This window comes from Molothrus ater, chromosome 4 (assembly GCF_012460135.2).
Source record: "Molothrus ater isolate BHLD 08-10-18 breed brown headed cowbird chromosome 4, BPBGC_Mater_1.1, whole genome shotgun sequence".
Taxonomy (NCBI): domain Eukaryota; kingdom Metazoa; phylum Chordata; class Aves; order Passeriformes; family Icteridae; genus Molothrus; species Molothrus ater.
The window spans coordinates 65,261,222-65,405,400 of record NC_050481.2 but is presented as its reverse complement, the minus strand read 5'-3'; the positions used below and the strand labels follow the sequence as shown (position 1 = coordinate 65,405,400).

The 144,179-nt window shown below is 42.6% G+C and overlaps 1 protein-coding gene across 4 annotated transcripts; it reads right to left on the bottom strand.

Annotated features, from left to right (window-relative positions):
* Positions 1 to 73,069: 73,069 nt before the first annotated feature.
* FAM53A (family with sequence similarity 53 member A) lies at positions 73,070 to 143,133 on the bottom strand. Of its 4 annotated transcripts, none has more exons than XM_036382638.1 (5): positions 143,070 to 143,133; positions 122,348 to 122,592; positions 115,487 to 115,541; positions 110,989 to 111,791; positions 73,070 to 74,268 (listed from the first exon to the last, which is right to left on the bottom strand). In XM_036382638.1, exons 2-5 carry the CDS (start codon positions 122,423 to 122,425, stop codon positions 73,945 to 73,947), a joined length of 1,260 nt encoding a protein of 419 aa, XP_036238531.1. In that variant the 5' UTR covers positions 122,426 to 122,592; positions 143,070 to 143,133; the 3' UTR covers positions 73,070 to 73,944. The 4 variants fall into 4 exon arrangements, with proteins under 4 accessions (XP_036238531.1, XP_054370713.1, XP_054370714.1 ...); XM_054514738.1 differs by lacking the exon at positions 143,070 to 143,133 and adding an exon at positions 135,731 to 135,778; XM_054514739.1 differs by lacking the exon at positions 143,070 to 143,133 and adding an exon at positions 135,393 to 135,466 and having other exon boundaries at positions 110,989 to 111,788.
* Between the last annotated feature and the right edge of the window lie 1,046 nt (positions 143,134 to 144,179).

Below are 144,179 nucleotides of genomic sequence, written 5' to 3'. Positions count from 1 at the left end.
AGCAAAGGGAACATAACACATTAATTCTCCCATTGCAGTCTCCTTGCAGCCCTCATGAAGGCCACTATCTCTTTCAAGTCCTGTGAAATCCAGAGCTTGATTAGTGGGCTACTCCAATTACATTTGATTCCAGCAGTGGCTTGATTAGTTCCCACTGGATATTGTGAGTGATTACTCTGGGGATTTGAGGTTCTGGGATATCTACAACCCACCCAGTGGGTGAATGCAGTTTCCAGATCCATTACAATTGATGTGTGCTGGAAAGCCAGACACCAAATCAACATTTCACAGACATCTGTTTATGCCTGAAGATGTAGATGTGTCCTTGGATACCTTCACAGCCTTTGTCGCATGTCTGGTTGATGCTGTTCAGGAAAACTTGTTAGCACAAAATATTCAGGGAATTTAAATAGCTCAACCTGAAATAGTCCAATGTGCAATTTTGCTCACAGGGTTTTGAGGAAAGAAAAGGGCTTTTGAATCAATTTGCATAACTCTTCTCACAGGACACTGTGATATTGGGATGAGGATTTTCACTTGTGCAATACTAGAGTACTTTTCTGTCTCTAGAAAGGCCACCAATCTTGATATAAGATGAAGACAACATGAGATGGAGAAATGGCTGTTTCTCTTATCACTTTTTGTTTCAAGGGCTAGTTACCTTCACTGTTAAAACTCAGACTTCATCATCAGCTTGAAACCGTCTGGATTCAGCACTTAGACACTCCCTAAAGTGTTCTCCATAAACTGAGAGAGCACTTTAGAATCTGGTGGTTTCTTCATGAGTGGATGTGTAGATGTTGCAACCAATTCAACCACTTCACTTCCTTTGGGCTTGCTGAACAGAGTACTTTGTATGTCCCAGGTATATTTGGAGGCATTTCCTTCAATCCTCAAATCATTGTAGTGGTATTTCTGTCAATTATAGGCACCAAAACTGAGTATGTTTTTACACTGTTTGGGTGGAAGTTTCTCCATACTTAAAGTGTGTCTGGTCCCTCCTAACCCCTTGGATAAACCATGACAGCAGAACTCAGTCTGATGAGTTTTTCCACAATGGCCTCTGGATAATGCTGAAATAGTTTTTCTCTTTGCCCCATGTATGTACTGCATTTGGCTGAATCACAATATATTTTATCACAGTTATGCTTCTGGTTGACCATGCAGTTCTTATTCCTGGCTGTGCTACCAACTTCAGAGTTTTCCTCAAATTCTATCAGTGAAATTTTTTTCCAGTTTCATTCATAAAAAGTTCTGACAAATACTCAGATGGTTCCTATTGCTATGTCTTGCTTCCAGAAACATCCCTGCTCAATAATCCCCCACTAACAGAGGCTTTTGGGGAGCTGTCAGCATGAGATGGTTCTTATGCTCTTTAAAGTGCACTGACTACTGTGTTCCCATAACTCTCAGAGATCCCAGTGGAAACTGGAATCCTCAGCCTGGTCCTCAAGGCAATGTCAAAGAAATATATTAACAATTCTGTTGGATATTAAAAACACATTTCCCTACTCTGTGATCTGATTGCAAAGACTGATTGGCTAAGCATGAACAAAACCTAAGGCTTTCAGGATTTTTAACATATTTTTCCCAGTAATTTTAGTTTATTTATCAGTACCCATTTCAAATATTTTTATACTCCTTGCAAAATGTCATAGTGCATGTCATAGCAGGGGAACCAGTATGCCAACAAATATGTTCTGCATAGTCCTTGCTTTCTGCAAAGATTCCAGTCACTGGGTTCCATTAAAATAACTGTACCATTGTGCTCCTTCAGACAGGCCATGGTTGGTGTTTCACTCCCTGGGTGAGGGCTCTCCTCTGGGAAAACTGACAACATGAGCACCCATGCTGTCAGATTCCTACGAGATCCCAAAAAAGTCTTACCAAGGAAGTAGTTCTGCAAATGTCCTGCTTTTACACAGCTTTTAGGGTGCCTGGGACTGACTTTTCCTTAGGTACCAAAAGCAGCCTCTGGACTGTGTCTCTTTACCCCAGGCCACCTGGCAAAGCACTGAGGAAATGAGGTTGCAGATGTTCCAGAGCCCTTCACACTCTGAGACTTTCTGTCTGCTCAGGGAGCAAAACAGACTCACAGGAGGATAAATTCAGCTGTATACATGGCTTATGGCACTAAAATAACTGCACATATGTATAATGAGAGAGAAAGATGTGTATATACATGTTCACACATAGGCTGCTTTCTTTCTTTCTTTGAGGCACTTTGTCTACTAATTAATTACCAAATAAAGGCTGTGCTACTTAGTGATTCAGTATTTTCACATTTTCTAGTTGTAATCTACTCTGAGTCTCCCCAAGGGTCCTACACAAGCCCTGGATTACTCACATTGGCTCAGGCAGCAGATACTCCTGGAGTCCATTGTGCACAGGGAGCAGAAATACCAGCTGAACTGAAGGGAGCAGTGAGGTTTGCAACAGCATCCACGCTGGGAAGCCCAGGATGAGCATAAAATACTTTGCATTTTCTTCCAGTGGGCAGAAGAAACTACTTGCCATATCTTCAGCTGACAGAAATCTGTGCTGCTTCACTGGCTTCTAATTGATTGGCTTCAAGCAAACTCTGTGATCCAGGTGATGTGATCCCTCACAATGTCAAATAAAAATGGTCACACATCTGCATGCCACACCACCCAAACCCTTCCCAGCAGCCAGGTGATGTGATCCCTCACAATGACAAATAAAAATGGTCACACATCTGCATGCCACACCACCCAAACCCCTCCTAGCTACCAGGTGATGTGATCCCTCGCAATGACAAATAAAAATGGTCACACATCTCCATGTCACACCACCCAAACCCTTCCCAGCAACCACGCAGTGGCAGAGGACAGCAAAACTCCCAGTGGCACTTGGAAGAGAACAGTGGCAGGAGGCTCCCAGCAAACTCTTTACTGGAGAAACACAGGCCACTGAGACCCATTTTTGCCTCTAGATTTTCACTGGATTATAGAGTAATTGGAGTTGCAAGGAACATTTAAAGGTCATCTCGTCCAGCCCTCCTGCAATGAGCAGGGAGGTCTCCAGCTAGATCAGGTTTCTCAGGGCAACCATAGTCCTTGAATGTTCTCAGGCAGGGGTTATCTACCACCTCTGTGACAAAACTGTTCCTGTGCTTCAGTGCCCTCATTGCAACAAACTTCTCCCTTGAATATAATTTAAATTCACCCCCTTTTAGTTTAAAAGTCCCTTCTTGTTCTCAGTGCTCCTCAGTGGCTGCTTGGTCACATCCTGCGCTTTCAAGCAGGGCTTTGTCTGTAGTGCAAGATGCAGCTCTGACCAAAGATGGGCTGGCTATGTTTACATAATTACTCACTTTCCAGCCCAGAGATAACCTAAACCACCCAGCAGTGCTGAAGATCAGACAGGTTGCTTTCAATTTCACAGAGTACCAGGTTCACAGTAACACCCTTTGTGAAATCAGTGCTGATTTCTAACAACCAATAACAAACAGCAATACCACCACTACCTGCACCAGTCATAACAATGCAAAAATGTTTGCTAGGAAATGTATCAGGATTTTTTTTTACCATGGGATTTGATTAATTTACTTTTCTGAACAGTATCATGGAACCTATGGCAAAGTTGGACTAAAAAGGTTGAAAACCAAGCACATAATAAGGACAGCCTGTAACTTATCAGCAGAGACTGCCTTTGGTTCTCATCTGTAACTTAATAAATGAGAAATTAATAAATGAGAAAGAGAAGAAAAAAAGAAGGCAAGAAGAGTAAAAGAAAGGGAAACCCTTGAGCTGAGAAACCTGGGTCAAGAAATCCAACACTGCAAGAACAGAAAGTGCTTGGATCTGTATTTTTGTTCAAGGCAAAGGTGACATGCCAGGTAGGGCTGGGACTAAATTCAGATACAAGTTGTAAGCAGTGCCAGTACTCAGGAATGCTGGAATTGGTGTTCTGCTGAGATTTCATTCACAGCAGTGTGCATCAGAGTGAGCACCCAGACAGTGCACTGATGGAAATTGGTGGGCCCAGTGCAGTTTTCTTCATTCACAGAAATGCACAGCAAAGCAAGTACCCACACAGCATGCTGACGAAAATTAGTAGAGTTAGTGCAGTTCATATGACAAGTCTGACTTAAAGAAATATTGCTGGCACCACAGGATGTCAGCTGGGGCTTTTAATTCCTAACTGGACTCATTCAGACTGGCAGCTCTGACTGGCTGGGCTCAATACAGGTGTTTTTCCACTTCTGGCTGCTATTTTTCCCCAGGAGGACATGGGCCAGACCTCCACCAGCTCCCTGGGCACAAGGTCAATTTTGGGGGCACGTGGGGATGCAGGGGAAAACTTTTACACAGCCAAACAACATTCTGGCCTCCGGCTCTTGAAAAAGTTTCCACTGTCTGCCAAGCCCTTCAAACAGCCCAAATGCTTTGGAAATCACAGTATCTCATTTTGCTGTCAGCTGGGAAACTTGTTCCACTGCATTGACTGTCAGAAAACAGAGCACACCTTTTCTGGGGAAGGATGTTTTGTCTCATTATTATCAAAGCACAGAGTTAGGCTCTGAGCAAAGCTTTGTGGTGTTTCACATAGGACTCCCCATGAGGGCCCTATATCCAAAGGCAGCACAGGCACACTTCTGCATTTTTGTCTAGGCTGAACACCTACACTCGTACCAACTATAGAGCTCTGGCTTGTGTCTCCCACCCACAGCTCACATTTCTCTTGGATTAGTGTTCTCCCATCAGTGCTATTAATGCAGTCACATCAGGGGATCCAGTTGCTTTGTGGCCTGGAAGGCCCTTAACCATCTCCAAATTAAAGCCCTCTAGGCAATAAAATAGTTGGGCCCTAAGGATTTTCTTAGAAATGTGCTCTGAATGAGCAAACAGAAAAGAAATTAGTGCTGTGTTGATCTTCCTGGCTCTAAGATCACCTTTTGCTTGGTTTACTAAGAATTAATATGCACTAATGGGAAGTTAAACCAGCTTTAAAAAGTCTTTGTCACATGATGTCTCTTAATATACTCAGTGAATATTTCCAAGGCACGTGTCTCTTTGCAATTGGAGGCTGCAGTGAATGTCTGAGCCATTTTACACACATTTAAGATGCACTTTCCTCACCATCCAGGCTAGAGAAATCTGGACTTGGGATTCCATTCAAAGGGAGAAAATTAACTCCAAACCATGGGTGCCGCATGCTGGTCCCATGGGCAGAACAGGAGGGCAGGAATGGTATTTGGGCAAAATCAAACCTCCTTTCCCTGGATAGGTGCTGACTGCATGGAGAGGATCAGAATATGTGTAGTTTAATAGGTGAGGGAAGAAGGCAAGAAGAACCAGCTCTCCAGCCTAGATTTATCTGACCTTGGTTTAGGTGTAGGAAACACATGGATGTCAGCCTGTCTGTGCCCATAAAAAGCAGTAGTCTGAGCAAAGCAAAGCTTTCTTCTCCCTCCAGATATTAGTTCAGCTCACCAAGATCTGAGTCATAGATTTGTCTCTACCTTCATTTATTATGAAAAGAGCCCATGGCAAATTCATTCCCAACTCACACATGCTAGCAAGGTGTCTGTGTTTATATGGGCAAATATATGGGATGAAGCTATATTGGGATTTTAGCCATGAAACAGCCAGGGACAGACCCTCTTATGTGGTCAGTCACACTCATCTAGTATGTAACTGTTGTTCTTGTTCTGGATAAACATCCAGCAATGATGAAAGCCCTCATCACACCAAAGTGCTGTTTTCAAAGGGAATTGCAAAATCTCTTTGCTAACAGGGTTTCTAAACATACAGCCTTAAACTTATGCTTGCTGAAATCAATTACAGAACTTACAGGTGACTTTCTTCAAGGCTACCTGAGGCCCATAAACTGCTATGCATGGCAGAAAGCTCCTTGAACACTGGCTTGGTTCAATGATTTCTCTTCCTTGGTTCCCCCTTCCCTCAAGGGCTGCTCAGCTCAGAGTTTTTAACAAGCTGACACCTCTGAATGCACATTCCTGCTTACCTTCCCAAGGTGCTGCTCCCTGTCTTTTGGTCTTGTGAAGTTAATTTATGAAATGTAAAGAAAATATCAGACACTGCCAAGGTCCCAAGGGCACAAATAGGTGTTAATGTCCCTGCCCAGCTTCCCCTGAAACCCCCACACTCTTGCCCATGTCCCAGGGCCCTATTCCAGCTCAGCCCAAGGACATCAACACCATCCTCAGCTGGTGACTGTCCTGTCCACAGTCTCATCTCCATTTACTCCTGCCTGGACCTTTGAGTGGACCCTGGGCTTTGTTCCCCAGGGCCATCTCTCCCCATTTGGTGCCTATTTGATCCCAAGTTTGGGAAGGCATTGGTTGAGTGTTGAGTGTTTTTTGGGTTAATATGAGGTTACCTACAATTTAAAAAAAATTAGATTACACTTTTCATTAATTTTGTTCTTTTGCCACCTGTATTGGAAGTGACGATAAGAAGAAGCAGAGCAGCAAATTTAGAATCCACCTTGAAGATGGATAATTCTGTGGGATAATTCTGTCTTCTTTGGAAGATGGACAGGGGCTGGGCTCCATCCTTCCCTGAAAGTTAGGAGTGGGGATGACCTTATGACTGATCCCATTTGTGGGATCTGAATCAACTGCATTGTTTTTATTTTGTTTGATTATTTACATGTCTAGGAGGCTTAGTTTCTGGGTCATGCAGATGAATAAGGTAGAGATTGTAACATCCTCTGGGAATGGTGGGCACAGTATTATCCAGGTTCTCAGTCTGGCCCTGACCTGCACTCCCAAAAGGCCACATTATTTGCAGGACAGGAGACAACTTCCAAATCAAAGCTGGACTTGGATTCCAGAAGGTGATGGGGACAGAGGGCTGAAATAAAACACCCATCTCAAACCCCATGTCTCTGTTCTGTGAATAATATCAGGAATATGTCCATGAACTCCTGACTGCACTGCTTGGCCTCTAGAGATACCAACACCTCCCATTATGCCACGACCACACTGGAATGATTCCTGCAATTTCTCAGCATCAGCACTAAAATACCCATCACCCCAACACCACCTGTGGTCACTGAATGTGCCTTATAAACATCAAAACACTTTCCAGCATAAATCTTCAGAGGTCTGCAAGAAATTGTTTAACAGCTCCTCTTCACTTTTTGCCTTCTGCACTGAGAAAGGGAAGTGGCAGAAGATGTTATTGGACTTCAGGTGTTTACTTCCACTAATTTGTGGTCTAATGGTAGGCCACAAATCTGACTATGAGACCCTATCAAGACATACCTTAGACTGCTTTCTAGTCAGCCCATGCACATCTCTCTATTACCAGTGAACATTTAGACAAAAATGTCCTTTGGCCTCTGTCTGCCTGGAAAATTCATCTTACTCCTAAAATCAGTTGGAAGTTCTATCTGGAAATCCTTGGATAAGTCAGTCTTAGGGTAGTGTTTTCCAGCATAGAAATAAGCTAGGCTAGGAAAATATTTTACTCTCCATAGGGTCATTCACTTCTGTGTAAAAAATAAAACTCATTCTTTAATGGGAACAATTGCCTCTAGGAATGTGAATCATTCAAGGGTGGTGCCGACATCTTCAGTCTTGAAAGCAATGAGAAACGTGAGAAGGTCCTGGGCTGAAATGGGGCTTGTGCCAACTGAAATGAAGCACATCAAGTGATGGTCACCGTGCCAGGCACGTTCCTCAGGGGACAGAAACCCAGGGCCACCAGCACCAGCCCATCACCAGTGCCCAGAGCAGTTTGCATCCTCGCAGAAGGGCTGTGAGCAGCTCAGCCACTGAGCACCAAGTAACTCATGGGGACCCTCACCTGGAATAATCTGCTCTGCTGTTTGCAAAATCTGCTTCCTCCTCTTTCTTATTACTTATGGCATACTGCCCATCCAGTTGAAAAAACCTGGCCTCAGTTGTGGGGACTTTTAAAAGATTTCAAAAGGTGAATAATTTGGGGTTATTTGAAGCCTTTTGCAGAGTAAATTGCAAGCAATTTCTCCCACTCTGACGATGCTTTCCCAGACCAAAGACAAACACTTTGGACTGTTGGTTCATGTGTGCTGTGGACCTTCCACACTGAGATTGGAGAAATGCACACGGGCTGGGAACAAACCCCACGGGCTGAGAGTGGGGCTGCAAACCCTAGTGGCATCTGGAGTGAGCTGCAAACCTGTTCTCTTTCCATGGAATGTTGGCATAACACAGAATGAGGGGCAAAATCTGCAATCAACTTCCTTCGGCCACAGTCTTGAACAGTGTGTGCTGAAGGGAAATGACAAAAGCAGCTCTAAGAGGTTGGGAAATAAGTGGTTTTCAGCTGCATCCAAACACAGAGAGAATTATTTTGTACTTTGCTGCTCTGTGCAAGTGCAGAAATCACCAAGGGACCAATACGATAGAGCAGCAATACACCTGAGGAGCCCAAGGAGAGGTCAGGGAGACACTTCCACCATCTTCTCCAGGAATTCCCTTTGGATAAATCAAAAAAGTTCAATGTCCAGCAGTCTCAGTATTTAAAATATGCTCAGCACCAAAGACGAGCACCCAAAGACCACAGTTCCATGTTTCAGCAGGTACATTTTGTAGATGTGCCTATACCAAGAACAAGTTCCTCCAGGAAGCTACCCCACTGCCTCACTCAGAGCACTTGGTGGGCCGGAAAAAAAAGAAAAAGAAAAAAAAAAAAAAAAATTAATTTAAAAAAAAAAATCTACCCCCAAACCCCTGCTTTCTAGAATCAGAAACCATAAGGCAGAGAGTTCCACTTTATCACTATCTGCCTAAATATATAAATAATCCAAAATCTGAAGTGTGTGTTGGACAGCACCCTCAGGCTATCATTTTACACCCAGCTGTTATTCTCAGAGGATTCTCAGTAAATCCAGAAATAGACCCAGCCAGGAGTAGGGAACAGGCTCAGAAGAGAATGTCGCCATATGGCAGCTCCTGACTGTTGCATAAATGTATTGATTAGCTGAACCAGCTTCAGGATGTCTTTATTAAGGACAGTGGCATCAAGGGGATAAGTAAAATTATCAGGAAGATGAAAAAGCACCTGAACTGTCTGTACTTTTCCATTCAAGTATCTTCTTGTCCAAAGTATGGCACTGATCAATTGAGAAAATCTGTTAGTTCAGTTTAAATCTCGAGCTTAAAGGAAATTCCTAAATAAAAATCAAACATAATAATAATATTTTATTGCTATGACAACCCAGAATAGCATATTAGAAATCCAAATGACAATATTCTTCCTTCTCTTGCATTGACATTGGCAGGAAAGAAATTATGTTGGAGTTTTTAATGTAAGTTTTCAAAAGGGAAAGATGATCGCACATTAAAACCCGCCATGAAAATAGAATCCTCAAAGATAATTTTCTTTAGCAGTTTAAGCAGCTAGTGAGTGGGTTTTGAACTGTGTGCTTTAATCCAGAGAGGAACCTGCTGCAAAACAAGTTCTCCCATTCACTTCAGTGAGCAAGAGAAAAAACATTTTATCACAGAGTCACAGAATGGTTTGGGTTGGAAGGGACCTTAAAGATCACCCAGTTCCACCCCTGCCATCAGCAGGGACACCTTCCACTAAACCAGGTCACTCAAAGCACCATTGCTGTCACCAACAGTCCAAGACCAGCTCAAGGGGGACAAGAGCTGCAAACTTTTACTTTTTCTGGGACACAGAAATCTTCATTGTGTCCTCTGTGGTGACAGGTGACACACCTGGAGCAGTGGGTCACAGGAGGGTATGGGAACCCAGGAAATTCCTCTGGCTGCCCTGGAGGACTGGAGACCCTGTCAGGGGGCTCAGAGACCTTGGCACAGAGCCCAGGACCCCTGTGCCTTTGATTTAGCCCTTGGAAAAAACAATTACCAACCTCGTATGAAGAATTACAAGCCACAAAAGTTTAAGTAGAAGGACAGTGAATTTTTCACAGAGTGGAAAAATAGATTTTTGGGGTTTTTAAAAGGGGGGTTCAGGAGGCAAGATGGAGGAATCTGGGCGTGTCCAGCCTTTCTCCTTCTTCTTGGCCTCCATCTTCTGCTGTGATGTTGGCACTTTTAGATTAGTTTAGAGTAGAAGCTCACTGTCTAACATAGGTGATAGGTATTGGAAAGTAATTGTAAATATTGTACACGTAGTTTTTAGTATAAACACATAACACTGCCCTGGGGCAGGCAGAGTGCCTCTGACTGTCCTGCTGAGCTGGACCTTGGCTGGACAGGAGAAAGAATTTATAGATAAGATACAATAAACAACCTTGAGACCGAGAACTGAAGAGCTCTGACTCCTTCTTTGACCGCCAGGCTGGGAAAAGAGACTTTCTAACATATCTTGGGGTCACTGAGCAGCAGAGATCCCAAGAGGAGGGCACAGCTGCAGTGGGCTAGCTGAATGAGACAGGGGATGGAGCCAAGATGTGAGGCTCTTAAAACTGTGTCCTGCAGCTCAGAACCTTGTAGGGAGCTCACCGTGCTCTGACAGCAGAGCCAAGCAGGAGCTGGTCAGGATGGATCAAATGGATGTCAGCCACCAGAGCCACTTCCTCAGAGAGTGAGATTTAGCAAGACTGGGATGATAAAGAAGACGGACAGATCTTTTGATTTCAAAATCAGGTCAAACAGGTATTGGGCTGCATATTCCCTCACCCTTCACTAACAGAACAGCCTTTCCCAAAGGGGCAAAATGTCCTTTTCCTTGTTGCTTTTCCTGCTGCATTTGTCTGAGCCCTGAGGAGCCTGTGCAAATCTGTATTGCCCCCCAGCAGTCTGGGGGTGTCTAGAGACAAAAGCAGGGCACTGGCAGGTCCAAATGACAAAATCCATCCGTGGCACAAGCCAAACTCTACAGGAAAACCTTTGCAGGGTGCCCAGCAATTTCCTTACACAACTTCCCAAGAACAGCAAATGGATACATTTTTCTCCATTTTCAGTGTGCCTGCATGGCTTATCATGATGTTTCAGACCCAGAGGCAGGATAGGGCCTGGGGTTTGGTTTTGGGATTAGTTTGCGCTGGGCATTCCTCTCCATGAATAAAGAATGAGTATCCCAGCATGGGCACCAAGGAGCTCTGTGTTGAGGCTGATCCCAGGCTCCAGATGAGAGGATAAATCCAGGTTTTCAACTGCTTGGGACTGTAGCTGCTGTCTTGAACTTCTGGAAAAGCTGAAGCTGCTCACCATGACACCAAGCCAATTTCATAGCTGGGTGACCACTGAAGAAGTAAAGAACAGCAAACAAACTCATCCTGAAAAGTTTTCTGTATTGAGTTTTGGGTTTAAAATGTTTGCAAAGAAAGTTCTGTTAGTTTAGAGAGTTGTTGGCCGAAATGGATACATTTTCCAGGGAAGTCAGCCAGTTTTTAAAGGAGGCCAAATCTGTTTCCACATGGAAATTGGCTCATTTTTGGAGTATAGATGAGTTTTGCATAAAATATATTAAATTCCTTCCCCCACCCACAACCGTATACACTTTCATGCATCTTGATGGGAGAACTGCTGTTCCACCATCACAGGGAAATGCAATTTCAAAAAGTGCAATATTATGTAATTAAAATGCCAGTCATGTCAGTATGGATGAAATAGAGAAAAGAAAGGAAAAAAATCTGGAAAACAAAGATTACCCAATTCAGTCAGCTCTTGGAAATGCTTTTTCAATCTACCTAAGCTCTTCCAGAAGCTGCACATGGGTGCAGATACTGTCAACATTTTTGCTCTTTCAAAAAATAATCACAGCCTCAGCAAAAGAAAATAAAGTTTGGGGAAAAATCCACAACCCATGACATAACTATTAACAACTGCATGGTATATTGCCATTAATTAGCAAAAGGCCAGTTATACAACTTGTTCAACTTTAATAGCCCTCATCCTGAGACCATTTGGACAGCAAGTTTGTTCCAAGAAGCACACCCTCCTCAAATGAGGAGTATCATGGAAAAAAGAAAGATGTTTTTAATACATGTGTACCAAAGGACCAAGATGTGCTGAAAAACACATAGCATGTCCTAATGCCTCTCTCTGAAGTGTCTGCCATTTGGAATATTGTAATTTAAATACTTTGCCTGTTTATTCTATTTTGAATGGCTGCATTATAGGACTGCAGGGAAATTCTCTGGAGAAACTAGAAAAAAAAAAGTTTTGGAAAGTATTTCAGGTTCAGAATTCTCAGAATGCCCCATTTTAATCTTTTCAATGAAAGAAAAAAATCACTGCATGTTGACACTCAGATATGTATTCTACAATATGTATGTATAAAACAGCTAGGAAATAAATAGTGGCTTGACTCAAAAGTATATGGCTTAGAAACGATCAAAGAAGATTTCAGGTGGTCTGCATTAAATGCTAAAGGAAAAATTCTCTCCAAAAATGTCAACATTTTGTCAATTTACATGGGATGGAAACCCAAGTCTTACCCTCCTGTAATCTTACACATCCTGGATCAATTGCATCTTTAGTAAAGGAGATCCTAATGCTTGACTGATGGATGTGAAACCTTATTCCAGAGAAGCCTGGCACTACAGCAATGTGTAATTGTGGCACTCACAACCATGCTGGGCGTGAGGAAGAAAGCTGTGCAAACATGTAGGAATCACAGTTTATCCAACTCTTCTCTTGTGGAGAAAGGTCATTGCTTCATTCAGGTGTTCACTAAATATAGAAAATGTTCAGGAAGGTAAGAACTTTGATCTGGAAATACTTGTAGGCTCAGTGCTATGAAGGGATGAGGGAAATGTTTAAAAATGATTGAGGGAAACAGATGTTTGGCTTCTCCATCCACTGCCACTAAATCAGTCACTGGCCCAAACTAGTATTTAACACAGGTGATTTTCCACAAAGCTAATCCTGCTTTCATTCAGGGCATTCCTCTTCCAATAAAAGTCCATCTGCTTCCCTAGCTTTAGACACCAGCATAAATTTTGGCTTGTCCAAATGGATCTTGCAAGGGGGTCTCTGCACCAAGGCTGAGAGAACCACATGCTGCTTAGTGAGAAATCACAGAGCTGCTCACAGCTTGAGCTGTCTGAGTCACCAGCTGATGAGAAACTTGACTTTTTGCTTGATTTTTTTCCCCTGTTCTTTTTTAAAAGGAAGCTTTAAAAAATAAATAAACCCTACAGGCAAGCAAGCAAACTTTCTCATTTCATAGGCACCTCCTCTGAGCCATGGTTAAATACACCACAAAATCCATTTTCTCATGGATTTTTTTCATTTATTTCCTGCTTGCCTCCTTTTGTTTTTCCACAGGCATTAGTGTCATTTTCTCCTCCTGCACACAGGCTGTGAGCATTTAGTTCATTCCCTCTGACTTACACAGTACAGGGCTACCAACTGTTACATACCCCAGCAGCTGCATCCAATTCCCCTTTGCAAACAAGGAGCCACACTGAGAGGGGTTTTGCTGAAGGAAGGTGATAGCAACAGTTTTGAGTTATTAGGTTGCAGAGTAAGGGCAGAAGACTTGGAAATCAAGTCAACCAGGTCCTCCCTTTGTAACCCCAACCCTAATTTAAGGCCTAAGCTCAGTGAAACACCCCATGGTCAACCCAGGCTGAGTCTGCAACTCACAGCTTTTCTTCTCTCACAGCTTTTCTCCACTCCCAGCTCATATTGGTCATGAAGAGCAGGCCCAGATGCTTATGGACCAGTCAATAAACACAGATAATAGCTTAAAACGCTTAACTCCATGCAACTGTCCAGACAATTATCTACTTAATGTATTTACATCATTCTTATTATGTCTCATCAGCTCCCATGAATTAATGGACTTTATCCTCTGCAAGTGCCTACCACAATAGGACAAAAAATCATGTCAACATTTGCTCCTATTTTTCTTATGCCAGGGTTCTTCTGATCATCAAAATAGTTTTTTATCTTTAAAATGCTGCAAAAAACCGTACTGTCAACAAAAGCAAGTTTGTACTGGAAAGTTTACAAGTTCAACAAAAGTAATGCTGCTGCTTAACAAAACTGTGATTGCAAAAGAACTCAAAACATTTATACTGCCATGAGTGTAATTTAAGGATATTTAGCCTTTGCTCAACCTTTTACAGACAAAATGGTGTTTCACCCTGTCTATTATAACAACATTTAGATTGCAAAACCTAATAGAGTATTAGCAGCAAAACTGCATTGTGAATATAAAGTTGTATTACAATGCTACAGCTTTACAAATAGATAAATGATTTCATAGAAACAGCCTTTTAAACTTTTTATATCAAAAATTGATTGTAAGACATAACTTGTTTAATGTCAGCATATAGGGTAACTTTGTTATGCATGCATTTTAGTTCCCTATTACATTTTAGGAACAACAGGTAATAACATGTCAGTATCTTACAATAAATAAACCAATGGTAAAATCACTGGACTTTTATTTCATAGTTCTGGATTAATCCAGAGTTTATGTAGCGAGGTATGGCAATTCTTGTAGTCTGGGGCCACTGCAGACTTCTCACAGACTTCTGCAAGCTGAGTCTTTCAAAGCTTAGCCAGGATGAAAAACATGGGAGGATATTTGGCTTCTCTCTGATTCTGAGAGATTCTGGGCAAGTCTTTGGTAGAGACTTAAGTGTACCCAGACCCAAGAAAACACACTTGGTTCAGGGTACCACAGTTTTCACACCCCCAATGAAAAAAGATCACGCAGATCAACAAAATACCTATCTTCTGAAATAAACTGCTAAACAAAAATCAACATTGTGATACATAACTTGAATCCACACATTTTTTCAGTTTTAGGCTTCCTTTGCGAAACTCTCTTATGTGTTCACCCACAAAATCAACTCTCTTTTTTCCCTCTACCCTTAACACATATTTTACCCACAGAGGGTGAGACGTGCTGCTCAGTTCATGGCCTCATGGACTGGAATTGGAGGTGAAAGTTGTTTTGGGCTAAAGGAGTATACAGCTGATGTATTGCTTCCATTTATTATTTGATCTCATTCTATTGTGTGCTTCCTTATGGCACACTCAATAGGTCTGCAATCGTGGGGAACAAGATAGAAAGGGTAGGGCAAGGATTGTATTTCCTGTCTTGGCTGGTGAATAATTTTTATTAGAGCTTATTTTGAAACACAACTTTGAGATAAGAATACAGCATGAAGGATTAGAGATACAATGTTCTGGACTGAAACTTACAGTTATTTATTTTAGCTTTATGTAAGCAACATGAAGAGTTAATACACTGTCCACTTTTTAACAGCTGAAATGTTTGAGCTTTTGTTTTAAAAAAATGGGAAATGATACAGTGCTGTTTAAAAACTTGTTTTTCCAGCTCCTGTGGTACAACAATTGTTTGATATAAACTTTCATGACACTGTGAGCTTCCTCTCTGCTAATAGCCCAAATGTTCTTTTTCCAGCAGGAGGAAAGTGCTTGTGTCCAGGGATAGATCACACCAGCTGCCCCAGAACAAGAAACCCCATGGTGGTGCCAAGGCAGGGCTCAGCAAGGACACTGAGCCATGTGGGGCTTGGCACTCACTGAGGATGGAGGGAGGGGATGGGAGGGAAGTGTCTTTTTTAAAGGAAAAGCCTTGTGTAGTGTGGCTCGTGAGGGAAAGGAGGACATGAAGTAGAAAATTAAATGCAGCTGTTTGCTTACAAAGGGGAACAGGCAGCCCTGTGCCTGCCCCAAATCCCTGAGTGCTGCAGGGAAGGTGGAGGAGTTTGCACCAAAGCAGATGAGATGTGAGTAGAGGTTGTGTCCATCTGAGGACATGGAGAGGGGCTGACCTGCAGCTGAGACCATGGCAGGTGGCCAGGGACAGAGTTGGCAAGAGGCTCAGGGACCAGCATTCCTGCTCCACTCTGTGAGAACCTAGAACATCCCTCTGGCTGTCCAGGACGGCCAAGACCCCTGCCAGGGGCTCAGAAACCCTGGCACTGAGCCCAAAACACCTGTGGCTTTGATTATGACCCGTGGAGCAAATTACCAACCCTATATGAAGATCAGCAAGGCACAACAGTTTAAGTAGAATAATAGTGAAGTTATCACAGAGTGGAAAAAGTAGATTTTGGGGTTTTTCGGTAGGGGGGTTCAGGAGGCAAGATGGAGGGAACTGAGTGTGTCCAGCCTTTCTCCTTCTTGGCCTCCATCTTCTGCTGTGATGTTGGCACTTACAGATTGGTTTAGAGTAGAAGCTCACTATCTAACATAGGTGATCAGTATTGGAAAGTAATGTTAAACGTAGTTTTTAGTATAAAGACATAACACCACCCCAGGGGCAGGCAGAGTGCCTGGAATTGTCCTGCTGGACAGACCTCGGCAGGGCAGGAGAAAATTTTTTATAGATAAGGAACAATAAACAGCCTTGAGACCGAGAACTGAAGAGCTCTGACTCCTTCTTCAAGCACCGGGCTGGGAAAAGAGACTTTCGAACTTTTCTCAGGGTCACTCTGACCAGCTAAAGATCCCGACACCGCTCCCAAGAAACATCACTCCCCTCATGGGGATGGGCACCCTGAGATGTGGATATCCCACCTCCAGCCTTGGGGCTGGGCAAGGCAGAGGGCAACATCCTCTGGCAGCAGGTTCCCAGAGATCAGAGGGGCAGAGCCATGCTTTGATCAATGTGTCTCTGATGAGCTTTGGGAATTAAGGCTGAGGAAGTGAAAGAAAATTTGCAGTGCAGCCATATGGCTCTTGGAATAATGAAAACCACTTGAGAAGCTGCAGGTTAGGACAGGCCTGGTCAGAAGTTTTCAGAGAAACCTTCAACTCCTCCTTGATGTAGCTTGTTGAAGTGGAGATCTTGCCAGGCTTTTACTCATAAAAACAGTTGAAAGATCCCCCCAAAAAAGTCTTGCCTAGGAAGGCAGGTTGCATGAACTCAGGTCATCCAAATCTTCCCACCTTCAGCTGCCTGGTGAGGGTGGTCCATGCCTGACTTGCAGCTGTGCCCTTCACACACACAACACCACTTGTGAGCAGGAAAACCAAACAATGGACCCTGACCCAAATAGACCCTGGGACTGTCCCAACCCTTTGGTCCCGGCGTGCAAGTGTAGATGGAAATGTGCATCCCTTACCATGGGCTCCACAAGCAGGCTCCTCCTGTCTCTGCAGTCAAGGGGGCACCAGCCAGGGCCAGCAAGGTCCCTTTGCACACCTCAGATGTCTCCTACCAGCCCTGCAACAAGTCCAGCATCCACAGTCCTGAGCTCTTTGAGGAGTCCCCTCCATGTGGGGTGTGCAGAGCCCCTCTCTGTGAGTCCCCAGGGAGCAGGGCCAGGCACAGAGCAGTTATCACACTCAGCAAATGCCCTGCAACACCCTGATTTACCATCACTCAACCCCAGCCTGGACTTCTCACTGCTGGATTGTCCAGAGCCCCAGACATTTGATCCCTGCACACTTTGTCTCAGGCCTCTCTGGGCCCTCAGTCTGTCTGTCCAAGCAGGTGGGATGGTGCAGATACTGCAGCAGTTAATTTGGGATGGCAAAAAGCCCACACTGGCCAGTTCCTGTGTCCTGTCCAAAAGGTGATGACATTCCCTGATTGAAAACATGATCCTATGCACCTCACAGACAATTGCAGTCACAGGCTAAATTGTATAAATCTACTTTCACAAGAGATAAAATCTTCCCTTGTATTTTTTTCCATTGCTCAATTAACTATTGTTTTGCTCAGCATGTTTTAATCATAAGTAAGTTCATTAATAGATGTGCTCTTTGGAGTCATGGGGGACTCTGTGATATAATAGCATTAATCTTTCTGAATAACATCATTAATATCCTTTGCCCCTTAAAGGCACCCTCTCTGTCCCCCAGACAATTATAAAACTTTGTTCCATGGTACTGAATGAGCTCATCCAGCTAAAATGACTACAATGCATGTCTGCAGAATATTGCTGTTAGTTGAATTCTATTTGTTTATCCTACTGGTCAGACATTATTAGAACTTGTTTGTGAACATGTTGGTTCTTTTGCTGTAAAGCCACCAGCTCAGCTGGCAGCTCCCCACCTGGACCTCAGGAGAGCTGTCCTATAGAAGGGTCATGAAAGAAGAAGGAGATCTAGAAATCCCTAAGCCGGGAGCTTTTTGACAATTCTCTTCAAAATAATCTAGAAGTTGTTTGATCACTATATATGTATCCTGTTAGGGGGACTCCTATGAATTCAGCAGGCTTGGGGATCTTGCTAAGCTTACTTGGCATTTCAATCAGCCTTGCTGAAACAGAATTCCCAGTTTCTGAGTGAACTGGCACTTTTCTGGCCAGAGCAGCATCTCCACTCCGTGAGAGGCTGGGCCATATCTATTAAAGCTTTCCAGCACCAGACATGTTTACATTTTCCATCCAGACATTTTGTATTTGGGTTCCCCCCAGATGAAGGGGGGAACGATGAATCTGACTCCATATTCTCAGAAGGCTAATTTATTATTTTATTATATGATATGATATTATATTAAAGAATGCTGCACTAAACTATACTAAAGAATACAGAAAGAATACTTACTGAATGCTAAAAAGATAACAATGAAAACTTGTGACCCTTTCCAGAGTCCCAACACAGCTTGGCCCTGACTGGCCAAAGAGTGAAAACAACTCACACCAGAAATCCAATGAAACAACCACCTGTGGGTAAACAATCTCCAAACACATTCCAAAGGAGCAAAACACAGGAGAAGCAAATCAGATAATTATTATTTTCTTTTTTCTCTGAGGCTTCTCAGTTTTTTAGGAGAAAAATCCTGGGTGAGGGGATTTTTCCAGAAAATGTGAATGCCACACAGACACTTACATCTTCCCATCTTGGAGTCAAGATGCAAACTTCTAAAGAATTTGGGTTTACATTTTATTCATCCCACCTCCTCTTCAGAAAAACAGACACACTGTTCTTCCCTCCTTTATGCAGCAAGCTGGGAATTATAGATAAAAATTCCTATACAGAGGTGAGATATCTGAATTTTTTCCTGAGTGTACTGGGTAGCTGCTGTGTGCTCTGAGCAGAGCAGCAGAGTTTTGTGGGCTTGCTGTGTTTATTCTGTCCATATTTGGATGGGAAGAGGCATAGGCAGTAGATGAAAGTAGTTCATATAATAAAACTGGGTTTGGATGAAGCTCAGCAGTATATTGCTGCTTCGTTTTAGCACTCCTGAAATAGTAAGACCTTGTCAAATTCAGTCCCAGGGGAGAGGACCAGGCAGATTTCAGCTCCAACATGTGCCACATAGTTGCACTTTGCCATATTTGCTCACATTATGGCATATATGTGTGGAGGAAGAAGGGAAGAATTTCCTCATTTCTAAGCTGTAAAATGTCTTTCAACACCTCTCTCCCTTCCTGCAGTAGCAATTTGTCATTACTGGTCACAGGGAGAGGCGATTACACGACTGCAGCCACTCCATCTGCAAGCACAGCCATCCAAAATGTGGATCCAGCTTAAGTTTAAGCAGGGGGAATTAACATTTTTTTTCTTCAATTCCAACTTGCATCTCAAAAATCCCCCAAAGCAACTCAACTCTTCTTGTTCCCTATATAATTTCCAGCTATGCACAAATTCCTGAATACAGGAGCACAGCCTTTTGACCCCAGGGGTTTCGTGTGTGCTCCCACAGGCAGGATGCACTTTGAGGCTGCAAGTTACATGAGAGGAAGGGGAAGAGAAGCATTTCATGGACAAGGAACTCTGCTGAACCTTGAGCACAAGAAGGAATGGCCAAATGCCACCCACTACTGAAGGACAGTGCCCAAGGCCAGGCTGGATGGGGCTTTGGGAAACCTGGTCCAGTGGGAGGTGTCCCCCCTGCCCAAGGCAGTGGAGGGGTGGAATTAGATGATCTTTAAGGTCCCTTGCAACCCAAACCATTCTATGATTCTGTGATTCTGTTTGCAGCTTTGTAGTCAGATTTAGATGATGGGGAAGTGCAGAGAGGATGGGGAAGCTGCACTCAAATCTGACAATGTTTAAAGGTACCTGGAGTCTGAGATCAGGGAGGAGGCATTGATCAGAAACATCCTTTTGTTCATTCCTGGCTCATTCCAGTAGGAGCAGAGGACACAATCACCCTAGCACAGGGATGTTGCTTCTCCTGGAGGCCAGAATCCTGATTTTAGCAGCAAGGGCATTCCTGGGAGCAGAATATCCCCCAATCCCTGCAATGTTAGAACCACTAACATCTTTAGGTGTTTCTTCTGTCCAGTATAACCATGTGGGGTGAAGGAATGCAGCCATCTCACTGAGACCGGCCCAGCACATGAAACCAGGGTGTCCTACTAACCAAAACTGAGCATGCAGTGCCCTGGGTGCTCCTCCTTGCTGTGCCACAGCATTCTCCTGACTCCAGGAAAACCTCAGTGCCAGAAATGCTCTCTCTGTGAAGTGGGAATAATTCCTTTCTCCCACACCTGGACTGTGTGGGGTACTCAGCCCTTTGCACAGGGATGTCACGTGGCTGCAGCTTTGCAGGTAAGCTGTGCACTGTTTTTGGCAGAGTGGGAGCCCAGATCCCAGCCAGGCCCTCCAGGCACAGCAGCACAGGCTGATGAGCAGGGCTGCTGCCTGTCCTGCCCCTCCTGCAGCTCAGCCCCTGCCTACCAGGGCTCCAACCTCTCTGTCAGAGATATCTGCAGAGCAGCCACAGCCACAGGTGCTGCTGACACCACAAGAGGAGGGTGAGACAGGTTTTCATCACACTCCTTGCATCCATAGGGGCATGCAAGTTTAGAAATATTGGATGAATAATTCCTCAGCTGCATCTGAGGCAGAGGCCAGAGCAAACTCTCTGCTGACTGCAGACCTGTTGCCTTGCAGCTCTCAAACAACATATCTAGTTTAAACCTACTTTCAGTGCCTTCATCCAAATGTTCCTGCCAAAGTTCATATCTCTGAATATCCCACTCCTGCTCCTGCCTCCTGCTCCCTCTCCCTCCATCTTCCTTCCCACAGCCGTGGGAACAGACTTCATCACTTGAGAAAAATGCCCTGCTTGTACCCCCCACTGCTGCTTGGAGCAGACAAAAAAAAAATTAAAGTCTTTTGAGCAGAGAATCCTTGTCAGGACAAGAAATAACACTGACCTCAGCGAGGATGGCACGTACAGCCAGAGAGGTGGCTCAGGCTGTGTGTGCTGCAACCAGCTGTCTGTCTGTCACTACAGTACAGTGGGGAGGATATGGAATATAATTTCCCTCTCCATTTACACTTAATACAATGGCTTTGGACCACACATTATTAAAAAAAAAACCAACGTGAAGCCTCAGCACTTGGCTTTCACTAATGGCTTGTTACTCTTCTAACACTGTCACTTCAGTGAAGAGTGACAGTGTGATTTGTGTCTCTCCCAAAGACTCCCCTTGCCTTCTTCCCTGCCCTGTCTGAAATCTCCTACTTTTTAAAAATAACACCTCTGTGTAACAGTGGGAGGACAGGACTCACATGGGTGGTCTCTTATAATGAAGATAGAGTATCTGGGAACAATATTTTAATGTGTTTTTCTTCTAATTGAGTTTTTCCAGCCTTTGGGATAATTATTTCTACCAATTAGCCCACTGGTATTGTTAACTGGAGGCAACCAGACCTTCTTCAGGCCTCTGACAGAGGTTTACAGTATGCACAATGGTGCACAGTCCAGTTTATGAGAAAAAAATTGCCCCTCTGCTCCCAAAAGTATGGGAAACTACTCCATTGTGAGACAAACATTTCCCATGGAAATTGTCCTGAGAAGCTTCAGAAGGGTCCACGTTTCAGATAAAAGCAAGTGGGTGGGGATTGTGAACTACAGCTCAGGAAAGAGGGGATTATCCTTGAAAGGGGGAGTGGCACAGGAGAGGCGAGGCAGGGGACAGCTTTGGCCCTTGCACCCTGCACTGTCGCAGAGGAGATGCCAAACCCACCACCCTGGGACCTACCTACCCCAGCTGTGGAAGAGCAGGACAAGATTTAACAACAGGAAATAAATTAGGAGTGAATTTCAAGCCCTTCTTTGCAAACATAAGAGCTAGACACTTGTTTTTCCTAATAAATGGGAGCTGATGGATGATGCAGTCAGGGAAGTGTCAGAGCAGTGGCCTTGGGCACCAGCCTGGAGTGGCTTTGTTTTACCTCAGCCCTGAGCAGGGCATTTTTAAACACTCTGCTGTTCATGCTGGGGAGAGGGGCCTGGCAAGAACTCAGTGCAAAGTCCCTGCAGCAAAAATATACAATTGTTATAAAGGTAAAGACTAGTGAGGAGTAATGTATAATCTGGTAGAAAATAGGCACAACACTGGATAATTTCAAGCCACGTCTTACAGGACCAAAAATATTTATTTGGCCTAAATTCAGTTAGTGAAAGCAGCAGAATTTTTCAAGTCAAAGATGAAAGAGGCCTTTACATAGACTGAAATGCAAATGACCTGGTGATGATGGACATATAAATATAAATTCTTACCTAGCCTTATAAAAAATTATTCTCCCCAAGTTTTTAAAGAAAGTAGGGGAAGAAATGCTCCTCTGTAGAAATATCTTAGTGGAATCCTTTTCATTAGAAAATGGTCATTCCTGGCAAAAGAAGACATTTGTGGAAGCAGAAGAGCATCAAGAGAGTTGTCTCCAAATTCAGGATTTTTAAGAGAAATCCTTTAAATATGGCTCATTTTATGAATACTTAGATGTGTGTTTGTCCCTATCTTTCCTTCCCTGCCCAGTAAATTTTTATATTGGAAGAGTCTCTGAACTATTGATGACAATTTCAGTGCTTTAGCAAAGAAGCAGAGACTTTATTACTAAGATAAAAGTCCCAAACATCCATTTCAGCATATGCTAGCTGTCCTGGGAGTAAGCCCTCTACACAATAAATATCTCCATACAGAGCCAAGGAGACTGAAACTCCAATGGAGTCACTCACATGGTGACCAGGACATGTGGCACAGAGGTTTGGACTGATTCCCATGAGGATTAAGGAGCCAATTAATGAGAATATCAAAAATATAACTCGTTCACACCCATTGCCTTTGCCATGCTTCTTTATTTATTAAACATTTTCTATTATGTATAAATGGATATATTTAAGGAACGTGCCTCTATTTGTCGTGGTTTTTCCTTGGAAGTAATGGCACCAGTTTTTTCCAAGGACCAATAGTCCTGTGAGTAGAAATCAGGTGATCTATTTGCCTAGATCATTCCCAATGCTGTCTGTCTGAGCTGTTCTGCAGTCACAGAGACTCTACAATACCTTTTGTAAATCTTCATTTCATCTGAAAAGTGAGAAAATAAGGGTGAGCATCTTAAAAGCCGAACTGGATACAAAGGAGGTTTTCTATATTGAAAAAATATTGTTTGATAGTCCCTTCATATTGTCAGGTATCCTTTACATTTCACACCAACAGTGTCTGGTGTTTGGGTCCCAGTTTTAACCACCTCAGGCCAGTCTGAACTGACTTTTACAAAAGATGAGCAAACTCTATCATAATTCCAGGTAGGAAAGGGTTTTTTTACTGAGATCGCACCATAATAAATTTCCTGGTGTCTGTTCTAGCAGAGTTTTAGTAACCTTAAAAGATGGGGGGAAAAAGAAAAAAGATAAAATCCCAACTACAAAATCTTGAAGCAATATCTTTAAAAGAGAGGTCTGTCTCAGATTATAAGAAAGTCCCACTCTGGTTTTCCAAAAACTGCAACAGAAAAGCTTAAAATAGTGGATTGGGCAGTAGTCAACAGGGACAGCCTGGATCAGACCTAATGCACATCCATGCAAGACATTTTTTAACATGTAAGCCAGCATCAGATGCTTCAGAGAAAATTCATGCAGCTGTGGGATAATCAGCCTGCCAGGACAATTTCATCCTAAATCTTTATACTGAAACACTTAAACCCTGAAGAATGAGGTCTAATATTATTTCCAAGCCTCTAGTTTTGTTAGCTTTGGAGTTACAGTTCACTCTGCACTTGCTCTCAGTATAAAATGTCCAATTCCTACTTGAACCTTGCTAAATCCTCAGCTTCAAAGAGGCTCAGTTTCAACAATCTACCTAGACTTTGTCAAAAAGGTAAGGAGAAAGAAAAAATTTTGCAAGTGCCTTAGGTATCAGAACCAGCTCCAAGAGAATATAACGCTGAGGAAGATAAAGAAGTATAACTTCAAAAGGTCAGAGAGCAAACATCTGAAACATCTGAAGAAAAACCATCTCTCACTCCAGGTTTAAGATAACTGGCAGAAGAAGAAAATAATTTTGAAGGATACCTGCAACCCCCATGCAAAATGAGGTTTTCACTGGTAAATATGCTAACCTGAAACTGTTTAATATCACTTTTTCAACAGATGTTGGCTACTTTTGCAAATAGTAACTCCAGGAAATGGTTGAGGTGGATGCAAAGGTACTTGGAAATGCTTTATAAAGCACTGCAGCTTTCCTGCAGGCAGTGGAACTCTGCCAGTTGCATAAGATGAAGATCTGGCCTGCTCATTAAAGGTTTCAGATCTTCAAGTGGTAGGCATGTGTTCAGAGATGAGCTCCCTGACCTAAAAACCCAAGGAGAGAGTAGCAGAACGGAGCAGCACATCTGAAAATCCCCTGGATAACTGTAGGTCATAGCTCAGAGGGGCACTGACAATCACACCTGGGTCTTTCAAAGAAGAAATTGCTAATATTTCTAGAGGGTGTACTGGAAAAGGGATCTTCATTTTGCATGTCTTTTTGGGAGGCAGAGAAGGGCACTGCTAATGAGATATGGGAGCCCTGCTTCTGCTGAAGTTGTGAAATGGGCCCTGAAAGTCTGTGTAAAGCAGAAGCTGGTCTAAGGTAGTGAAAATCAGGGCATTAACTTTAGATTAAAATATATACAATCATGCATATCTCGTTACACAGATATTTCTGGGTAAAACTGCAGAATAACACTACAAGGGATCACCTCAAGTGAGGGCAATGCCTTACCTAGTCCTATCAGTGCCTGAGAGAAAGCAAACACAACATATGTAGGTCAAGTATTTCCATGATATACCCCCCAAAAGCGCAGTCAGCCAGGGATTTACCGAGCTGGAAGAACACTTTATTTAATAACTGTTCTTGGACTCTTCCTCCTTGAAAATGCCTTTTTGAACTCATTTATAATTTTGGCCTCCACATCATCCCTAGCAATGATTTTCACAATTCCACTGGGTGAAAAATTAGAGCTTTCGTAGAACTTATTTTTAAACCTGATAATTTGACTGGTTGCCCTTGACTTTTTGGGTTGTATTCACCTTCTCTACACTGCTGAGGATTTTATGTGTCTTCATTGCCTTCAGCCACTTCACTTCCAAGCTGAAGGCTCACAGCCTGCACATGGAAAGTTGTTCCATTCTTCTCTGTCCTTTTTGCTTTTCTTTGTGCCAGTTCTCCTACATCTTTCTGAACATGAGGATGACTAGGATTTCACTTTATATCCAAAATAGAAAAGGACCCATTTGTGTGTATTTATTCTCTCTTTTCCCCAGAAAAGTGCATTTTAAAAGAAGATAATACAAGATTTGCCAAGATCTCTGAAAAGCCCCATTGATTTTATTGTTTCTTCTCAAAGTAAACCAGTTTTGCAGGACTATTTCCTTAGATTCTATATACTTGGCTGTTTTTCCAATAAACTTCAAAGCTAAGTTCTCGCTTCCTTTAGCAGGCCCTTTGCTTCAGCACTTGAGTTGCATAATTGTTAATCCAAAACATCCTGCCTCAGTGATGCCAAGCACTTTAAAATTAAAATACACCAAAACTTGGAAAGTTATACGAGTCACCCCAAAAATAGCCATGCTGCCATTTTCCAGCAGATACGATTTAGTGTTGCAGTGAGTGCTTGGTGTGACTCTGGATAATCCCTTGCTCTGGGAGGTGTGAACACTCTCATCTTGGGCTCCGCAGCAGGCACCAGAGCTGCCTGCAACACAAGCTCCCAGGATCCAGCTTTCTGGAGTCATTGCTGGGGCAGGGTTAGCCAGGAAAGCTAGGCACAGATTTCACAACATTTCTTCACTCACCACAGCTGAAGATCACTTTTACTGATTCAGTTCATTCATAGCTCACCCTGTTTCTCCTTGTGGTGTTTCTTTTGGCTTCAGGGTGTGAGGTGTCACACTCTGTGTGTGACCCATGATCTTGCTACTCTTGTGCTGATCCACCTGCTCTTCCTCCCTCCATCCTGCTGGGAGTCACATGGGTTTCTCTGAACACACTAATTTGTTGTTTTGGGAGGCACTGAGGAAGGACCAGCCTCCCCAGGAGACGTTCTGAAAGTGTGGACACAGCAATGGCCTTTGCCAAAGACCTTACAGCTGGTGTAGAGTGATAAAAAGGACTCACACAACAAGAGGTTTGAAGTACCAACAGCTTTCACATGGCAGAAAAGATGGACTACATTTGTTCTGGTTCTTTTTATGTGCCCAGTCCTAGGGACCATGGGGTGAATCCTGGGAGATACTTAGGAGAACCTCACTCTTCAGAGTAATAATTAAGAATGAATGACTGGGTCTTTACCACCAGCAGGTAGAGTTGCCATGTCCAACAGAGTTGGCAAAAGGCAACCTTCAATTCATGCAGGATCAGACCTGTTTTAGCCATTAATCTTCACAACATGTTGAAGCAGCTGGGTTTTATCATCCTTATTTTGCAGAAGGGAAGACCTCAGGCAGCACAGTAGAGTGACTTCTCTTTTGCCAGAGAGGTCTTCTCCTTTTGTTCCTCCTAGTGGTGCTAAAGATCTCACCTTTTCTAGAATAAAGGACTTAACCAGACTCAGCTGAATGAAGGGTTGAGTGTGGATCAGACCAGGTTCAGAAAAGAAGGACTTGAACTGCAGGTTGTCCTGGAATGACTCTCACTGCACCTCTCACATGACACCCTTGTGTTCTCACGCTCACACCCTTGTTTCACGTCTTTCAGGCAGATTCAACTCTCTCCAAGTAATTCCTGGATTAAAAGTGCAGGCTCATGCTCATCCATTGCTCAACACTTCCTGTTTCTTCTGCAGGACGAATGAAGCTCAATAAACTGCATAACATGCTGAGCTCAATAAGCTGAGTAACAACTCAGCATTACCCAAAAATAGGCCAGGTGTGAAGAGAACCAGAATTCCCTGAAGCCAAACTGCATGTTCATGCAATGGAACACCTTTCTTTATCACATCCAGTGCTGCAGGGGCTTTTTTGCCTTTTTTTTTTAAGAGAACTTTTGTTCTCAGAAAATGACAGATCAAGATCAATAACAGCATTAAGCATGGATCACAGTAACAAGGAACTGGTGGAAGTTTATGGCCACTCAATCCACTTAACTCTGCCAAAGCAATACCCAACCACCAGGGTTATAAACTGTTGAGCTGAGTCTGTAGTTTTAAAATGTTATCCATAATCAATTGCCTCCCCCCCCCCCGCATTAGGCCATTTGTTGTCAACAACTTTGTTAAAGAATAAGCCAGTGGTTCACATCTGCTTGGGAGCAGAGTCAGGCTTGAGCTGTTTCCCTGGCTACTCCAGCTGAATCCATATCTGTTATCATTAACATGAATGTGGGTAGGAAAGCAAAAAACCATGCTGGAAATGAAATCAAGCTCTCCTCCCACTGCCCCAAGCACATAAATCTCGTAAGTTAATGGTGCCACAGAATGGGCCTGGGTGGCTGTGGCAGGGGTCAGGGATGCACCAAGAATGTGGGGTCAAGCCCTGTGCAGCACTGACCTTTTGGAGGAGGTGCATGTGTCACTGCAGCCCCCCCAAATCTGCTGCTCAGTGCCCATCCAAAGTCATTAGTATCTATCCTCAGACAGCACTGACAGCCCCTGCAGACCCTCTGCTTTGCTCTGTTGCTTTGTCAGCAGCTGTGGGAGGAGAGCTGGGCTCTCCAGAAGGCCCAGAAGTATGGGAAACTCAGCTGGGGTCAGTGGCCACAGGTCATCAGTGAGGAGATGATGATGATGATGACCTATCTGAAGTCAGCTCCATCCTTTCTCTCCACGGGACAGAGACTCTGCATGTAAGGGGGAAGATGAACCTGTGAAATATGGGAGAAGAGGAAGAGAGTAGCTGGGGTACACCAAGCCTGGGGCAGGGGGTCAGGACAAAGTGTGGCTCACACCAGACACTGCCTGGTGTCCTGGGCATGTCCCTGGTGTGCCAATGTGCTGCCTTGCCCAGGCACAGCTCTGCACTGCACTTGGCAGGGTAGTGGTGGTGGGGTATTGTGTGCTGCACTGAGGGTGGACACTGCAACAGCCTGATCTCAACCCTCCTCACCTGCTTTCTTCCTGTGGGATCACCAAGAGTCAGGATCTTAGCACAGACCACACTTTAAACATTAAAACTAGCACATAAATGCAACCAGCAAGGCTGACAGAAGTTGTTTTCTTCTCACACCAGTTGTATGCTGCTGACCCTCCAGGGACATCAGCAATGTATCTCAGCAGCTGCAACTACATCACACATTTTGCACTCACTGTTTCATCATTTGACAGCACTGTTGCTCCAGACAAGAGGCTGCTGATTTGTGCTCCTGTAGCTGAGCAAAAGGTGGTCGATGACCAGGCTGCTGTTGGCAGAAGCACCAGGAGCCCAGCTGTGTCATTCACACAGCAGTGGCACTCCTGGACAGCAAGAAATTAGGCTGGGCACAGAAAGAAAACTTATTTAAAGCTGCTCTCAACTATACTCTTAGTATAATAATAATTAGTTTATTTTGACTCCTGGTAGCTTTTCCACTGGTGTCCAAGCAGATGACTCCAGCGTTCTGGATTCACCTTTTCTGTCAAGGGTTTCATGAAGGCAGCTGATCCATAAATGAACTTAGGAAGAGCTGAATTTGATGAATAGCACACAGTGCTAGTCACACAAGTATTTCTACCAGTTTTTTAGCACTATTCCATACATTTTCAAGACAGGACAAAGTACATCAGTGGCACAGCAGAGCCACCTTACCCAGGGATGGGAAAGCAGGACCAGTAGGCCTCACACAGGGATGGGAGAGTATGGACCAGGAGATCTCCAAACAGCTTTTTGCCTTGCTCTCACCACCATGTTACACGTGTAAAATACAAGTGGGCATAAAACCTTCACATTAACATCATTCAAAGCCCAGCTCTACCCTCACACTGCTCTTTCCTCTAGAGCACATCCCATCCTCCTGGGTGCAGTTATTTATATTTCTTCATGCTGTCCTTTCCAGCAGCCTGTTCTACTTAACACCCCCCCCAGCAGGGCCTCTCTGCAGCAACACTGCTTTTAACCTACCATCATCATGACCATAATTTACTGCCATTGTATTTCTGCCCCCCCTCAACGTTAAACATTAACCTTGGGCCCACTATTGACTGCAGAAGGCATCTGCTGCAATCATATGGGAAATACCAGGCATTATTTGGCTCTTCAGGAGATGGAGGCATACAGAGGTCCATGCTGTGTTGTTTAGGGGAAGAGCAGGAAATGTCTGTGCATAGCCAGTTTTAAAATTTAAATTGAGCTTTCATAACTGCTGCTTCCAAAGGCTGGTTCAGTAAAGCACCAAATCTTTTCCACAGCCATAGGATTCAGAAAGCACAGAAGTTTCCTTGATGATCAACCTTGTTAGCTTGAAGGACCTATTCTTTCAGTGTCCTCATTGTGTGGCAAGAAGAAAGGAAAAAATGAGTTCTTGGAAGTAAAAACCCTCCTTCTGTTCAGGTTGGAATAAAGAAAGGGTCACTGCCCCTGAAGGCTTGCCTCTCTCTCTTCCTTTTCTCAGACCACATAAATAGAAGAGTAGCACCAGTCCATGAGCTGAATACATCAGGTTCTGATCACACACCAAAGCTTTTGCAACACATGAAACCGATATTTGCTGTCACATGCACGAGGTGTCACATACACGTTGATGCTACTCAGGATTGACTGGGCAGATTCTTGTCTTTCTGTGGTGTGCATCTTCCATGGCATAATCCCCAAAAATCACTCTGCCCTTGTAACGAAAATCTGAGAATGTTTTGAACTTTTTTTAACCTGCAAATTGAAGGCTCATGGTAGGATCAGTAGGTACCGATGGAAGTAGTAGCAAGTGGGAATCCTGAAAAACATCTCCTTTTCCTTTGTCTTCAAAAGCCTTGACAAGCCTCCCTCTCCCTGCTTTTATCTCACCCAAGCTTACCAGCAAAATCCCTCCCACCAAGTTGTCCATGACTTCCAGCCTTCTTTTACCTTTTTGGTGTTTTCAAAGACCTACCATGCATAAAAGCAAGGTAAATCTAATTGGCTCATCCTCCTCTCCTTCCCAGTACAGCTCACAGTGACAGACTGGAGGCATCCCACAACATCCTTCACATGAGTGCATACAGCAACTCGTGTGTGGGGCCTCCCATCCCTTAATTTATTGCACTTGGGGCATTTAAATATTCCTGTGATGGTCCTGTTTGCAAACCCAAACAGTTTATGGTCAGAACAGACAAAATCTTATTGTTCTCCCATGTAATATGGGATGCAAATTACTCTACATTTTGGGGGATGGAAGGGATATTAAATATTATTCCAACCTCCCTGCTTTGAGCAGGAGCACCTTTCACTGCACCAGGTTGTTAAAAGCCCCACCCAACCTGACCCTGAACATCTCCAGGGATGAAGCATCCAAAACATCTCAGGGCAGTCTATGCCTCACCACATTCACAGTAAAGAACTTCTTCCTAACAGCTAAACTAAATGCATCTACCATCTTTCAATTGAAAGCCATTCTCCTTGTCCTATCAACACTAGCAGGCTGCTCTAAGGTCTCCCTGAAGCTTCTTTTCTCTCTCTCCTCCCACTCCTTCAGCCTGTTTTCACTGGAGAGGCGCTGCAGCCCTCTGAGCAGTCTCATGGCCTCGTCTGGACTCACTTCAGCAGGTCCATGCTGGGGATCCCAGAGCTGGATGCAGCTCTGCAGGTGGGGTTTCACCAAAGAAGAGGAGCAGAATCCCCTCCCTTATCTGGTATCTTCCCTTTGTACCCCCTGGTGAATATATTCAGGTTAATCACAGTGTCCCTTGTCTGTTCTTTTTCTCTTCTGTCTTGTCTCTTGCCAGTTTCCTATCACTGTGAACATTTGGGGGTTTTTGTTGGAGGAAAGTGAAGCAAACAGCATTAAATATGTTTGCCTTCTCTAGGTCACCTGTGCCACTCCTGTTCCTCATTAGGTAATGGGCTTATGCCTGCTGCCGTCTTCCTCTTACTTTACTGTATTTATAGCACCTTTCTCCTTGTATCCTAACACTCTACACTGGTTGTAATTCATTTAGCACGGAAACCTTTGTGCCCTACATGCTTATTTTATTCCTTGATCTCATCCTCAGTAATGTGACCTCATTCTTCTTTTTTAAATTATTCTTCTGGGACTCTCCTATCCTTACCCTACCCTCTGGCTATCTACAGTGGGTAGAGGTGGATTGGTGAGCTGTTGTCATTATATTGCAAGAGTTCTATATCATTATATTGCAAAGGTTCCATATTGCCAGAGTTTCATACCCCCTTGATGTTTCTTGTAGGCAGCTCCTCCAGGCACTGACTCTTCCTGTCCTTGCAGCAACCAACTGACTCCAGTTCCCACCAATCCATTCTTTTATAACACTCTTCTTATTGGCTACAGGTGTGGCCTGTTAACATCAGGCCTGCTCCTAATCTTTAGTAATTAACCCAGCTGCAACTCTTTAGGGGATAAGATTACATTCTATACCACCTTCATTTACTTATATTCTATCCCCCTGCAGTGAGCAATGTCCCCTGGCTCAGATGCTTGCTGCCCATGAGGGCAGCTCCTTGCCCCTGGCCCTGCTGAGAAAACCTTGCCAAGATGTGGGATCTCACTCAAACAGCAGAGCTTTATCCAGCACACAGCACTTAAGTTGTTCTAAATCCTCCCAGCACCCCCAGGAAGGGGATGTACCCCAAATAGAGGATGAGGGCATTGATTGTCCCCTGCACTCAGTGCTGGTGAGGTCACACCGTGAATCCTGGATTCAGTTTTGAGTCCCTAACAGCAAAGAGTTATTGAGGTGTTGGAGTAAGTTCAGAGAAGGGAAATGGAGCTGGGGATGGTCTGGACCACAAATTTTACAAGGGGCTGGGTAGACTGGAGGTGTTTAGCCTGGAGAAAAGGAGGCTCAGGAACTTCTCACTCTCTACAACTCCCTGAAAGGAGGTTGTAGTGAGTTGGGCTCATGCTCTTCTCCCACATAACAAGTGACAGGACAAAAGCAAATGTCCTCAGGTTACACCAGGGGAAGTTTAGATGGAATATTAGCAAAAATTTCCTTACTGCAAGGGTGTTCAGGCATTGGAATAGGCTGCCTAGGGCAGTGGTGAAATCACCATTCCTGGAAGTGCTCAGATGTGTGTGGATGGGGCAGCTGGGGACATGGTTTAGTGGTGAACATGGTGGTGTTGGGTTAACAGCTGGACTTGATGAACTTAAGGTCTTTTCCCACCTTAATGTTTCTATGATTCTATATATCAGGGACATGCCAAAGGAGATCCTCTGTATCCCATGTTGCAGACATGTTGTGACAGCCAAGGGTGGGAAATGGTGGACCTCAATGCCACCAACAAAGGACAAGGGAGCATCCAGGGAGAGGTGATCAGAGCATTACAGAAAAGTCTCTGCCCCCAGTCAGTGAGGAAAAGCCTCATTTGCCCTCCAGTTTTCATGTCTGATGGATACCTTAATGTCAGCTAGATACTTGGTTCTCTTGTGCAGCAGAGATGAGCATTTGCCTGTGCAGATGCTCTGCAGCAAAGTTAAAAGGATGCAGATCTGCCTTGCTCCACTCCTCCTCCCCACTCACACAGGAGCCAACACTTCCCAAAGCCACCTCTGTAAAGTCTGCAGGGAGTTAGCACAACACTGGCAGAAGTGAGGCTGTAAAAAATAATGTTTAAAATGTTAAAATAGATATCTCCTCTGGCAAAATCATCTGACATAGAAGCACCATGGTACAGATGACTTGAACAGTATGGGGAGCTTTGTATGTGTTCAGTCAGCGTGTGCTGCAGAAGGGGGATGCTGGGACAAGAGAGTCTCACCCATATTTGACTTGCTGAAGACATGAGGGGGTTGTAGCCTTACCTGTTCCCTCCTCAAGGCTCAGCAGCTCCCACGCTGGAGTCCCTGCAGTGCTCTGTTTTACCCAGCAGCAGCTGAAATGCCTTAGGGCCCTTTCTTGCAACCTCAGCAGGGGTGGCCCTTGGAAACACTGGTAAGGGAATAATTTAAAAAAATTAAAACAAGCAGATAAAGAACTGGTCACAGCCCCAAAACAAGCAGGACATAAAAAAAAAAAAAAAAAACAACTGATTACAGCCCTCTAGGTAGGACACCAAAGACTTCCTCTGTCCAGTTTGGGTTTGGTGAAAACTACAGTGATTCTGCTAAGACTTGACTTAGTCTCTCTAGGTAGTTTTCCTCCACAATATAAGGTGCAAAATTATTTGTAAAATGTTTGTGATTACATTGATACATGCTGGCTGTACTGGCCATGCATGTTCTTTGGGAAGTGCTTCCTCAATACTTTTCCTCTCTGAGATTACAGGGACTCAGGACTCAGAAGGGAAGGGAAAGCTGTTGTGATTTCTGGAACAGGGTGTTCTATTTCAGGGCACCAGGAGGCAAATAGCTCGAGAGAGCCCTGTCTCTGTCATTAGAGACCACAGTTTATGCAGGGCTGAGAACAGAAATCAACAACACTCATGGACCCCACTTCCAGCCTTCCTAAATGAAAACCCGATTCTAAAATATTTTAAAGATGAGTTTTTATAACACTCACTTATCACATATGTATCTGAGCACTGTGGTGTGTTGAAGCATCAGTTTTAATATCACAGCACCACTCTACTGCTAACATGTCCCTAAATGATCTTAGGCCTCCCTTTATCCAGAAAAGGTTGGGGTTTTATGCCTTAATTCCTTAAATTCAGATAAACTCCAAGGAGTTTCCCAAAGTCAGCATTGAGCCTAGGGGGAGATCAACAGGGCTGGTTATTTTTCAGCCCACAGCTGATCCAGGCCCTGGTTGCTGCCTGTCTCACCCAGTGAGACCTTGGTTGAACCAGCCTGGCCCCACCAGCCACCCTATCAGGTTGTGTGAATGCAATCTAAATTCAGCAAGCAGCCCTAATTAATGTTCCTCATGTTTATTTGACTCGCCGAAGATACGCATCGACCTAAGTAGTAAATCTCATGGTTGCATAGGAACTACAGGGATCAGTTCCTTTCCAAATGTGTCCTGGATAGAGCCCAAGATATCTAATACTGTGGGGAAAACACATATTGAGTGTCAAATAAAAGCAACAGCGGCTCTGCAACAAATGGCAACTTCCTCTTGGAAGAGTCAAAGATGGCTGTGACTGCTGATGGTTCTAAATGTACTTTCAGATTATTAATAGAGACAATTTAAAATAGTTCCTCTCTCACTCCAATTCCTGCTTTAACTCATACCCCACTGCTAAACATACTGTGGCTGCTCCTGCTAATACACTCTCTAACAAATCACAGCCATGCATAGGTTTCCTTTCAGTATTTCCAATTTACTCTTTAATGGGAGACAAATGTGTCTTATTTGCTGACTGCTTAATGAGTCTGAAAGATTTTCCAGGCAAGCATTGGGATGGTGCTTATTAGAGCTGCTTGCAAATTGTTTTACTTGCTTAAATCTGTGGCCATAGGATATTCACTGGCACCTAGATGCTGGACTGGCTGGGGCAATACTAACATGTAAATCAGTATATTATGTAAAGAAATGGAAATTTTGGTAGGACTGTTCCCATTTCCACTTGACAAGAGTCAGAAACCAACATATTGAACTGACAAGATGTGCATGTAAATAGTTGCTTTGCTTGTGTACTTGTAGGATAGTAATTGCTGTCTGGCTTCCTATTGTAGAAATTCACTGAGTAGCTGATCCTGGCAACTTCAGGTTGAATTTCACACTCCTGAGCTTTACTATTGATTATTCAGAGGGAGTCTTTGTTTTGGTGGCCATGCAAAGGAAATATGCCTCTTTGTGCATTTGTACATGTATTTTGGGACTGGATTTATTTTTCTTATATTTTTTTTCTAAGTGTGACGACTCCACCAGGAAACATTTCCCAGCACAAACTTCCTGACATAAATATTTATACAATCACCTGCCTTTCCACCTGCTCCCAGCCACTGGGTCAGAGGTGGGAAGCATGGATTAAGGGCTGGGGACAAGGGGAGATGCAGCAGGGAGAGAAGCTGAGGGGGCTGAGCCTGAGACAGGGGTACCTGGGGCATGAGAAAGGCTGGAGGAGTCGAGGGAGGGCAAGGCATGGAGCCATGGGCAGGGGATTTGTAAAAATATAACATTAAAAATTTCATTTGGGGTAGGATGGAAGCAGGCTTTCATTGGCAAATCTCTTGGTGTCCATCTCTCCTCCTTCACAAAGGAAGGGTGGTTTGTGGGCGCTGGGTTTTGTGCAGGCTGTGGGTCTGTGGCTGCAGGCATTGCAAAGCAACAAAGAGCCAGATGCAGTGAGTTTGATCAGAGTCAGATGGGGTTTGGGGGAATAAAGCACCCCAAAAGAGGTGGTCATTGGAATAGAAACAAAAAGAGAAATTGTACATTGACCCTGAATTCATGTGACTGAAAAAAAGGAATAAATCCCTCATTTTTCCAGCATGAAAACCTACACAGTTTTTAGAGACTAAAAGGCCTTAGATCTTATTGCTTTGTCTTTCTTACTGCTAGTAGGGCATTCAGGCTTAAGAAACCCATTAAGGATATGCTTTCTCAGGGTATCTGAGGCTTTTTTCTGTTCAATAACAGAGGAAAAAATGAATTAATATTATTCTGTTGGTTTCACAAACTGAGAGAGTGGACTTTGAGGTTTTCCTCTTTTCTAAAAGTTTTACTTTTCAGCTCTCAACTGCACCAAAATTACCCACATTTACTGCAGAATAGCCCTGTCAGTGTGTAGCATGTATTTGAAATATAGAGGCATGCCAGATGAAAACCAGCAGTGTGAAATCAGTGCACCAAGAGAAAAAGGCAAGGATCAGCTCAGACCCTCTGGGCTGGCTGCTGGCAAGCCTGCAGCGTGTGTGTGCTCTCCCCTCTACTCCCAGTGCCCTTGATTTCTCAGGCTGCTTTGAAAGACAAAAAGAAAGTTGGTAATCATACACTGACAGATGGTTCCTTGGTTAGTTACTCTTTATTTAGATGGAAACAACTGCGATTCATCAGCTTTTGCCTTTTTTTTTTTATTATAGCTACATCATGGTGAACTTTCAACTCCTAATCTATTTCTAAGAAGTATTGTGTGGCAAGTGTCTATTAATAACAAACCTTGGGCTGACTGGAAATTTCCTTTTCTCTATTCATATTCCAGTTTTTGAGATGTTTTCACCCAATTTTGTTTCACTTTTCAATGAAAGAACGATCCAGAAAGTTTTCCAGTGAATGTCATATTAAAGATATTGCTTACATGCCTATAAACAGAACATAGATATTTCTTTCTTATTCTTGGACTTGCTTTCTTTTTCTTTATTGTGAATTGATAGCTAATGAACTGCTTGTTTCCTTTTTTGATCATTAACAATTTTGATTGATTATTTGGGGGAAATATGCTTGTATCACCTTCCTAGGCATATCAGAGTTAAGCTGTATCTGTGAATTGTCCTTTTGAATAGTATTTTAGAAAACTCTATATGCATTTAAAGTTAAGAATGTCCAAAAATAACATGTCTAGATGAAAGTCTGAAACAAAGATTTAGAATGATTGACTTAAATTTGAAGAGTGGCTGTCTGCAATAAATAGAAAAAACTCGTATAACATTCCTGCACATGCCTAGAGGTTCATTTTCCTTTTGGGTTGATGTAGGATTTCACTGCACGTCTTAGACCCAATAGTGAACAGTGATTTCTCCAGGATTCACTAATTAAAGGAAAATCCTGTTTAAAAAAATCCAAACAACAAGAGATTCAGATTCATTGGGGGGTTTTGTTTCACATTTCCTACCATCCATCATTGCAGGCCTGGACCAGAATTACTGCAAACAAAGCTGCAGTTGTGTCCAAATTTTCTTTTACAGATGTAGGGGAGAGTCACTGATACATTTTTTCCAGCAGCACAAACTCAAAATATCAGCATTACTCACTTTTTCAGGTATTAAAATCAGTTGAATTAAAAAAAGATTGCTACGTTGGTCTTTCAAAAATACATTAAATTATTTTAGATTTGAAAAACAGTTACCATAAAGCACTTAATGCATCTGTGGCTATTCATTTTTTAAGGAATTCATTCTGATTTTTTTCAGGGGAAAATCTCAGGGAACTCAAATGGTAAATTTAACGTCTTTAATTCTAATAGAATGCAATCCAAGTCTGTTCTAAATTATTTTCTATTTGGACCTGATCTACCTCAAAACCAGTCCATAGCTGACCATTTTCAGGTCACTCAGTGCTATGCCAAGTTCAACTTGGAAATTTTTCCCTTTTTCACATGGTATTAACACTATCAAATTTTTACCTCAAGGTTTGTTCTTTAACAGGCAAAGTGAAAGGAAGAGCTCCTTTTTCAGAGGATATACCCCACTACTGGCCTTCCAGACAAGAGCTGAGTACACTGATAACCCATGAGGAATGGCATGCTGGTAGGAGATGGGATCATCACTGGCACAATGAACAACCCTCTTCCTTGTAAATTGCTGTCTTCTTCATCTCCCTTTGGCAAAAAGCTCTCATGGATAAACCTCAGCAGGCAAGTGGGCATTCCCTCTGTGCTATCCTCAGTTCACCTGTGTCAGCCCGAGCTGGCCCAAGTGCTGCTGGAAGGCACTGGGATGATGCCATGAGAGATTCAGTGGGAGGTCCCTTAGACAAGCCTATCCAAATGCCAGGAGCACTGTTTCAAGGATTCATTTTGTGCACATGCTCCTTGCAGGAGAGCTCAAGGCAACCAGGACTGTTGACCTTCTCCAGCTCCTCGTGGTGAGAAATGGTCACGTCCCAGCACCAGCTCAGAGCCCTGCCCTGCAGGCACCTCCCCTCCCCTGACCCACAGGTCCTCCAGCTGCCCTCCTTCTCCTCCTCTTCCCCTCTTTGGCACTGCTCTGAAACCCCCATGGGTCACACAGTGGGCAACGAGATTAAGACTGGGATTTATAAAGATGATGCCTTTTTAGAGAGCTTAATAGGCCAGATGCTCAGCTGAGGATCAGGCCATCTGTCCATTCAAACCCTACCTGTACAGCAGGTTATTGCTAAGAGAGGGAGGATGACAATTTGGGACTGCAGCCCCAAAACCCAGGGACACAGCATCCTCCTAACACAAAAAAAAAAAATTGGAAAAGAAAATGGTAGATGATGTTCCTGGCTGATAGAGGCACTAGTAAGAGGGACACAAGCCCAACTGCATGCATGGCAAAGAACTTTGCTCTTCCAGCAGATATGAAGGAGCCTGAGAGTCAGCAAAACCCATAATTATGCTCACTTAAAAATCGTTTGCTCTCCCAGAGTAGAGTGAAGGGAGCCCCCCCAGAAATGAGAGTCAGGCCCAGTCTCCAAAGCCAGCTGCTGCTTTAGTGCAGTGATCTGTCTCCATACTCCCTGATAAGCAGTCTATGCCCTGTGACTTATAATAAAAGGGAACGATGGTCCCTGCACAAACCCAGAGAAGAGGTATTGATTTGCAAATAGTTTAAAAGAATATTCAAGGGTCATGAGCTGACCCTTTTTCAGCTCTGACATTTTATATTAGGGGGGATCCCATTGAGATGGGAATTCATATCCTAGACATTGTTTTGTCCTGTTTCATAAATAAGTTGAATAGCTTAATTGATTGACACCCACTGCACTTTCCCAGCTTCCTCAGGCTCAAAAGTACACTGCTGTTTTCTGCCATAAATAATATGAACTTTCAATCAGCTGCCAGGCACAAAAAGGAACTGAAAATTCTTCATACAATAGCTGCAGTCTGGCATACGAGGCACTGCAGGTCTGAAGGGAGAGCAGTGTTTGATGTCTCCAGGTACTCATTTTTTTCCTGTGGCACCAATAGCATTTTCCTACCCAAACGACCTCAATCCTAAAGAAGAAGCACCCAGGGGCCCCTGCAAGGAGGAAGACTGGTTTGTCCTGGAGTTGATGTGTGGGTTGAGAACCTGGTTTGCGATACTGTGAGCACAGCATGGAACCACATGCTGGACCATCAAGTCCAGTCCCTTGGAAATGCTGGTACAGCATCTCTCTTACATTCTGATCCAACTTCATCTCAGCCTGAGTGACATTATTCTCCCCCAAGGGCCCCATTTCTCCTCAGACCTCAGTCCTCTGATTATTACAAGTCTCCTAATTTTCAATCGATGCTTAAACACATGCTTTGTGTTTAACTGAGATCAATCTGTTCTCATGGCAAGTTTATTTTTTTACTTAAAAAGTTCTTTTCCTCCCTGGATATTTAGTCCCCACAGCTCCTCCTCAGTCCTGGTTGCACTAAGGGAAATGAGCTACACACTTTACATCTCTTATTTTTAATACAATTTAATGGCCCTTTAAGCAATTCTGGTGACTTTCAGAGAGCTCTTGGCTAAGATATAGCCCACACTTTCAAAAAACAGATGCAAAAAGAGTGTGAAAGTGTTGAGGACTTCCTCTCAGGGAAGGAAGGTGTGGATTTAAGCACTTACCTTCAGTTGCCCAAGATGGAAAATGTTAGCTTCTGACCTCCCTATGCTTTAATTTCCTCATCTGTAAAACAGAAAGAACAACACAGACCTCAAAGGGCAGTAATTAAGTTTTCCAAAGTGCTCCAAGATCTTCAAGTGAAAAGTTCAATCCTAAATGTGAAGCTCTTTAGTCTGTTGTTCTTCACTTGTTACTTCTCAAGCAGTGCAAACCCTGGAGTGAGGGCACTGAGCCAGACTAAAGCCAAGGCAAGTTCCTCCATTGATTGCAGTGGGAACCCTTTATGCAAAAGGTTTCATAAGGGGCAACAGGCTGCTGAGACAGAGCAATAAACACTGGGAGAAAAAGAACACTGACTGAAACCATTGCAAGGCCAAGTGAGATCAGTAGTTTTTCTTTAGAAATAGCAGCAAACAGTTAAATCTATTTTTCTTACTTTGCTTCAGCAGAAATTTTGCCAAGGATGATCACCATACTGCACCCTCATCTGTAATTAATAAATGTTTGGAAGGACACTTTCCCAGTCAACATATGAAATTATAGATGATCCCTTAATTCCCCAGACATTTGCAAGCCTTGTCTTGTCAGAATTGAATTTACTACAGCTGATTACCCTGAGAATGCACTGACCTTCTTAGCTCCTGCTGTGGTCTTTATTTTTTCCATGGCAGATAATATGGAGACCAGAAACTGGGGACTTGGTAGTAGGGATTATATGATACTAATGAGACAAAGCTTATTGTTGATGTTAACTGTTATTACCACTAAAAAAAAGTGCACAACTCCAGACAGATGGACTTCACTTTGTTGCACCAGGAGGGAGCGAATGCATTTTGACAGTAGTAGCATCTATTTAAAATCTGGACCACATCTGGTGCCTCTCTGAAGCAGACCATATCTGATCAATCAGAATTATGGCTCTTCAGTCTCCAGACGAGTTAGAAGAAAATTCATTATCTGTTTTGAAGCCTGCTTCTCTTTCATCTATTAAAAAAAAATGAATTGTCATCAGATCCATTTAGCTAAAGAAGGAAAGAAAAAAAAATGACAGTAATTAAACTAACTAGCAAGCTCCACATCTGAAGATATGATTAATTCTTTGAAACACAGTGCATGTAGGTACTTGGCTCATGCTAGGCTTCAGTCAACAGTTTCTTAGCTGATGAAATAGATAGCCTAGGACTTATCTCCATTTCTGGTCAATTCATAAACTCTTGGAAATACCCACATGAATTTCTCCAAACTCTGTCAGAAGTCAATATTTGTCTTTCAGTAACATTTAGCCCCTGGGCATGGGGCTTGAAAGTCACTACCTGGGGACAGCAGTGTCTCCATGGGGCCTCCTGCTCCCAGAGATGTCACCCCCCTCTCCTGTGTCCCCCTCCTGGACCAGCAGTTTCAAATGCTGAAAATTGACACTAAATGCTGTGAATTCTTCTGTGTGTGGTCTGCTGAACCCAGAGGTGGTGAGAGCCTGGGCTTAGCAATAAGCAGAAGCAGAGTGCAGAAGGATCCTGCTCTGGATCACTTTAATTCCTTCAGTTTTTTCTGATTACAGAATTTCTTCTTGCCTTTGCTGATGAACGCAATCATCACACCAACTGGAACTCAGCCTCTGAAGTTATCACTGCTTCCATCCTTACCATGTTTTAATAGCACAGTTCAGAAAGAAGCCTTGTGAAAGCAATTGACTTCTATCTACCTCATTCACAGCTTTTCAAACAAAACTTTTATTAAAAGCTAAAGCATTTTATAGGTGTTATAACTGAAGTTAGTGAGAGGGTGGGGAAGCACAGGTTTCATGTGCAAAAGTATGGCCTTGGAAGAACAATTTAAAATACTCATCAACATTTGTGAATTATCTTAAAATTCTTTGTCAAACTGTTGTTTTTAATTCCTGCTAATGAGAGCTAGTGAAATTATCTACTTTTTTGAGTGAAGTGGAGGCAGTGATTGTAACCTTCCAGAGCAGCATCAGGTGTGCAAAAGAGACCAAAGGCTGGCATTAATTTCTTCTGTAGTAATGATAGCTCAGGAACAAATGATTTTGACTGCTTGTTGATCACGTCCAGATGGGTAAAGCACAAAATGAGGTTATAATAGCTGCCTGCCTCAATGCTAAACCACCCTCAAAATTAAGTGGGGCAGCTCCAAAGCCATTTATCTACCATGGGTGCAGGACTGTCATAGGAAAATTGACTCAGGATGATAGATATCAAAATCTCCTGCTGGCAGTAGTAACTCCTCTGGAATTTCTACAAATCATGGATGACAATTTTCTAACCAAGAAATAAAAGCTAACGGTAACTAAGGTGGAAATGATTATGTTGGAGCCCTGTCTGAGCCAGTTAAAAACACATGGTCTTGAACACAACCAGGTTCACAAAGCTGAAACAAGTACAAGCCAGTTGTAAGGAAGGACTGGAGACTAAATGTGATATGTGATGCATGCAATGAATAGTTTAAAATTATTTAGCTAGATGTAAAAATAACAGCAACAAAATGAGACTAAAACTGTAAGTAAGGAAGCAAGCATGGTCCAAAAATCTGGAATAGAAAAGGATGCAAAGCAAGTAATAATAATTGATGGATGTTTATAAAACAGATGTTGTAAACACTGAAAATACATCCTGGAGCCATACAAAATTAATAAGGAAGCAAAGGGATGCAAGGAAATATATGTGAACAAAAAGAAAAAAAAGAAGACAGTAAGGAGCAGATGTTTGAGTCCATTGGGACCAGGAGTAACCCTACAAATACTGAAAGCCCATGAATAGTAAGAGCACCAGAATAGTCAGTAATAATGCAGAAAATCAGAAGTGTTTAACAAATGTATTCCTTCCCTTCCCAGGAATAATCCAGGACATGTTCATATCATAAGAAAAGAATATTTTCTACTCAGGCCATAATAAAAATGGAAAGAAAACAGTCACTACTAAAGTAACTTTTTAACAACCAGATACGTGGCACCAGGACTACTAAAAGTGCAGATTAGCAAGTTCCTCTGGATGCTGATTTTAGTAATTCAGGGCCCAGCAGTGGCAGAAACATGAGAGAAAGCAAATACTATTGCAATGTTTGGATAGGGTGAAGGAAATGATCAAATAAGTATAAATCTGTCATCCTGGCACTCACTAAGGGTTGCAATAACAGAAAAATTTTACAAGACTTAACTACTACAGATTTCAAGTAGGTATTCTAAATATTTTGCAATTTATGGAAAACCGAGCTTCTAAAATTTGCTGTTATAATCACTGCCAAAGACAGAGACAAATAAGACCTGTTGATTTCACTTGTTCTCATCTCCAGAAAAGATGGGAAATATTCTGCATATTCACCAAGTAGGAAATATTTGGGGTTTAGAAAAATGTGACACAAAATACAGACTTACTTTATTTGAAAAATAATTGTTATCAATCTCAGAAGGATGAAGGAGGTCCTAATTTGTGCTTGTACAATTTGACCTAATTTTTAATTTAAAATTCCCAGCTATTAGTCTGTAAAATTTCTATTTGGTTGTGGTGATGAAGTAATAGTTTTTTGTCACTATACTGTTTTCAGAATGGTTTAAGGCTTTAAGGCAGTGCAATCCAAAACACCTGTAGACATCCACAGCTGATACAAAATACTCTTCCCTCTATTGTTACATAGGCTTCAGTAATTAACCTCTGATATAAAGAAATAAAGAATTTGTGAAAGCAGTGGAAGAGAAACAGTCAATTCCATCTAATTTCCATCCAAGTCAGAAACAGACATGAAGCATGGTCTCCAAAAATAACTGAAATGCTTCCTTTTTTTTTTTTTCTTTTAAATCTGTCATTTCTTTGCTGAAATAAGGCATATCAATTCCTAGAGGTGAAGAGATAAATTCCCTTTTTGTCCTGAACTTTCTGAAATAATCCCTCTCCCAGATGGAGTGTGCAAAGGCAGGTTATGGAGTTCAGGGGATTCTGTGGCTCGAGCTGCCGATCGCTTCCCGCCACGATTTCTGCCTTTCCCAACAGCCCTTTTACCATATGGAGAGGAAACTCACTTTCAATCTCTGAACCATCACACCTGCTTTGAAACTCTCTGTGACTTGAGGGGTGGGATTGAGATCCAAGATTAGGACACGGGACCACAGCAAAGTGCCTAAATTTCCATTGTGGTCGGTGGAAATGGAATCGACACAGTCTGAGAGCTATTTTCCTGTAGAAGGCACTCACTCTTATCAGCAGGTTAAATTCCACACAAGTCCCTTTAACATCTAATTTTTTTCAGAGAAATTGATCCAGTGTTTTGCAGCATGACAACAGAGCCCTCTTTTCCAAGGCAATACTTCAATCTATGTTTCTCTTTAATAAAATTTCTCCCTGGAGTCATAGGGAAGACACTGCTTGCTTCTTTAAAGGAAATGTTCTTTTAAAGACCCCATAGTTCCTCAGCTTTTATAAACTCCTCTGCTTCACAGCTCTGTCCTCTCAAATCTTGGTGTCTCAGAGGTGCAGGTACACCAAGATTTTTGCAAGCACCATTCAAGAATTAGTAAAAACAAAGTTTTGCATTGATATCAGCCTGCTTTTAGTTCTCTATGAGAATTCATTCCTCCTTAACTCTAGATGTGTCCACTGACTCTCTTGAAGGGAGGCAAAGGACAGCCTCCTCCCAAATGCTGAGTGTGCCATTCCACCTCCAGCTGGGAAATAACAGCATTGGAGCCAGGCTTGCAGGGGCTGAAAATCCCTTGCACCAAGAGGGATTTGCTTCCTTCCTCAGACAGACCAAGCACAGCCACCCCTGTCCTGCAGCAGAGAGCCTGGAAATGTCAGCAGGCTGTGCTCAGGTCACAGCCTGAGCTATCATAACCTTCAGTGTGAGCTCCCCCACTTTCAGGAGCAGGGTGGGAGATGCATGAGAATGCCTGAGGGAAGGAGGCACGTTTGCACCACATCTCTGATCATCAAGATAAGCTGCCAGGAGACTGTTTATGGGTACTCGGTTATTGCATTGTGATTTGCAATATTCCAAAATACAGTATAAAACAAGACCCCAAACTGAGACAATGCCCCACAGCACTAACTCTGATGGTAGAAACAGATTTTCCACAGCTGCTATCTTCACACCCAAACCCATGTCTGTTTAATAAACAGTAGCAGGAATAAAAAATACCAGCTCTGGAGTTTCATCAACAATTAGAGTAAACTTGTTGTTATGTCCACAATCAGCTATTTCTGCTTGATGACTGTCGCACACATTCACAGGAGAATGTTTCTGAGTTGTTCTTATTTGGGGCAAGGGCATGATACAGGTGACATTTTGAAAGCACTCAGATAACCTGACATGGATTGCTCTTAAAGGACTCTCATGGTGGAACTCAGACACAAAGTTATCTTGCTCATACATGTGGTATCAGCATATTTTCATCTCTGATTGAGTTTGAATTTTAAAGTTAATTACATTAAGTTAGACAGGGTGAGGAGATTTTTAAGTGTGCTGACAGTCTTTTTGCTTTGCAAGCCATGCCAAATGCCAGTGACTAGCACCTTACAATCTTCTCATCTTCATTCCCAACATTTTTCTTCAAAGTCTTGTATTTCAAATTCTTTAGGTATTCTACAGAGCCCTACCTAATCTTCCCATATAATGTTGTTCACTCACCTTCCACACATGCCAAGCATTACAATGCTTGTTGACTTACTTAGCAATGCAGCCTTGCAAGACCCCGACACACTTGTCATAACGAGGTTTAGAATGAAAATACTCCATGGAAGAAAAAAGAAAACACTTGTATTTCTTTTTTCTTTCATTTTGCTGAAATACTTCATTTTAATTTGTTTATTTAAAAAAGTATTAAACACAAAATGTTAGCAGTTTTTATGGCTCACACAAGAATAAACATATTAAAGCAAGACACTGAGCTGGACCAAGTGTGCAACAAAGCATTCTAGTCCGAATTCCTAAAACCAAGTAAAAATTCAATACTGTGTAAGGAGTCAAGGTTCCTCCAGCTGATTATTACAGATTTCAGTAATCTGGGAACTGTAATGAACCTAGCCCAAACCCTTCAGCTGTTAAATCAGCCTACAAAAGAGAACCCCTTTGCCAGGGTCCCCACTGGAGCATGTCTGCCGTCAGCTGTGGACACGTCCTGCTGGGCCCCAGCACTGCTGGGATGTGCTCCCCTTTCAAAGCCAGCCAAATCCATTTGTGTCACATGCTCTGCCTGCCCAGTACCATCCCCTTTCTGCCCCTGTGCCCATTTGGCAGGGCCCCCAGCCCTGCCTCCAGCCCATGCTCCTGTCACACACACAGATTGCAGCCTGAGCATGGATTTGGCACCTCAAATGCACAACACCTGTTTTGAAGGTTAACAGATAGTGACAAGTATAATCACAGCTTCTGCTGAGTTTGAGCCTGCCAGACAGCCAATTATGCTATTATTTTCAGTAGTTTTTTTTCTCCCTACACACAAAACCCATCACTTTTTCAAGGCAGTGCTACAGGCAGCTGCAAAATGCTCTGTTTTGGAAAGGTGGTCACCTTTCCTTAGACTCCTTCCTGAGGTCCAGCAGCTCTCAATGCCATTCCCCACCATGCCATGGCACTGCTCTGGGATGTTGTTCCTCAAAGGTCACAGTACGAGGATGCTCCAGCAGCTTTTCCCACCTCGTGTCCATCAGGTGAGGTCATGTCTGGAGCTCTGTCCTCACATTTCACCTTTGGGGCCCTGGGGTCCGTGGCCAAGAGCAGTCACGAGCTGCCCCAGTTGTGGTCACGCTGCAGGACTGGGACTGGAGCTGGGGTCACTGCCAGGGCAGGAGGGGGAGGCTCATATATCCTTGTCTAAAGGTTCCCACGGCCAGAGAGTTCCTCATCATCTCAGCACAGGGGGCTTTCATTTGTCAGCAAGCATGATTTGACAGAGGTCTTCTCCCCAGGCAGGCAGCTGGGCTTGTCTCTTGTGCAGGGAGGAAGAGAGGGAAAAGAGACATAAAAACTGGGAGTGCAGTAACACCCCCAGCTCCCCCAGTGCACTGGAATTCAGCCCTGCAGCCTCAGTGAGGACACAATTCCTGGCCATTACAGTGTGAACAAAAACACTGTCCTAAACCTTCATATTTTCAGCATTAGGCTTCCAAAACCTTCAGACTAGAAACAATTATTCATTTTGCAGTGCACCATTTTGATTTCATCTTGGCACAGAGAGGAGAGACCAAGCGTTCTCCTTCCTTTCCTGGAAGAAGGTCTAAAGATACAAGCAACACATCCAAGGTCCATTTCAAGGTCCATCTCTACTGCAAGCCCTGCTGACCTGAGCTGAGCAGCACAGACACAAGTGAGGATTCTTTCTTCAGGGTGCTTAGCACACTCTGCAATTGAATACCTGGGCAGAAAACAAACACTGGGCCTGGTGGATGTAACCTGGAAGGACAGAGGATGAAAACCAGGTTGTTACTTCATAAAACAGGGACACACAACTTTTTGAAAAGACATTTATTTTTTCCAATTAAACTGAAAAATATAGGAAGCTTTAAATACTAATTTGAGGGGTCATTAATTCTGTCACCAAAAAAAAAAAAAAAAAAAAAAAAAACAAATATAGCAGCATGGAAAACAGCCATGATGAGATGGCAGTCTGCAGCACTCCTCTCCAGTGGAATCCATTGCTTGTTTCCACAAGAGCTGATGTGCTTTCTGTAGGACTACACAAAATAGACAGCCCTATCCCCATCCCATGAGTGTGGACAACAGCCATGGTTAGCAGGTTTGCAGATGGTAACAGGGACAGTACTGGCATTTTCCTTGTGAAAGTCAGAGGCTCAGGATGTAGCAAGGAAAAAATTACATTACTGGAGCTTATGATGTGCCAGCATAGGGAAACTCAGAGGACTATTTCCTTTGGGGTGGGAAGGATGGGTAGGGAATAAGGTTTTTCTCTTTGCTTTCTTCCCTTCTACCTGGGGTGCAGATGAGCATGGCATTCTCCTAGTTTTGGGGAAAGTAATGTTTCCCCTATAACTTTCTGGCAAAATACCAGTTTGGGGGAATCCACAATTTCCCTGCAGACAGGAAGCTGATGGCAGCACAGTTTCCATCGCCCCCCTTACTTGCTGTGAGTTAGAAAGTTCACAGACCTGCACAGAGGGGGTGGTTGTGGGGGACCTGGAGTCATCAGATGCCAAAACCTCGTGCCAGCTTTTCCTGACCTGAGCTTGCACTGGGGATACTTGGAGGCATCATATCCCAGAAGACAAGCAGAGGGGCTTGGCATGGGAAGTGGAGCTGAGGAGATAAACAGCTGTCAACAACAAGCCCAGATCCCACCTGCCCTGGGCAGTGAGAGGGCTGGGAGAGAGCAAGGAGAACAGGAAGCTGGGATCAGCTCCTGTGCATTCCAGAGTGGCCTCATGGTGCAGTTGGCTTCAAGAGATGGGACATGGGCCTATCTTACCTGGTGTATCTCCTACCTGGACCACAGGGTGGGAGGGGAATCATGGAACATACCCAGGATTGCAGATGGTGGTTGCCTGACAGGGAGGTTCACAGCAGTTCGTGATCCACCTGCTTCTGGTGTGGGACTTCCCCTCTCCATGTGCTAAAATGTTGGCCACTATTGTGGATGCTAAGAAACAGAACAGCTCAGCAAAACAGTCTGCAGGAGGGAAGAGGTTATTTAAAGGGTGTTTGCCCAGGCTCTGCACCAGCAATGCTGCGTTTGGAGGCTGGCAGCCCTACTGGGGGGAGCAGTACGAGGTAAGGAGTTAAGTGCCAAGTTCTCATCAGCCTTTTCCAACCACAACACTGCAGCTAAATTTAAACAAAATCTGTTCCCGTCCGTTCTGCCTGCCGTGCTCTCCCCTGTCACACACACACAGAGACCTGAATTTGATACAGCCCCCCAGGCATTTATTTATTTATTTATTTATTTATTTTCAACCTGCTCACCTAGTGACCACCCATCCCTCCAGAACACCCCATGACCTCTGGAGCAGACAGTGTGCCAGGGGCACCCATCCACCACTGCATGGGAAAGGACAGAAAAATGCAATAAATTTGCTGATGAGGTGCACTCACAGTCTCCAGAAATTGTTAAGGACCTGCAGGTTGTCCAGCTCTCAGGTACCTTGGGCAACCATGGGGTACCTTCTCCCCTAAGAGTAGGGCTTACAAAAACCAAACAGCTTAAACCAAAGCTGTTCCCAGAGAGAGTAAGCTCACAAATGTGGTTTGGGTTTTGTTTTTTTTTTTCTGAGTGCAGATATCCTTGGCAAATGGTTTTCCTTTTTCTGAGAGAGACAGAGGAAATGTCTGCTCAGACCTCCTGTGTCCTCAGCTGCAGGACAGGTCAGTGCAGAGCAATGAAGCAGCCCATCAGCTGAGCCCCTGCTATTAAATTCAAACCAGTGATGCCACACAAGTTTTCCCCGTATCACATAATCAAATAAAACTGAAATTTCCATTCCTTTTCCATCCTGCAGTAATGCCACTGGAATGACGTGTGGGATAACACCAGGAAAGTTACTGGTGCAAAGTAATTAAGTTTTTAATTTGCACACTGCATGGGCTGGGGATTGTTACCCATTTAATACATTTCCTTTGTCATGTATCAGAGGCAGAACTTTGGAGAAAAAAATCTGTTTACATACTGCCTATAACTAACACTGATAATTAAAATATTTTGTGGTATATTGTTGATAGGATACCAGAAAAGCCCAAAACAGGAAGAACAACATTAACAAAAACATAAAGCATGTCCTCAGCAGAAGGAAGAGACAAAACACACCCATATTCCACAATGGTATCCAAAATTTTCCCGTTTGGCAAAGACAAAATATTATCCTGAACATGGCACTTTTGAATTAAACCCAAGATGGGTGGGTGGGAAAACGCCCGACCCTTTTATTTTTTCTTCAAAAATTTCTGAAAGGAAATAATAATTTATGAGACCTTTCTTATTGGTAAAAAAAGGAAAGGGGAAAGAGGAAAGGAAAGGAAAGGAAAGGAAAGGAAAGGAAAGGAAAGGAAAGGAAAGGAAAGGAAAGGAAAGGAAAGGAAAGGAAAGGAAAGGAAAGGAAAGGAAAGGAAAGGAAAGGAAAGGAAAGGAAAGGAAAGGAAAGGAAAGGAAAGGAAAGGAAAGGAAAGGAAAGGAAAGGAAAGGAAAGGAAAGGAAAGGAAAGGAAAGGAAAGGAAAGGAAAGGAAAGGAAAGGAAAGGAAAGGAACAACAAAAATTCCTTATGATCCTGCCAAAGCAATTTTTATAATTACTAGCCCAGGAGAGACCTAGGTTATGAGTGGGGTTTCTCAGTGTGTAATTAATTAAAGTAATACATAGCAACATTAAAGAACTTGCTTGTTTTGCCATGGTCAGTTATGACCTTACATGGGACCTGTGACCAAACTACCGGGACTTTCTTGTGTCTGGTCCTGTTGTGCTGGGATTTGCTTTTAATTAAGTAACTGCACGTGCTCTCCAAACAAAACCAAGGCTGTGAGCATTCAGTGCCACTGAGCACAATCCCCCTGATGTGCCCAACAGCTCCCAAACACACACCTGGCCCAATCCCTTCCCCAGAGATGACATGAGGACTCACCAGTTTTAGCTGGTTACGTTTAAAAATAAAGAGGCTATTTGCTTTTCATAACTTCATTTTGGAGTCTACATAATCTCATAGACAGCAATGGTGGGCTCTGGGAAGATTTTAAAAAATCTCCTCCTGCTTTGGAAGTCAGAAGTGAGACTCTTTGGCACTACACATGCAGGTGTGCAGAGAATCCCTTTGATAGCTGGACCCAACCTCTTCTGCATCTCTACTTAGCTGAAACTAATCAGCTAAATAATTACTGATTAATGCTGGTTAGTGCTGAACCACTCTGTGTCAACCTACAAATGATCTATAGGAGCTACACAAGACACATGACCAAAGCCTTTATCCCGGAATAATCTGGAAGAAAGCTCATATTTCTGATTCAATATCTGGTTTTGCCACAGAGGATAAATTATTTCTGCAATACAGACTTGGAGACAGCTCTGCTGATGATAACTTGTCAACAGGGTAGCAGAAAGGCAAAGGCATTAGCCTTTCAGTCCCTGTGTATGGAAATGTGGATGGATTTCTGGGCTGCTGCTCAAGCCCAAATACCAGCTCTGCACTGTGTTTGGAGCACCAGATAAATAAAGCCACCTACATCACTTATGAATAACCAAAAATGGTGGACAGCAGGGAGCACCTCCTCAGGCCTTCAGGCAATGGCCACAGCTGAGCTGAGGGCAGAGTCTGCTCCCTGACACATGGCTGAGAGCACTCCCACACCCCTGAGTCATTCCAGGGAAGTGGAATCCACCCCTGGTGACTTCCCAGGACGAGGTGACTCCAGCATGGGAGGTGGCACAGGGGGAGCATCCAGTTCATTGACTCATCCTGCACAACACTTTGCACCACAGAGCAGCAGTGTGGGAGACACCAGCCCTGCTCTGAGGTGCAGCATCTTCCCCAGTCCCCAGCCATGGCTCTGCAGGGCCAGGCCTGCCCACAGCCACTCAGCACAAGGACACCTCACACACATTTATTTCAAACATAGAGAGGTGATCCTCTCCACCGTGCAGCTCGGTGATGCTCAGCCAATTAGATTGATCCGAGAGTCCTCAGTGGGATATAGTCAGCATTTAAGTAGATCATTGACAAAAATAGAAAATCAGGAGGACCTAGGAGCTATTTTGGTCTAGGCTTTGACTGTAAATGGTGTGGCTGATAGCTGAGATGACTGGCTCCATTACAAGTAAAAGACCCATCTAGAGTAAACAGATGAACTGACTCAAACAGACCAGCTTCTGTTTCTACATTTTTTAAAGCCTTTTCCTATGAGAAGTACTCTTAACAAGGTCTGCAGTGCCTTATCCCAAGGTCCCTTACAAGTGAAACAATTAACCCCTACTCTCACCAAATACCTTCTCTTTTTCAAGTGTATCCAGTTATTGATGTGCACAACCATTTTTAGATGACACCTTTTCATGCAGAACAACAATATCCATACATGAAAATACAGCTCCTATCTTCCAGTGCTATCAGAGAATTTAGTTTCTAGTAGATAAGATTGCTGCACTAAACCATGTTTGGGAATGCAATATCCAGCCTCTCATCTTTGACTGCTTTAATATTGGCTTCCCACTGTAGCATTTGAGAAATGTTAATGGTCTCTTTTTTTGAACAGCCAACACCTGTGAGAGGGAGGGAAGTGGAAATATCTCTGTTTTGCAGGGGATCACTATTAGCAGAAACAAGCAAAGGTCAAGGTTATCTGCAATGTCTACAGCCCAGCCACAAATAGTTCTTCTGGGTTCTATGGAAGGTATTAAAAAGGTGAAAAAGTCGGTCAAAATATTTCTTGGAAACCAAACTTACCCTGGCAGTAGAAGAATGCTTAATCCAGAAAGAAATAAAACAAAACAAAAACCAGCAAATGAAAACAAATCACCAACACAAACCCAGAGGGTGGAAGTCGAATTAAAGCACTGAAATAGAGAGTATTTTTCCCAGCTGTGAGGATAACATTACCACGATCTCCCAAAAATGGGGTACTTCAGCCCTTCATTTAAGAGTTTTAAATCATTGGAATCATTGAGCTTGATACAAAATGATGTTGTGTGGTTGAACCATGGGGGAGGTCAGACTGAAAGAACATCACAGTCCCTTCCAGCCTGAAAGTCTGTGACAGATCAGTGTCTTTCATATGGATAGCTCTTGCCCCAGGCAGATGTTGAATTATTTCAGCATTTAAGTGTTTTGCTGCTGGCTCTGATAGGATTCTGTGCTCCTACATTCTGCTTTCCAGCTCTTTATCTTCAGGAGAATGCCCTGCTGGTAAGGGCTGACATGAGCCTTGTCTTCCAGACACCATGTTATTATAAAAAGTACCAGATCTAGAAATGGACTGACAATCCAAGATAAGAGAGTGGCAAAATATCAATTTACAGCTTCTTGCTCAAGACAGTCACGTCCCAGAAACACGAACAGGACACATGGATGGACTGCTTGTCACATTGCTCCACCATGCCAAGGATTCTCAAGTCTACGTGCCTGGAAGATTTCCAGCAGTACCTGGGATGACAGAACTGTGCTTTAGTAGATGACACCTCCTAGTATGTCACCTTGGACTGGTGTCTCTTGTGGAGGAACCTACTAGAGTTCAGCCTAATTTCAAAATCATGAAATAATTTAGGATGTAAGGCACCTCTGGAGACCCCTATGCCAACCCTTGTTTGAAATAGGGTCACCTTCAGAGCTGTCTGCTCCACTTTTAAGTATCTTCAAGGATGGAGAATCCAAAAACTGAAACTATTGAAAGAAGAGCCATCAGTAATGGAAACAAACTCTTGCCAGTGGCAGAGGGTAGAACAAGAGGCAGTAATAAAGGGGAGCACAGGAGGTTCCCAGCTGCAGCTCAAGGCTCAGATTGGCAGCTTTGGGACCTGCAACTGGAGATGGGGTGTAAACTCCACCCTTGGAGGTTTTCCAGAGCAGGTGGCACAAAGGCTGTGCTGGCCTCACCTCTTATGGCCTGCTTTGGATAGAGGTTGGATTAGAGATCACCAGAGGTCCCTCCCAACCCGTGTGTCTGTGATTCTGTCAACAAATTGTTCAATGGATCAATCAATCAATGGAAGCAAACATAGTTTTTGCAAAGTTGTGCCTCAAAATTCTATCAGATATTTTGGAAGGATTGCTAACCATGAGGGACAGAGCAGCTGGGTTGATTCACTGCACCTGGTTTTGAAAACACTGATTATTGGTAGTCTCCAAATAATTTATTGTCATGGGTTATAACAAACTCACACCAGATAAAAACATAGGAAGTTAAAAGAAGAATAAAGGATAGTATGAATGCACACATACACATATGGCTCCATATTTTTGCATATATTTGTACATTCTGACATATATAACAGAAGAAGAGTTCTTGGAAAGTCCCCCAACAACTTGTAACCTGTGCTGGAATTTCAGGTGATTAGTGCAATCACAGTCATCTGGAAAGAGAATGAATGAGGGGGGAAATGACCATTGATCAAGTATTAAAAGTTATCCAAGGTTTTCTGATCTAAGCCTGAATGGGAGTTATGGTGGAAATATGACAATGAATAGCCAGGCAGTGAAGCCACAGTTAAAAGTCAGTATCAATAAACACAGATTAATTTATGTGGGAGAAATCATCCTCACCATACACAGAAAGAGAACTGATATAATTCTGAATAATTGTCTGAAAATTCCAGGCCAGAGGCTTTGAAAAAGAGAGTGATAGCATTTATCAGGAGAGGGCAGAGAACAAAATTAAAAGTCCATTGCACACCCTCAAATTTTGTGGAGGGAAATGCTGATCAGAGACCTGGAGTGGCATTTGTGTGCCAAGTGACTGCATGAGCTTTGCAGCCTGCAAAGAGCTGATGGTGGGGTGTGTCCCCACATGCACTGACACCAGAAACTGGCTACTCCATCTGTGGGTTGGCTTTCCCCTGACCCTGGCATAGGTTCCTTGCAAAAAGCATAACTGTGCACAATTCATACCCAGGTGCACCCAGGTGCCACCCATAACATGTGCAGAAGACAGGACAATTAGCAGCCTGACACCACTTAAATATTTCATTCTGCATGGCCAAATTTCAAATGGGACAAGGTCCAGCAGAAACCCCCCAATTTCAGCCTGCAGAGGGACAGTGAGAGAAGGGAGGGAAGCAAGAGACAGACCTCTGGCTCACAAGTGCTCAAGTGTGATAAGAATAAAAGAGAAATGGCTCAACATAAGTGGCTCAACATCTTTCACACCCACCGGCTCCATGATGGGACTGTAACAACCATGTAGTCTTCAAGTGGCATCAGGGACAGCAGGGATTCCAGTTCAAGGCCACTACTGTCTACTTATTAATAGTATCAGTGGGTGGAAACTCCTATTTCCAGTTTTGTAAGAGAACTAATTGCTCTAGAAATCTCTGCTCTCTGCAGAAAAAATAGTGTCAGGGGCTGTGGCAGGTTCAACAACCTGGAGGACAAGGCCTGGGCACACTATATTCCATGGGCCAAATCATGCCTGGTGCACAAAATTTGACTCACCTGTAACTGTTCCCAGGTAATGAGTCCAGTGAAAGAAAAGCTGTCTGCCTCTTGGATCATGAAGAACTTTCTCTATCTCTGGGCCACATGTTGCCCTAAGAGGCAGAGACCTGAACTGCCAAGTGTTTTTCTGAACAAATTTGTGTCTGATGGACAGCCCTTTCTAGAAAGATTTTCATACAAAGTGCTTATATATACTGGAAGTTTTACAATGTAGGTTATTAAGAGCTAGGATGTCAAAATGGTCAGGCTTAGAGCTCCCACCCATTCTCAAACCCAGATTTCCAGACACTTTGTACAGACCCTTGAGCTCTTGGTATGACAGCCATCTTCCAGATGGATTTGGGCTTCTGCTCCTAGTATAACCAGTGTGTAATCATGGATGCAGTAGTATTTTTGGCAGTGGTATTTTGACTTCTACTTCTTACAGAATGCTGTTACGGAGTCCTGCAAACCCAAGCAATGCCACTTCTGCGTTTTAGTTGTGCCTGACAGGTTTCAGAAACCAAAACTCAACCCCACAAAGTTTTGCAAGCAGAGAGTGTGACAGGAAAGTTGGCTGGCACCCAAGCCCATCCTGACAGGGGAAACTGGCTCAGCTGTTTCTGAAAACACCTACTCAGGTTCACCCATGCAGTGAGCAGTTTTACAAGTTAGTCATTAACCACCTCACCCCCACTGAGTATAACAGCCTTGGCTCTCTGCAGCCAAGTGTCTTGCAGATGTGTAATGGACCCAAATCCTCACACACTCTTTTGGAGTCTTGGGCAGGAGGAAAAGAAGGGGTCTTGGAAGGAAGCTCCCTTCATGGTTTCAGTGGGACTCCAGCTGATAGAGGAGTCAGGAGTCTCTGTGGGTGCAGAGCCAGGTGCTGGAGGTGAGTTGCAGAAAGTCAGCTGAAACATTACAGAACCTGAGAAGCTGCAAGCTGCATTGTGTGACACTGCTTGCTGGCAGGAGCTTAGCTAGGGCATGAGAAAAGAGCTCTTCTTCCACCTGGAAAAGGCTCAAAGCCCCATGGTGCTTGGAAGATGTCTCAGACACGGGATCAGGGCATGTACCCTCACAGGAGGGAGTTGTGGGGATAGAGAGGGGCCAGGTGGAGAGAAATGAGACCTGGTAATTCGGGCATGCAGCAGAGCCCTCGCTCCCACCTCTTGCTCACAACTTAAGGATACAAAAGTTGTGTATCCTTATCACTATACCATGCCTCCAGTCTCCAGGACAAATTCAATATCACAGAATTTTTTCATCCATTCATATTTTCAGAGACCAGTTAAATCTGGAAGGGATGGAATAGATCACACAGATCACACACCCTTTTTGCTCAATTTTGAAGAGAGTTACTTTGAGAGATCTGCTTCCTGCCATGGCTCTTTGTCCCCTCAGAGCAGGACAAGCCTCATTAGCACAGGGGAAGGTTTCCTGACCACCTTCTGGTGCTCTGGGAGATTGCAGTGAAATGCTGGAGAGAACATTTCATAAACAAAAGGCTTCCCTCCCCTTCACATCAGCAACATCACGGAAGGAAACAAAAAGTGACAGTGGGCTGAGATCATGCCCTGTGCCCTTGTACCCCAAAACCCCACAGTGGCTGTGGGGTACTGACAGACAGTGCTGGGGGGATGCTGACAGTCTGTCCTCTTCTGAGTGTGCCATTGCAGCCAGGCTGTGGCTGGCATGTCCCATGTCCCCAGCTGGAAATGGGGTCCCACAGCCATGCAGGGAGCTGAGCCCCCCAAGCCTCCCTGCTCACCTCAGGCCTTGCTGAGCCCCACCAGGAGCTCTGAAGGAAGGAGGAGTTCCACTTCCATCACTTCCATCTGGCAGCTCTCGGAGCAACAAATCAAGCAACACCTTGTTAGTTTGGAGACAAAAGGGGAGGGGAAGAACAAAAGGTCAGAGCAGGACTGATTTCCATCTTGTGGGCCTCCCTGTGGGTCTTTCCTGTTTATTGTTTATTTCTGAGGGCTATGGGTGAGCCTCCAGTGCAACCTCTGATCTAGAGAGCCTCAAGCACTTGGGAGAAGAAAATTACTCCAAACTTGGCAGCACAAGGCCCAGGTTTGCTGGAGTGTCCTGCCCCTCTCTGGGGGACAGAAAGGCAAACACCTCAGAGGATGCTTTCAGGGCACAGCTTTTTGCCACAGGCCTCCAAGCAAAGGCAAACACCCACTGAAACTGTGGCTCTTAAAAGGATGCAGGCTGGCTCCTGTGTCCAGCAGAGTCATGGCTGTCAAGGAGCCAACAGCACATCTAGAAATGAGGCCCCTCTGCCATGGGATCACACAGGGTTTCTCATGAAAGTGACTCCAAGGGAATGAAGATCTCACCCCTCAAGGCTGCTGAGTTTGCTTGTCATGCTCATCTGTGAACACTTTTAGCCTACAAACCTCAGGCATGTGGCCAAATACTTATGGAAAGACATTGCCCTGTCCAGATTGCATTGGCAAGGAGGCAGCATTTGCTGTGGCACTTGCAGAGCCCTTGTTCCTGCAGTAATGCTTGTAGGGCTCTTGTTTAAGATGATTTCTTTTTAAATAGGAGCCAAACCTCAGTTTGCAAACACGAGATCCACTTTTCCCTTGAAACAGGCAAATGTTGTGAGGCCTAGCTTAGGAGCACAAGTGCAGATCCTACAAAGATAAGAGAAATAATCAGAGGAGACCCTGCAGGTGCAAGTGCTGTGTGCCCAAAGCATCCTGCAAAGGTAGGAGCTCATCCTTGCTGGTCTCACAGGCACACAGAGTTTCCTCTCAAAAGGGGACAGAGTTACAGCTGCACTGCATGAAAGATGTCCTTTCCCTAATCAGCTTTTCAGGCTAATTCCTCCTTTAATTGAACCTTTTCCCCAGTCCTGGGCATTCAGAGGCTGTTGCCTTGTGGGGCTCTTCCCTCCCATGGTCAAGTCCCTCTCTGGCCAGAGGAGCAGCCTCCAGAGCAGCTGAGAGCTGGCACCTCATGGGCAGCAAGGCTCCCCTGGCACAGCCCAGCTTGTGCCACCCAGCCCAGGGAGGTGACACAGCCACAGAAGGGCAGAGTGTCCTTGTTCCCCAAAAAGGCAAACCCCAAAGGTGTCCCCTGTGGGCAGGTCAGTGCCAAGGGACCCTCTTGAGCTGGGGTAATAGGTCCCACATGGGCAGTGGCTTCCAGCCCTGCCAATGTGCTACAGGTGGCCACAGCAACTGCAAGCTGTCCTGAAACTGGAGCCTTTACAACTAGTTAAATAACAGATATGGTCCATTAGTTTGGCAGGCCGACAGGCCCCCGTGCCAAAAAGCCCATCTCTACTCAAAAGGGACACTGTTAACAGTAACTCAAGAGGATGCAACAGAAGAAAATAAACAACAGTTGAGGCAGTTGGTGTAATTGGCCAGCAGACGAAAATAAATTTATGCCAGCTTGTGAATACAGCTGCTGAGCATGATTCAGTGAGTAAATCGTGTGGCACAGAGCACAGGGCAGGCAGGAATAAAATTAAGTAAGAGACAAAAGCCAGGCTGCCTCTTGGAGAATATCACCCCTCCAAGCACCCAGCTTTTCCCATTTCTGCCCATTTCACTCTCATATGTCCCCTCATGTTATTAATGTATGGGTTTCCCAGCCAGCCATAACGTTTTTCAGGAGGGACATATGCTTGAACCACTGCTAAAACAAATACCCAAACCCCACAAAACCCAAGCAGAATTAAAAAAAAAAAAAGAAAAAAGAAAATGTTCAGCAGAAAATCCCAACCATTTCAAGTGCTCTTTGAGCACCATACATGAATAACAAAGAGTGAGCCTGCCATTTATTCCTTTGCGGATCACTTTTAAGATCAGCTTTTGTTCTGTGCTTTTTAGAGCAACTCAAGTCCAATGGACAAAAATTCCATTCCCAGGAGCACACAAGAAAGAACTGGGAGCCCTGGGCTGCACATTTCACCTTTACTTTTTCATTCTATACTATAAATGTTCAGCATGGTCTTAACAAACTGAGCCAGCGTCTTCCTTTATGCAGTGGGGCTGACAGCTTGGAAACTGGAATTCTGCAAGCAGGAGAGGAGGATGGAGGCTGTGGATGATGTGAATCACCTAGAAAAAAGGAGACCTCAGCCAGAGTGGATGGGACCCTACCAAACATTAACATAACTTCTACTTTGCAGATGTTGCTTCCTGATTTTACAGCCGGCAGAAAAAAGAGCTCCCCTTTTCTCATCCTGGCCTGGATACGCAGAAGGCATTTTAAGACACCTGTTTATCTCCACTTGCTCTTATCAGCTCTCTCTGTGAAACACCAGCCTGCTTCTTTTTTTTTTTTTTTTTTTTTCCGGAGAAGCTGCAGTTCTCACTGGCACAAAGATGGCTTCAAAGGCAGCAGAACCCCAATGCTCATGCTGTCTTCCACCTTTAAAGCTTGTTGCCAGCTCAAGCCCATCCTTTGCAGACAGCTAAGGGCTCTCCTTTTTACAGAAACAAGCTCTTAGAAAGAGTTTTTCTTGTCTTTTTCCTCAAACTGATGGACTGCTTGTTTCCCCCTGGCTTATTCACTCTATCTTTTTCAAAACAGCCAACCAAATCACAGTGCGAAGCAATGAGGTCACTATAAACTCCACAGAAGATGTTATCATTGGTATCTTATGATTCCCTCAGTCTTTGCTTTGACTGCCTTGTTTTCCTGAGCCATATGGGAGGATAGTGCCTCTCAGCAAAGTATAGACGTGAGAAGTCTCAAGGGCTCTGCCTCAGATAACAAAGACACCAGCATTTCCTTGACAATTATAACTCTAAGAAATACAATTTTTCCTCTTTTTAGTTATAGAAGAAATATTTGGGCCATATTTTCAAAGTGTATTTTAAATCCCAGGTAGGCACAGCAAATAAATAGCCTGGATTTTTCTCTAGATCTGAGAGGCTCTTTGAAAACTCAGGTTATAAAAGTGAGAGTGGAATCAGCTGATGGCAAAGACCTTCTACCAAACCTTGCCCTAAACAGCTTCCTGCGCCTACAGTCACTTCACTTTTCTGCCTCCCATGGAGCTTGGGAAATAATGTCACACTGGCAGCATCAAACAGCTGCAGAGGGCAGGGACCTCTGAAGTTAATGTTGTTAGGTACAGGTGACACATTTAAGCAGATATATTTTCATGCTCTGATAGGATGAAACCAAGGCCAGGAAGACCCACAGCAGGTGTCTAGCCTGGATTTGTATGCCCAGTACAAAAACCATTTCCTTTTTTTGAATATGACAAACGCATCTGTAGGGTGGGCATTGTAGGGTGAGGTTAAATAATTAACAGTGGGCTGTGTTTGGTGCACGCTCAGAACCACAACATTCCTTTAGGAAAGCTGTTGGTGGGCACGTGGGGCTGTGCACAGACACGGGAAGGCACTGGCTGCTGCTGCTCCTCAGCAAGGAGGCTCTGAAGCCTGTCTTTGTACTGCAGAGTCACTCATCCAAAGTCCTCCAACTGCCTTGCAAACATTAATTGTGCACTCCTGTGGTGGGGATGCAGGTAAAGATCAACTGCCCTGTTTTACAGACAGGTCGACTGTTGCATAATCTCAGCTGATGTCATTCAGAAACTAAAACCAAAAGGTCATTTTCTGTTCTAAGGACTGTATCCCTTTCCCTGCATAGCGCAATATTTCTTCATGTTATATAACCACTTTTTCCTGGTATTTTACATGTGTGTCTATTCTAAATTCTGCTGCCTTCCATGATTGTCTGTTCTGCAACCACAGATAAATGTCCAGCTTATTTATTGAAGATATTCCTTATCTGCAGGCTTTCATCACATGTTGGAGTCCCCAGCAGCTCCCAGCCCCACAGAGCAGCCCCAAGCCCCATCTGCAGGAACTCAGGGGGCTGTCTGGACCCAAACCCTGACAGATCTCATTGAGGCAGCCTGTGAACCAGACACTCATATAGCTAATGACTGTCTAGACACATCTGGAAATCTGAAATCCTGCATCCAGCCTGGGTGGGAGGCACATCTGCCCAAGTAACAACTGGCAAATTTAAGCTGTCTCTGGAGGCTAATTTTCAGGGTTTGGCACACAAAATCCCCCTTTATTTGGAGAAATGCCAGAGTGATCAGAGGATATTCAACTCCCCAGACCTCCCTAGGGTGGTGGGTGTGTTAAACCACACCTCATAAAGGGAAAAGTTGTGATCTCAGGACAGACAGCTACTGCAGAGTGACACAATCACAGGGATGCATACCTCAGTTGTGGGGCAATTTCTGCTTGTATTATTGGGACCTTCTGCTGCTGCTTCATTATTGAAGTGTGCAATGACAACCAGCTTCAGAATAGCCTTGTTTGCAACAGGTGCAGCTCCAGATTTCATATCTCCAAGTTCATCTTCTGTTTGCTTTTCTCTTGTTGGCCAAACTTCTGGTAGAGCTCTGCTCAGGGTGACAGCACCCAGTTACAAAAGCTGGGTAGATAAGGAGCAGGAAATGAGTTTCTCTAATGGATGCAAAATTCAACATCCAGATATCAAGGTCAAGCAGAAAATGAGATTTTTTTTCCCCTCCATTTTTTTTAAACAGGGTGAAACAAGAGTGATATTCTTGTCACAACTGCAATGTAGCTGGTGATGAGAGACATGAGAGGCTGTACTTGACTCTCTGGTGTCCCATGGAGGATGTCCACAGGAAAAGAACTACCTTAGAGAAGACTCTGAGAAAATATGCAGCCCAGGATGATCACCATGGGAGCAGCAGGAATGATTTCCCAAGGAAAGCCGTGGTCTGACATAACTCACCCATCCACCTCTGTCATTGCCTTGTTCCCCTTGGACCTGGGGCAAGCAGGCCTCACATTTCCTCTACCCCCACACTGCACAAAGTTATTTTGTCATTCAAAGTAACCAGGCAAGACACCAAGCAGCCTTTGCATCTTCTCAGCATTCATTATGGAAGTTCCATTTTCATGCCACCATAGTGGTGGATCAGGCATTTGAACCCATATCTACCAACCCAATAGCTTGGTTGATATCTACCATATCTACCAACCCAATAGATGGTGCTTGAGGCTAAACCATCATCTTTTGGGCAAGTTAAATTCAGCTCTAAACTGATTCCTCTCCCATAAGGACAACATGATGTTCTGATGACAATGACCTAGAAATGACCACAGTTCAGTGCAAGTAAGAAAGATGAAGAGTTGGTACCACTTAAGAAAGGTGCTCTCCCTGCCCAGCAGCAGTTAAAGTTACACAGCACCTTCTAGGTTTCCCAAAGGACCCTTTTACTCTTAGACAGGCCCTTGAACTTTTTACTTTTTCTTTTATGCTGCACAGAAGGGAAAAACACCAGCCTTGCTGATTGAAAACTGTGTTTCAAGCAGTAAAAGCTGGCAATACAGAGAAGAAACATAAGCTCAAGGAGGAATTGTGCTCCAACGAGTGCCCTGTTGTGAGATAAGTTTTTCTTTTTCATGACGAATCAACATAATAATCCATCTGTAACACTAGATGTGTCTGCCTCTACTACAGCAAAGGGCCATCTGCCCATCTGCATATATGTTCAAAATGCTGCTGGGACAACCACGATGGTCTCTTAATGAAAGGCACTTGGCAATTAGTACTTCAGTGAAATCGTGCCTGGGTGGCTCTGAACCCTCATTTGTCCTGCCCACTCCAACGCAACAAGTGTCTGTAACTTTTTCCCTTTGTTTTTATTCCAGCAATTTCTCTTTAAAGCCTGGTGGGGAGGGGTGGACACGTTCTGATGCCTGCAACAGCAGGAGCTGAGGCGAGCTGTAATCAACATATGTCCTGTGTGAGCCGCGTGGCCATGAATTAGCGGGACAAACCGCTCCTGGTTTCCAAAATACCCACCTGCTCGGGGGCCAGGCTGCAGCACAGCCATCCACTGCGGGGCTCCATCTGTCTGACAAACAGCCTGCACATTTGCTGAAAACCGAATCATTTTGCCTCTATTTACTTCCTTTCTTTTCCCCCCTCTTCTCTCCCCCGCTCTTCTAATTGGGGCTGGTTTGAAAGGTGCAGACACCCACAAAAACAATGCAAGCACAATGAGGCCAGGGCTGACGTTCGTTAAACTGCTCCAACTGAAATCCGCTGGGGCTGAGCGGGCAGAAAGGAGACAGACCTTGTCAGCCTCCAGCCAGAGCGGGAAAATTAAAAAATAAAATAGTCAGGCTACAAAACAGTGCGGAAAATCCATCAGGGAAGGCTTGAGTTACAGTTAGAGAAAGTGGCTGCAGCCAGGATGCCGAGGGTGCTGTGGGTCCTGCTGGGAGAACCAGGGGAGAGAAAATGTCAGGTGTTAAAAGTCCTGAGGACCAGCTCTGCAGCACCACTCAGCAGCACAGGGGAGACTGAAGCAGCCTTGAGTCTGCCCCCAGCTCTGCTGCAGGCTCTGTCAGCAGTGTACAGTCCCAGAGTGTACAAGAAAATATTGAAAATTGTGTGCACTGGCATTGCAGTGTCTAAGCAGGCACAACCAGGAAAGCACAGCCTCTTGGAGGAGATCTTCCCTTGGTGTCCACAGCCAAGAATCATCCTGACAGTCCTGGGGTCAGTAAAATAAGCATATTTCTATCCCAGCTGCAAAAAAACAAATGATGGCCAGGAGGCTGAATTGCTCCCAGCCTGGAAAGCACAGACTGCTGCATGGAGCTTGTAGGCCAGGACATACTGTGGTCATGAATTTCCTTCATCTAATCACTTAACCTCATTAGGGACAGGACAGATTTCACCACTAATCAGACCTTCCATTTCACTTACAAAGGAAAGACTGAAAAAGGGAACTAATTGTGATTCTGAAAGACCTTTTACTAAAAACTTTCAACAATCTACCAGGCAGTAAAGACACATAATTTTCCCACTGGTCTGGACTATCTCCATAGTAATCTGTTGTGCTTTCAGATGGACTACTCACAAAATGCATTAAAATTAGACCGTAAAAGCTATTTGCAAGGATTATCATTGGTAGAAGCACCAACTTTCTGGTGAGAAAGTGAGACATGGAGAATGAGTCAGGTTTCAAACAAGGTTTTGACAAGTCAAAAAGGGTGTTTCTGGGGAAAGCACCTACCCTTTACAGATGATGGGGAGATTTTTATTCATTCTTTTCCATCACCTCATTGGATTCCTCCCTAGCACGGCACAGCGAGGATCTGAAAGATGCATCCAGTTAATATTTAGGACAGGAAGACTGTGGGAGAACAAGGTTCACTACACATCTGAAAGTGTTGATACATGCAGCTGATATTGCTGCCAAGCCCAGTAAATTCTCTGTGGCTTGCACTGCTCAAACCTGGCTCAATGTCCTTAGAGGTGGAACTCTTCCATGCTTTCTGCCTATGATTCACTCTTTTTCTGTGGCCTTGGAAACCCAGATACTGACCCATCCAAGACAACCTTCCTTCCCCACGGACATCTCACCACGATGAGCAGCCTTGCTCCAGCCCCCCATGAGCCCCCACTGTCTGTCTGTCCCTCCTGATTCCCTCTCTCCAAGCAATGCCATTTATCATTCAAGAACCCAACAATTTGCATGCCAAATTGCAGTTCAAAGTTTGCAGGGGTGGATTTCAACACCTGAAACGGTGCTTGGCCTTCAGCCAGGTGAATTGTTGATCCTATTTTCCCAGCCTTCCTCCCACCTCTGCCCAAAAGGAGAGGGTGCTGAATTCCCTTCATCCATGTGCCTGGTGCCCTGGCTGCCCTGAGGGCAGAGCATCCCTGCCCCTGTCATCCATTGAACCCTGATGGGGGTTTGATGTCCCTGTTGGACACATGGAGGGCTTTCCAGGAACAATTCTGCAGGAGTGTGTGTTGTGCAACCACTCACATGCAAGACAAAGGCAGAGGTGCTGCTGCAGCTCCTCCACTCCCAGGGGGCAGCTCTGGGGAGATTTTGTTTTATGGCTTCAGTGGGGAGAGATCCCAGGCACTGATGTGTGTTTGCCAAGGGATGAGAAACACAGTGACTGACAGGGAGACACAAGGCAGGGAGGAGGGAAGGGGCCCAGCCCTCTGTAAAAGGTCTGTGAGGGATCCTGACGCTGCTTCAGCCCAGCCCAAGGCCACCAGTCCCTGTCCCAGTGATGCTGTAGGGTGCCAGACCACAGCTCCTCACCAGGGACACTGGAGCCAGGACAGTCGTGCAGGCTGGTGTCCTGTCCCATCCAGCCCTGTGCCTGGGCTGCCCCACTCCCTGGCTGGGGTCATCCAGCCCTTGTCCCCAGCACTGATGTCCAAGCCTGACCCCATTTCACAGCCCAGCACAGGGATTCAGCTGCAGATTCCCATGCTGGAATCCCCCATTCCCTATTCCCTGTGGGAGCTGAGCTCAGATGGCACAACCCACCCACTCAGCTGTCTCCCAAGCCTGGAGCTTTCCAGCTCACTGCAGAACAAAGGGCAAGGAGGAGAGGTGGGAAGAGCACCCCAGGAACCTCAGCACATGGTCAGAGGGATTAAAACAGGGTAATGTTATGGATGGATAATGAGGTGATTGGCTCTTGCAATTAAAAGATAACTATTGTGTGAATAGTAATAAAAGCTTTAGTGATGTATGGTTATGTTATTGTAGTTTAGATGTCCTCTGCTCTCCCCATAGCTCTCTTTCCCCCCTGTGTTGTTGCCATCAGACAGCCTGGGCTGTCCAGGACAGGTACAAAGAAGCTGCACATGTGTCCCTTGCATGGGGCAGGTGGGAATGGAAAAGCTTGGAGGTGCTTAGAGGGTGAGGCATGGCAACACCTGAGCTCCAATCCAGTGACAAGAAAGCAGTTTCCACTGATAAATGGCAAAGAAGAGCTGACTGACAGACTTTGGGAGGGGTCAGGGCTGGCTGAGGCAACCCCCAGGGTTATAAAAGCCTGAGCATCCAGCTTGAAGATGAACTGGCCACATGGTATCCACAAGGGCAGATCCCAGCACTGCAGCTTTTTCCTTATGTAATCCTTTGTTGTATTTTTGTTACAGGTTTAATAAACCTCTTGACATTTTCAAAGTGAACAGTTGTTTCTCACAGCTAATAACAACATGGGACAAGCCAACTCCCTGTGGCAGAGCCTGGATGCTTGCAGAAACATCACAACTTTTCACAGCCCTGTGCCTAGTTTCAAACAAAACTTTTCTCATGAAAGAAAAAAAAACCTTTTGCATGGAAGAGATGAGGCTGGGAGGGAGGAGCAGAGGGAGTCACCCAGCCTGCTCTACCAAAGCAGGGAATCCAGGGAATCCAGCATTCCTCCCCTGAACAACTGGAGTTTGGGGCATGCTGAAGGTAAACTCTCAGCAGGCAAATGGCAAAGCTCATCCCAAAGCACACAGACCGGCCTGGCTAGGGAGCAGGCTCAGGATACAAATCCCAGCCTCCAGCCTCAGCCGTGGTCCAGCTGCCTTCCTGCGCCCTCTCCATTTGCATGACTATCCACGGGAGGAGCGGGGCAGCCCCGCAGCCGAACAGCTGGCCATTGGCAAAATGGATTATTTCACCCTTTTGTCCCCATGTCTGGCTCTCCCCGTTTGCATATTCAAGCTTTTTCCCCCACCCCGGCATCTCCTGTGCCGGGAACTCCAAGTGCTCCCTCCCGGCTCAGCCTCTCTGCAGCGATTCAGTTTGTTCGGGAATACAAATATCCCAGTGGGGAGGATGGAAACATCCACTGGGACAGAGCCCTCGCTGGGAGGGAAGCTGGGAGCATGGAAATGAGGTTGGATGTTGCCCTTTACAAGTGGATTTAGAACAGGTGTAACTCTGAATACTGGAATCTCTGAAAAAGCAGCACTACACAAATTAGACAAAAAGGTCCATTTTGAAGTTGCTCTTTTCCTGCCTGAGAGTCACTGCTACCATGCTGAACAGCTCGTGCTGTGCAAGATACAGGTGTCTTCAGGAGTTCAAGGTCTCGACAGCTTTGTGTATGCACAAATAAAATGAACAGTCCCAGTGCTTTCCTGCCTATGGGCTAAATTCACATTCTTTTTCTCAAGGGCAATAGTTTTAGGAAACTTCTCTTGGCAAGAACTCAAAGAAATTGGTGCCTAAAGACTATCCCAGCCATTCCCACTAGCCCTGAGTAAGGCTGACTTAAACAAATTCCTTCCTTTATAATGAATGTGTGTTTCAGACCAAAAATATGCTGGGTACAATTTTCTACAGTTCAAACATTGTGCCACAACCCTTTTGGTTTAAATTATGATTGCCTATACTGGAATTTTTTCCTATTCAAATTTTGCTATTTCTGTTGAATTTTGTGGGTTTTCCCTCTTTGTTTCTGTCACCATTTTCTCATCTGCCTAGACTCCAGTATAATGACATTTAAAAGCAGAACATCCACATCAGACAGGCAAGTCAAACATACTCACCCTGCCCAACATGATGGAGAGGAGCTCCCAGACCAACAACATTTTTATTACAAGATCTTGATTTTAGAGTAGTTTCCAATGACTTAAAGGTGTTCAGGCTGAAGTTCTTCCATGACAGGTATTTGCTTTGGATTAATTCCTTCCATTTGTTGGAAAAAAGCTAAACTGGTTCTGTTTCGTTCACCAAAACCAAAACAAACCACCAACCATCTAGGTAAGAAGCCTTGGAATCTACAGGGACTCACATTCCTCTGATCATCACAACACTCATGTCACAAATCAAGTATTTGTGATTCCTATAAAGTTTCATGCAATTTTGACCTTTCCTTGGAGGTGTAGAAACACAGCAGTTTGTAAACTCTCATTTGAGACTGGAAATTTCAGCATCTCAGCTCTCTAAACATTTCACACGGGATGGGCACACACCTGCTGTCCCAGCTCTCTCACTGCCCAGGTAGCCCACACACCACCCAAATCCATCCAACAAACCAGCTCTGGACATAATTTTCCAAACTGAGAGAAAATAATGGATGTAACTGAGCAGTACAGAGGCTAGAACAGAATAATGGGAATGGGGAGGCACTAGGGACTCTTATGAGTCAGAGGGGAAAACCAGAACTAGATCATCTTGTAATAGCCAGACTAAATTCCAGAGCAAATCCTTAGCTCCCTAGGCATGGACATTGCACTCTTGGCAAGTAAAAAGCTATGAAGACATCTGCAAAACATGTCTCTTATTTCCTCTCTGGTGGATCCATTCTATCAGACAATAAACTCAGTAATCTTGGGCTGTATGTTTGCATAGAGACTGACTCTGATGTGGCCACACAGAATGACACAGGGTCATTTGGGTTGGAGAAAACCTCCAGGGTCGTTGAATCCAACCTTCTGACCAACCTTCTCCTTGTCAACTGGACCACAGCACTGACTGCCATGGTCGGTCATTTCTTGGACACCTCCAGGGACAGTGACTCCACCACCTCCCTGGACAGTCTGTTCCAAGGCTTAGCAACTCTTTTTATGAAGAAATTTTTCCTGATGTCTAAACTGAACCTCCCCTGGAGCAGCTTGAGGCTCTGTCCTCTCATCCTCTCTCGGGTTGTCTGGGAGAAGAGGGTGGTCCCCACCTGGCTCTGACCTCCTTACAGGGAGTTGCAGAGTGACAAGGTCTCTCTTCAGCCTCTCTGTCTCCAGGCCTTTTCTCTCCAGCTCCCTCAGCTGCTCCTCATAGGGCTTACAAAGGTCATGACAATGCTGATGACCAAGTCTGCACAATTAACATATTTTCCTGTCTTGTTTCAGTGGAGGATTTATATCAGATAATGTTTTAAAAACTGTGCTAGAGGTAGATGAACATTGAAAAGTCCCTCAGAATTAGCAAACAGCAGAGTCAAGGCTGCCTACAAACTCACAGTTTGCTCTCATGCACCTTTCTGCATTATGCAAGATTGTCCATTCATGTAACAACATGCTCCATTTTCCATGGGAACACATCTCAGTGCATGGAAAGAGCTTTCGGAGAACAGAGCAAAGCCATGCAGCAAAATCACAAGCAAGGGCTACAGCAGTGACCTTTCCTTGGTGCTCCCACCTCATCATGAGCTCTGACACTTCCAGAAGCCTGTTCAGACAGCATCCCCAAAGCCTCACCTGATGCAGAGTAGCTGTGAGAGGAAGCAAGGAAGAGAAAAAAAAAATTAAAAAACCCCAAACCTAACAAAAAAATGTGGAGCTGTGGCAGCTGAACACCATCCCAGCCCACACCTGAGTGCTCTGGGAGTACATCCTCACTCCATGTTGCTGCAGGGAGTTCAGCCAAGACTGTTTGGGAAAGTGGGACACAAGTTTTGAGTCCTCTACAGAACCTCACTTCCAAGTCACATCACTGCTCACATCACACAAGCTTACCTGAATGAGGAGACCACAGCTCTTCATCCAAACTGAGCCATCATGAAAGATTTAAACTTATGGTTTGGGTTTTAAAGAGTTTAAGAAATGAAATGCTGCTCTAAAGAAGTTTGAAACTTGTTTCCATGGAGTTCATGCCATACTTCCCTGGCTCAAAGCACTCACAGAGTAGATCTCAAAGGCATTTTACAGCAGCAAAAATCCATAAAAGCAGTGCTGCTGATGGGTCCAAGAAGCTGCAGAGAGTTAAAGCAGCCTCATTTTCTCCTGGTAAATACCCAGCATTTCAGCATGCCAGTGACTGTTGTGATGGCCAGATGGTGGTGGGAGCAGTAAGTTGGATGATGTTAGCTACACACAAACTCCAAAACAACTGATGTCCAAACTCATTTTGAAAACACACCTGATTGGGCTGCTCAGCATATGGCAGCAACGCTCCACTGAAACTGCATTTTGTGTCCTTTAAACAACTAACAAGCTCCACCAAGGGGTCCAAGGACGAGCAAGCAGTGCCCCAGATCCCAGCTATTTGATGCTCATCCCTTTATAATGGTGATGAAAAGGTGCAGAGGTGTGCTGGAAGTGTCAGCCTGCAGCTCCTGGACCACATTCAGGTAAGAGGAGCACGTGTCACACATGCCACCAGTGCAGCTGGGTCACCTCTTCTAATGACAGTACCTTGAAGGGAACATCCCAGGTGATCTGCTGAGCAGCACTGGATGATTCCTAATGAAAGGATGAGCCCTGCTGTGAGAGCCCAATTGCAAGCATACAGATCGAGTCTCGGGTACTTTTGAAAACAAACAATGCAAAATAAACACAGTGAACAGATTGAGAAAAATTATTCTGGCATCTGCCAACCTCCACTGAGGGCTTTGCAACAAACCTGTGGGTTTCCAGAGGAATGGCAGAGGCCATCTCTACACCAACAGGTAAGCAGCAACTTCACCCATGATTTGAAAGCAAAGATAAATTCACTAGGCACCACCCCTCAGAATGGACCTGCATACACAAAAATACATATTTATGTTTTTCTGAGATGATTTAGCCCAACTTTACACCACAGAGGCCTATATTCTAACAGTGTCAGCACTGAGCAAGATCCACAGATCCCAGCTGCATGCATGGGAGCTCCTTCCTTTCTGCTCCAGAATGCTCTCCTTGCCACCTTATTTTCAGGTGCTCTTCCTCCAGCAGTTATTTACCTTGAAACATCAAGGCTTGCTTGGAGATGCAAACTGCACAGATCCAGAGGGAAACAGGACAGGATCCAGAGGAAAAGGACTGGAAAGTCAGCCAGCCATGTCCCCTGCCCCAAAGCAAGCTGTAGCACAGCTATTGCTGCTGACAGATGCTTGCTCTTAACAGATCCCCATTTGTGGAACAGCTACTACTGGCTCCCCACACATCTGTTCAGTGACTCCCTACCCTTTTCTTTATACTCAGCCTTAGAAGAAACTACCACTCATCCTAGCTACAATTTAAGCCCCATCTACCATATGATTCCAAGCCCAGTCCTTCCACTGCATCCTCACAAGTGCCTTTTCCCACATTTTCAAGGTATCAGTCACACCACTCTCCACTGCCATTTCCTGCCCTATGTGCAGTGTCTCAAGTTGCACCTCTAAAGTACAGGATTATCTTGGATCTCACCGAATGCACTACCATTTGTGAACCCCAGCCTGAAGCTTTTCTAGCACCAGTAGGACCAGCTTTATCTGAAACAGTGCTTGCAAGCTGTCACAACTCTGAATTTGTGCAGCTGTTTTACCCTACCTAAATTTAGTGCCTTGCTAAAAAGGATCTTGTCTTTCTCCACCATCTCCTCCCTGCTGCAGCCATTTCTACAAGATTATTTTGAATTCTAATGTTATCTTATCTTTCACATCTGTCCAGTTTCCTGTTGACTGTAGATTTAATGTGCATGCTACTTTGTTATCCAGGTTGTAATAAAAATGAAAGATAAGTGACCTGGAGCTACTCCCTCAGCCCGACGCAACACAGCCTTCCGTTCTGACACTGGGTGCAAGATGGAAGGAAACCACTCCCAGAGCTGCTTACAGCCCACTCAGCTGCTTCCAAGCACAACTCAGTCTCTGAAACCACCTTTCCTTCTTGCAAACCATCCTCTGTTTGCTCAACAGCCTCCACACCATCCTGTAGGCAAGAGCAAAGGGGCCATGTTCAGCATCTGTGATTTTGTTTTAGAGCAGGACTTCTGATCTCACAGGGTGGATGCAAAGTCCAAGCCTGCCCCATCTGAAGGAAGTTTCAACCAACAATTCCTTGTGCTGTTGGTTCTCATGGGGGATTACACTGGAATCTGCAGACAAAGTGCACAGATTCCTTCCAGCAGATTTCTTCATTTGCCAGTGTCACTGCACAGCTGTTCAACTGCTTATTTTCCTGTCACCGACTAATACAAGCCTAAACTAGATAATTACTACTTCCTGCTGTCATGAAATTCATTCTTCAGTATCCAAATCCACTCCTTTCTGTTTGCTTCCATGAAAGGGCTTTTTAGAGTTTTAACAGCTGGCTTAGCAGGAGACTGAGACCTGTGTTACCATGAGCAAATGTATCTGTAACTTCCCTTGGGAAACCCCTTCCTACTCCAAGGACAGGGTAGGAATGTGGCTTTGTGTTGACTGAAAACAGCACACCTACAAAAGCAATTCATCAACACCACAGGCAGGCTTATTTCAAAGCTAGAACAAATATTATCTGGTTGTCTACCCTTGCCTTTGCTTTATCACCATTTTATTGATAGCTTCAGCTTTTGTTATTTTTTCATTGACAGTGCACATCTTAACCTCTTCTATCTGTGTCCTCTGAGGCATTTTCTTCTTTTACTTCTTCCAGAAGCTTGTCTTCCTTGGGGGAGGAAGAGCTAAATGGATTGCCACATTAGCTTTCTCATTCCATGCCATTACACTTTTAACTAGTGCTTTCAAATAAGTAAATTAGCTTTTAAGTGATCCCAGTTGTACCACTGGCCTTTGCTACAATCCTGCATTAAAGCTGATTCACTTTTACTTACCTCTATTGCTCAATTAAGAGTACTGAGAGAGGAAAAGCAGTTCTGCAGCCAGCAACTGCAGTCCAGGAGTGAGCTGGGCTGTTCCTTTACCCACAGTGTCTCATCACCACACTGCAGCATTTCCCCATCTACAATGAGGGTTCTGGCTGTACCTCACTCACTGTTTCTGGAGGAAAAGCACCAAGAATAGTGATCCTCCATCACACAGGATTATTCCAATGGCTGTCTGTGCCAGCACCTGTGTGCTCTGTGCTGCCCCACAGCAAGCACCTGTAGGGTGAGGCATTCCCAACAGGAGCTTCTGAAGGAAATCAAGTCTTTGCTCCAACAGCAACTCCTTTATTTACTCATCTAGAAAAAGGAGAATGATTTTCATCAACAGAGAGAGGCTTCACTGCTCCCACACAATATGCAGGAACACACCAAGAACCTGGCAAGTCTCTGCAGTGTTCTTGCACCTCCCTACACACACATGCCAGTATCAATAGCACAGACCATTGCCACTTGCAGTGGGAGCTGTAAAATAAAAAAGTTTAGAGCATCTCACTGAATTTTAAAATTTTGGTGAGATTCTGAGTTATGTGCACTTGTTCAGTAATTAAGGGCCAACAATCCCTTTATGATCAAAGGCTGACCCCAATCACATGGATGGATCCTGTATCATACCTTGACACAGACTTTGACACATCACTTGAGATATTTTTTTCATATTTTAATCATATTCCATTAGCTCACTGGTTACTGTATTTTGGTTTTATGGCACAAGTTCCAGTAGGAGTTGGCTCATTTAAGCACACTAACATGATGGACTCAAATACCATTATCTGAGTTTCCTACCCCATTAAACCATTTGGAGATTAATTTCCCCCTTGTTGAGGAAGTTCCTTATTGTAGCTGAACTAAAAAGTATGTGTTGCAATAGTCTGCAATGAGTGCAGTATGACATTTGAGATTATTCCAGTGGATGTAATCATTGAGACACTTTTGGGATCCAGCATGAGTTATTTCACAGAGCTCCAGACAAACGTGACATCACTTTCGTTTCAGATGACCAGAACTCTGCCCCTCCCCTCCACCAAATTCCATGCATAAATAGCCCATTACAGAAGCTACCACATTTTTCACCAGTAAAATCCATGAACAGACACAAGTGCAAAGCAAAATGTCATTTTATTTAATTCAAGGACTATTTTCCTTCTAGTATTGCTGAAGGGATCACCTCCTGGGGAATTGATCATTACAAAGTCCCTGTCTAAAAGTTCAAGTGCTCTTGTTGTACATTCTTTTGAAACACAGAAAACATAATGACCAAATAGGTGGGCAGCTACTTGCAGTTTTGGCCCACCTAAATTAGCATTGCTTCAGGCTAGAAAACAATTCAAGTAGTAAAATAATGAAAAATGTTAACCTTTAAGGTCACTACCATATTTTGATCAAAAAAGTCCTGAATGTATGAAAAGAACATTTGTACATGTTATGAAGTTGTTTTTTAACCAGACACTGTCAAAGATGGCAGTTAAATATTTTGGACCAGTTGTCAACCAGATATTTAAGAGTTCTATCTGAAGGTTTATTACCAATTTCATTATGCAATTCACTTTTCACATTAAGCTCTTTAACAAAAGCAACATAGACCCGCACCAGAATCACTGTAGACAGATTTAGTTTTATAGAATGCCCTTCTGAAAATTCATTTCAAAATAGAGATGCTTTTTCTCCAGAACTGTAAAAGCCATAAAAATGCAAAATATTTGTTAGGAAATTTTTAATCAAAATTATTCCTTAATGTTCAAAATAACATTTAACCTCCTACTATTTTTTTTGTTGTTGTTGTCATCCACATATTGACCAATAGACTAAACAGGTAACAATGGTTCACGTTTTTCCCCCACCTGAAACATTTCTTCTAACACAGCCCCAAAGATAGGCAATACAGAGATTCAGGGACATGGATTATGCATGGCAAAGGTAATCCTCTATCACTTTAATTTAGAACAATTCTGATTCTAGCACACAACTTGGAGTCTCAGTTGTTTTCAATCTGCTCCAGGTCCAAGTCCCCACAGTCTAGAGGGAAGATTCCTTCTTCAGTGCTCTCACAATCGCTCGTGTCCTCGTCGCTTTCGCACACCGCGTCTGCTTTCTTATAATCCCTTGTTTTGAAGCCACCTTGGCACGACCCGTGGTGCCTCCCTTCATCCAGCTGCTCTTTCATCGGGCTGGAGCCAGGGGTGATGATGTTCATAAGATCATTTGAGTCACATGGGGATGACACAATTGTCTTCATTTGTGTGTCATCATCATCATCTTCATAGTCAAGGGAGCAAAGACTTTTGGAATTTTTTAAAGTCTGCAATTAAAAAAAAAAAAAGAGAAACCATGACTACATTAAACATGACTGGACAGGAGGAAAAGAATAAATTCTTGACATTCTTGAATGGTTTGAGTGTATGTACTCAAGAGTGCCACGTGTTTAAAGTAATCCTCGAAATGAGAGGCATGAAGGAAGAGGAAGAATGGTATTTATTACTACACAGTCAGGCTTTGCATGGATATTTTGCCTAGATTCCCATCTGTGAGAAAAACAGTCCTCTTTTTTATGCAGGAAGAGCCAAAACCCTACCCTTGGTCAACTACATAAGGAAAGAGAGACACGCACCCAGTTTGCTGTATTGGGTTTCTGGCAAATCCAGAGCAGAGCATTTGGTGACACCAGCATTTAGGTCAGACAGCTGCCTTGCAGCCTGCTCAACAATTAATATCCCCTGCAGACAATGAGCCCTCAGGCGTCCCCTCAGAGACTGCCAGGACAACTGGCACATTTGGGTAGTCTCAAACAGAAGAAACCCAAGCCTCTACTGGGAGCATCCTGCTTAGTCAGTCTTTCAGCTGGGTACTGTCTGAACAGGAGCTCAGGAGCAATTCTGTTTAAATTCAAAGGATATTAAAACTAGAGGGGCACCCATCTTTATTTGCACAATGGCAAAAGAAAAGAAACACTCAGTAAATGTTCTACCTCTGTACCAGAGATAAAGGAAAAATGCCTGAGCTCCTCAGACTGTAAGGGATCTTTGGCTAGAATCCAGGGAGAGCATTTAAGAAAAAACCAAATATACAGAGAGCAGAACTTAAAATTTAACAAGTGAAAAACTTCCAAATTGTGCCTGATGCAAGCGCCCAGTGAGAGGAAGGTGAAACAGCCAGGGCTCCTCTGAGAAGTGGTGCAAGACAGAATAATGTCACACTCATTTTCAGTCTCTCACTGGTTAAGTGACTCCAGCCTCACAGACAGCAATCATTGTATTACAAGGAGATCCACAGGGAAAAGGACCAACTTTCACACCCATTTCCAGCTTCCTCCCCCAATTTGTCATTTCTTAAGTATTTCATATTTGTTTATTTGAGATGGGAACATTGCAACATTCCTAGTATGCTGTATTCCAGATGCTCTTCCAGACAACAATGTAATGGTTCCTGCTCCACCAATGCACACCAGCACCCACATAAGGGGGCTTCTAGCATCTTTGGGTATTTTTTTAAACAAAACTTGACAAATTCAGAAGAAGTTTGAATTAGCCTTGTTTGTATACAGCTGGTTAAACAAGGAAAGCTCACCAGGGGGAGGGGATTAGCCTGATCCCTTAGGCTGATGTAACATGTGGAACACCTTGCAGACAATCCCACTGCAAGGTCACAGAGTTCCTTGGACATACCTACATCAAATCTGCATGGAAAGCTCACTCACTGGAGGGAAAGTTCAGGTAAAGGGACAAAGCAGAGCACTCGAGGGTTGGAGCTCAGTCACAGCACAGGCAGGCTGAGGGTGGGATGGGCAGCACTGGGATGGGATGGTGGCCCCATCACTGGTGCCCCTCCACAGGAAAGGCACTGCAGCAGCATTCCCTGAGCCTGCACCACATTTAACACACCAATGCAAAACATTTCTCCACTGATCAGAGGTTTGTTTTGCTCTTCCCCTGCTCAAACAGCTTAAATATCTCACAACACACATTAGATGTTAGTTAAAAAGTCATACATTTCCAGGCAGAAAGAGCTATAAGGGATAATCTAATTTGTTTGAACGGACAAACCAGACCTCATCTAGGAGCTGATTTATGTAACTCCAAGGCCTGCATCAAAGATGAGCTCTCAGAAAAAAAAATTACTGCTAGTCATAGTTCTGTCAGGAGGAATTCAAAGTCTTTGTTAGCCATGGTTAAAGCCCATATCCAATTTTGCATGTGACTAACACCAATAAGATAAATAATCTTGCATGATCAAAAAGATTTTCAAATTCACTCTCCTGTGAAAACAGCTTCAGTATAATATACATTCCTGCTTTCAAAATGCTTCAATATAGCTCACTTACATTTTATTCAAGTAGAAACATTTGAGAACATTTGAGTTTCTTTCTATGACTAACAGGTACAAATTTCTCTCCTATTTGCTTAAAAGCAAACCAGTATATTTTTAAAGTAAAAAACATTTAAGTATATTTTTATCCTAAGTCTATCTCACTGCTTTGAAAAACAAGATATGTTCTATCTCCATATAGGGGACAATATTTTCAGTTCTTTAAACTTATAGTAGGAACTGGGAAGAAAAGGAACCAAATAAAGAGAAGCTTTGAAAGTTCTGCTTTCACTGTCTTAGAAAGGAATTCCTGAGTCCCCCTTCAAAATATCTTTTATTCAGTTTACTGCAAGAAATTAATCCAACCACACAGCTGTCTTTCTAGAAGGTTTGTGTACATAAATGGAAAATTGCCTGTTAGCTGTACTGTGCTGAAACCACTTGAATGGGAACTTTTAGCTGGTTTCAACACAACAGCAAGTGCATTCAACTGGTTCTTTGTTCACCCACTTGTCACAACCTCACCAAACTAAAAATAGGTGGATTTATTATCTCGCAGCACAATCCAGCTCCTTTCACAAAGCAAAAGGTAGAAATTGCAATGCATTCAGGCCCTCTGAACTGCAGCTTTCCATGCTACACTGGTACAGTACCACACCTTTCAAGAACAATTGTGCTCAGTGGGGAGCCTGCGAGTACTTGCTCAATGGTCCTCATTTTATAAAGGATGCTGGACTAGCAAGACAAAAGAGTCCACAGTTGGCAATGGATAGAACTCAATCAGCTAGAAGTATTCTTTTGTGTGATGGGAAAAAAGGGGAAAAAAACCCCTCAGAGTTTTAAAAGAAGTGAGGCGATAAAATGTCTGAATATTAAGGAAAAAACCCCAACTTTGTACCAAAAACAATGGTGGAGAAGGAAATAAAAGAAATCTCTCTAGACCCTTGCCATACAAAGCAAACAAGAAAGGCCCAGAGCAGCTTGAAAGGAAGCTAATGTCTGTACTCTTTATTAAACCTTCACTTCAGAAACCCATAATACATCACTTTCCAAATATAAGAAGCAATAAAAAGGTTGTTTTTGTTTTACTAACAAAACTAGAGCATTTGCTACAGTAGTCAAGGGGAAAAAAATAAGACATTTATGTGCATGAAAACCTAGTGTATATAATGGGAGCAGCAGTTCTCATGCTTCTCCCCCAAGCCCCCATCATCCTCCAGGTCCAGCCCTTGGCTTTGAGTGGGGGTGAAGATCCAGCTGCTCTGAAGAGGTGCAGCTGCAGCAGCTGGCACTCCCTGAGGAGCAGAGGAAGCCTGAAACCACCACCAGCCCTCAGCCCATCCTATTCCTTTCTCAGCACCAGTTATCACTGATGGGCTGCTCCCTGAAGGCACAGGCTTAGGCAGAGAGGGAATTCATCAGGCTAATCAGACTGGTTATGTGGTTTGCTTCCTGTCCCATCCCGAGACTTCAGCCTGCAATGGCACAAGAGATGCTGCTTTAAGAGTAGCACACAGGATTTCTTGACTGTTGAGGTCTCTCTACCAGTAATATGAAATACATGGATGGTGCAGTGGTCCTCATGAGGAGGAGATCCTGGAATTTCCTGGAGTATCAGCATCTAATCCAAGAGCAAAACACTGAAGTAGCAGAAGCCAAGCATGGAGCAACATGTGGCTTTTTTGTTCCTTCCCTGTATCTAGCCACTTGATGGAGAAGGGGCAAGTCAGATGGGCTGCACTTCTCCCTTTCAGAGCTTCATGGGTCCTCACTTCACTTCCTTGAATTGGGTTTCCTGTAGATTAGTGAGACTGGCTCCAAAAATGCCTTTACTGATGGTAACTCATAGCTAAACTTCAGATCAGAAGCACCACAAACAGCACAATGCATTTGTGTCTCAGACCAACCTGTCCCCAAAGAGGTCACAGCTGAGTCTCAGCAGCAACAAAACCCAACCATGGAACAAATTTGTTTTTGAAGAGATTCCATTCAGTGAAGTTAAGGGGGAGGCTTAAGGAAGGACTTTGTCAGAACTGACACAAAAGCCTGGTGCTGAGCAGGGCTCAATCACACAGAACAAACCATCACCTGGCTGACATCACAGCCAACACACACAGATGTGCAGGGTGTCCCTCCCTCCTGTAAACTGAATTTGCACTTCAAGCACCTAATTACATTAGTACCTTCACCTGTGACAATTCAAGCTGGAGATATCTACAGTGTCTACTGTAAACAATTAGAAATGTCAACTTGTTGTACAGATTAAAAAATATCCCATCACGGTCCTAATCCCTGCATCTTCTACTATGCATGAAGTGAAAAACAGTAATAAAAATGCTGTGTTTGTGTAACAAACTAATAATCTTTCTGTAGAATAAATCTCTTGACATTTGACTCTGACTTTTCGGTCTTGAATTGCACTGAGCATTTTGTGAACACTCCAGTGTTTGCAGATAACCTTAGCATTCAAGAAACATGCAGCTGAGTAGAAATGCTGCTTCACTGGTACAAAGTGGTGCTGACAGGAAGAAAACAATATAGTATTCTCCATGATGTCATGTGCTTGAGGCTTGCTAATGCACTACAAGTTAAACCCCTAAGTGGGAAAGAATCTCCCCCTGTTCAAACAAGAAATTAAAAGGTGTAGAAATAAATTAGATTTTATAATTCAAGTGTCTAGGAAAATACTTCAGGACCAAAACCACTGCAGATTTTTAAGTTGTGCATTTGAAGTAAATCAAAAGACCCATAATTATTTTTCTTGTACCAGGTTAAAAAACAAGTAGTGAACAAAACCATTGCTTATGTACTTATTTATGTATTATGTGGAAGCCATCAAATCCCAAGAAAATTCCTGACACCTTCATGGGCAAAATCAAGTTCAAACTGATTTGGGAACCAAAGATGCTGTTCTCTTTGTTTTAAATCTGCAGTTATCCCTCATTTTCCTGGAAATTTGACATGTACTTTTATATATTAAAAATGTCATGTTTATGTCATCATCTATAGCTAGTAATCAGAAAAAAACTGGAATACTGGATATGAATGAGAAAGAGCAAACAGCCTCTAACATTCTGCCATGTAAATAGACACTGAACTATAATAACCATTCCTTCCAGCAGAGAAAGAATTACTGCTGCAATTCTTGCAGTCAAATAAGGTAAAACTCTATTTGCAATGCCAAAGACCCAGTTAAAACTCGGTACAAGCTGACAGTAATACACAGCAATATGGCTGTGACTTGAAATGACAACTGTTCAGTGCTTTGTCTCTGCTGTATCTTCAAAGATGATTTCAATTTTTTTAGATGTAGGTGCCCAGGGAGGGAAGGAAACTGCCATCAACTCATTTCACATCAGATGCTAAACAGCATCATGATGTAACAGGCTTTCATCTCCCACTAGCCAGACTGTTCTAGATTTAAGTGTGCAGTTTTCTGGTGTAGTCTACCATGAAAGTTGATCTATTTATTGGCCTAGATATTCTTATAAGTTTTGTTTATAAGCAGCAAGAACCTGTGATTTAATTTGGCTTTCTATTTAGTGCTATTAGTTGAAAAAAATTGTATGTCTGAAAGAAATATTTAAGTGAAATGCTGAATGTACATAATTATGCTCAGATATGCCAGAATACAAGGCTGTTCATTCTGTAAACTGAGAGAAACCACTGGAAGAGTTAAAGACTCCAAGTGAAAAATGATAAAATGCACAAAGCCAGGGGGACAGGAGGGGAAATCAGGGTGCAGTTCCCTGACTGAACCTCACTGCATCCACACAGGGTGCCCAGCACTGGTGAGGGGATCTCAAACTCAGGGCACTGCAGCCCTCAGAGCTGTGAAGCAGCCTACTCACCTAGCCAGGAAACTTGTAGGACCCAGTTAACATCACTGCTATCACACCACAATCCAAACAGCCAAGTTGGAGGCATGGGAGATCCCAAATAAATCAGGAATTACCAACAGCATGGACTGATTCAACCCAAATAGCTACTGCCCCCTGCCCCAAACTCAGACCTAAAAATCATCCCTCATGGGCACTGCACATACAATAGTAAATTTCACACTCTAAATATCCCCTCAAACAAAGCATCTTTTCCTTTTAGTGGTTTGCAAAGATGATCTGAACAACTGAGAGCATCCCCAGCCCGCCTCAGAGCTATCAGCTCACCCCACTCGTGGCTTACATGCACTCAGGGAAGTCTCAACATCAAGTAACATAAGAAACTAAGGAATTTAAGCAGATTAGTTTGTCAGCCTAAAATTGTTTAAAAACTGAATTTAAGCAGCCAAACTACTACTGTAATTTTGTAGTTATTCCTTTAAAAATTAAATTTTGGTCAGATGGGGCAATTTAGTGCAGGAAGCTGTGCTGGGGTTTAGCAGCTTCTACAAGTTCAGGACCATTCATCTCAGGGGTTAACTTTTGTTTGCTTTTAAAGACAAATTGAAAGCTAAGCAAGTTAATGCAGTACTTAATGTAATACAGTCAAGAATATGATTCAACACTACTGCTAACATGGAGAGAGTGAACATATATAGCAATTCTCCCTTTTATAAAGCCCAAACCAACATTAAACCACATTTTTAAAAGTTTACAGTATGGAGTTTTAATCAAGATGTTAGATTTTCTAATTCAGTGGATTTGTGAACTGCAACCTTTTACCTTCCCTGTCTGAGTATAAATCATGCAAGCTTTTATTGTAAGAATGTGGAATTGCACTCTACAAACATCAGGCCTACCTATTTCACCTGCATGTAATTAAGCAGAGAAAGTTTCAGCTATTCTTAGGCCCAGTCCAGCAGGCACCTACAGATGCTATGAATTATGCCATTAGCTCCAACACAGGGGGCTCACACAGAGGATTTAACTCTTCTGAAGTGACCAATAATCAATACAGTGCCAAAGTGGAACACAGGGGAATTGCTTTGTTCAGCTGCCTAACACAGCACAAGGCTTGGGCCAGGGAGGAGGAGGTTTAAGCCAAATAGGACAATTCCTGGATACAGCAGCAGTGCTCATCTGAAATGCACCCATGCATTAAAACAGAGCTTTCTTCAAAAGCAAAGAAGCAACACAGGAAAAAAAAAAAGTTATTCCAAAGGGCACTGAAAGAGCAGGGAAAGGGCCTGGATGAGGGGTTCTTGCTCCAGCAAGAGCTGCTGTCAGGGGTCTCTGCAGTACCACAGAAATTCTTCTGCCTTAAGGTAAACCACTGTCTTTGCACACCTTTACCCAGATTTTTACTACTCAGTGCTTGACCCTAAGCACATCTCTATTATAGATAGTGAATTTATGGACAGACTGAAGAGCTGGATAATATGGAACTGGGCCTCTACTGTGCTTGAGCTGCATAAGCTCAAGAGGCTTTGGTCTGGCAAATCCAATCAGCCAACAGCACTAATGAGCAATGGTGTGATGAACAAACAGCTGCACCACTTGTGTGCATACAGGGATGATAAACACATCTGGTTTTGTAGGAGAAGGACACAGAGGGAAACAATGTAAGCACATGCTCTCTCCCAGCAGAAGTGATTCATGCTTTGCCAGAGTTGTTCCCTCATTTCCTATTCAAGAACTATTACCTTTCCTTTCAGAAAGAAAACAGGCTGCAGAAGCAAGAAGCAAACTGTGTATTACCATCTTCTGTAGTAATATGATAAAATAATTTTATGAAGACTTAGTTAAACCAAACCTAATTAATACAGGTGAAAGATGCATCTATTTTTCCACATTTCAGACTGGGAAATAAGAAGGCACACAGACACATCATTAACATGAGCTACACACACATCCCCAAACAGAAACACAGGCACAAAAGGAGCAGCACAAGAAAACTGCTTTACAAGACTCTGATTGCTTGCAGTACCATCTCTCAGTGTTCAGCATTCAGGATCCAAAAACAAAGACCACCCTGGGTAGTCAAAGCCTTCTGATGTATTATTCCTCTGACAGAAGAATTAACAGACTACAATCAACTCTGAAACAACATAAACAAAAAAGTTACCTCCAACCCCAGGAGTTTTAATAAGTTTCTCAGTTTCTAACTAGGCACATTTAGACAAGAGAAAAAGCTCTACCTGTGCTTCCACAAAACTCCAAATAAAAAGTGACATTTCAAAGTTTGCTTTGCCATGCCAGAATCTGCTCTCAAGTAACAAGGTTTAAGTTGACTGATTATGCACTGGAGTAACACAGGACAGGATTTGACCCTTGTGGCTTCAAAACATGACCATATTGGCTTCATTTCCTGCCATTTATGTGTCATCTATTTTTATAGAGAAGTTCTATTCCTGAGAAGTTTAGCCAAGGTCTTATTCCTTCATGACTTTGTTATGAGCTGCAAACAATTACTTTAACAACTGAATCACATATGCACCAATTGATGCAGTGTACATCCATGTACCAACTTCTCTTCAAATTCCTACATGTTCCCTTTTCATTTCATTTTTCTCCTCAGGTCCAATATTAAGTTGATGTGATGGGTCAAACTTAGGAGAAATTAGAGAAGTAAACCCCAAATCCTGATTGCAATGCTGCCCTCATTAGTTACTGACAGATGTCAGACTCACCTATATTATTGCGTTATGCTGGAGCTCCATCATAACTAGCATTTTAAGGGATTCCATAATTGGGCCATAAAGTTCACTTCTGCCAGGGCAGAGGGATGGAGGAAAAAAAAGGGAAAACTACCCCATCAGCTTGGAAACAGTTCCCCCTTCTTCAACCAATTTTTCACAACAGAAATACTTGTCCAAAACAAAGCCCTAAGATCTTGCTATGCAAGTGCACAGAGGGACACACGGGCACAGACACACAGACAAAGCACAAGTGCTGCTATGAATCTTTTGCTCAGCTCAATGCAAAACCCACAATTTCACAGTAAATTCTTCCAGGAGTATTAATTCAAACTGTAGGTGGACCTTTACCACTAATTATTTCCAGAGACAAGTTAAATTGAACACAATGAGTTTAAGAATTAGTGCCAGGGATTGAAGGTGAACGGTGCAAGGACTGCATTTTTCTAGCTCAGTATCTGATTCTGGACTATTTGAACTTTTGAAATAATATGGTTCAGGAAGTGATCTTGATATTAAGTGACAAGACTGCTATATATTTTTAATACTTAGTCAGCTTGTACCAAAACTTCTATTTGCTAAATCAAATTCAGTCAAGTTGTTTATTGGTTCAAATAGCAAAGCTGACAACATGTCAGCAGTTGATGCTCAGTATGTTTTTTTGTAAACTCAGGAAACCATATATGTGGTCCTTTATCCTTCAGTGCAATACATGTTTTAAAACACATCATGCCAAGTCAGAGGAGAAGCAAAGCAAACACAACTTGTGTAAGGCAGAATCAACACTCACATTCCCAACACACCGAGGTAACACTAAAACTGAGCTCAAGCTCTCACTGCATGGCCTCAGTTTTCCTCTGTTGTGTAGTAAACCCAGAGTTTGCATGAAAAAGCTGCAACATTCAAAAAACCTGTACATTCAATTACTACATGTGCTTTGTTTTAAAGATGAGGATCTGTTTATGCTACCCCAGCTTGCAAACTTCCTAGCATTCCTTTTGAGTGTTAGTCACATGGTTACTAATACAATGAAAACTGGAATCAGGAAACTCATCAGAAGTCTCATCTATTTAAAACTCCTTTTCTGATAATACTTAAGTTTTATTGCAAAGCACAAGTCATCAGAATAAAAATAAATGAGTACTTTCAAATACAGAAACAGATGAGCTATTAGATTATCTGCAGCTCACCTTAACACTAAACCATCACCTCTCAGATCACTTATGCAGAAAACATCTCCTTATTAACTATATCCCATTAGAAGTTGCATCTAACAGCAACTTAAGAACAGAACAAACTTCAATTTTTATGTACTTGAAAAAAGCATGTAAACAAGTCAATATTTCCCATCCTAATGGACAAGATGACATCACTAAGTGATGTAGAGAAATTCCCATCAGTTCATTTTCACAGGTTTGAGATATCTGTTCTGCTTTTATCACACCTAGGCACCAGTGCATACATGCAGCAAGAACTGATCAGTGCAATGCAAGCCTAACAAAAGACCAAGTGACAGTTAAGTTTAAGACTTTTCCAAGTGATTTTAAGAAACTCCTCTGCAGAGAAAAGCCTCAGATGAATCAACTTGGTTTAAGGTCTCTTTTAGATGATGATGCATCAAATCAGAAAGTGACTGTCAAAAAGCAAGGGAAGCTTCACAACAGTTAACAGAGTATGGAAGAACAGAGTCTAGTTTCAGAGTTAAGTCCTTACATTCAAGTACCACAAAAATGTACTAATCTATTAATTTGATTAACATGTTATGATAAAAATACTGACTATTTAAAGAGCCCTCTCCCTGAATTACCCTGACTTAAATTCAAAGATGTACAACTTCTTTTTCTAATAAATTTCAGAAATTGCACTGGGATTTCATTTGTTGCCAAAAAATCTGGGAAAAGTTCCTGTATCGATGATGAAACACTACTCAACACTTCTGCTAGCCATCATCTCTTGCAATTTAGAGCATGGGGGAAAAAATAACTTAATCCTCTGCCACCTGCCAAAACCAGATGGTAAAACCTGAGAAAAGTGCTCTCACCTCTCTTTAAACCCTCTGGTGCAGCTTAGGCACATTAACTGTAAGTACCCTATATTTAACACTGAACCATGGCTCTTAACTCAGTATTGCATTGTTTTCCAAACAACATCACCAATAATTTTAGCATAATCCAATTTTCTGATGGGATAAGTAATAATTAAAAATGAAATGTCCACTGCTGGCTGAAACCTGGCATGGGAGTCAATAGATGGCCCCTTTCTTTTCTCATAATGTCAAATGCAGCTGGTCTGGTACTCATTAGCTCTTTCAGCAACAAATACTTATTGTACACACAGGAACTTGCAAAAAAGGAAAAGCAACTCTGCAGCAGATACTGAGCTGCCTCCTCTTCTTCTCAGCATGTTACTTACAGGAAAGTACCATTAAAGATCCTTGCAGAGCTGGCTGCAGGTATGGCAAAGCAGCTCAGTGATGAGCAGCTCTGGGGATCTGCAAGATATTTGTTACAGAATCCATTCACAAAAGAGGGGGGAAACTTCCATCCTTAATGAGATTTCCTTTTCTTCACTCTCCTCGGGGCTTATGCTCCCTCTCTGTCAGAGCACAGGGAACCTCCAGCACAAGGGCTCACTTCATTAAATGCCATTTTGGGCCTAATTTCACATTGTGAGCCACTGTGCCGAGGCAAAGAAAGCAAAACGCCAGATGCTCTCTGTGCCTGCCACCTCAGCAGCGTTTCATTCACTGCTCCCAAAAACTTCCAGGCATCCATTCAAAACCAAGTACCCCCAGCCTGGTCTGTCCTGTCACAGGACAAAGTGCTGGCTTGTCTTCAACTCACTTTTGATGCTTGCCTATCATCTCCCAGCCCAGCCTACTCCTATCTCCTTTCCTTCTTCCCAAGCCTGCTGGAATTTGAACTTTAAATGGACGCCCTCCATGGCAACAATAGATAAAAAAGGAGCCTTTGATTGTTCATGCGTTGCAGAAAAGAAAGGAGGAGATTCATCCTGGCTGTGACCTAGCAGAAACTCATCAAGCACAGCTCCCCTTCCACTGCAATGGGATGCCTGAGCCTGGAGCCACTCATTCAAGCTCCCTGTGTCTATGTTTCCATTCAAAGAGGATGAATTCTTCAGGTTTCCCCTGTTAAGGAATTAAATGTTGATCCTCAGAATGAAGGGCAACACCAAGCTTGGAAAGCTGCCAAAAGGTTCTGTAACACTCAGCAGTTTGGAGTTAATTCAATACTTATTGATACCTAGCAGGATTTATAGCTGCATTATTTATAAGGGGGGGGGGGGGGGAATCACAGAGCCATATTTAGACCTTAGTAATAAACTATTTTTAGCACCATCTGTTTTTCTAGCTTGTTCCCTTGCTTGGGCAAGAGCATACTTTTATCCAGCTCTCTCTTCCTTGCCCATTTAAAAGAATCCACGGAGTCTAAACTGAAACACGAGTTAGGATCACTCAGAATATTTACTGTGCAGCAATCCTCCTAATCATGTTCTGGAAATCAAACCTGCTGACTAAGGACAGTCTTGGGCTGATGTAACACTATATATGTTGTCTTCACAGAAGAGAGCAGATTTTTTTAATGTAAGGGGCAACGTGTTTCACACAAAGGAGGTTACTATCTGCAAAGAAACAACTGATCATTAACTGCATTAAGCCATCTGAAAAGTGGTTCACAACTCCTGGCAGTGCTTTTCTGGGACGTGGTTGCCAAGTTTCACCCTCATTAAACACATAGATTTTTTTCTTTTGGTCACAAGTACATTCTGCCAGGCCAGGCTGCTGTTAGAAGGGGAGAGAAATCGTAAGCAGCTGCTGCAAGCACCTTGTTTCAGAGATGAGTTTCAAGCTACAGCTGTTACCCACTCAAAAACTCCCCCCAACCTCATATTACCTTTTTGAGTTTACATTGATATTCTGCTTTTAGCATGTGACACAACACTGGGGGCCTCTGCAGCATGACAAGGGACAGAATGAAGGGATTGCTGGTTCCTTGAACTCTGAGAGAAGCAAGGCTTTGGGTACTTCATGCAGATTAAATTCTCAGAAATGCACTTGATAGCAGCAATATATTCATCTTAATCTCTCGGCTCATAAAAGTTTTGTTTTTATCCAAACAGCAGCACAGATATTCAAAAGTTTTGCTGTTGTGTCAGATTAAGAAATTTTCCTGTAGAGCCAGGCAGAAAACTCATGTAAAATATGAGCTCATAGGGTTCTTTTTTGTTACAAAGGGCAGCAGCATTAAGGGTTGCAAGCTGGTTTCCTAGGCCTTGCAGCACAGGTCAGGCATTCCTAGGAAGCAGACTGTGTGCAGCAGAAAACCAAAAAAATTCCCAGCATGTAGTACACAGGTCAAAATTAAATTCTACAAATGCACAACAGAAACATGCAGCCACTTTAATGGGTTCCAACGAAGTCTTGAGGGCTTTGAAACTTCAAGCAATCAGTATTATTAATAGAACATTCACTTGGCACTGGCATTATGCAACAATAATTTCAGTGTGAAGGAAATACAACAGTGCTGCCCACCCAGCAGCCCCTGGGACGTTTCCTTCCACTTCACTGCCTTTTTTTCCCCCCCAGTGGAGGAAACAGGACACAGCACTCCCAACAGCCAGTACAGCACACTGCCAGGTACATGGAAAGGCTCCTTGGCAGCAGAACACATGGAGAGGCCATTCCCAGGATCAGAGCCAGGATGGTGAAGTCTGCTCCTGCTGAGAAGCATCTCCACAAGCCCCAGCAGCAACCACTGTGCCCCATCTGCCAAAGCTCCCCACTCTGTGACAAGTGCTCTGTCCCTCTCCAGGGGAAAAAAGCTCAAACCAGTGCTGCTTGGAGAGGACACCTCTCAAAGAACAGTCTGCCTCAGCTGGGAGAGCTCAATAAAAGCCATTCCAAGGACAGAATCAGTCTGCAGCACTTTGAGTGGCCACACAAAGCACATGGACAAAAGCCAGCACATACAGTAACTGTCGCAATAAATTTAAGATTTATTGCCAAGTATGTTTAAGAGTAAAAACTAAGATTACAACTTGTAGTTCAATTCTCTAAGGCTGTTGCATAACCTGCAACTATATTACAACATGAGAGCAAACTAATACTGGTGATTAATCAGGAATATAATCAGAGGATCTGGAAATCTTCAAAAATGCAGCTTGTTGCAAGCCTTACAGCAAAGCATCCGACTTTCATGGGGGCAAGGATGCTTGCTTGCACACAGACCCTTTTGTGAAGATTTGGAAGGTGTAACCTCCCTGATTCCTTTTACAGAGCTGACACCTTATTTGCTACTACATATGCATATTTAGTATGATTCTGCATTCAGACAGTACTATAGGGGCAGATGAATCAGTCTCAGAAAGCAGCTGGAGAAGATGATGGCAAAAAGATCCAGGATCAGGCTCACCAGGATCTGCCCATCCACCCTTCCCTTCCACACCAGATGGCTCTGGAAAGGCAACAGTTATCTGTCCTTAAAAATCAGTGACCACAAAGAAAAGGCTTGGTGATTAACTCTCAAGTCCATACCCATTTGAGAGGTGGCTGTGTGCCAGTGAAAGGAACTGTGGCAAGCCAGAAGAATCTGTACAAACTCCATTTCTATCCTAATCCATTCAGGGATCTCTCCCCTCCATCCCAGTGACTAAGGGATCTGAGCAACTGGATCCACAACTCCAACACTGAAACCCTCTCTCAGTCAATATTCTTGCATATCAAGCCTATGTGAAATTGATCTACAGCTGGTTCTAACTGTATCAAATTATATATTGGCAAAAACCAGAAACCATTAGATTTGTATTTTACCCTACTTAAGTAGCTAATAACCTATAAGCAAGTCTGATCTTACAAATCTTGAACTTCTAATTTTAAAATAATGCTCCAAAAGCACTGAGGTAGTTTGAACAAAATGCGACTTTTTTTAAAAAGTCATACAATACATGTATTTTTTAAACCTCAGTAAGTTTGTTACCACTACTTAGCATTTTGAACAGTATTACTTCAGTCCTCATGATGATCATTATTCAGCAACATGTTTCCATGTCAAGGCCTCCAATGGCAGAGCACAGTGAAAAAAGTTACAGAAAGGCTTTTTAATATATAAATGAATTGTGTATGTGCCCTGTAAGCAGCCACAAACAAATCTTTGTCTCCTCACACTAGTCAGAATAAACACATCAATACTAACCTGCAAGGTCACCAACATTAACTTATTCAGTGTTAACTCCTCCTGATTTGGAGTAGTAACACCCTTGTTCCTCCTAGTAGAAACATTTTATCCTGACAGGTACACAAAATTCCCTGGCAATATCCAAGAGTTCACCATTTTCTAGAATGGCTGTATTTACACAAGGACACACTGGCTTGTGTCCCTTGCCAATGTCTGCAGGCCATCTGAACCAGTCTATGCTACACTTCACTCGAGCTAAAGGTGGGAATCCCACTCTAGTTGTTAAGATTTAAGAAGTGGATACACACTTCAGGTATTACAAGTATGCATTACAAAGGACTCCTCCTTCCTCCATCAAACAGATAATAACATATTTACCAGATTAACCACAGCCTAAAGTTTAATCTAATTATTTTTGAATCAGACTGTATCACTACAAGATGCAAAAAACCACTATGCTTGACATGCAGGCACCCCATAGACTTGAGGACTCATTGCTCTTAAAACTGAATTCTTTCTGCTGCCCACTCTTGCAGGGAGAGGACACCTCCTGCAGAGCTCAACCACCACAGAACAGAGGTAAAATAAACTGAATTTGAACTAGGGTTCTGTCCACAGGATATGAAAACAACCAGACAGTTTGGATGTCCAAGAGCTTAGTGGTGTCTCAAAAGATGGGAATCAATTAAGTTCTTTCCAGTATACTGAAGCTATTCAAGGTTATTAATGACCACCTAACTACTCAGGTCCATGCTTTCCACTGTTAAAGGACCTTAGGCTCAGTGACAGAAAATACAGAAAATTCTCATTTCTTCTTGGTTATCCAAACTCTCCATGAGGTGTCCTCTCCCAAGGAGAGCAGAAAGAATTCAGTTCTTTTAGAATATCAATACCAGAGAATAGTATTTTTCGACATGGAGCATTTATATACATTAGTTATAAGTCTGAGGTGAGTCTGGAAGTGAAACACACTCCACTGCAAAGTTAAGTATTTCTGTTCATAATAAATTCCATTATTACACTCCTATTCACCTGACAAAGTACTTCTATTTAACAAGCTTAAGGGCCATTTACCAACCCAACTGCACACTTGCATACCCTGAAAACACACTTTACTGTGCCAACTATGTGAGCTTTTCAAAATTGAAAAAAGCAAGCTTATTGCTCTGGGACATGCAATTTTAACAAGCCTTGGAAATTCAACTAAAAAAAGTTTTTGGTTCTATAGTAACACAGGCTCAAGTTACAAGAGTTACACAACCAAAATAATATTAAATGTTTAACACAATGGCCTATGCATTGAGCACTTCAGGACAGTACACTTAGAAATTCCTGAAACCTTCAAGTCCATGTTTTTATTCAGGAAAGTATCCTTAAAACAAGTATGAAGAGTAAGATTCTCAAAAACAAAAACCTGCTAGGCAAGCTATTATGCAAAAGTAAATTCTTAAGTAAATGCTGAAAGCAGAGAAGTGAAAAAAAAAACCCACACTAAGTTTATATTTGAGGGGTTTGGAGCACATCAAGAGTCTCAGCCTCTGGATCAATTTTTGGTTTTGTGCACTAATGAAGAATTTCAGTGAGGCTCTGTGTTGACTATGCTTCAAGCACATCTGATTTCTGCCACTCTCAGCACACACTACAGCAGTTACAAGTAACCTTGGAGCTCTACAAAATAGGACATGACAGTTAAGCCACAAGCACCTGTCATATGTGTTTTAAGATCTTTCATACTATTTGCACATCATAACGCTACTTCGTATCACTTCTTTTAACCCACCAGTTCATACTTAAATACCCTTGTAAAAGGGATGATTTTCAACACACTGGCTGGGAGGAGTTACCCAGTATCAGCTGAAGCTGAGAAAACTTTCAGTCCTGCTACGCAATTTATACCACATTATTCTTGTTCCAATACTGCCAAGACCACAGAGTCCTCCTGCCCTTTACTGGTCATGTGAATTAGTCTAGAAGACAAGCAAAGCACACACTGATCAACGTAAAACAGAACTGAAAACTGAGATAGTTAAAATATAACTAGACAAATGAAAAAAGTCTCATACAGTATCAAAAGCCACACCTGAAGAACACTGGGAATATGCAAAACCCTTTCCCAGAAGGACAGTATCTTTGCAGAGCTAAATTGCTCAACCTCGGGTCTTAAAGGCTCTTTTAAACTCTGCATTTGTAAAACCTTTGGAGGCCCAAGCAATCATATACAGAGTTTTTGAGTTGTGACAAACTAGCCTACCTCTTGCATGAGAAAAAGGACCCCATAGGCTACATCCCTTCCAGTTTTACTCTTCAGGCTTGGCTGAGAGAAGGCAGGAGCTAGAAATGTTACTAAGGGTGGTAGGTACTGCAGCCCCCTGCTACATGCATCCTTCCTGGGTAAGGTGGAAGGAGGAGAAGCTCGACCTACAGCAGGCACCAGTGACCCCAGGAGGGACACACTGAGCCAGGCCTTGGTTCTAATGCAGACCAAGAGTGAGATCACCACTTCTCCTTCCACTGACAGGCACAGGATGTTGATCTCCTATTGCACTAGAACATCATGTCCTTTTGAAAATGAAATAGTTGCAAACAAAAAAAAAATCTGCAAGTAGAATTTCAACACTCTGATATTTCTGATCAAGGCACACCGTGCAGTGATGCCTAGAACACCAGGGTACTGCAAATAGTGAATGGTAAAAATTTTCAACAGGCCTCAAATATAGCTCAATATTTTATTGCACTGAAACACATCATGAAAACACTTTTGTGCTGGAGATACTTCATGTTCAAAAAATTCTACTGACTGACCAAGAGGGCCCACTTCTGCAACCCCCAAAATACCAACATATGCCTCTTCTTTTTTAGGGGAAAACTGAAATTATGAAGGGTTGGCATTTACAAAGAATGAACTTGGAATAAGCATTACACTAAGAAGAGTGTCTGCATTCAGCTATTCTACAATTGTCATTGTCCTTCACACTTCACACCCTTCTCACTTGGTAACTGCTACACAGGCAAGCCTCAGCTCATACATGGGGCCTTCCTACAACTTGTCCCCTCAAAGTAACAAGTTGTCAAATTGGTGCTATGATTAGGGAAAAAAATTAAGTCCAGGCTTCCTTTGGTAATACTGCAAAATAATTAATGTGAAAAAATGTTAGTGCTGTTTTCAACTTAAAACCAGAGGGTGTTTCCCTACTACAGGAGAAACATATTTGACAGAATGAAGATAATCCTTGTCAAATCACCCTGTATACCTTGCATTCATAAAGCACAGTTGAATTAAACATAAGTACAGTTCAGATGAGTACACTGCATTTCATGCAGCTGGAAGCAATGGTATTTGGTCAGAGAAAGACAAATTTGTACAAACATCTGCAAAAAAAGTTCAGTGAGTTGATCCTCTCTCCTTTCCCAGTTTCCAAAGTACTCTGCATTTTTGTTTCCCCAAACATCCTTCTTTTTAATGCCTATAAGAAAGAACATTCTTTTGGATCAAAAAAAACCAAACTGCCAAGACTAGCTGTAAAATGTTTCAGTTACACTTGACAAAGTAGTTGTTGAAATTGTTTTAGTTTACATCAGTGGATCAGTTTCTATATCTAATTTGAGTACTTGAGTACTTAGTCACTTGGTTGAAGTTTAAAAGGTTGCCACATTAATAACTGAGTTATCAGCACACTGCTGGCTGCTCAGGCTCAGCAGAACTGGAAGCAAGCAGAAGCAGTTGCATTTAAGAAGTGAGGATGCATTTGCTGTTTTCTCAAAAGCAAAGGACGACAGTTAAAATGGAAATGCTGCTAAGCAAACATCCGGATCGATGGAACAGTCATTTCACAGAGCACTGAATGAACCAAGTTATTTTTTAACTACTGCAAGTTCAAGATTCTTAAAAAAGGCTGTTGGGCGGATGAAGTGTGTCACAGCAGTATTGCAACAAGAACAACTAATGGAAAACTACCCAGGCTCCTGTTCCACACAGGCTGCTGCAGCTCAGACTCCAAAGGTTTGGGCTAAGACAAGCTCTTCTTCACATTTCTACCATTTTATTGTTGAAGTCAGAGCCTTTTATCCACTCCAGGTTTTTAAAAACACCCTGTCAGCAAGATACACCTGTTGACATAGCAAAATTAAGTTTAACACAAAGGGACCTATCTACTACTTATCCAATTGATGACTTACACTAGAAATTTTATTTAATCCCTTTTTACCTTCTACTGCACGTCAGAGTTAAGAACTCGTGCTCAGGAGCTTCATTTTGTTCTCTATAGTTTCATTATTACAACAGACCTAATCTCCAAGGTACCACCTAATTTCCCAGCTAATGCAAATATTTACTTGAACTATTTAATTGCATTTTTAAACCAGACAGGTGATGTCTGATCAAAGTATTTTCCTGAAAGTCAGATACACAACACAGCAGATGTGTTCACGTGGCAAAGCAACCTCAAATCTGTGGTGGGATGGATCTCCAACACTGGGAACAGTGCAGAGAAACTATAACCATGACAACAGCAAATCACCTACAGAAAAAGGCTGCAACACCTCCTGATACTAAAACAACATGAGTCCTAACTTCATCCTGCACTGCCCAAACACAAGCAGTGTTTTTCACTCCAAACAGACACTTTCAATCTTGATCTCAGGGGCAAATGTGAAACCAGCTCCTTCTGCTACACATAAATGAGTAATTTATATAAATAAAAGTGAATCAATTTAGAGAATTATTCAAAACCAAAGAAAACCAAATACTCCAGGACCTAGAGAAAAGCATGTTAAAATAAGTCATTTTTTCATCTTTGCTTGCATAGAAAGTTGGACAACTCCAAACATCTGGATACAACAAAACTAGCAAGATTTGAAAGAAAATTAGTCTCATTTAGTCTTGATTTTCTTTAGACTCACCTGAAAGTAACTGTACTAACTTCTGCCATAAATAATTTTTGTCTTTCAACAAAAAATTCTTTAATCTTTTGCATTCCTCATTCACCTCACCACTTGAATGCTGGTAAATCCCCGCAGAAATTCCAAAACACTCCAAATCCACACCAGAGGACGTCCCACCAGCACTGAGTGACCTTCCTGTGGCTCCCTCCCTTCAACCATACCAAAAAAGTCCCCAGAGATTTTAGAGGCTTCTGGGCACTGTCTATTCCTGGGTAATTCTTCAAAAACAGACAAGGTTCCTCTTGCTTTTTGCAATCTTAAACCATTCTCATTTCAAAATGGACATTCTCTCCTACACACATGCACACAAGTTCTCAGCCTTGTAATTTTTGCAACAAAAGCTCATTTCACATCAGGATTGCAGCTGCATTTGCTGGAAGCCAATTTTCTTCCTTCACTGAAAATCCCCAGCAGTCATTACACTCAAGTAATCTTACAGATACAAGTTTGAAGCAAGTTATTTTCCTTAATATGTTTATATACCACACTGAATTTAAAAAGTCTTTTTGAACATCAAAAACTCCACAGAAGATGAGTCTTCTGCAGTAATTCAGCTTAAACCTAGTACTTTCTTATCTTCTTGTGTGCACTGATCTCACAGGAAGTTTCTTGGGTGGAGACTTGAGAAAGTTTTCAAAAGCCTCTGAACTGTATCTGAATTACTAGTTTGGTTTTATTCCACATGCCCACTTTCTACCATCCAAACAGACCTTAAACCAGAATATAGTTCCAGAGAAAAACCTCTGCCCTGGCATATCTTCATGCCCTTAGAGCTGAGATCACACACCCCACTCAGCAGAGCAACCAATGTCATATTCTACTTACCCTTACTGACATAATCAAAGCAGGTTAAAAGACTTTTCCACAAATAAGACAAGTCAGGGAGCTGAGTTACCAGAATCCAGTCCAAGGGAGCCCAGAACAGCAGCATGACATAACTACTCTTGGAAGTTACACCTTGTCCCAAAAGGAGAGGGCTGAGTTATTCAAAACCATGCTATGACACAGCTCTTGGAATAAAAAGTCAAGTTATAGTCTGTACTAAAGGCCCTAAGAGCAGCAAACTTGCACTGCCTACAAAAAAAATAAACTAAACATTGATTCAATTGCTTACTCCAGCAAAGTACACAGAAAGACAAGTCCAGAAGAGAATAATTGTTACTTCATCATGACCAGACAGTTTTCTAAGAACTTTATCTCTTCCAGCTTTATGTACTTAAGAGCACTGGTACATTTATCTCAAGTGTGGTACACAAGCCTGCTCCCAACTCTAATGCTGTCCTCCATGACCAGCTAAATCATCATTTATGAGTTCTGCAAGACACAGAGCAGCAATACTGAGGCCCTCATACAGAGCAGAAATCTAATCAACACACAAAACAACTGCTCAAAGATGGAGGTGGCAATACAGCTTTGTGACAATGCATCTGAAGACTGCTTAGAAAAAGGGAAATAATATGCCCCAAAGAGTACATTATATTAACATTCTTCAGGAGTTCAAGCTGAGTGACATCAGCCACATAAGGGAAGGCTGGAATATTCATGAACTTGACTGAAATGATATCATGGGCACATTTATAGAAAAGCACAAGGTCACACCATCAAACTGCATCACGAGGAATTAATCAGTTGGAAGGGTCAGAGCAGGACAAGAAAAACAAGTGACTGCAGTCACCAACACAAAAGAGCCGTAAAAGGAGAGAGAATAAAAGCAAAGAGAAAAAATAGTAGTCAGAGGTAGGCAAGGTTCACAGTCTGCTTCAGCAGAGCCTGGTTTAATACTTAGCATGGCAAAAGAGACAATCAGCAATAACTTTGTCTAAGCAGGCACAGTGCAGAGGGATCAGCTGGAAGGAAGAGCTAAAGAATCAGCTCCAGGACACAAACACACTTGATAAGGACACGTGATATGATCAGCCAGGAGAAAGTTTGAGGAATCACTCACAACCTTCTTCTTCATGGCAGTTTTCTAACATAAACCAACCATGTTGGGAATCAACAATAAAATCCAGCTCCAATTAAATCAATGTTAGATGGTGCTCATGTGCTAATCCTAAAGTAAAATGAAACAAAACACAGCAACTTCTGCAATATTCACTTGATTTTTATAGGCTATTGAAGCCCAGGAACCTGTGCAATCTCTTTCAACAAGAGACTTCAGCTTGGCCATACATCTGACAGTTTGTACTTCTTGGAAATTGATGCTCCCACAATATGTAAGCCTAACAAAGAAGGTTAAGGAAGAGAAACTAGCAGGGTGGGGAATGTTACACAAGAACAAATTTATCATAAATCTCAGGACATATTTAAATAGATCACAGAAAAATATTTTGACCACAAGCTGGCCAGTGAAGTGTGAAAGTAGCCTCATTCTGTGTACACAAAACCTTTTCAGATGGAGAGAAGAAAAAACTCAAAGTAGGTATGAGTCACATTAAAGAATTTAAATATGACTGCTTTGGAATTGACATGTAGAAGGGGAAGGAGGTTTAAAGCAGAGGGAGTTTACAGCAGCACTCAAAGTTCACTAACAGTTCCACTGAGGTTTGTTCTTACAGATTAGAGGTTATTACAAGTACGACTGTTTCACTAAAAATGCATTTCAACATCCTGTCCCTCCTTCATTTCCTCTCTGTAATCCTTTGGTTTACAGTTTCCAAACATGAACTTCAAGGGTGAAGTTATTTCTGCTGTAACCCAAAGGTAAAACCACTAAGATGCATTACAAACCATATTACCATTACAAAACTGGACTTGACCCTCAGTCTGAATGAATATAGATCAAATGATCCCCCATGGAAGACCTGATGAAGTCTGTTTCACAGCAAGGGAAAGGCTTCACCACAACAGAAAAAAACCACCCAGTATGACAGCAGCTAAATCAGCCACGCAGTACTGCTTGCAACATCTCCTGTAAGATATCAAAGCAAAAGAAGGTTGTTTTGTTTTTTAGATAAACAGAGGAGAAACTCAAAGTGTCCCAAACCTGTCACTTGTTACACTCTGCAGACAATATGTTGTAGCACTAGTTTGAATCTCCTTTCTATTTAGGTCACAGTTCCTGCTACTCCCACAAGTTACACTGTAGGACAGAGAAACTCCCCATATTGCTGCTATTACTTGCAGTGAACGTGGCAGTATATTGATTTTTGCTTTGTGTAACTGGCACTTGGTTTCATCACTGCTCAGGAGAACAGGAATCATAACTGAAGTTATTTCACAGGTGCATCAGAAACTCCTAAAGCAGAAGATCCAGCATGTATCAGTAGACTTATACCAGAAGGAAAAAAACAGCATTTATGCCTAAACAGACATTTGAAACCAAAGGCCATCTCAAGAACAGCAGCTTTACAAATAGTGCTGCTCAGGGAATTAATAATTGGAAGAGACAGGCATTGAGAGCTATTCATAGACCTAAAAAGGTTGCAGAGGACACTCCTTCCTTCCCCCTCAAACTGGCATCCCCTCCCCAAGTACACTAGCATGCTTTTTTTAACCCATAGCTTTAAGGCACCAACTTCCAGACTATCAAACTGCTGACAGTGGCAATGAAAAAAAAGAAAGATATTCCCCAAATTCTGCTTGGGAACAGACCTTTTGGGCAGTTTCACCCTTTTGCCACCATCCTCTAGCTGCTGACTGCCACACATGAAACTTATCTCATGGTTCCCCAGAGGTCTTGAAGTTTTTCAGAATATGTATTAAGACAGAAAAAGCCAGAACTACGCTAAGAGGATTTCAATTTAATATGGTAATGTTAAAGATTCAAAACCACAGTCATTGATTGCAGAAGCAGATTCACTAAAAAAAAAAAAAATACAAGTGCAAGCCATAAAAAGAGTTGATCACATTAGCAGAAGGATGTCCTGTGTGTCTGAGAGCAAAGAGGGGACAGAGACATGTTTGAGTGAGTTCACATGGCTTCACAGATGCTGGATACTCTCAGCCCAGGCTCTCAGATTTGCCATGGCTACAACATCCAGCACACATCAGGGTCACTAGATCCCAAGCAGACCTAGTCAGGCAATGTTTTGTATAAGGCAGCAGCCTAAGAATAGCTCAGTGTATTTATATAGGACTGTGGGTCATGCCACCACACAAGAGGATCAGCAGAACTCAGTTCCACTGGATCTTTCTGCTACAAGTCATAGAATATTCCTCACTGCCATAATGAAAGTGGAGCAGGACTAAGGGATGCTCAGCACCAGGAAGGACAGCTGGTTTTCTGGACAGTTATTCTCCACAAGGATCTAAACAGGATTTTGACACCAGACCAAAGAACTTAAAAAAATCCCTAAACAGAAAGCAGCAGAGCAGAGCTGCAAAAATAACTCAGAACAAAGCCAAAGGGACTCACAGAACAGCAATGTACATGAAGCAGAACCTGAGGAATGGCAAGCTGTGTAAACTATTTAATTCTGCACATGTCCTGTTCTCACACAGCAATAGACAAAGAATCACTCTCACTTCCAACATTCAGTTCTGCTGTCCTTCCTCCAAAAGAAAGAGAGCTTACAGCAGCAAGTAACAGTCCAAAACATCCTTATAAACAAGCACATACAGGAACACACAGATACAGTAATAGGGAAAGAAGCTGGCAACATTTAGGAGGAAAAAAGTTTTTAGACCATGTGAAATTAGCCATCAGACATCATGGTGGGTTGCCAATTCCCAGTAAACACAATCATGCATTTTGTAAAGATGCTTAAATGCCATCTGAAAAAAAATACTGACTCCTGGTAGAACAGTTCCACACTTTAGGGTTGTACCATGTAAGAGTCATCCTAGAGGAAAAAGCCTTATGTGCAGACAAAGGTTTCCTTTTTCAAGGCCTGTTACTGAAGGAGCTTTTCAAGTTCAAGAATCTTACTTTTTTTTAAGAACTCAGCTGGGCAGAATAGCATCCAAATTCAACAGTATCAGAGGCAGGGACTAGAGGTTCTCCAAACTGTGTCAAACCAGACTAACCCCTTCAGGCAACAATGTTTAAGGTAAGAAAAACAGTCATCTGTCTTTGAAAAATAACTAGGTCAAGAAAATACTCTGCTGTGGTTAGAAAAAACCCACAAGGCCATCTCTTGACAAACTCTATGACCCACGTAACTCCAGTTTGGAATGTAGTTATCAGTTATGTTTCAGCACAGGAAATTCAAATCTGTTAGTGACAGCAAGATCATTTTAAGGAGCAAGACTGGAAAAAAGATGTTCCCCCTCTAATACTGCTCAACCTAAAAAAGGTGGTTTTTTTAACAAATTAAGGACTCCGTTAATTAGAAATTACAGCTGTAAGGTAAGGACTTTTTTCATCATAATGAAGGGGGGAATTACCCAAGATCTGGATTAGCCAAGCTCAGATGCATCTGAAATGTAGACCTAGATGGAGAGTAATTCCTAGCCCCCTTCCCTCCCCTTATTTAAGCTACCTAGATATTCATCTTTTTCATGGCAGGAAGAGGTAAGAGCATCAAATTAAATCTGACATGATCTCAAACAACTTGGCAAACTGCAGATTAATCCTCAGGTTACATTGATACCAGAGTACATCAAGTCTCAGTTAACTGGGCCTATTTACTAAAACAGGACTGGAAAAATTAAAAGCATGTTTAAATTGAAGCCTTGTAGAAGCTGAAGGTATTGGGACAGGACCTGCTGGTCCTGCCTGAAGGATCTGTCATCAATATGAACAGTTCCTCCCCATAAGTCTGAGACTATACAAGAAGCCTCAGATGTGCCCTGGAGCTCTTAGGAAAAGCTTTCCCGTTCTACAACACCTACTTTGAAAGGCTTTCCTTCCCAAAAATGGCTGTTCCTTGGACAAAGTACAAAAACCAACAGCTCTAGTGTCAAAAAACCATCAATAACCAAAGGAACTCCACTATTTTGTACCAGGCACAGAGCTCTAGATGAACAGCATCAGATGCACTGAAATAGCAGGGATTTGGAGACCACTGATGTTCAGCAGATACCAAATGCTATGGGCAGGACTCTCCCACAAGTGTGAGCTCTGATGATTAAGTGCCCCAGGCTACTCTCAGAAGCAGCCAAATACTTCTGGGCAACTGGAAACTTCTAGCTTACTGAAGTAATTATTTGTAGTACTTTGAACTAAGCTAAAAATAACATAGTCTTTGATATATCAAGGATCCTTCTTCTCATCTAAATCAGTATGAAGCTAGCACTACATGCACACTAATAGAGGCAAAATATATCACTTGTCCCCCTCACTATAACAATAATTACTTTTTAATAGACTACAATTTCATTTTTAATAGATTCTAGCTTAATCTGTGATGGCCTAAAATGTACCCACAAAAACTAGGCAAATAAAAAAAACCCAGAAGGTAACCCTGTGATACCAATTCATGTTGGTTTTGTACTATGGTATAAAAAGCTAGCATTTAAAGGTTTCACATATTAGATCAAATTAAAAACTGAGTAGAGAATGTTCCTCTAAACCACCCCACTGAAAGTAAAAATACCTGTCAGGTGCTAAAGCTTAGCAGGACCAGGACACTAATTATCCATGATTCATTAGCCATCCCACAAATCTGTTACTGCTTCCTCATATGGAAAGTTCTTAAGGACTGTCATATTCTGAAGCCTGGCAGTCCAGAAGATGACTCACTCACTTTGAGACAAAACATTATTACCAAAATATAATGCCTGTTTCATACAGACATTGTAATCACCATTGTATTTGAAAGAGGAAAACAAGGAAAAGGAATTCAGCTTCCCTTCCTCTGAGTCCTCCTCATACAAAACTCAAACCACAGGGGTGGCAAGGGGAGGGGAGTGAGGAAGGGAAAAACAAATGCTAAAGTGGTTTCCATAACCAAACCCTCCATAATTTCAAAGCATGTATGACATGAACATGCTGCAGAGTGACCACAGGAAAGCACAGCTTCAGGGAAGATAATGCCTTACACCAGTGCCTTGAATGCTGCCATTTGCTTAAGGACATCCTTAAACAACAAAAGCTCAAGTAGCTGGAGAGCCCAAACTTAAAATTACACAATAAAGGTTGTAAATAGAAGCGTTTCACAGTTAGCACATCCTCATCTACATAAAACAAAGACAAGAAAATTAAAGCAGCAAGTGATGAAGGTCTGTAATTCAGAACAAGAAAGGATACAGTTTAAGTTACTCTTTTTTCCACCCACAGAACTTACCTGAAAAAATTAATTCAAGTTCCCAATAAACACTTTATTGGATGAGGCAGGGGCAGTCTCAGTTACAACCCAGATTCAAAAAGAACTGGGAGGAAGTTGAGAAGCAGTTGCTTCAACATCTCGTTTCATATTTAATTACTCATGCCCTTTTCTCTAGCTTCATTCAATTGTAGAACTATCTGAACTGTTAAGTTCAAGAAATTGATAGAGCAAACATTAATTGCTATCAGAGATGCTTCTACTTGAGTTAAAAAGTTGCATTTTTTTTAAGGAAAATCAAAAATACTGAAAACCTTGAAATCCAAGCATCCCTCTCACAGTTTAATTGATTTTTGTACCATCAAGCATTGAGCACCCACACTCATCACTCCAGTCTGCTGCTACAGAGTCTCCTACATCTCCCTCTTGCAGTTTCTGCATTCTAAAGGCAGCCCCTGCTCTGGCTTACACCACCTGCACAGGTACTGCAGCCACAAAGGTGCACACAGACTGCTCAAAAGCAAAGTGAATTCCACAGGGCACTGTCTCTGACAATGAAATCCACTTGGAGCTGAGCTACATGATACTTGGAGAGAGCCCACAAGTTCTACATGAAAAGCTCACACAAGTCAGTTCAGTACACACCATTGACACCATCTGGGATCTTAAGCCCTACAAGATTCACTGATAATTTATGACCTGTTCTGCCTTTCTTATAGGCAGATATTGGAAGGTTTATACAATGTTTGTCTCCTTCTGAAAAAAATCCATTAGATTAGGTACTATTCTTCATTAACAAACTGTTCTCACTTGCACAAAAATTCATCACAACACATTAAAGAACTAAAAATCACACTTAAATCTGTGCACCTCCTCAGGAGCAGAGAAAGTTCCTAATGTTTGCTCCCCCAAAGGCCCTTTAAAGTCAGTCATGGCACAAGTGTTGCCCTTAGGCACTGCTGCTACACACATTTTGGTGAAAATTCTCAGCTCTTTGTACAAGAGCATGTCTGTTTTCACCTGGTACAGTGCCTGAACTTATTTAAAAAATTAAAGCTTAATTTGCTGCGTTGCTTTGCTGGCTATTAAGCATAATACCCAGCTTTAAAAATAAAGATTTTAACATGCTTCACATTAAAAACCATCTGAGAAAGAATGGAAAATGAACATCAGCTTTGCAACACCACAGTGTTAATAGGAACTGTGTAATTATAGATAAGCCTTTTAACTGATGTTAACAAAGTCACTCTTGAAATAGAAAAATTTAGAGACCTCCTACGTTACTTTCACACAACAGATGTGCAGTTCATCTATTTAGGATTAGAAGGATGAAAGAGCTGTACAACTATGCCTGAAATGACAAAATCCAACTCAAAACTGATTGTCAGATAGTAACATAACGCTCAGTGGAAAAAACAGATTTTTGACAAGGTTAAAAAGCTGTCTTTAAGCTTAAGTCAACTACTTATGCCACAAATGCATACTCTAAAAATAGTTTCATACTCCTCTGAAAATACTACTGTTATTTAAACAAATTCCTGCTCAAACAATGGACACAGCAAAGAGACAAGTACTAGCTGCTACATATGATTAAGAAGTTCAGAAGAATCCTATACTGATTTATAATGGCATAAAATAAAGTTGTGATGGGAAGGTGCTATTTTGGTTGTTTGGGGTTTCTTTTAACTATTTGGAGCCTAAGCCCACTTACAGGCTTTTTATTCTGACACAATACACATTAAAGAATTATTTTTTTTTTAAGTTTTGAAACCAGCAGTTGAGTATTTCTAACCAAAGTATTCCAACATAGGAAGTAGCATCTGTATAACACCTTATACAAGTAGGGTAAATAAAGCTTAAGATGACTGAAAAAGGTTCATCAGTTTCTACACAATATTCATTTCATTAATGTATTTTCTAGAGTACTTTGAAGAGGCTTAAATCAAGAGACCTAACTATTAGGGAAAGGAATAGTCTAAATGACTGGAAATGGAGATTGAGCTGAACACCTCACCTGGCCCTACTCAAGTCCTTGAAGCTCTGCAAGAAGCTCTCATTCCTGGCTATTATTTCTCAGAGCAAAAACTCCTGCTCATGTGTAATTCTGTAACTCATGGAAAAAAAATATTCCAGGCCAAAAAAGCAGAGTCATTCATAAATTTTTCACAAAGCAGAGAAGTGTAGCTGGATACAGGCTCCAGGCTCTAGGTACCACATTTAATATCTGCTATTCCTCCTCTTGCTCCTGCAGAAGTTGTTTTCAAATGGAGATTGAGACATCTCACATGTTTTTATTAACTAGAGGATGAGGAAGATTAAAGTTCTATTTCCATGAAATATTATCATGACAGTAGGAAAGAGATCCAAAAATACATGACACTATCTTAAGTGAGTCTGAATAACTTTTACAGCTTAGGCAAAACTGCCCCTGCTTCCCACAAAATACTCTTTTATCTGCTAAGGAAACCACATCCCTGGAGGCATTTAAAAGCCTACAGTAGACCAAATACTAGAAAAATATATATTGTGGGAAGTATTCATGCATGAACAGAGAATGAAACAGGATGATTTAGGACATCTTTCCTCAGCCATGATTTCGACAATTCTTTTTTACAGATTGATAGCCAACTGTAAATAGCTACTCACACAGAATTTGATTCAAACTGCTTTACACAATTTTTTATTTAATTTGAGATTATGGAAGGTTTCATCACAGTACATAGCAGATGCATATTGCTTAACTTCAGAGAGGCAAGTTTAACATACAGTCTAAGTCAAAAATACTTGGAAATTTATTAGACATCTGTTGTGCAGAGAGGTGCAGAGCTCAGGCATACCTGTGCTCTTCCAGCAGTCAGTGGTGCTGGGACTGCCACTGGTCATCACTGAAGTTGGCTCAAGAAGGAAATGCCACAGGAGGAGGCATCTCAAGAAACTGCTCCCACCTTGCTCTCCAAGGAGAATTTCTTCCTGATCTTAGCCATTCTCTGGCCTGTTAACTGACTGATGTCACACAAATATACCTTGACCAACTTCTAGCAGATTGAAGCCAACTTGCACTTCATTGTTCAAACTCCTGCAGGTATAGCAGGAGTTTATCTTAGCTCTACTGAAGCTTAAAGAACCTGCAAGTACCTTACTGTACTCATTTTCATTCAGACATTTGTCCTCCAAGAAAAGATTACTCTTAAAGAAAAACTACACTGAAATATTGAAGTCTTTAGCCTCTTGCACATAGGGGGATGCTGCATGGGTAAAGAGTAGAAAAATTCTCCTTGAGGTTCACTGCTCACAATTTATTTCCAGCTATAAATTATGTTTATGCCTAGATTACACAAAATGAATTTAAAACACTGTTTTACTTAGCTGGGCAATTTTGATACAATGTTGATATTTGAAATACAAATCATGTTATCTTTTGCTTTCTTGGTTTATGATCACTTACAGAAATTACCACCACAGGAAGAAAAAAAAAGCCCAACAAGTCCCCAAGTGTTTTTCAAAGCAAAGGCAGGCCAGGATTAGTTCTATTTTTTCAAATGTGAAGTTAAAGGCTCCCCTGGTAACAGGCATTTCATTTTTAAAAAAGAACTAAAATTCTGTTCCTGGCTCAAGTACTTCATTCATAGCTGTTCTTTTTGGTCTCAATCTTATACAAGGGAAAACTACTACTGTTATACATCTATGTTTGCCACCATTTCATTGATCCCAATCAACCCCAGCCCAATCCTGCTGTACATATTACTCATCTGTGTTGTATTTTCCACAAACCATATTCCAAAACCCAAGGGCACTGAGGGTGCCCTGCAGCATAAGATACCCACATAGAGTGTAAGGACATGTACCACCTACTCCATCTGAGCAGTGCTGCACCATCCCTGCACCACTGTACTGCAACATGTCAGACACAGGTAGAAAAGCCAGACCTACATTCTGACCATGGGGTGCTGTAGCACATCTTGCAAGTGAATCACAAGAGCTGAAGTGATGAAGTGCTGCAGTTGTAATTAAAGACCTTTCCCAAATCACACTACACTCGTGTGCAGGGCACAGAGCAGCCTTTGCTGACTCCACAAGCAGAACTGCCATCTACCCCAAATAACCTGTTTGTTCCCATTTAGACAGGAGGCTACGAGAGACAGGCTTTACATAAGCATCTCAAGCTATTTAAAGCAACATGTTTACTATTTCCAGAACGCAATCTGAATGAACTTCATGAGCCAGCACTTAACCTACTTGAGCCAGTGCAGCCCTGACTCACAGGGCAGGCACCCTGTGAGCTTAGTGAGGGACTTGATATCACTTCTTTATCTGGTACAAGCTAAAGCAGCAACCTGGGAGAGAGCTTAACAAAAGGGAGCAGCTCCTTCACTACACTAATCACAACAAGAATTCAAAGAATTAAAAAGAATGCTTCTACATTTACTTAAATTTAGTGAGGTCACAGTATGGCTAATGCATAAACCTGTCCCCATACTAACCATTACAGTAACCTCAAAGATCAAAACCCAGCCATTGCCTGGTAGTTCTCAGACTGCAACCACACATTTTGTTACCCTGGCTTATATAACTCAATAAAATAATTGGTATTATAGCTCACCCTTGTAGCTATTTACAATGGCTTCTACAAACTGGCCCACCCAAATGAACCAAGTAAGTGGATGTAGAGATTGCACAACAGAGATCAGGAGTTACCAGGAAAGCCTCTGTAATAAAAGCAGCAGCAATCTGACCCATCTGACCCAAGTTCAGTTGCAACACTGCTGATGTGCTGTGCCTTTTATTAAGTACTGCCTTCTCCTCCCACCCTTCACAAATCCACCCCCAAAATTCACCTCTGCTTCTGTATATGTTTTTAAACAGCTGTTTCAACCAACTGCTGTTGAAATCACTACCAACTAGTCCTGCTGCTTATTCGTACATGTAAGTGATACTAATTTTGCTGTTTTGGTCAAAGTTGATGTATTTGACTCATTTGTTCACACTCACCCTGTGAGAAACCCTCATTCCTATACAGAGCCTTTACACCACTGCTACCTGCAGCATAAAGGCAGTAGTCATATAGCAATTTTAACTCAATTTACTTTAAGGATCAAAGTTATTCAAATGTTTTGCCTGCTGTTGAGCTGAAACTTCAAGAAAGACTAAATCAAGCATTTAGGTGTTGCAGGTGATGAAGAACCGCTTACAAAAATTAGATTGTTGCCTAACACCATGGAGGTCCAAGATATGGGATTAAAAAAGCTGATCATCAATAGAAAATAGCTCTATCAGCAGTTGTCAGAGTTTGAACCACTGATGCACACTCTGAAAGCCCCAAGATGCACACTGGCAGGAGCCAGGCCATGCTGGAGGAAGTATCACATTGCACATTCATTGTTCCTGCATCCCTCAAAGCAGCTGCTCTGGCTGGGCAGGGTGCCAGCTGCAGCTTTGACCTGACCTGGTGTGGCACTTAGGAGCTCTCAGTACCAAGAAAACCCAGTAGTAGAAAATCCAGATGACTTTCAAGCATTTCTAAGAAAAGAAGCACCCTGTACTAGGAAAGTACAGCTTCAATCCCCGAGTTATTTGACTGTTTAGAAACCCTTAAAACTCTTCATTGTGTTGTCTTACCAGTCTAATGTTAATTAATGCATGAGGTGCCCCAGGATTCAATAGCTGAAACTATTACTTATGTGGATAAAGACAGGTATTTGGTGTTAACTATTTAAACAGACCAAGCACCACTTCACAGAAAACACAAACAGTTTGGGATTTTAAAGTATGCTACCAGGATTGTTACTCTCTGGAACCTCATGCCACCACACTGGGGGAGGAGTAACACAAGAATGTTGAACACCAGAAAGACTTCAAACTACAGTGTGTTGTTTGATCTAAAACAGAATTAAATCTCACTGTCACAGTAAAACTTGCTTACACATCAAAAAACATGTGCAACCTCTTGGCTGCTCTTGCCTTGTCGCACCTCAGGATCAACTGACATAACTCACAAAGCAGAAAACTGGAAAAAAACTCAGCAGTTTCCACTTCAGTAAAGAAACATTTCTCTCCTCATACTGCAGTTAGCAGTCTAAACACCACCTTGACTCATTCAGTGGCAGCCTCTGAGACAGAGTGGATTTGCTGCAGGAGAGCACAAGCCCGGAGAGGCTCTTGGCCACACTCAGGCATCTCCAAACAGCAGGATGACACAATGTCTGCTGCCAGGGAGGAGGGCTGGCACTGCTCGCTGCAGCCAGCTTCTCCTCTCATTCTTCTTTCTGATTTGCTTGTGAACAAGTGCTCAGAGGGCACAGACACAGCGTTCTGCTGTGCTACAACTCCTACAGCTCTCCTTGCACACAAAACTGAATGGAGAAAGTAATTTTGAGCCTTCGGGGGCTGGAAACAGCTCTTGCTTTTGTTATCTTTTCCTACAGTCTTTTCCACTTGTTTTTACAGCTGTCTTCATGTCCTAGGTCTGATGTTTCACAAGTTTGAATTTTCAGCTTCTAGTGCAGAAAAAGATCCTTCCCAAATTTAGCATTATGTGAGAGCTAAGCAGGCCTGAACAGAAATCTGCCTGAACATTTCAATCTCTTTCTACATACATGAATCACTTTACTGGATATTAATGCAGCTTTTTCCATGAGAATTGAAGGTATGGCATATTCCTTCCCAAGAGGGCATGAAAACCTAAACCAGAGGGGGAGTGCAGTGAAGTGTGAAGGTCTGTGGAAGAATAAAACAAAGTCAAAGTACATAGAAATAAACAGTTTATGGTATTCAGAGCTGCCCAATTTCTTTACCTCTTCTAAATAAAGGCGTAAATCAGAATATTAAAGATGCAACAGTGGAAGGAGCAAGCCAGGAACAAGGACAGAAATTAAGAACAGGCATGGATAAATTAATAATCTGAATTTTCTCATCAATGAATCTGAACTTAAAAAGCAATGACAATAGAAACTTTGCTTTCAGAATTAGACTTTTGATTTTCTAGCACTAACATTTATTAAATTAATAGGGACTGAAACAACAATCAACAAGACTGTACGTTTTCAGAACTCAACTAGCAAAAAAAACCCAGTTCAGTAGTGAAAAGAAGTCCAAAACACGAAAAGCCAATACCAAAACAAAAACAAGAAAATAAAACACATCAAACCAAAACACACCTTTCATCCCCTTCTCCCTCTAAAGCTTCACCCAACCACAGCTATTCAAGATCTTCATTGAGATGTAAGAGCCTTTGCTTCAAGCTGAAGTAAATAAATCATTTATTGCTGATTAATACTGATTTGAGAGAATTCCTTGCTGAGAGGCCTTCTGCAGCTTCAGCAGGTGTTTGTGTAAACCTCTCAGGACACCAGAGCATTGGCAGAAATGTCTGCAGCCCCAAAACTTTCATCTTCAAGCAGTTGTGGCTCCAATATACCACCTTCAGATCTATCATAAATCATATCTGCCCTATGTAAAGTTCTCCACAAGCACTATTATCTAACTGCTGACCTGGTTTTGAGCAACCATTTGGTAAGTTGAGCTTTTTAGGAAGACTGGAGAACATCAAAATATTTGCAGTAAAGCTTAAAACAAAAATCCTTAAAAGTGCTTGTTTTCAACAGAGGTCTTTCATAAACTGACTTGGAAGTGAATTTGAAATCACAGAAAAAGTATTTTTGGAAACAATAAGGAGCCATCAAGATACATGAAAGGAAGGACTTACTGAACTTTCCCTAATGGTAGCCCTGATCTTCACTGAGCTCTATGCAGATATAGGACACCTTGTATGACACTTCAAAACAAGCTTTCTGTAGTATTAGCTCATGACATTGTGCACAGCAGTAATTTTGCTGAAGACCACAATGTAAATTTCAAAGCATATACATCTGCTAGGATTTGGGGCATGCAGAGAAGGTAAGATAAGAAGACTTCTAAAATAAAATGGGTAAGCCAGCTGACATTCTAAAAAACCCTGATATTCCTTGGAAACTTAATTTTTGCTTCAAATGTTTCCAGTACTTGTCTCATTTTTCAACAGACGCTTTCATTAAGGTTTAGCGTGTTTGGAAATCGATGTATTTCCAAGCTATAGTTTGTGCTTGGAATAAAAACACAGTAGTATCTTAATAGGAAGATTCTACTGAAATGGCTGGAAAGAAAGCATCAGGTCTTGACACTGCATAATAAACTACTCATCATGAAATCATCAATTCAAAATAGTCTCACAGGAAAAGCAGTCAAGACTGGCTAAATATTAGTGCATATACAATTCTGCAGCAATTCTAAACTGCCAAAAAACTTCCTATAGACATGGGCTGTAACAGGTTTCTTCCATTCACACTGCTGTATGGATTATTTAAAAGGTACAAGATCTGAGAAACTGAAGCTATTCAGTAGCCTGAAATATTGCATCTCACCTCCAGAGCTTGAAGAATGCAAGCACTGAGCCTAGCCAAAAAAGGGGCAGGTTTTCAATTTTACATAAAGAAACCTGCATTAGACCACACAGGCAGTTGAAAGGCAAATCCAATAATACTTCTGGTCTAGATTAGCAAACTAATCCCAACAGTGATTAACACAGAGAAACAGGTAAAATCTGATTAGCTAACTAGTAAACTTGCATCTTAGCCAAAACTCAGAACACTGTCTAGTCATACCTAGAACAGAACTGATTATCAACCTTATCAGTAACTACACAGATTGCTTTACCCCCACAGCTCCACTAAAAATGTTGTATTTTTAAAGAGGAAAATCCTTTAAGATATAAGGAAGTTGTTTCCAAAAGTAAAAGGGAAGGACAGTTGTCACCACAGAGACTTTTACGCAAGTGGATATAAATCAGTTAGCATCAGATAGATACTGGAACTATCTTACTGGTATTTTGATGTAAAGCCTACTAATACTGGGGTACCACAAACTGCATATTTCAGCCAACACTGTGTCCTATTCTAGTTCTTTTTCTTTCTATTTTCTTTTGCACAGTGTATCACATACAGAGACACTGGTGCTCAACTATGTCCCTTCCTTACAATTTTACTGCTACTTTTGCAAACTGTCTCCTCACCACTGGTCATAACAGAACTATCTCACAAACCTTCCAAGTCTGGTATCTACTGAAGGCAGTAGGGCACAAAGTGTTCTCTGACCATAATGCTAGATTCAGTTTTACATTTTTAACTGTAGCACTCAACTCTGCTGACCAAGAAACTCCAAAGAAGCGAGTTCTGTTACATGCATTTGCATTACATACAAAGTATAGGCATGAACTGAAGTTTTCTAGCTCTTGAATCAGCACCTCTACTCTATGTGGAGGGAAGTAGAACTCTAAATAAAATTCTGGAGGAAAACACCTCTCCATTGAGCTAGAGCACGTGTAGTTGCCATATTAGAATACTATCTCTTTCCAACTGCTTATTTGAAGCTTCTTTAGTTAATCCATTTATACAGAGGTTTGCTTGTTCTTATTTAGCTTCATAGAATTACTCAAACCAAGGAAAGGCCTAATCAAACAGATTTGCAGGAAGATTACTCCAAAATCATTGCACTGGGGAACACAGTCAACTTTTTGCTACCATGTCTACTCCATTCCCCATGGCCTCCTTGCTTTTCAAAAAGCAAGCTATTTTTCTGTGGTTTCTGCTTTTAAGCATCTTTTCAGAGCTCTCAGCATTCTATATCAAGTAGAATGCACTTCAAGAACTGGGTTTCAGAGGCAGAACCTAAGTAGCATTAGGGTATAGCGCAAGCAACCTGCTCTCCTGCCAAAGGTGACAGACAGGGCACAAGCAAACCTGCAACACCTACAGATCAGTGCTGCTGATCTAGAAACAACCTTTCTGCAAAAGAGCACCCTTCCCACACTGAGCAAAGCAAAATCTCACCCGTGTCATTTTAAAAAAGTCTAAGGATGGCCTGTTCCATCGTACATCCTCCTCCCGTCTGCGCTTCAGCCGGCTTTTCTTCTCGTTCAGCACGCAGGGCTGCGAGCGGCACCTGAGCAGGCCCTGCCGCCGGCTGAGCTCGGGTGTGGAGGTGGGAGTGCTGCTGGCTGAAGGCAAGAGATTCCCTGTCTCGGTGATGTGCTCCTGGGAGAGGGACAGGCGGCGCCTTGGGTTAAAGTCACAAGGGCCTCCGGAATTCCAGCGGGTGCTGGAGCTCGTGCTGCCCTCGCTGCTGTCCACAAACCCGCTGCTGGCAGAGGAAGGCCTGGGTACTGGAGAGGTGTTGAAGCTGGTGATGGTGAAGACGTTGTTTAGGGACAGGATGTTCTGTGGCAGGCTGATGCTTGTGCTTCTCTGCAAGGTGGCACTTCCGTGGCTGTTGCAGCGCTGCAAGGTAGCGCTGCCGCCGCTGTTACAGCGTCTCTTTGACACAGGAGTCCAAACCTTGGAGCTGCCGGGCTTCCAGGGCGAGCGGCAGCGCGCCAGCTCGTCCGGCTCCGACAGCGAGCGGCAGTGGCGCTTGGTGGGCGGCGCCAGGGGCTGGCCCGAGTTCTCGTTCAGGTTCAGCTCGCTGATCCATCCCGACACCATGGACGTGCTGGAGGGCTCCTGCTGCCACGGCAGGCTGCCATTGCTGGCAGCGCCGGTGCTGAACGGGCACACTGGGAAAGGGTAAGCTGAGCTCCTGGTGGTGTCAGGCTGGATTGGGTAACCCCCATTTAAAGCTTTCCAAGGACTGTCTTCTGAAAGCAAGAGAAGATACAGGTGAGAGGTGAAAGGAGAAAAAGCTAGGCTTAACACAAATCGTTCCATGTAAAGCCATCAAAATCATCTTTAGAAGGATGAGCCTTAAGTACTCAGTTCCTAATCAAAATTTCACACTATAAAAAAAAAGTAGAAAATTCAAAACCACAAAGACCAAAGTATTTAATCAGGAACCAATCCAGGCATTCCTTGTTAATACATTTTCCTTTACACTGAATAACCACAATGGGTTTTTTTTCAGTGAGCAACAGGACAGTTTCCTAGTGCACAGCACACACTACAATTAAATCAGACTAGTGAACAAGCTCAGGTACAACCAAAACAGATTAACAACACAAGAAGCTGTTGAGACAAGGATTCTTGCAAGAAGCCATCAGGAAACTTTTTATTTTTCTATGCAAGAGCTGGATAATCACTTCAAACTGCTGTTCTTCATTTAGCTCTTATGCTTTTCTATTAAAAACACCTTATTAAAGAAAACTTCCAAAGGGTGTTCACATTCTCTGCTCTAAAAAACTTTAAATTAGAAACAGTATAAAGTTAAATCATGAAGACTGTTGCTTCCCCCCTTACACTCTGACTACTAGAAAAGACCCCAAATCTTAATTTAATGCATAAAATAAAGTATCCCTTAAAAACCTCCTGCAAGTCTTACTGTGAATGCAGACATAGTGCACAACTTCTCATCTGAAGTGGCAATGCTGGGTTAAAAGCAGTCTGCCAGTGCAGCCTCTCACTCTTTTGTGAAGTGTTTCTTTGAGAACATTCTGCACATTTTACAGCTGTTCCTCCACATTATACAATGAAGTGTAAGAAGAACTACAGCAGACTTTGGATTTGCAAATTGAAAAGCAGCAAAACTGTTGGCCAGCTAACAGTGCTTCATGCTTGGTTAGAAAATTTGCTAATTTAAACCAATTAGCCAAATAAGTTTCACTTATCCTGGCTTTAAAGAAAGAACATTTAAAATACCCATTTTTTCCCATACACCTACTTTAAGAACCTAGATAGAGCCTAAACACTGAATACTAGTATATTCCTATGGCTGATTTTCTAAACTAAGTTTTAGAGTAATAAACAGCTAAAAACTTGCTGAGTAGCTTTAAAAGTTGCAAACCCAAATAGTTGTACATGTTCCATGCCCAAAGTATGTCATGGATTATCCTGTTTATTTGGATCTTATTTAAAGAACACCCTATTGTCTCAAAATCATTTAACTGTGCAGACAGCTGGCCTATTCAAACATGTTTTATTAGAATTCCTCTGTCCTTCCTCCTCCATTCTTTCAGATGGGTACAACCACATACTGTGCTTTGCCTTAAGCATGCAAGCTCTTCAAGGCAGGGACCATCCATAATTCAATGCAAGTAAAAGAGCCAACACAATAGGGTCCAGCTAATGTATAAAACTCCTAGCATCTACTGTAGGACAATTTCCTAGCTGGAACTCACCTGATTTTTTAAAATCCTTCAGAAGCTTTCTTCCAGGCTAGGAGACTTATTTAAAAGTTTAATGTAAAAATAAAATGCCAAGAATCTGTGTTTTAATTGTTTACATGGCAGAAGCACCTAATAATTTAGTCTGGAAAAGAGCTCTAAGATCAGAGTCCAATCATTAACTTAAATCCACCAAGTCCACCACTAAACCATGTTTTAAGTGCCACATCTACATGTGTTTTAAATACCTGCAGGGATGGTGACTCCAGCACTGCCCTAGGCAGCCAGTTTCCATACTTGACAACCCTTCCAGTGAATAAATTTTTCCTAACATCCAATCTAGGCCTCCCCTGGTGCAACTTGAGGCCGTTTCCTCTTGTCCTGTCACCTGCTATTCAGGAGAAGCCTTTCCCTCATGCACAAGACAGGTCACCTCGTTAGAGAAGGAGACTGAGTTGGTTAAGCAGGACCTGCCTTTCAGAAAGCCCACACTGACAGGCCTGTAGCTCCCAGGCCATCCTCCAGGCCCTGCTGGTAGATGAGTGCCACATTTGGTGACCTGGGACCTCCCCAGAGAACCAGGACTGCTGGTAAATGCCAGAGTGGCTCAGTGAGCCCATCCATGACCCCCTCAGTCCTCCTGGGTGGATCCCACGCAGCCCCACAGACCTGTGTGGGTCCAAGTGATGCAGCAGATCTCTGACCATTTCCCCTTGGATTATGGGGGCTTCATTCTGCTCCCCACCCCTGTCTCCCACCTCAAGGGGCCGAGCACCCAGAGAACAACTGGTCTTACTGTTCAAGACTGTGGCAAAGAAGGCATTAAGCACCTCAGCTTATATCATCCTTGCATCCAGTAAAGGATGGACATTCTCCTTCTGTTGCTGAAGCATTTACAGAAACATTTTTAATTGTGTTTTATGGCAGTAGCCAGATCAGCTTCTTGTTGAACTCTGGCCCTTCTAATTGTCTCCCTGCATAACCTGACAACATCCTTATAGTCCTCCTGAGTTGCCTTCCCCTCCCTCCAAAGGTCACCTCTCCTGGCTTTTTTTCCTTAGCCTTGAGCTCCAAGCAAAGCTCTCTGTTTAATCAGGGCAATCATCTTCCCCACTGGCTCATCTTTCAACAGCCTGCACCTTTAACATTTCCTTCTTAAAGCACATCCAGCCTTCCTGGACTCCTCTGCCATTCAGGACTGCCTCCCAAAGGATTCTGGCAACCAGCCTCCTACTTCTGCCCTCCAGAAGTTCCAGGTGGCAGTTCTCCTAATCCCTGCCTGCTCCTTTCTCCAAGGATCAAACCCCATGCAGCCTCTGATCACCACATCACCACCAGTCCTTCCCTGTTTAAAACCAGCAGGGTCTCTCCCCGGGCTGAGCTCACTCATCAGCTGCATCAGGGAGTTTTCTTCCACAAAGTCCAGGAACCTCCTGGACTGCTTCCTCTCTGCTGTATTGTATTTCCAGCAGACATCTGGCGAGTTGAAGTCCCCCATGACAACAAGGACCAGCAATTGTGAGGCTTCTCCAGCTGCTTACAGAGTATTTTGTCTGCCTCTCTTGATCCTGGTTGGGTGGTCTATAACAGACTCCCACCAGGATACCTGCCTAGTTGGTAATGTTATTTAGACAAAGCACCATTTGAAACTTCTCACAAACCAAGATTCACATTTTATGAGGAATCCCACTGAGCAAATAAAAGTCCTCCTTGCTCAGAGAAAACATAACATGCAAAATTTCAACTCCACACCTTAATAAGGCAGTACAAAGTTCACATATCAATAACTGGAACTCTTCTTTTTGCTAGATGAAGCTTATTCTAATAGGACCAAGGGGGAATAAAAGCAAATAACACTTCTATGAGGGCACTGGACTTGAGCTTCAGGTTTGCATCATGCTGGATGGTCTGTGTGGCAAAGAATATAATAAGGTGTACAAAGATTTCTACTAGCTGAGGAATCTGAAGATGCTTAACATGAAAAACAGCATTAGTGTGCTTCTGCAGACCAAGGCAGATAATGAACAAAAAAAAAGTTACACGGGCTTTTTACTATGCAAAGCAGATCACAAGTACAAAACTAACAACCAGCTATTCCCAGTATTGTTCAAAGACCAGCTTAAACCAGCAGGCTCTACAGCAGCATGCTCCATCCCCTCACCTTATTTACAAAAGAAAGGCTGCTTGCTATACCAATTACCTCAGTAAAACACAGCTAAGGTTTCTGAAGAACTTACCATTGATTTCGAAAGGGAACAAGCTGCCACTTTTGTTCAGCTTCTCAGATGAGTACTGAAATCAATCAGAAAAAAAAGTTTTAACTGTGGAAAGAGTCAGCATTCACTTCAAGGAATGTGCATGCAGTTTTTAGTTTTCCTATATGTGCAGCTAACAATGCCTTTAAAAGATGGGGTTTTCCAATGTAACTTGAAGAAATTCCTGAACAGCTGATCTTTATAAATAAGCCTCTGGCACCTAATTATTTGTAATGTTTTCTGATATATTGCTAAGTATCAAACTGTTTCAAGAGCTACAACATTAGCCCATGCAAATAAACTGGAAAATTAAGAGTGATAATTCATCCTTAATGAAAGAGCTTTGATCCAATTCTCATTTCAGCAGAGAGGAAATTACAATCTGGCAGTTGGGTTTCCATTTTCAATCTTAAGGCTAGAAGGCTAAACACTTCATCTTCAACTAAGGGACAGGAATAGCTTTATCTAAATTAAATATACAAGGTCTTGAAGTTCCCCACCATGAACACTGTTCCAATCAAGCTTTATTAGTATTTTGCATTTTCTTACAATCAATGAAGTAGTAAAAAAAAAAAACCTGCAAAGTAGAAAAGCCATTGAAAAATACCTTTTCTATCATCAAAACATCTTTAGCAGACTGACTGCTTTTTAAATCTCAGCTTATTGGTGGAAAACAACATGACAGCCATGCTTAAAACAAAGTCTGTCTGTAAAGGCCTTCAATTAAGCCTCATCAGTAGCATCTACACAGTAAGACAAGTTTGTAACTAATTTACCTAAAAAAATATTACTACAAAGGCATTCTTAATGGTCTAGATTTCTCAGACAAAGCACAGAGCCTGCAAATCCAGCATCCTATAAAGGAGCTATAAATAAGTGGCTCATAGCTCCATCAAGCCAAGGGTCATTATTCACTCCCCCACCACCACCTCAGGATGGAGAGGAAGATTGCTTTAAAAAACAGCAACACACTTTATGTGAACATTGTTCTTTGTGTATAGCCAAAGAAGATAGCATTGTACATACACTTCCTTTCCAGATACAAAGTCAATTTTTAAACAAACATCCTTGGGCTACAAAGCCTTTCTTTTTTTTCTGTACAGCAGCACATAGTGCTAGTGACAACTTTATATCCTTGAGCCCCACAGAGACAAACACTGAGCTGTGGTAATATTCCCTTGGTTGTTATTGTTTCACAGGTAGGAAATAACAGAACAGATTAAAGGATAGGACAGCAATGAGATTTTTGATCTTATTTTTTAATCAGCACCTGCATTATAAGACAAACCATTTCATTTTTACTTTGTAAACACATTTATAACCTCCTTCTAAAGAAGCTACTCTAAGTAAACAGCAGAACCCCAAGTTTAAATCTCCATTGGATCTGCTTTTAATTAGTCCAAACCATTTGAAGTCTGCAACTTGCCAGTTGCATAGAATTCACATTTAAAAAGCCAGTACCCATCTTTAATTTAATCAGGCACCAGCTTCAAGTGAAACACAGGAGCACATTAAGGTAACAGTAGTTACATTTCAGCTGTCCCTAAAGGGAAAATGGACAAATTAGAGACTTAAAGATAAGATCTTCCAACAAATTCTTCCTTTCCATCATTCCCCAAATAAAAGGCAATATCAACCTATTCAACTATCAGACAGTAGCTACAGAAAATGTGTTTTCATAACAAAACTCTGTGTCAAAAAGTCTTATTTATCCTGAGCCAGATGAAAAGAGTAACAAGATGAGTTAATATGGGCATAATAGTTAGGGCTATTTAAAAGACTATTTATTCACACAGGCCAAGATATTCAATACCCATAAGGAAAAGAACCTCAAGGACAATCCTACATGGCAGCTGATACTTAAGTTTTTACAGTTTTCAGCCAAACGCATCTTTAAAAAGCTTCTCTTCATGAATGTCCAAGTTATTTGATTACCTGTACTTTTGCCACCTTAAAAAGCCTTGTCCATCAATTAGACTAAACTACTTTATCTTTGACAACTGCAGAGCACTGGAACCATTTGTCAGGGGCACCATGGAAACAGCAGGATCACATACACACAGACTATCTGTCCTCCAGAGAACTGCAATGTTCCCTAACTCAGACAGTAACCTTGTTCTTCCAGCTATTTCTGACCAGGTTCTGGAGAAGTCAGTGCTCAGTTCCATTACAAAGCAGACACATCTCCTCTGCAACTTGGCATCTCTTACACAGAATCCTGCTAAGTCACAAAAAAAATCCTTTGCTAATTCTTTGGAGATTCAGACCAAAAACTCTAAGAACATGACATGTGACATCACATGCTGAAAGGGAGAGTAAGCTGCACTACTTCTATCAAAAGCTCAAGGCACTGAAATAAGGGTTGAGTGACTAAGAGGACAAGTAAGTAACAAATCTCCTTTACAATATATGCTTGGCTTTCTACAACTGACACAAAAATACTTGGAAACAGTGTCTGCTGGTGTGTTTTAACTACCTCTGGAAGCCTAAACTTGAGAAGACCCTGTCAGGCTGTAAATTTTTATAGGAGGGAGGATTTCTTTATTTAATCTATACAGCACATGGCCCAAGTCCCACTAGATAGATATTACTGTAACAGGGCACTGAACCAGTTTATCAGCCCTCCTGGGCTGGCCACGCTCTACCCTCCCCCAGTCATTCCCTTTGTGCTAGGAGCTACCTGAAGCTTCCTCAATTCAGACTTTATTTTGTGATTATGCCTGAAAACTGCTTGCAATTGCTGAGAACCTTGACAGGGAAGCTACCCCTCTGTGTGAAGGAAATTTTCCTTAGAATAAGGCCAAATTATTCAACAAGGTCACTTTCCTGAAGAGGAAACACATCCATCTTGCAACTACTGCTTTTTGAATAGATGTTAAAACATCCACAGAGATCTCATGCCTTTGGAGAATTTATTAGGGAAATAATGGCATATTTTAAGATAAACACATAAAACAATGAAACTACAAGTTTCACCTGAGGTTAGAATTGTTTGCTTCATGCCAAGAAGTGGATCTACTTGGAAATGCTTGTTCATAAATAGAATCTCTTTTGTGCAGCCGGACAGACTGTGTCCAAAAGGAAAGGAAAGGTGTGGTACAACATCTAGGACAGTGCTGTAAGTTTCAGTTGGTTTCCTGAATCTTAACAGCTGTTCTTTCATTAAAATACTCACTCAAAAAGACACCTAGTCTGAACTGAGTAAGTGGAAGAGCTGTTCAAGTGAGGCTGACAATGAATTATAATTTACATCACTAATTTTAAGTGTTCTTTGCTAGCAGAAGCCAACTGTAACAAAAATAATTCTGGCTATTCTTCTACACTCCAATGTACTGCATTAAGGACTTCACAGCCTGTGCTATCTCTCCTCATTATACTCAGAATGACAACTTCATCTTCATACTTTTAAAATTAATGACTTTAATTTCAAAGCATTTTTTCCAGTTTCCAAGTATATTTGAGTTCCTCCAATTTATCAGCATCCTTTCCAAACCACAGGGAAGCCATTGTTTATCATTCAAATACTAATTTAACCACCACCATACAGATGTGACTCAGTCTGAATAAGTCATGCCAGACCTCTGTCTCTCTACCAAATGTCCTCCAAATATGACTGGATATGAAATAGTGAGGAGGAACACTTTGACCTTTTCTCAGGATGCAAAGAAGTGATTAAGTCAAGTAGTCTGACAGTGGCTTTTCCTCTGAGGAAGAGAGTCTAATTCTACATTTTTTAACATAAATAAGACTCAAAAATTAAAAATAACAATCCCCCCCCATATGCCTGCAAGGGGTTTTACAGCAAAACTTGTTCCTTTCACAAATCCTTGACTGGCAGTGCTCATGTTTCCTTACTACCACACCTTGAAGTCTACAGCTCACATACTGTTACTTCACAAACCAACATGTGATTCTATACAGCAATATGAAAAAGATACAAGTTTAGTCAGAATACAGACAAATCCAAGACTTTTGAATTCTAAAAAAGTTTTGAGAGTTCAAGGGACTAGAAACCAACTATTTGATTTAGTGCTGCTGTCAACTCATGAAAGCCACAATGTGCTCACAGAACTTCTCACTTCTTTTGTGAGGTAGAGTTGAGCAACCAGGGACACTACTTTGTGAGCTACAATACTCAAACTGGGGAAAAAAGCTTGGGACAACCTTCCTGCTTCTACAGCAAGTCACTCAGTCATCTTCCTGAAGGCAGGTGCAGGACAAGGCTGTACAACATCACTGAGCATGCACTGTCTGAATTACACCAGCTTGGAAAATTAGCATGCCATTTAACAGAGCAGTAAAAAGCTGCAGCCAGTATTTTACAACATAAAAGAGAGGTACTTGGTCACCACACAGCTTACACAAATGAAAAAGTGTACTCTGTCCTATACATGTTGTCTTTGTGCCCAGCTCGGCTGCACAGCACATGGCTTTGAAAGAGCCATTCTTTCTTCTTTTATAACCCTCATTCATGAGCTGTATAACAGAATAGCTTTTACCCAGCTATTTTATCTACTTGTGCCCAGACACTTGTGCAGATGCACAGTAAAAGGTATCACAAAACTGATAAGGTTTAACTATATTAATCCAGGCAAGAAAAGTTGGTCTTAATCCTCAATCAGCTCACAATGAGGTTCACCACACGGTGTCACAGAACTTTGTGCCAGCACAAGTAACAAAAGGTCCAGCCAAGATCACTTCAGAATTGCTCCAAACTGCTGCTATTAGAAGAAACTACAGCATTAACCTGAACTTCTTGCCAAAAAGCCTAAATGTGCTAGTAGTGATACCAGACTATCACCAGCAGTCTTTTTCTCTTAGTGACATTTAGCAATTGCCTTCACCAGTGGAAAGAGCACACCTTTTTATCATCTTAGGTTCTCATTTTAGTCAGGAAGTCATTATTTGCTTCCATGAATCCTTTTTAGTAGGGAGCAACCTACTTGCACACTTTTATTCACACTTGCTTCTCTACTTCCACACCTCACTATGCAATTTCCACACTTTTTCAGGGTGCCATTGTGTGCAAACAGAACCTGTTCCTGTCCTCAGAACCTATTTTCTGTAAAAACTAAAGCACTTACAAAACCAATTACTTGACAGATAAAAGAAGGAGAGGAACAGGAGAAGGCTGAGGACGAAACAACTGATGAGACATCATGTGCCATTTTCCGCTCTACTTGTCCTTTTTCATGCTTTTTTAAAAGTCCAGATAAGGAGAGGAATAAAAAGCAACCAACCTACAACATATTACAGCCAAAACACTCCTGTGCAGACTCCACACAGTGTAAAAGCAGTAATATATCCTTCTCTCCTATTACAGTCTGTGGTCCAAACTTTCAGTGACTTTTGGTAAAAAGACTGGAAAGTACAAGGTGCTGCTACATGTTTGTCACTAAACACTGCTACTGGCTGTAAGTCATTATTGGCTCACAATTAGGCCCCAGAGTTTAGTTACAAATTATGACACTGCCAGTTCACAGATACAGCAGATTCTCCTACAAACTGCATGACCCAAATGCTTCCTCAAACCAGACAAAATAAATGCAAGCTAAGTATGCACCTCTCCTGAGAGGGAACATCATTTTAACACCTTAAATCTGCCTTTCAAGAATAGCACATATCTAAGGGGCAGGTGAAATAAAAGTAAAATCAATTATTGGAAGAACTCTAAATGGACCTGCTACAGTTTTGAAAATAAAACTGCTTGATTAATGTCCACTGTTACATGTCCTTACTGGACAGGGAACTGCATACATGAGAATTGCAGGTGCTTGTGCACAAATTCCACCACATTCAAGGTATACTTCACTTGCTTTGGGCCCTTGAAATCAATAAGGAAGCAGTTCAGTTGTTGAAATAAGTTACAACACAGAATTTAAAAGTAACTGACATACTTCAGGTCCAATATTTGATTATTTTAAAAAGTAACAAGACTTGAGTTGAGCAACACCTTGACATTCAGTTAAGCTCTTTTGTGTCCCACTGGAACATTGAAGTTTGACTTACAGAAGGGTGCCACTGTAATTAAAGTCAGCAAAACAAAATTAGTGCATTCTATACAGAACATGGTTTCAGGGTTCTCAGGTAGGCACCTGGAAGTGACAAGAGACTTTTGTGTATTACTCACTCTGGAGTAGCTATTTCATTCACAAGAGAGATGTGAAGAGAACAGACTCCTTCATGCCTGAATTGCATGCTTGAACCACATAATGCACCCAGAGATTAAACCAGCAAGAATAACACTATAAACTACAAAGTTTTTCAGAGCACCAGACATCTGAGACACTGAAAAAGCCAGGATCCACTCTACCAGGAACAACAACAGTCTGGTAGCAACCTGACTTTTGGTTTAACTGTATTTGCTTGATGATCTGTTTTCCTTCTGCCCAATGCTGATAGTTACCTATGTGGCAGTGAAAGATTTTTATAAGTAAATACTCTTGTCAGATATAAAGCTATCAAGCACCTGGACTGTATGGGGTGAAGGACACATTTCTATGGATTGAAGTTTTCATTTTGCTAGTAAAAAAGGAATCCTGAGATGCTTGGATACTCCTTTTTAGTCATTAGAACACTATTTCATGAAGAGAACTGGCTTTTTGCTATTTAAAATGAAGTAGCAAGTTTTAAAAGATCATTAAAGTAAGAAAACACCACTTCAGAAACAGACTAAACACTGAAGATCCACTTTTCCTTCCCATTACAACTCTCACCCAACCCTGCAAACCAATCCTAACTCAAATAGCTGAATTCTGGCTGATCTGCATTCTCAAATCTGTTATGCATTTGTGAGTTACTTGGCATTTCACGTTTATTTCATGTGTTTTGGTAGATCCTTACCAGATTAATATTGTATGTTTTACAGGTCAGATCATCCAAGCTCTGGTTCTGCAGCTTTTCTGTTATTAGTGTTACCATGGTAGTTGTTCCTTTTCCACTGCTCACAAAAGTGTTGGAGGCTCTTCAGTCTCTTCTTTCAATACTCATGAGCCATTTCTGTTTTGGTCTAGAATCTTGAGATTTATGCTTCCATCTTACTGCCAAAGTTTATTTCCAAATGCTGTCAGTGTATCATGTCTGCTTTCCTGTAAAATTGGATTAGAAAAAAAGGAAAAAGTCAGAAAAATTCTCACATATATAATAATTAGTATTGTAATAACACAACTCTTATTTGGACTAGTCCCTCATGCAAATATATCACTTTGTGACCTGTGCTGATGGCCTGGCATTGCAGATTACACATCTCTCCTCATGAAAGAATACTCCTATTTGAGATTTCACTGATTAAGATTTCAGAAAGGAGATGAGACTCATTAATGATGCAGATCAGAGTATATGGTTTGGCTGTTTCCTGCTACTGAACTGCTTCTACCTCGGAGTTTAATCCAAGGCACAGGGAAATCTTCCTCTCATTTAAACTACTGAAGCCTAAGCCAGGTATATTGGAACAGCACATGACACAGGCACTCACCCACCAAACTGTTCTGCATGTTTAACACTATTTGGCATGTTAAAGCAGTCTACATTACTTTTTCATCACTAATCCCCTCTTAAAAACAAAAGTGAAACAGTGGGTAATAAACACTATACACACTTCCAAAACCCTCAGCTACTTTTAATATCTTGCCCTGTGGTTTTTTCAGCTTTTTCTTTAAAGGTTACATAATTGTTACCTGTCAGCAAACACCAGATCTGGTAACCAGGACAGATTCCCATACACACAAAAGTATCACAGACAACAGCTTTGATATCTTTATTCTGTGAGCAGTCATCTAAATCAAAAGCACGAGGTTCATCAGCTACCTCTTCTTATCTTAAAAACCCTCTACATATTTTCTCTCTCTAGTGGCCTGCATTAACCATTCTTGATGATTTAAGCTGGCCAAGCATGTTCAGGGACCACTTATGGAATCTAAAGTGAGAAGAGATCTTCTTAGAAGTATTTCCAAATTTAAACATGAGGCTTTGGGAAGGAACATTGATGCCACCAGGACCATAAGCTTACTTACATTTTCTAGTTTTAACATCTACAGTTTAAAAAAAAGGCAGAAAATTATTCTCAAATAACATTTCCATAAAATATTGCCTCTTCTACACTATTAATTAGCTGTTTAAATAACCAGTAGTAGCAAGCAAAAAAAGCAACTTGAGGCTATGATTCAAGTTAAACCCACTTAAATCTAAGATATTAATATTAGTAATGGTGATGTTAGACTATCTTTTAAACCTGTTGCCTTTAAGTACATCCTCAGATATGCTTTTCATATGCTAACCATGCACTATTTGACCTTCACAGCAGTCTGTTACACACCAGCCTCCCTCAGCCTGAGAGCTATCCCATAAATGTAACTTCTACCCAACTTTTGGCCTTGTTCCTATATCTATCTATATCATTTTTTTTGCTGTTAGATAGAATGCTTAGAAATGCTCTTCCACCACAAATAATGCTACACAGACAGCTGGAAATTCAGCTGGTCTGTTTTTACTTCATGTGTCCTATCTTTAAGAAAAGCACACAACTTGAAATATTTACATCATGTTCTGAAATTACACCAGGTCAAATATTAAAAAACCCTCAAGTTCACACACTCACTGGTAAAGGTGGCACCTACACTGCTCAATGTGAGCAGTCAAAGCAAATTGTGGCTCATGAAGTGCTGAAGCCAAGTTTGAGGGCAAGCATGTGAACACAGCAGTATCCAGAGCAGCCCAATCAAACATTGCTGTGCCCCTTCCAAACCTGGTGGAGTTTAAAGTAAATCAGGAAATCCAGAATAGAAGTCACAAGAAAGGCTGACTGGAGGTCAGATGTTGTTCCTTTACAGGTTGAAAACATACTGAAGAACTTCATAACTGGTGCAAGACTTTCAGATCCATGTTAAGGACAAATGGTTCCACTAGTAAGAGGCTACTGCTAAGAACCAGCTGAAAAGTTCAGCAGACGTTTAATTACTTCTATTAGGAAGAGCCATAGAAGAATCTGTAGGTTTTTATTTCCTCAAGCAAAAAAAATCAAAATCCAATAAAGCTACCAAAGATGGGAGAAAAACTAATCTGTAATCAGTTAATTATATTTTGCTTAGTACTTCAAATGTTTCACTGCAATTTTAAGTCAGCTTAATACAAGCTAAAGTAAGGAGAGACTAGACAGAATGACATTAGACTTTAGTTAATGAACCAATTGAATCCAAGGATAAAGGGAAAGCAAATGAAATCACAGAAGCACAGCACTTTCAGAATCATGCTGAACTGTAGTTACCCACATTCATAAATCCTACCAGCTACTGAAATTAGTATTTGAGCACTGCAACCATTCAGGCCCTTTCTGACAGCATGGGACCCAATCAGCTCTGAAACACAGGCAATGTGGAAACCCCCCCAGAAAGTTTCATTTTAGCAGCTCACACTTACTATAATAATTTTTCAAATGGAGACATGCTCCACTGACAAAGTTTTATTTTGAAGTATGGGGCAGGGACAAAAAGGTGCTATTAGCCTGAAAAGCCTTCATCGAGCTGCTCCCACTTTCTCCTGCTCCCCAGCACAAGTAAATTCCATTTCTCAATTTGAAACACAACCCTGATAGCAGGGCTTGTAGCTCAGATCAGAAGCACACTTCACAAGTGAATTCCCTTCTCACCCTTCTTAAATGTGCTTGATCAGTACATTGGTATTAACTGTTTTACACCAGAAATCTGTTCTTACTGGGCACTCCTTGTTAAGGATGACACAACAAATGTTTCAAGTGGTCAAAATGTCACCATCACACTCCTACCACTGAAATGTCACCATCACACTCCTACCACTGAAAGTCATTCTAGGTTGCAGTTTGATGTACCTCAGCTGCCAACACATTCTCTTCCCTGGCTATTTGTGGCCCACAGCAGAGTGCCAGCACAAGTGTTTCTGCTCATCACAGAGAACTAGATCAAGGAATTTTTATAGCTGGGTGAAACCAAAACACTTCCTTTTGTTTCTGGGAAATGTTGTTTTCCAGCTGGATCAGCTCCCCAGAGTGGTTTGCCATGAACTGGACACAAATGTTTGTGTGGGAGCATTGTGGGATGCTGACACTGCCTGTCCAAGTACCTGTCCAACCACAGTGTCAGAAAGAAAACAAATCCCCCACACAAGAAAGCCAGTAGAAATCAGCATTTCCTACACTGAGGCACACATATTCTACTTCAATTAGAAATTAGATACCTCCTCCTGAAGCATGGTTTGAACGTGTTTTGCTCCCATCTTCCTTTCCCAATTTGGACTCCTTTGACTGGTCAAAGCTTACCAGCTCAAAGGGGTCTGAAATCCTCCCTGCAGCCTCAGCACCTTCACTCAGTGACCAAACTCCTGCTTCACTCTGGTTGAACTATGTATACTCTAGAAGGAATTGTTTCCCTCATCTTTGCTCATTAATACTGGCTGCCAGGAGACGAGATTTTCAGAATGACTTATCTGTGGTCATTTTAAATCTTTGTTATTATGTATTTATAAGCTTTTTGTCCCTCAGTACCTCCTAGAGGGAAGCTCCTCACTTAATTTTCCTATTTTTGAGGGTTTAGTTTATTTATTTTGAGACTTTCTGCTATGGTATGTGTTTAATGGATCCACAGAGAGAGAGAGGAAACTGTTTACTTTATGCACTTTTTCCACCATGCTATTTTTCTAGAGCTGCTTAAAGGCAGCCAACTTTATTTTTCAGTCTCTCCTTATCATACTCTTCATGCTTATCAGGCTGAATCCCTCTCAAACTGCTCAGCACTTCACACTAATTGGATTTTCAGTACTATGAACCATTTGACCATCCCTGTTAGGGCAATGAGGATGCTGCTGAATTTACATGTTTTCAGCTGCCTCATGGCAGAGATCTTGGCACAATGCAGTCCTGCCCTGGCCTCCAGGGAGCCTGGAAGGACAGCCCACAGGTGACACAGCTCTGCTGTCACCACAGGCAGCAGCAGCAGAGCCAGGGGCTGCCAGTTCAAACAGGAACATCCTCCAAGCCTCGAGCTGATAACAATAGGCCTTGGAGCTCCAAGTTGGATGCAGTCCTACAAGATTATGGCCATCCTTCCCTGAGCACCCCATCCTTTGTGGAGCCTGATGAGGTAGGACAGTGAGCAAGCTGAGACCTCCAAGATAAGCACACACAACAAAAGATGTTACTCAGTCTCTGTCCTGGGAGAGCCTTAATCTTCCTACGATCTCCTTGAGCTGGGGGGCAGAGGTGAGAGGTGGGGAGGAAGAGAAGATTTTTTTGTTGTTGTTGAAAGGCAGACTAATCAAAAGGAATAAATGGAATATAAAATTCAAACTCCAAATGCAAGCCAAAGCTAACATTCCTCAAAGCTGGAGAATGAGCTGTGATGGAATCAGTATCACTGCCTCTGATTTAAAGTTCTTTTCTATTCATTCTGAAGGTTGAGAAAGGTAAAGATTCATTATTATATCTCTATAGTACTACTAAAGGAGAGAGCAAGTTCAGCTACAAGTAGTAATGACTTGTAAAATGTCTGCCAAAATTAACAGTGGAGATAGAACAGAAGTGCTCATGTCACAAATTCTCTATCTTCTCAGTGACATCACTAGTGTCTTTTTTGGGGAAGACTACTAAAAATACAGATTATCCAACCTCCCAGTCAATTAAAGGATGTCAGAAGCTCATTCAGTTTGACAAGCTACTTTCAAAGAGATGAAGAGTCCTGATGAAGAACACAAAGCCAACACAAAAAAAAAAATCTCTCCTTGGCTCTAAGAAAGTAAGGCAGCCAGACTCATTTCCAACCCACTCCTCCTCCTCCTCTGCATCCTGCAGGACAAAATGTTCCAGCAACAGCTCATCTCAATGGGAAAATTTACATTTGTTTGAAACACTTCTAACAATTTCTTCTCTGTTTCTGGAAGTTCTATCTTGGATAAAGAAGAAGAGATCACAAGATTTTTAGATGATTTCCCCATAACACAAATGTAGGTGCTTCTTGGTGATCACTGTTCCATTCTTTTCTGCCCATGGCATTAAAATGACCTGTGAGAACACAGAGGGTTGCTCCCTCTGTGACTTCACATTATTTTCCACTCTTTGCTCTGAGTGCTGCATGGAAACTTTATTACCAACAATCCCATACATGCACTTAGCTTGCTCCCAGCAGAAGAAAAGGATTAGCTGGAGTCAAAATTCCAATTGGGATAAGCAGCTCCTTTAAAATATTACCTCTGCTTCAGCAAGTCAAAGGAGCTAATCACTGCAGCAGTACTAACCCCAGGTCTAGGTGATCTTGCTACTAGACCCTAGATCAAAGGTGATGTGATTTTTTTGCCTCTGGCACTTTCTGCAGCATCCAAGAAGCACTTCAGAATTGAAACACCAGATAAAACTGATCAAATTTTAACACAGCATCATCTGTCCCATCCCACTTATGCTTGAACCAACTCTAAGCTGGAAGACCAGCTTTTCAGAAACTGCTAAGCTAATACTTTACGCCATCTGACAAAATTTCTAAGTTTCCTGCAATGCAAAATTCCAAATTCCAAAAGGGAAGAGAATATTCTATTTCTAAAAATACATATTTACTACAGTGCTAAGAAGTTCATAGAGAGGCTAAGCATTCCTTACAACATAAGTCTATTATTAATAACTTTTAGCCCAGAAAAGTTGTTGAGAGCAGGCACTTAAAAGAGAATTATTTGGATTCTATCCTTTCCAGCATTAATCTGCAGTGTGGTTATTCTGCAAACCTTCCAAAATTCCACATCAAGTAAAAAAAAATCTGTTTTAATTAGAAAGCTTCCTACAGCTATAAAGTTATCAATTAACATTTTGGGGGATTGGTACTAAAAAGGGACACCTCCATTGCCAACTTATTATACTTCAGGCATCCCCTCAATGCCATTAACTAGCACCCCTTTATTTTCTGAGGTTCTTTACAAAGAGGTTTTTAACAGTACACCAAAATAACAGTTTCTGACCAAAAGGGACAAAGAGAAAGGAGTTTATAATCCTAGTTTGTATTCTGTAGAAACTGTTTCACAACATCTAAAAAATTCTGTTTAAATTGTAGTTGTTCTCCCTGAAGGGTCCAGATGTTGACAAAATAAAGCCTTAACACCACACTCTACACATTCTAGAACTCTCAACAAACAAACCAAAGAACCCAGTTTGCAATTTAGAGTTTCTCTAAAAGGACTGAAGGCAGATTCCACGAGTTACAGAACCTCTTCTCTTTCTCCATGCAGTGCTTTCATAAACCAGTTTTTATTAGAAGGAAACTTCAGTATTATGAAGTGTTCAAAGCTTGGATTCAGGTTGACACAGCTCCAGAACAGAACACCAAGAAGGGACAAGAAAAATAGGCTAGAAGACATCCTTTACATCAAGTTATGGCCACTGGAGACAAATTTCAGATATTCCACAGGCTCTAAAGCACAAGGAATATCAAGAGCTCAGAACTGTCTGCTGAAGAATATACACCATTAATGTGCAAGGCAGGACTACAGATCACCACTCTGAGGTTAAAATTAGTGTTTGGGTTCTTAATGCCCCCAGAGACAGACAAGACTAAATATTAGGTCCACTTACCTCAAATGCAGAAAAATCACTATTGAGCCCAGAATTTTACTGTTTGACCCTACAGCATCATCACTAAGACCAGTTGATCACTAAGGCAGCTGAGACAAAATATAAACTGTTACTAAAATAAAGCGGCGTCCTACACACTCACTTCTACTCCACCTCCCACACTTCAGATCCAAGAGCTCCTAATGAAAAGGAAGGGAAGCCTCAACCATCAACCACAGCCTCTGGATCCCACTTTACTTCAAAAAGACAGGTGATATGCTGGAAAGAAGTTAAAGGTATCACCTTACTTTGGTATTACCTTTGATGGTATGGTTTCCCATCCTTAGCTGTACATTTCACCCAGCTTGGCTGAGGAACACATACAAAACAAAGCCCTAAAATAATTTAATACGTTTTGAATTAGAACCAAAATATTTTACATGATGAACTGTTGTCTGTAATAAATACACCCCTTTTACTTCTCAAGTTACTGTCAGTAGTTTGGGTTTGGCTTTAAAGCAAGATGAGAGTCACCTTCCAGAAAGAAAAAAGAAGGGTGGAAATAGGCAATGTTCAACTTTTGTCACAGTTTATAAAGTACACTTCTCAAAGCAACAGAAGTGGTGAACTAAGCTCAAGAGACTTTTTCCAGGTCATACCTAATTAAAGCAGGGAATATATCACTATAGAAAACTAGGGCTGAACTCAACTCAGCCAGAGGTTAGAGCATTTCTTATTGCCAACTCATATCAGTAAGAAGTCAGTCTCTCAGGTTTAAACCTGTCTTTCAGCCCTGATGAAGGCCAAATACTCATATCACAGTCAAGTCATCCTGCATCTTTTAAAGTATCTTTGTCAGACAGGACAACAGATGAGCTGTGCCTTGTGTCTGATGCTGTAGAAAGATGCTGTTCCAAGATGCTTATGTTACTTACACTCTTGCCTAAAATAATCCACCACAATGACAAGGCAAGGATTTCATTAATTTTGCTGAAGAATATTTACATCTACTCTGTTTGGAGCTCCATTTGAATGAGCCATCAGTGCTGGCCCATGACCAGTCACCTCCCTGCAATGTGAGATTTGGACACTCTCTCCTCAGCCCTACTGCAGAAAGCCCAAGGCTACAATGAAACATTGAGGAACAGAATCTGATCTACTGAGGCTTGAACACATGAACAGCAAGCCCTTGGCTTTTGCTGTAATTATGAACTAAATGAACTAACAGTCATTGTTTCAACACTGCACTACTCAAACCAAGAGCTATTGCCTGTTTAAGCAATTCAGAACAGAACCTAGTGGGCAATCTCCACCTTTTTTACTGTAACCTTCAGTGAATATTAGTAAAAGCTTAAAGCTCAAGTCCTACACAAATTACTTTCACCTCCACATCCTGCTTTTATAAATGTGCTATTTAAAACCAATGGAAGTATTTACTTCATAGACTCAAATAGTAATTTATACTGATAATATTAGTGTTTGGAGAAATCTACCAGACTTTCACTAAAGCAAGTGATCCAGACTGTACAAGACTCATAAGATTTTTTTTCTAGGGCTTCAAGAATGAAAAAAATAGATCAACTGGCCCTACTGCCAAGATAGTTGCTTCACTTCACCATTTAGAAAAGCCAGAGAGGATAAAAAAATAATAATGAGTAGTATCACCTACTTTTGCTTAGTGTTTGCCCTTAAAACGGGGAAGTAAAACAGACACATATGCATAGTTCATAAATACCCAGGACTGAAAAAAACAAAGGAATGACCCTTCACTTGTATGGCAGTGACAATGATTACCCCACATACATCCTGCTTCCCTGTGACAGAACGGAATAACACCAGCACTGAAGTGCTGTTCTATTACCAAAGCCTGTGGGCTTGGAGCTGAGGGATTACACAAATCTCTTCCATACATCCTGCTCCCAAAACACACACAGCTAATAAACCTCCTCCTGTTTGCCTTCAGGTTCATTCTGAGGAGTTTCAGACATCTGGTTGGCTTGTTTAAAATAAAAAGCCCAACTAGTAGGTTTGTTTTTATGATCCCAAGTGTGAAATGTTCTTGCTGGAGGCCTCAGGCCAGGTGAAAAACACTTATGTTAAGATGCTACTTCATGGCATTTCAGGGATCTAATGAGCTATATAATCTGCACACAGGGAAGTCTCCCTCCATTAGCTTGCATACAACTATGGAAATTAAAAATGAGGAACCTATGGTAGTCCAAATATTCTTCAGTAAATAGTACAGCTGGTGAACTGCAGATAGCACTAAATTTATAACTCAAGTTCTGAGCAGTATTCTGTAAATATCCATACATCCCAATGCTTACAGCAACGTGAAGCACATTTCTCCAAGCCTCACTGTACTTATTTTTCATACTATGAGTAATAGTTCCTTCTCATGACCAAGTATTATGTCCAATTTAGCAGCTTAAGAAAAGTGTCTTTGTCTCAAAATTGGAACTCTCCAGAAGATCACTGTGCAACTATACTGAATGAGCATATGGATGTGTGTACCCTTATTTTAGCAGTTCACTGTTTACATATTTTCATATAAAACCCTAAAGAAAGCAAATTACAGGAAGAGTTTACACAACAGTAAAGTCTATGGAGGCTTCCATAAAAATAGCTAAAGCTTACTGCTACATTATCTGTGTGGAAAGAGCATGGAAATGCATTGAACAGATATGAAATATGGTGTGCAGCTGACAACCAAGTTCCATCTCATGGCCCAAACTTGTTCTCTATCACGGCTCACCATCTGCAATTTGTCACTGAAGAAACCCTACCTCATGTGGCAGGAGATACCTCCTCAAGAGGTGGCACACAAAGATCCCAAGTTCTACAATACCCATCTAGTCACCAGATCCATTAGAACCCAGAAAATAGAACTCAAGTACCACACAGCTTTCAAATAGCAAAATTTTCTTTTAAATAAGAGGTCTCGGTATCACACTACAAATAGCAAAACTGAGTGGTAGTTTAAAGAATTTCTTGTTGCTTTGCTAAACTATGGTTCCTATCAACTTAGTAGTTGGTTTCCAACTTGTGTTTTGCACATACCACAAGCTTTTGAATGGTGAAGTCTCTGAAGGGATCTGCACTACATATAATCTGCTCTACATGTGACCTCTCACTCCACAAATGACCCAAGTATGAGAAGACCACAAATTAAAGCCCATTAAAATAATGGAATCAAATACAAAGACAAAGGCAGTACACATCAATACTGTGTGTGCTCTCAGCATTCAATTCAGACATTACTTCAAGTGTCACCAGGGACATCCCTCTTGCCAGACCTATTAAAGGTACTTCAATAAAAATTAGTTCAGTTGAGCTGTGCAGTTCTGACTAGTTCACTAGACTGTTTGAAAAGCCAGGTAACTACTTTGTCTCGATGCAGTCAGCCTTGAGCAGCACAGTGAACAGCTGGATCCAGGAAATGCTGAGGTAGAGGGCAGGACACAAACCAAGGGCTACACACTGCAGTAGGTACCTAGAAAAAGCACTTGTAACAATTACATCAGCTAGTGAAATTTCATGAGACAAAGTTACACCATGTCAGAGAAGGAAAAAAAAGTGAACTATTTTAGCTCCATTATATGATTGTTTTTTCTTTAAATACTGTAAGAACACCTTTGTGCTTGATGGAACAGCTCAGTATTTTCTGTGTACTACCCCAACACTACCTGATGTTCAATGAACAGCTCATTACTTCTAGCAGCAAATTCTATAGAAAGATTTACTTGTCAAAGGGGATCCACAGAAGTCACCAAAACTCCAAATTACAAAGTTCACTCATAGAGGATGGGCTACAAAGCCTTAATGTAAAACCATGCCCCGATACAGGAAGCAAACAGGCACGAGGTGCCAATTAGTACACAAATACTATAGGCCATACTTCAGTCAGTATAAACCAAAATAACTACTTTATTTGAGCACAAAAATGCCAGTACAAAAATGAGTGTTGAGGAAGGCCTTCACTTTTAATCCTCCCTGAGTGGGACAGAAATGTAGCAGCTTTGAAGGGCACAAGTTAAGTCACCTGGCAAGTCCAGCACATAACATTCACAGACAGCAACTGTGCAAAGGAGGACAGGACCAAGAGTGTTGGAGGAGAAATGGAACCTCCCACTTGGGCAGGTACCTTTACAGCATTCTGACAAGATCAACTTTGGTAACCAAGCTGAAGCACAAAACAGTAAAGATTTATCTGATGGAGTCAACAGTACCAGAGATGTGGTCTTTCAAATGATCTTTCAATGCTGACAAAAAGTGCACCCATCTAAGCTTCCTTTAAACTAAACCTCTGAAATTACACCTGGCTTCCTGGTATCTTCACACATGCAAAGGTTAAATCACTATAATCTGCAAAAAGCGGTGACATCTTTTCTGCTGAAGATCTGAAACAAACAACTGTGTTGGGGAAGTCACTGGCTGAGCACCTGGACTCAAGAAGAACTGAAGTGATAACAAGTTCTGACAGCTGCAGCCTTTTCTGCAGGTGCAACAGGCATTTACTTCATGGCAGTTTGGCTCAGTTCAACAGCCAGTTCAGAACTCAGAAATAGGTTTGGTATTATTTGATCAGCTTGTGCTCCAGTGAGAAAAGAACAAAGGGAAGGTTCCCCCCAAACTAGTTCCAAAGTTTAAAACTGTCTATTTAACAGGACTATAAAGTTTAATCTCAAGAACACATGGAATTTTGCAGCCAACTATGTTAGTAAAATTGGAGTATCATGCTTTATACAGAAAAACCTGCCACAGCCATGAACACACCTTGAAAGAACTTTTCTGAACACAGCCTCCCCATAATCCTGTTTAAGGTCTAACACTTACAAACAACTATTAACCTAAAGTACACTCTGCACAAATTTCACCATCCACATTGCCTTTAACTTCCCAACACCAGCTGATGCTGCCTTGCTGCTCTGGTAAGATTTTGTGGGCTCAGAGTGGTCGCTGAGGTAATCCCATCTAACAAACACTCAGTATCTTTAGCAAAGGACTATCAGACTTCCTAAACCTCTGCTCAATTTAACACTGCAGCATGGTTTCAAAGTGTATCTGTCCATCTCCTTAGAGCATCCAGTGGAAAGAATGAGTGGAAGACTCATTATTCCAGCCTATAGCCAGGCACAATAAAACTTCTAACTACACTCAAATACACGTGTGATGAGAGAGAATAAACTGCTACACATGCAAGGACTATAAATAAGGCAATGATAAGAGCAAGTCTAAGGGAATTCTTGAATGGCAGAGATGTAAAGAAAGTTTAGAGAAGGAAGTGCTGGAGAAAAACCAACAAATAGCACTTATAGACCTGTGTCAAACAACCCCAACAGAGACAGGGCTCAGAAAAATCCATTTCTATGCAGCACAAGATTTATTATGTGCATCAAGTTTGACAGGGGAGATAATATGAGAACTAAGATTTCAAACAGAGAAAATTGCACCTATAGAGACGTCAAGAAATACTTACAAATACAAATCCAAGAAAAATACTTTACTTTAAAGAAAAGCTCTTCCAAATAGTGGAGCTTATCCTTTGACACACAACTTGCAATGAAAGAGCAATTTCATCTCAAGAACGGACAGCTTCAAAGAACTCTAACTACTGATGACTTCAGTTACTCTAACACCTGGGATTATTTGCAAGGTACTAGATTCATGCTTTTATGTGATATATTTAAATACAGACAGAAACAGGACATGGTTGGGGCTTTCTTAAAACAAACAAACAAGGGTTTGGACAACAGTTTGAGGTTAGGCCTGTCTTCATTCTATACCTGAATTAAGAAAAAGGTCAAAATTCATGCAATAAGTCTTTAATTCTCCCACATTTAAGCAGAACCTCTGGGAAGAGTGGGAACCTTTTGTGAGCACTGCAGGTGTGCAGCACCCACCTGGCTCACTGGGACATCAGTGCAACAGGGGTTAGGGGCAGGGAGGAACCTGTGAGCTCACACACCTACATTTTACAGCCTTGTGCTGCTGGGAGGTAAGCAAAGGCATCCTTGGGGGACAATCACAGCCAGAGAGCAGCTGCCAGTGGTGTGTGGGAGAACCCAGAGCAGGAACCCAGCTCAGTTCCATTTCTGTGCTTCCTGTGATCTGCTGCTGGCACAGGAGCCTTGTTCTATGTAGGAGAACAGCAGGAAGGACTGCAAGACAGCCTTAAAATCCTGCATAACTCTGACAAGTTTGATAACTGTTCTGCAATAATAAGGATTCAAGTGAGTTCTGAAAGGCACACTCAGGCAGGATTAAATTAACAAACAGGAAGGCAGGTTCTTCAGAAGAGGGCTGTGAGCTAGGTGAGATCAACAGGCTGACCTTGAAATGAGTGTTAAGCTGGTGTAAAAAAGTCCAGTGTAGGGGATGCATAAACAGGAATATCAGCTCCAGGGCACATGGAACCACTTTTTCACTCCACTCAGCACAGAAAGTGTCCACTGCAGTACAGACTTGGGTTTTGAGCACCACACTTGAAGCCCAATGTGGACTAACCTGAGAGAACAACAGGAATGATCAGAGCTGAAAACACATGATGTCTCAGGAAGACCTGAACACACTAGTTTTATTTAAAACAAACGTATCACGAGGGTGGAGGGCAAGACAAGGAAACAGGAACATTGCAAATAACAGTTCAAATATTTTTAAAGAGGACTTACTACAGGGGAAGGAATAGCTGTCCCTTATGTCCAGGGAATTTGGCAATAAGCTTGACCTGCAGGAAGGAAGATGTCTGGTTTCATATTCAGAACAAGTTTTAATACCGAGGAAAGCAAACCACTGGACTAAAGAGAAAGAAGAGCTGCTCAAGGTTCTGTTATCAATCACATTAGATGTGCAATACCAGTATGGGGCAGGAGACTCCCTACCAGCCTACACCTTTCACAGCCCTACTTTGCTTTTTAATGACAAACTCAGTTTCAAGCCCCTGTAATGTTTTTGCTTATCCTCCTACAATGTTTTTTGAGTTTCAATGAAGTTACTTTTCTGATTTTTCACATTAAAACTTCAGGACTTGCACAATCAGGTTATTGTATTATTACCAAAGAAAGTCACACCTGCCCCACACTTTCTCCGCACAGAAATCAATCCCCTCCTCTGGCAGCATGCAAGTTTCAGCAATATTACAGTATCCTGCTGCATCCCTCTTGTGACCAAGAGAAGCCAGAAGCCCATTACTTCAGAAAGACAGGCGTGCTCTGCCTTCTAACAACCCAGCAGGGTGATGTAATGGATTTCACTGATGTGGTGTCAAGGCACTGTCACACAAACATGTGTGTGCACCTTTTACTGCACTGCCTCAGGCTGGTTTAGGACTTCCTGAGGATGGAAAATGCTGCACACAGCATCCAAATACTCCAAAACAAAAATTAAGATATGCAGCATTTTACAGATGGGGAGTTGAAGCAAAGAGCATTAGTTACAGCCAGAGGTCACATTTAAACTGCAAAATCCGAAGTCACTAAAGCACAGAGGAATTAACTCTTAAGAGGTCAAGAATAAACAGGCCACCTAAAAAGCATAAAACAAGACAAAGCACTATCCTTTTTCATGCACTGTAATAGTTTGGTGCTACAAGTATTTATCCAGGTACTTCTCTGCTTTATTAAAGGACATTCTTCTGATTTGTGAAGCATGAAAACAGAAGAGCAGCAGCAGTTCACCTTACCCTCCCACAGTTCAGCAATTTCTTATCCAAACATTGAAGCAGAAAAGTCTGGTCAGGATGGGGTGCTAATGGAAGAGAAGGATGAAGTCAGCAGGCACATATGCAGCCAAGCTCAAGCAGACTACTGTGCATCCTGAGAAGGGAACAGGCCAGGCACCAGGCTGGCATTGGAACGTGCTGGCTCACATTCCAGTAGTGCCAGCAACACCCCTGTTGTTGTCTCCTCACCTTTGGGAGCCTCTTACAACAGGCAGCAGCACTTCAGTTCAGCCTCCAAGCTACTCACACATCTCAAACTCATCAAGGTTCAACTCTGTTGTTTCATTTCATGTTTCATTTTTAAGAAATGAAAACATGACGTGTTGGGTACTTGTTCCTTTCCCCCTTCCCACCACAAGAAATACATGATGTACTTTAGTCAATTCATGTAAGTAGCTCTTGAATGCTGTTTTCATTACCCCTCTCTCCTCTCATCTACTAAATACTGCATCAGATGACACTCTGAAGCACTAATCTGGAGGCATGCTCACACACCAGTACCCTCCATTCTAACTGATAGCAATGAATCACTTGCCACTACTATCACACCGGGATAATTAGGCAAAGAGGTTGCTTTTTTTTTAAACCAGGATTGTAAATTTAACTGTCAGTTCATTAAAAACATTGTACAAACATACAAATAGATCTCAGGTATCTAAATGGAGACCGGCACTTAAAAAAAATCAATAAATCACACCCTCAAACAATCCAGGGATCAAAACTTTGCTGTGTTATGGAAACATAACAAGGTACAAAAACCACCTGCAACCTCAATGGCCCTTTACATACTGACTAAGAAATGCTGAGCTGCAGAAGGCAGAACCCCAGTTCCAGATCTATCATCCTGTCCCAGCCTTGTTCCCACAATTCTGTTTCATAACCTGCATAACACCTGAGGCTCCAAACCTTCACCTCTCCCATATTCTGTGTACTACTCTTGGAAAGTGGCAGCTGATAATGCCACAGGGTTTGACACACAGCTTTTGTCACTTGCCCCCTTCCTTAAACACAATAAACTTTCATCCCTCTAAAACCAAAGGAGGTCACATAAACAGAAACCTTGAAGGAAGACAGAGAAGTGCATTTTTCATTGGGGAGTTAAAGGAAAAAACTTATTTTAAAAAAAGAATTTTCATTCTAAACAAACTTTTGAGAGTAGAATAAAGAACAAAAATATCATAGGGTATCTAGTAGTAAGTGTATGAGATGGATGAATACTTAACCAAGACAAATCTAAAGCCACAATTAAGAAGGTGAAACATAACACATGTGCACAGCACTGAAGGAATGATTTAGAGCCACTGACATCAACACAAGCTGTGCAGAGCAAAAATTAAACACACTGCAATAATAATCTGAACTGCCCAATTAGGTTAAAAAATACATTTACCCTACAAATTAAAAAACCTCCCAAACCCCTCGAAGGCATTAATGCTGTTCACAATGTTATTTGAGATGCAAATTAGGGACCTAAAGTTAATATAACACCAACAGAAGTTTCTATTATTCCTGTTAATGGCTAAAGGGGAGGTGACAGTAGAAGAAAAGCCACAGCCCTGTTACATGAGGTCTTATTAGGACAGCACACATTTTCCTTAATTTTTAATACCTTCACTTTAATGCAGAACAGGGCAAGTTAAAAATGTGATCTTTTATAACCCAAGAAAACTGGAGTGAATTAAATAAATAGCAAGTTGGCTGACAAGGGTGGCTGGATGAGGCATGTCTTAAGGAGAAACAGGTATTCCTTTAAAAAAATGGAATTCAGATCCTGTCTTCCAGCATCACAGATCTCAGGCTAAAGCACAAAAGTGAAGGTACAGACAGTGATGCTGCAGTTGTTTCTTCAACTATTTCCTGTACCAGCTGGGTGCTCCAATTCTGAAGCTCAGCAAATGCAGGAACAGCTTTCTTGCAGCTCAAACACAATGATGTGTAGGTCTTGGTACACAGAGTCAGTTTTGCTAATGACACTTGCAGTGAAAGCTCCAGGCCAAATAAAAAGCTGCAGTTTGATTTCACACCCTTGGCTCTGTCTGCACAGACAGACACACACACATTGAAGGGCAGCTGCCATCACTGGCACTGGGTGTCCCCAGCTCTGGGCTGATCCATCACTGACAACTCTCCCCAGTGCTCTCCTACAGTTTAATTCTCACAGGAACTCAAACCAGTGTTGTCATATCAGGTTCAGAGCAATGATGGGAACACCAGCTGATCAGAACAATTGTTCTTACTGTTAACACCCAACCTGCCAAAGCATAGCTGCATTTCACCAGAATACACTCAAGTTCAAGCAGCAGAAAGCCAATTATATTAATTTTGTTTTTATAACTCAGTAAATATCCTAACTGAAACATTTCCTATTACCTTAAAGCACAATATTCAACTGCTTGCTTAAAAAAAGTGCTGTCAGTAAACTGAGAGCCATAACCCAGATAATGTATTTAGTAACAACCCTGCCTACTTCCTCCCCTCAACCTAAAAATTAGCAGCAACATGGCCTTCAGAAGTTATTTACACCCACTGCAAAGCATTAGCAGTTAGCTGAGCAGCTTCTTGCCAGCTTGCTAATGATATTATTCCCCAAAACAACCAAAAAAGACAAAAAGCACCAAATGTAGAAAGGGCTATGTTAAGAGTTGACAGTTACCTTGATTTCAGATTTCTCTATACTTAACAGTACCAAAATATCCAGCTGGATAGTCACAAAAAAATGTAGAGCAGCCTAGAAAGGAGTTAAAAAATATGCCACACCCCTCCCTTTCTTTTTTACAGGCCTCCTCTTGAGTGAGAAGAAAATCCTTAAAGAAAACCATTTTCTGAAAAATGACTGTCTCAATTCCCCTAACAGAGTTTATAATTAAGAGAAATCAAAGTGAAGGTGGTTTTTGTTTTTTTTTTTAAAGACTCATCACTGGATTGCATTTCTTCAGTGCTAAGATCTCCTTAAGAACACAAACTTTGTGACAACCAAAAAGCAGATTGTCCATGTCAAGGGCTCCCTCACAGGTGTGCAGAGTCAAGAGATTAAAATTTACCTACCAAGAAAGTATCAGACACTGCACTGACTTCAAGTACCTGCATTTCTATGAATTTCATGAATTCTATTCATGAACAGGGCTTCCTTGTGCTGATGAAGCCCCTTCAGGGGTGCTCATAAAGCCCTTCACAGGTTTTTGTGAGTAGCTTCACCCCCGCCATAAGGTTATGTTACAATATCTAAAGTAAAAGTTGGAGATAATCCCACAATGGACAGAAATCTCTCACAGTTAAAAACAGAGTACCTGCAACATCTGGTAACTACCAGATCTCAAGAATGTAGTAATAAAAAAGTCCAAGAAGCTTATTTAACAAAAATAAAAATTACAGTTTAAAGCAAGCAAAGTTTTGTCTAAAAAGAAAGCACAGAGCTTGTGAGCTTGCAGGGGAGAGAGAAGCTCTCTGTTGCCAAAATACAAAATTTCTGTTTATATTATGACCATCAACATACACAAAAAGAAATGCAAATCATAACATAAATACTAATATTTTCCACTAAAGGCTAAAGGAGACTTCTTACTAGTTTTTAAGACAACTCAAGGCAGAACCACAGAGGACAAGTTTTTAGAACAAAACTCAAAGCCAGCATCAAAAAAGTGGAGGAGCAAGGAAAGAATTGTGTTTGGAAAGTTTTAAGTACACCATGATTCTAAAGGGAATAATCTATCAAACCACAGGAGGTGACTAGAACTGCCATCATCACTGCTAACACAAAGGAATGTAGATTGGGGGGAGGCAACAGAGGAAGGGGGAGAAAGCACAGAGAAGGGAAAAGAAGGAACTAAAAAAAGGGAGCCACAGTAATGGCTACCAGACTCTCAAGGAATTCCTAAAGGAAAGAATAAATCCTTCAAGGTTTTGTTTTAAATAAAGCAATCCATGCAGTAAATTGCAGTCTTCTCAGCACAGTCAGGCTTTCAGTTTATCTGCCCACCATATTTTCATAAATATACTTTTACACCTCTACTAAACTTCCAAAGCTTAACACAATGGTTGCAATAAATATTTCTTCTTTCAGCCTCCTCATTCTTCTGAATCATAGTACCCTGCAGAAAAACAGCTTTTTGAAAGGAAGTAGGGAAGTTTAACCATCCTGACCTTAAAATAACCCTTTACAATCATTTAACCAACTTTAATTCCCCAGTCAGAGAGACAATAACCATGGGTTAGGCACTGGCAGGTAAAGGCCACTAGAGGACTGCCAGATTACCACAGGAACATCCTAAAAAGGTATCATGTCATGAGGGGGCTGATCTTGCAGATCACTGTCTGGAGTTTGTGTCTAACAGGCAACATTTACTTCCATATGATGAAGAGTAGCATCTTGCTACTGATGCAAAAAAAAATAGGGCTCATTAAAAATAGCAGACATGTTAATATGAACAGCATTTCAAGGAAATTCAAAGTCAGTGAGTAGTGAACCCATTTTCTAGTCAGAGTTCCACCAGCTTGTGTAGAGCTACTTAAAATGTATGTTTTTTTGTCTGAGAGCAATTCTTCCAGACATTTTTTGGAAGCTCAGTAACTGTAAGGATACAAGCTCTTTGGGCTCGAACAAGCACACTGCACCTCCAATAAAACCAGATCAAGTAACATGCTTCATCAGGAAAGTTTTTGTTATTCAGCAAGCATTGTGCTCTACATTTCATAAGCCCCACTAGAAGCAAGCAGACCATTCACAATTAAAACACACCCAGAAACATTTCAGCTTGCCACAAGAGATACAAACTTACTGGTTCTTGCCAAAAATGGCAAATTTTTCTGACAAAAATATTTGCTATCAGTCAGGGAGGCAATGCAACAGCATTGACACTAATAACTGTTCTCAGGAGCTAATTTTAAGGTAGGCATAGCAAACCAGAAAATGGATTCGACCAGCTGGCTCAACCCGTCCCAGGCAGAGGACTTGGTGAAAGCCAGGGACAGAATCACCCGGTCCCTCTCAACCCTGCAACCCCAAAGCTGGGGTGCTGCTGCAAACTTCTGAATGCTGGCATGGGGATGTCTTTCCCTAAAGGGGAAAAGGCCAGAACTCTTCCATCCCACCCCCAGGAGTTCAGATCCCTGAACCCCAATCCCCAGAAGCCTCCACAGCGGGTGCCTGCTCTGTCTCATAGGACCTAAAGCGACCTCCTGAAAGAGCACCCAGAATTTCAACCACACATTTCTATCCAGCCTTCCAGCAGGCCAGAAGACATCTAATAAGCCAAATAACCAGAACAAAGCCATGTTACTGCCCTTAGAAAAGCTGGGATAACACAAAGAGCCCATTCACTCGCCCACTGAGCCCAACTGGTCCCTAAACTTCGGGGCCATAAACTAGAAATCAACTTTCCTATTGCTGAGGAGAAGGGAAGGAAGAAAATAGCCACTGTTTCCACCCTGGAATCATTATGGAAGGCAGCTATTGTGGAAAAACAGGCATCTCCACAGAGGTAACTCTATCCTTGAGCTAGACAGGGGGGGAATCGCCTCAAAATCGCCGGGGTACGTGCCTGCAGACATGTGTTTCCAGGGCAGCGGCACAAAGGAATGTCCGAGCCCCTCCGCGGCCGGGCACCTTCCCTTCCTTTCCCCGCACGGCCGGGCCGGGCCAGGCCCGGGGAGACCCGGCAGGGCCGCGCAGCCGGCCCGGATGGCGCCCAGCAGCCCCCGGGAACGCCGGTAACTTCACCGGGGGCTCCGGGCTCGCTGCCTCCCGGCGGGGCGGCCGCTCCAGCTCCCAGCGGGCGCAGAGCGGCGGCCCCGGGGGTGCGGGGGGAGCGCGGCCCGGGCCGAGCACGGACAATGACAGCAAAGCGCACGATCCGATCTGCACAGCGCTTTACCTATGTGCCGAGGTAAGCGGAGCGATGAGCAGCCCGCAGCCCTGCGGCAGCGGGAGGTGACGCTGCGGGGAAGCGCAGCCTCGGGGTGACACCCCCGCCCCGGAGGGTCCCCCGGGCCGCGCTCGCCGCCCCGCCCGCCCGGAGCTACGCGGTGCGTACGGCCTCCAGAGCTCCGCCAAGGGCTGCGAGGATGGCCGGGCCGCCTCCCCTGTGCCTCGCACTGCCTGCGGGCCGACAGCGGGGCTTCTGCCTGTACGGCTGCTGCCTGCAGGGCTGTTATTGCCTGCAAGGCTGTTATTACCTGCAAGGCTGTTGCCTACACGGCTGTTACCTGTTACCCGCACGACTGTTGTTACCTGCCGGCCGCGCTCGTTGCCCCCCCCGCCCCGCTCTCCCCCCCACCACGGCAGCCGCCGGTACCTGAGCGGCCGCGCCGCCTCCCCCGTGCGTATGGACCGGGCTGCTCAATGGCAACCGAACAAAACACCGCCGGCCACGCCCCCTCCACCGCCCGCCCGCGCCCATTGGCCGCGCCGCCCGCCCGCCGAACCTTGACCCGCTCTGCCATTGGCCGGCGACGCTGTCGGGCCCCGCCCATAAAGGGGCGGGGGGCGGGCGCTGCCCCGGTCGCGGCACGGACGCGCAGCTGTGGTGCCGGGTGGGGTGGGGGACGCGCGTTGGACTACAGCCCCCAGGAGGCCTTGCGGCGGCGCGGCGCTGTCATTGGCTGAGCAGCGCGCGTGCGGAGGGGCGAGGGGGGCGCCAAGGGGAAGATGCGCTTCGCGCGCGGGGGTGATGACGTCATCGCGTGCCCGGATAGAGCCGCAAGGGGGATGCGCACCCTCCTCCTCCTTTTCCTTTTTCTTATCTTCCTTCTCTTCTTCCTCCTTTTCCTCTTCCTCCTTCTCTTCCTCTTCCGATTGCTCTTCCTACTCCTTGTGGCTCTTGGCACCCTTTCTGCCCTTGCTCACTTAACTCCTGGCCCAGCTGTGGGCTCTGGTGCATGGGAAGTTGTAGCTCATCTGCTTCCACCGATCCTTGTCCGTATCCTTCGCAGGGATTCGGCTCCATCCTTGTTATCACTTTTTTGTTCGCAGAATTCCCCATTGAAAACAGCTCACCCCCTGAAGCATTTCATTGCTAAATCCTATCCAAATTTAGATTTATTTTTTTTTTAAGTAAGAGTGAAGTCATGATAATGTGTTTGCCTGTCACAAGCAGGCCGAGGTGCGACGGGAGCCCCCGGCCCGAGCCGCTCCCGCTGTCGCTGTGGCCGTGCCTGGGGCCGGCGCTGTGTCCGTGTGCCTACACTGCCCTCTGCTTGCCCGCTCCCTGCTCCCGCCCTCAGCGCCGGGAATTCTGCCCCAGAGAGAGCGGGGGCTGAACGCCGCCCCACAGAGAGTAGGGGGCTGAAGGCCGCCCCAGAGCGGGGACAGAACGCCGCCCCACAGAGAGTAGGGGGCTGAAGGCCGCCCCAGAGCGGGGACAGAAAGCTGCCCCACAGCTGCCGCCCGCCCCACAGAGCCGCTC

Bases quoted from the DNA above. Each gene is read 5' to 3' on its own strand.
- FAM53A (XM_036382638.1), bottom strand. From the start codon at position 122,425: ATGGTAACACTAATAACAGAAAAGCTGCAGAACCAGAGCTTGGATGAT. The intron at 115,542-122,347 runs GTAAGGATCTAC...GATTGATTTCAG, and splicing joins AAACATACAATATTAATCTG to TACTCATCTGAGAAGCTGAA. The intron at 74,269-110,988 runs GTGAGATTTTGC...TTTTAATTGCAG, and splicing joins ACTTTTTTAAAATGACACGG to ACTTTAAAAAATTCCAAAAG.